Source organism: Phacochoerus africanus, chromosome X (assembly GCF_016906955.1).
Source record: "Phacochoerus africanus isolate WHEZ1 chromosome X, ROS_Pafr_v1, whole genome shotgun sequence".
NCBI classification, from domain to species: Eukaryota; Metazoa; Chordata; class Mammalia; order Artiodactyla; family Suidae; genus Phacochoerus; species Phacochoerus africanus.
In genome coordinates this window covers 86,528,308-86,650,203 of record NC_062560.1, presented here as the reverse complement: position 1 = coordinate 86,650,203, position 121,896 = coordinate 86,528,308, and the positions used below count along the sequence as shown (strand labels likewise).

The window sequence follows — 121,896 nt, the reverse complement described above, 5'->3', positions numbered from 1 at the left end:
TCTGTTAAGGTGTGTATTCAAATCAGCAGAAGGTTGGTCCTCAAACTGCTGCCCTTGGTCTGAATCTGAATGCAGGCCTCATCCTGCCCCCCACCCCCCACCCAATGACTTGAGGCATTTCTAATGCCTCTACTAGTCAAGCGAGGCTGCCTTGTGCTGATGGCTTTCTTGAGCAGTTACTAACTTACAGTGATCTCCCAATGTCCCCTAAGTCTCTCCCTTTATTGGGTCTTTTTTTTTTTTTTTTAACAGTTTTATTATTTATTTATTTATTTATTTATTTTGTCTTTTTGCTATTTCTTGGGCCGCTCCCGAGGCATATGGAGGTTCCCAGGCTAGGGGTCCAATCGGAGCTGTATCCTTTGGCCTATACCAGAGCCACAGCAACATGGGATCCGAGCCGCGTCTGCGACCTACATCACAGCTCACGGCAACTCCAGATCGTTAACCCACTGAGCAAGGGCAGGGACCGAACCCGCAACCTCATGGTTCCTAGTCGGATTCGTTAACCACTGCGCCACGACGGGAACTCCTATTGGGTCTTCTAAAACTACCTGTGCCTACTCCATTCCTATCAGTATATTTATTTATTTTTTAAATTACTTAATGAATTTTATTACATTTATAGGTGTACAACAATCATCACAACCAAATTTCACAACACCTATCTGTATATTTAATTTGGATCTAGGAGAATTTACTAAGTTGTTCACTAACACTCTCATGTAAGTTAATGATGGCTAGCTGTCTTAGTGTAGGAATGGTAATATTCCTACCACAGATTGTGCTGATTTCACACAGCATTGTGATGCTAAGTTGCAGGTGTTTTTAGGCAGCTAAAGAAAGTGTTATGTTGGGAGTTCCCATAGTAGCGCAGCAAAAACAAATCTAAATAAGAACCATGAGGTGGCAGGTTCAATCCCTGGCCTTGCTCAGTGGGTTAAAGATCCCGCATTGCGTAGCCATGAGCTACATGGTCACAGATGCGGCTTGGATCTGGTGTTGCTGTGGCTGTGGCATAGACTGGCAGCTGTAGCTCAACTCCTAGCCTGGGAACCTCCATATGCTTCGAGTGAGCCCCTTAAAAAAATAAAAAAGCAAAGAGTTATTTTTATGAGCTTTGTGATATTGAAGAGATTTTTCAGCTTTTGAAAATATAGAATGTACTATGCATTGAGTTGTACCCTTACAATGGGGAGATTTTATGGTACATAAATTATACCTCAACAAAGCTGTTAAAAATGTGCTGAGATTTCAAAATTTATTTTAAATAACTGTTCACTTTGGTGCCCAAATAAAGTAAAATAAGAATTTATAGCCAGGTATCTACAAAAAGCTACACCAAATATCATACTTAAGAGTAAGATATTGAAAGACTCTCCTTTAAAACTGGAAATTAGACAAGGGGATTTCTATTACTACCTTTTAAAACACTAAGTTCTAGTGAGTACAATAAGCCAAGGAAAAAAAATAGAGTTGACCCTTGAACATCAGGGGGGTTAGGAAGCCAACACTGCCCAGTCAAAAATCCACATATAATTTACAGTCAGCGCTCCATGTAATGTCCGTGGTTCCTCCATATCTGTAGTTCTACACCTGTCGATTCAACCAACTGGGGACTATGTAGTACTGTAATATTTACTGTTGAAAAAAAACCACCATTTAAGTAGACCCATGGAGTTCAAACCCATGTTGTTCAAGGGTCAAATGTAAGAGATAATAAGAATTACGAAGGAAGAAATAAAGTTCTCATTATACCAAAAATATGACTGTGTTTATAGAAATGTAAAAGACTAAGTATAGAAATATTATTAGAATAAATAAGTGGGAGTTTCCATTGTGGCGCAGTGGAAATGAATCTGACTAGGAACCGTGAGGTTGCGGGTTCAGTCCCTGGCCTCACTCGGTGGGTTAAGGATCCAGCATTGCCGTGAGCTTTGGTGTAGGTTGCAGACACGGCTCAGATCCTGAGTTGCTGTGGCTCTGGTGTTGGCCGGCAGCTACAGCTTGGATTAGACCCCTAGCCTGGGAACATCCACATGCCATGGGTGCAGCCCTGAAACGCTAAAAAAACTCACAAAACCCCAAACCGATATGTAAAAACTAACTGCATTTTTATAATACGCACAAGTAAAATTAAAATAAAAAGATATAACTTCCAGTCTTATAAAAAATAAAGTACTTAGCAATAGGTATAACAAAGGAGATGCAAGAAAGAGGAAGCTGAATCTAAAATTTACATGGAAGTGTGAAAGGCCAAGAAGAGCCAAAGCACACTTGAAGAACAAGATGGGAAATTTGCCCTATCAAATGTTAAGACTTATTATAAAACTGAATAGAGAGTTCAAGAGCAAACACATTTGTATACAGACATTTGATGTAAAATGGAACTGACTTTTTTTTATGTTAGTGAAGGAACTATGCCTTTCAAAAATGGTGCTGGCACAATTAGTTTTCCACATGGAAAAATCATTACTTAGACCCTTCCCTCATATCATACATAAACAGAAAAAATCAACCCCAGATGGATTCAAAACATAAATATGAAAGGCAAAAATATAAAACTTTTAGAAGAAAATATAACAACAACACACACACACACAAAAAGAAAATATAAGTAACCATCTTAATGATTTCTGGGGAGTGGACGATTTCTAAGAGGAAACACAGAATGTATGACCCATAAAGGAAAAGATGGTAAATCAGAGTACATTACAACTAAGAACTTCTATTTATCAGAAAACACCATAAGGAGAGTGAAAAGACAAGTCATAAAACATAACCAATCAAGGATTAATATCAGATTATAAAGAGAATTCTAAGAATCTATAAAGCCATAGAAAAATAAGCCAATAGAAATAGAAGCCAGAGGGCAGAGTGGCTAAGACAATGGAATAGGAAGACTCTGAGCTTGCCTCCTCCCGGGGCACACCAAAATTACAATTATTCTTCCCCTCTTTTTCTCTTTTTTGGCCACCCTGCAGCATATTGAGTTCCTGGGCCAGGGATCAGATCCAAGTTGCGGTTGTGACCTACGACTGGATCCTTAACTCACTGTGCCAGACTGGGAATCAAACCTGTGTCCCAGAGCTGCAGAGATGCAGCCAATCCTGTTGCAGAGCTCCACAATTATTTAAAGAAAAGCTATTGATGAGAAAAACCAGAAGACTGAAGAAAATATCTACTACAACTAGAGATATAAAGAAGGGACCACAATGGGATGGGACAAAAGATGAAACATCAAGAAAAAGAGAAATAAAAAAGGAGGAAACAATCTCATGTTCTCACCTTTCCAAAAGGGACTGAAACCAGGTAGAACTTTTTGATTTCCCATACTTAGTCTTTTGGGGTAAGGTGGCCAGACAAGACCAAGCACTGTGAAACCTACAGAAACACTGAAGAGCTTGGGGAATGCGATGTCTTTCTCACCAAATCTAAATTCCTGAAACCAATCTTCACATCCTCTGTAATCACACAATAAAGATTTGAAGAATGATGCTCAGAAGGAAGAAAAAAAAAAAGAAGAAGAAGGAAGGGAGGGAGGGAGGGGAGGAAGGAAAAGAAAGAGGAAGAAATGCCAAAAACTAGAACCGGTACTTCTCAAAGAAGAAAACTCAGATGGCCAATAGTTGAATTAAAAGATGCTCAGCTTTAGAGCTCCCTTGTTGTGCAGCTGGTTAAGGATACGGCATTGTCACTGCAGCAACTTGGGTCACTGTTCTGGCTTGGGTTCCATCCCTGGCCCAGGAAATTCCACATGTCGCAGGTACGGGCAAAAGGTGGAAGAGAAAAAAAGACAACCATCTCCCTTCTTTTGGGTATTTTAGGGCCGCACTTGAGGCATATGGAGGTTCCCCAGCTAGGGATCTGATAGGAGCTACAGCTGCCAGCCTACACCACAGCCACAGCAACGTGGTATCTGAGCCTCATCTGCAATCTACACCACAGCTCACGGCAATGCTGGATCCTTAACCCACTGAGCAAGGCTCTGTTTTTCTTTTTTTTTTTTTTTTTTTTTTTTTTGCTTTTTAGGGCCACACCTGTGGCATATGGAGTTTCCCAGGCTAGGGGTCAAATTGGAGGTGCAGTTGCCAGCCCACACCACAGCCACAGCAAGCACAGCTCACGGCAATGCCAGATCCTTAACCCACTGAGCAAGGCCAGGGATTGAACCTCCAACCTCATGGTTACTAGTCGGATTCATTTCTGCTGTGCCACAATGGGAACTCCGAGGCTGTTTTTCTTGATCCAAGGTATACATTTATACCTGCTAAATTTTATCTTATTCTGTTTGGCCATTTTTTTCATTTGTCCTTCCAACAAATCAAGCTCTCCTCAGAGCCAGATCATCTTCCAGGAGAATTGGTAAACTGAAGTTTCTGAGCTAGCCATGCTGAGATCCCAATTGCAGAGGGCAGGATGCAGCAGCTCTTCTGAAAGCCTGCCATAAAGCAGCTTCCTTAACACACTTGTTTCCTGCCCGCTTCTTCTGAGGTCATCTTTTTATAGCCTCCCGCCTAAAATGTTTCTTGTGAGAAATCTTAGCTTATCAAGGAAGGCAATGCCTCACATTGTCATGTTGATAGGTTGATGGAGAGAATATTCTCACCCTAGAAGATGGCTATTTCCTGAAGGGATAAAACCACCAGGGAAAACCCCTGTGGTTCTCTTAGGGTAGGGCTGGTCTCCTGAAGCTGATAACATAACTCTGTCCAGAGGAGGAAGGCAGGAAATACAGCTATTCATTCCTGGAAGTTTTGTGGGTAGGTGTGCATCTTTCACAGCTTAAAGATTCACAGACCCTGAGCTGGACAGAGGTGCCAACCCTGAAGAACTCCAGAATCCAGGTTGCTGAATCTTCCCTGCTGCCTACAGAGGCTCCAAAACACCTCTTGACAATGGGAAATTGGGTGGTTACCCATTGGTTCTCAGTTTTATTTCTGGTAAGTGATGTTTCTTTTGGTTACTCTTAACAGACTAAGGAGAGGTTATGTTTGTTAATATTTGTAAAGTTACTTGAAAGGGAAAGATTCCATGCCATTATTGAGCTCATCAAGGCCAGTTATCAGTTGAAAGGTCCAACTCTAGGATTACACACTCTCACACACACACACACACACATATATAATTTATTTTATTTTTATTAGGGTATAGTTGATTTACAATGTTGTGCCAATTTCTGCTGTTCAGCAATGTGACCCAGTCACACATATATATGCATTTTTTTTCTCATACTATCTTCCATCATGTTCTACCCCAAGAGATTGGATATAGTTTCCTGTGCAGTACAGTAGAACATCATTGCTTATCCATTCTAAACGTAAGAGTTTGCATCTACCAACCCCAACCTTTTTCTGTGTATGATATATTTCAGCATTTTAGAAAAGGAAAAAAAACTTCCAACTCCAGAAATTGATTGGTAAAGAGACAAATAAAATAAACCACAAAAATTTGAAATTTCAATCTGTTTTCATTGTTTGTCTTCTCTTTTTCTCTTCCATTTCACTTCTAGCTATTGTCATGGAGCATTCATTTCTCTCCATCCTTCCTAAACTGCTCACATCAAGATAAATCATAAAATTATCGAATGTCTGAGGTAGAAGTGATCTTAGATGTTATGACCCAGCTCTGTCCGCTAGAAATATAAAGTGAAGTCATATATGTAATTTTAAAATTGTCTAATACCTACATTGGAAAATGTAAAAACAAGTAGGTCAAATTAATGCCCAATAATATATTTTACTTAACCCAATATATCAAAAATGTTATCCTTTCAACATGTAATTAATACTGAAAATATTAATGAGATAATTTATATTATTTTATTTTTACTGTTTGCAATCCAATGTGTATTTTATACTTATAGCACATCTCAATTCAAACTAGCCACACTTCATGTGCTTAGTAGCCGCATGTGGTTAGTGGTTATGGCTTTGCGTAGTACAGATATAAACCAACTCCTTGATTTTACAAGGGAAAATAAGAACCAGATGTCACACAGTGAATTGATTGCAGAGCCATCCCTCAAATCCAGCTCCCCAGTGTTTAAACCATAACTCCTTAACCACACCACATATGCACCTTCCCATCTCCTAACACACTCTCTAATTAAAGTATAGTTTTAGTTCTGCTTTTTTTTTTTTTGGCTTTTTAGGGCCGCACCCATGGTATATGGAGGTTCCCAGGCTAGGGGTCCAATCGGAGCTACATCTGCTGGCCTATGCCACAGCCACAGCCACACCAGATCCGAGTCATGTCTGCGACCTACACCACAGCTCATGACAACGCCAGATCCTTAACCCACTGAGTGAGGCCAGGGATTGAACCCGGAATCTCATGGTTCCTAGTTGGATTCATTACCCAATGAGCCACGATGGGAACTTCTGCTATTTTTTTAAAAAAGAATTTGTTGGTCAGGACTGTGGCATGCAGAAGTTGCTGGGCAAGGGATCAAACCCTCACCACAGCATCGATCTGAGCTGCTGCAGGGACAACGCCAGATCCTTAACCCACTGTGCCACAAGGGAACTCACAGTTCTGCTATTAGTTGAGTGACTTTGATCCAATTATTTGTCCTCTCTTCAGGTCACCTGTGTATGTGTGTGTGTGAGGGGACATTAATGAAAACTACATTACATGTAAATATAAGTGTGTTTCTAGCTCTAAAACCCTCTGCATTTTAGAGTTTCCTGGTAGCCTAGTGGTTAAAGATTTGGCATTGTCACTGCTGTGAGTTGGGTTCAGTCTCTGGCCCAGGAACCTCCACATGCCGGCCTCTGCATTAAAAAATTTCTTTAAAAATCCCTTTTACCATCCTGGGTGGTAACTTAGATTTAACTACCTAGCTTTGAATTTCCACCTTCCACCAATCCTGCCCACAGGCTCAGACTTCTTGTTATCTCTGACATATACTCCTTTGCACTATTTTTTAAATGAAAAAGAAATCACTCAAAAAGTATTTTTACTCCTCCTTCCTGCCACTTCTTCTATGCCACTTTCTTTTCCATTCATAGTAGAGGAAATTATGGTCAAAGTGGGAATGGAGTTCTGACTCTCAGATATCACAGTATTTTAACATTCACCTTGCCTACAATTGAAGGTGGGCTGACCCAGAGTTCTTTGCCTCCCTGGCCCTCTGAGATCCTGAAATATTTCTGCTCTCTCTAAATAAACTTCTCTGCTTTGTCTTCTGAACTCTTGTGGTATCCGCGGCTCTCACATCTCTTTTTCCATTAGGGTCAAAGGATTTCTGGACGACACACAACCCTGGAAAGGGTATGTGAACAAAGGATGCAGGAAGAAATTGATTGGTAAAGCCAGCCTGGTAATGACACAGCTGGCATGTATTGAGACCTTCCTATGCCTCGGGCATTGTATTAATCACTTCACATGCATTATTTCATGTAAGCTTCACAGCATTGTGAGGTAGTTATCCTCCTTTCATAGGTGAAGGAATTGAGGTTCAGAAAAGTTAAATCACAGATCTGCCTAAGACTATAGAGCTAGAAATTGGTAGAACTAGAATTTGAGTCCAAGGAGTTAGACTCCAATATCACACTTTAAATCACTATGTTATTGATAGGGATGGAGTAGGCACAGGTAGTTTTAGAAGTCCCATTAGAGGACCACAGATAAAGAGGGAAATCTAGGGGATGTTGGGAGATCACTGTAAGTTAATAAATTGCTCAAAAAAGCCATCAGAACAAGGCAGGCTTACTTGACTAGTGGAAGTGCGAGAATTGCCTCAGGTCGTTGGGTGGGGGGGGGGGGAGGTGGGAAGAGGCCTGCATTCAGATTCAGACCAAGGGCAGCAGTTTGAGGACCACCCTTCTGCTGATTTGAATACATACCTTACCAGATACCAAGGAGACATACTACTCCCAGAAAGGAAGAGGTGGTCTTTTCCAACCCCCCAATCCCCTTTGGAAGATAAAACTGTAGCACACTGGATCCTCAGGGCAGAGCTTCCTTGCCTGCCCGCAATCATCTCTCACAAGCGTCCTATCTTAATAAATGCTTTTTGTTTTTTGTTTTTTTACTTTTTAGGGTCACACCTGTGGCACATGGAGGTTCCCAGGCTAGGGGTCAAATTGGAGCTGTAGCTGCCGGTCTACACCACAGCCACAAAAATGTAGGATCCAAGCTGCATCTGCAACCTATGCCACAGCTCATGGCAATGCTGGATCCTTAACCCACTGAGTGAGGCCAGGGATCGAACCCGTGTTCTCATGGATGCTAGTCAGATTCGTTAACTGCTGAGCCATGAAGGGAACTCCCAATAAATGTATTTCTTTCCTATCACTCTGTCTCTCACTGAATTCCTTCTTTGCAGAGGCATGAAGAACCTGAACTTCAGTAAGTCCAGACATAGGGTTAGTGATTCCAATTTAAAACTGTGAGTTTTGGAGTTCCCGTCGTGGCTCAGTGGTTGACGAATCCGACTAGGAATCATGAGGTTGTGGGTTCGATCACTGGCCTTGCTCAGTGGGTTGGGGATCCGGTGTTGCCGTGAGCTGTGGTGTAGGTTGCAGATGCAGCTCGGATCCCGAGATTCTGTGGCTCTGGTGTAGGCCGGCGGCTACAGCTCTGATTCGACCCCTAGCCTGGGAACCTCCATATGCCGTGGGAGCGGCCCAGGAAATGGCAAAAAGACAAAAACAAACAAACAAACAAAAACTGTGGGTTTAAATCCTAATCTGGCTTTAGGCTGGGTTCGAGTCTTGGCACGTGCGTTCAAGTCCCAGTTCATGTTCTAGCTAGGTTCAGGCCATTAGTGCTGTCAGTTTCATTATGATGCTAGAGGTGTGTGAGTGGTCCACATCTAGGGAATCTGAATAGACTATGTACTAGGCGAAAGGCCCTCTACCTGTGGGGATGAGATGGTTTTGGACTATCCTGGGGCCACTGATGTATATTAGAGGCATCCCAGTGCCCTAGAGTGCTGATCAGTTACAGACTAGCACCTCCCAGCTTGGGCTAGAGTCCAGTTGTTTATTCTCCAAGGCAATGGGTAGTAGGTTCCAAATTTCTCCCTTCGACAATGCAGAGACAGATCTTGGGACAGACAAAAGAACTCTTAAGAGCTCAAATGAGTCCAAAGCAATGATAGGTTAATTTGAAAAAAAAAAAAAAGACTCACCATGTAAAATCAGGAAAATGTATGTCAGCATATAATTAAAGAGGCAGGCCCATCTGGAATGGTTTAGTCTTTTCAGATGAGTATTTTTTACAAATGTTAAACTTATTCTTTGTTTCTTCAGAAATCCATTTATTCATTATTGCCATCTTTTAGGCTCAATAGTTTGAATGCTCTAGTCCAGAAGTTGGCAAATGTTTTCTGTAAAGGGTTAGGTAGTATATATTTTAGGCTTTGTAGGCCGTGTGTGCTCTGCCCCAACTGCTCAATACTTTCATTGAATCACAAAAGCAGTTAGAAACAATAGAGAAATAAGTAGGCAAGGCTAATTTCCAAGTACCACTTCATAGTTACGGAAATTCAAATGCCATGTAATTTTCACATGTCATGAAATTATTCTCTTAATTTTTTCTTACATGGAGTCTAAAATATGGCACAAATGACCTATCTACAAAACAGGAACAGATCACAGACATGGAGGGTAGACTTGTGTTTGCCAGGGAGGAGGGAAGAGAGAGGGGGCTTACTGGAGGTTGGGGTTGGGAGATGTAGACTGTTTCATTTAGAACAGATGGGTGATAGGTCCTGCTGGTACGGCACAGGGAACTGTATCTAGTCTCTTGGGTAAGAACCTGATGGAAAATGAAAAAAAAAAGGGGGAGTGTAGGGTTGGCTGGGTCACCTTGCTCTATAGAAGTACTTGAAGGAACATTATAAATCAACTAGACTTTAATTAAAATTTTATTTTATTTTATTTTTGCTTTTTAGGGCCGCACCCGCGGCATATGGAGGTTCCCAGACTAAGGATCAAATCAGAACTATAGCTGCTGGCCTACACCACAGCCACAGCAACACCAGATCTGAGCCAAGTCTGCAACCTACATCACAGCTCATGGCAGTGCTGGATCCTTAACCCACTGAGCAAGGCCAGAGATCGAACCTGCATCCTCATGGATCCTAGTCAGATTCGTTAAACACTGAGCCACGACAGGAACTCCTTAGTAAAAATTTTTTAAAAAATAAAGTGTTTGGTTAGGAAGTCCAAAGTCTGGGAAAACAAATGTGAAGATAAGGAGTTCCCTTGTAGTTCAGTGAGTTTAAGGATCCAGTGTTCTCACTGCAACAGCTTTGTTCACTGCTGTGGTGGAGGTTTGATCTGTGGCCCAGGAACAAAATAAAAACAACAAAATATAAAAACCATTCTTTGTTTGAAGGTGGTACAGAAAAGGTGATGAGCTAGATTTGGCCTATGGGCCTTTACTTGCTGGGCCTGGTCATTAGCAAATAACTCATGTCTTGAAGTCCTAAGTCTCTGAGAGTAAGTTAAATGCTAGTGGGATTGTACTTGTTTAAAAATGAAAACAGATAAACATGAATAGCCAAAATGGTGACACTATTTTCTACTATTCCATATCCAAATTTCACTTTATCCCTTGCTTAATTTTTCTTCTAGGCTGCTTGGTTGGGGCTGAATGTTTTCCTGTTTGTGCATGCTTTCCTGTTTTTTGAGAAGGCGGACAAGTACTACTACACAAGACAAATCCTGGGAGTGAGTATCACAGTTGTGATGTGGGGAATCTGTTTTTTCTTATCTCCAACCCAAGTTCCTTTGAGACCTAGTGTTCTCATTTCCTCTAGAGTTAGGGTTGCCGGGAAAAAATACAGGATGCCCAGGTAAATTTGAATTCCAGAAAAATAACAAATATTGGGAGCGGGTTTAAGTGATTCCGAATATTGCATGAGTCAGTAGTATATTTTTTATTTTATTTATTTATCTTTTTTGTCTTTTTACAGCCTCACCTGTGGCATATGGAAGTTCCCAGGCTAGGGGTCGAATCAGCGTCAAAGCTGCCAAACTTACACCACAGCCGCAGCAACGCCAGATCCGACTGTGTCTGCGCCAATCTACACTACAGCTCACAGCAATGCTGGATCCTTAGCCCACTGAGTGAGGCCAGGAATCGAACCCACATCCTCATGGATATTGGTTGGGTCGGTTACAGCTGAGCCACAACAGGAACTCTGAGCCAACTATGTGTTTAAAAAATTACTCATTTTTAATAATCTGAAGTTCAGGAGTTCCTGTTGTGGCTTAGTGGGTTAAGAACCTGACACAGTGTCCATGAGGTTGCGGGTTCAATCCCTGGCCTTGCACAGTGGGTTAAGGATACCACATTGCTGCAAACTGTGATGTAGGTCACAGATGCAGCTTGAATTTGACTCCTAGTGCAGGAACTTCCATATGACACAGGTGTGGCCATAAAATATATATATATTTTATCTGAAGTTCAAATTTAGCTGCACATCCTATATTTTTGTTCACTAAATCTGACAGCTCTATCCAGGGCACACTCCCCAGATCCAATAATGAAAACACAACAGGAAAGAAATATTATGCAATTTTCAAACTGGTTTCCATAGAAACTCAGGTGCCCCTACAGGGTGTGAGGGGAATTCTAACTGGGCAGTGCTCCTGCCTCATCCTCACTTCACCCAAAGCAGCCTTTATCTGTCTTATGGACTCCTGCTTATGAGTTTAAGAAAGAATTTGGTTGAGGAGTTGCCAGTGTGGCTCAGCAGTAGCGAACCCCACTAGTACCCATGAGGATACGGGTTTGATCCCCAGTCCCGCTCAGTGGGTTAAGGATCTGGTGTGGCTGTGGCTGTGGTGTAGGCTGGAAGCTGCAGCTCTGATTCAACCCCTAGCCTGGGAACTTTCATATACTGTAGGTGTGGCCCTAAAAAGACAAAAATTTTTTAAAATAAAAAAAGGAGTCCCCGTCATGGCACAGTGGAAACGAATCCGACTAGGAACCCTGAAGTTTTGGGTTTGATCCTTGGCCTTGCTCAGTCGGTTAAGGATCTGGCGTTACCGTGAGCTGTGGTATTGGTCACAGACACGGCTCGGATCCCACATTGCTATAGCTGTGGCATAGGCCAGCGGCTATAGCTCCGATTAGACCCCTAGCCTGGGAACCTCTATATGCCGAGGGTGCAGCCCTAGAAAAAGACAATAAATAAATAAATAAGAAGAGTTTGGTTGAAAACAAACAACGTGAGGAGTTCCTGTCATGGTGCAGTGGAAACAAATCTGACTAGGAACCATGAGGTTGCGGGTCCGATCCCTGGCCTCGCTCAGTGGGTTAAGGATCTGGCGTTGCTGTGAGCTGTGGTGTGGGTCACAGACATGGCTTGGATCCAGCGTTGCTGTGGTTGTGGCGTAGGCCGGCAGCTACAGCTCTGATTCGACCCCTAGTCTGGGAACCTCCACACGCCGCAGGTGCGGCCCTAAAAAGACAAAAGAAAAAAAAAAAGAAAAAGAAAAAGAAAGAAAGAAATGAAACAAACAACATGAAAATCATCACTATGGACCGATATCACGGAAAATACCTATCACACAGGAGGGAGACTTGAGAGGTCTGTGGAATGGACGGTGTTGCAGAATTCAAAACCGGTGGAAAGGTGAGGTGAGGTGAGGTCCGAGTAACAGAGAAATAGCAGATGAAGGACAGAAGAGGTAGGGTGTGTTCAGCATTTTGGTGTGGAGGTAAACAGGAAGAAACCTGGAGGGGAGAGTGGTCCTTTCAGCTGCTCATCAATCTGGCTGCTGCCTAATTAGAAAAACAAATTTGACTGCTAGCTCTAGTTAGTCACTCACTAATAGGTAAGGGATTTGCAGAAATAACGTTCATCTTGACGGTGTCTTTTTGCGTCAACTTTCCACAAAGCCTCACCCAATGTACTCACCCAATGTTTAAAGACAGTGTGTCCTTTTAAACAAATCCTTCTTTTCTCTCCATAATCAAAGGATCCATGTTGAGATCACAACTAATTTGAATGTTCTGTTCATGACTTAACCCTGCTGTTTTCCATTTTAAATGTTGCTTCTTGATCCTTCTTTGGAAACTAAACTCCAAAGGAAGTGCTCATTTGTTTTAAAAATAGCTTTTTATTAAGAGAAGGATGCAAATAAATGTGACTAGTTATTAAGAGATGAATTGCTTTATGACCAAAAAATCAGCAGCAGAAAAATGAATCATGCTGATATCCTGTGGACATTTCGTTTTTTAAAAATCTTCTCTTTAAAAAATTAAGTATAACTAATGCTGCTTTCACTGAGATAAAAGATATAGAAATATTAAGAGTAAAATGGTTTTTGGAGATAACGATTGTTAACAGTTTAGCATGTATGTGTATATACACACACTGACATATGCTCGCAAATACATCAGACATATAGGTTTTGTTTTTGTTTTTCAGGTAAGTACTATTTTTATTCACTTTTTTATTCCCTGTATACAGTACAATTTGTTCTTTTTTTTGGTGTACCCGTCTATGAATTTTGATAAAGGCACTCAGTAGTGGAGTTCCCTGGCGGCTCAATGGGTTAAGGATCTGGCATTGTCACTGTTGTGACTCTAGTTACAGCTGTGGTGTGGGTTCGATCGCTGGCCTAGGAATTTCTGCATGCCATGGGCATGGGCAATAAAAACCACATTAAGTAGAACCTACAGTTTTTTATTTTGATCAAAAAAAGGATCACATCATAGATGTTCCCTGGAAATTTCTTCCTACACTTAGCATATCTCAAATATCTCTACATGTAACTCTCTACATATAACCAGTGATGTGCTAGAACCAGCTCATACCAGCTTGCAATAACCAGTTATCTGCATCACTCCCCATACCTGCATTCACTGGTGTTCAATGACATCAAGTTGGTATCTTGAAATCTGCCATGGTGGGAGTATTTACATCATGAAAACTGGCAAATGCTGGAAATCAAGAATCTCCCTTCCCCCAAAAACTTAGCAGTCTATGGCATTGGTGTGCCATAACTTATGTAATCATTTTGTAGGGTATTTTCTTAAAATTGTACTTCCTGTAGGAAAATATAGAGTTACTTGATTCACTATGATGCTGAGCAAGGAAGTAGCAGAAGAAGAAGTTTAAATCCATAGTCAATGAGGCCTTACTGACAGCTGCCATTGAATTAAAACATCAGTGTTGGTGTTGAAAAGCAAACATAAACTGGGATATTTCAAAGTGCTGCAATGGGGAAAGAAGGTTTGCTCTAAAAAAGGTTTTATCCCATGCAGATAGTGTCCACAGAATATGGAGCTGTGAAATTGTAGTCCTATATTTTCAATCCATTTGCCATTTTTAGCTTTAAGGAAACTCTGTGACTCAAATAAGCAAGCTGTGGGAACCAATGTGGAAATTCAGATTCTTTGAGATGAGCAGAGAAAATTTACTCAGAAATAGAACAGGCTGTCTCTACCAAAAACCGTCGGAGTGTGACTCAGCAGAGGGAGAAAACACAGGTCATGTGGAAGAGTCAGAAATGGAAAACAGTAGGGCAGCTGGTGTTCACTACACTGCCTGACATTATAAGTCATTACGGAGGCGAAGCAGCTCTTGACCTGGCTTATTAAACTTAGGTCACATTGTCCCGGGTTTAGCTTGTATAGGAAAATAGTTTTTGTGTCGAAACGATTATGACTCTTAAATCGTATTCTTCCTTTTTGCAAGTCATTGACAGGCATGCATATAAAGCTGGCCAATTAGCTGAAGTGCAACCAAAATTGCCTGGCTGCTGCCACCATGTCCCCTGATGCTGTGAAACTGTCACACTCCATTGTCTGCAGTCCCAAGTACACGAAGCTGGCTCAGAGACCAGTTGTACGATGAGAAGTTGGAATTAGCTATCATGGAGTTGAACATATTCTGTCCAGCCTATACCTAATCAAGTCTCTTTCTGGGCTAAATACTTCTTTGAGACACTGTTTCCTTGCCTCCCTTTCCAGCAGCTTCTACTGTTGAATCAGATTGCGCTTGAGGTATGCTGCCTGGCCACCCAAAGAAATCTACCTGAAAAAACTGTTCTTAGAAGTTCTCCCTTCTCAAATCTCTACCCAAGTTGAAAATTTTTGCTCTGAGGGATTCATTAATTTTGCTTGTTTTATTCAATTCTTTTTTTTTTTTTGTCTTTTTGCCATTTCTTGGGCAGCTCCCACTGCATATGGAGGTTCCCAGGCTAGGGGTCTAATCGGAGCTGTAGTTGTCGGCATACGCCAGAGCCACAGCAACACGGGATCCGAGCCGAGCCGCGTCTGTGACCTACACCACAGTTGACGGCAACGCCGGATCCCCAACCCACTGAGAGAGGGCAGGGATCGAACCCGCAACCTCATGGTTCCTAGTCAGATTCATTAACCACTGGCACCACGATGGGAACTCCTGTTTTATTCAATTCTTAAAGACATCTTGAATATAAGTCATTGAATTTTTACTGTTTTATTATATGATGATTGCAAGCTTATGATCGCAACATTAGAAAATATAGAAAAGAGAAAAAAACAGTCACTATCTATAATTAGACCTCAAAATATCTAAGCTTTCTTTAGAATGCAAATAAAACATATATGATCTTCAAGATTGGTTTACAAGTGACAAAATAAAATCATAATTGAGTGTATTAAGCAAAAATACTCTTTGCAAAGTATTATCTTCACAGAATTTATTTGTGAACGTGAAATCATTAAACCCTGTTCTCTTTCATATTGATAAATGTGTAGTCAAACATCTCCAAACCACTGTCATGAGAACTTCTTAATTCACCATATTAAGTTCAGCAAATGTTCTGTCATTTGTAAACAGAGAGCTTAGACTGACTCTCCAGGTCTCAGACAAGTGGACGGGGCCCGTGCTCACCTGCTAGTTGAAGAGATGAAGCAGCTGATGGTCTCTCCTCTCTACTCTTTTAGTCGGCGTTGGCCTGGGCCCGAGCCTCAGCTCGCTGCCTGAATTTTAACAGCATGCTGATCCTGCTTCCTGTGTGTCGAAATCTGCTGTCTTTCCTGAGAGGCAGCTGCTCAGTGAGTCCCAACCATGTGTAGGTCAACTTTCACATTAAAGACAAGAGGTTCTGGACTCCTCATTAGGACAGCTCAACACCACGTCCCTAGGAATGGAAGCCAGATGTCTCCTTTGGTAACTGAGGGAGTGAGCATGCGTGGATGGGTATTGGCATGCTCCATGTTAAGACATGTTGCCCCCGGGTGAGTGAATTTCTTAAAGCTGCCTGGAGACACCTGATCTTGATCATTTTACATTTGCAGTTTTGTAGGCGCACCCTGAGAAAGCAACTGGATCACAACATTACCTTCCACAAGCTGGTGGCATATATGATCTGCCTCCACACAGGTAATCAAGACAAACGATGAAACTGCAGGCTCTAAGACATTCAGGATTTAGTTTCATTCATCTATGCATAAATACATTCAAAACATATTTATTGGACAACCTGGCACTATTTGCTAGGCACTGTTCTAGACCCGCTTTCTGGGAATTTACTTTGTATTCCTCTGGGGACAGAGTGCCTATAAAAAAGATCTTCAGGAGTTCCCATTGTGGTGCAGCAGAAACGAATCTGACCAGTAACTATGAGGTTGCGGGTTCAATCCCTGGTCTTGCTCAGTGGGTTAAGGATCCAGTGTTGCCATGAGCTGTGGTATAGTTTGCAGATGCAGCTCTAATCCTGTGTTCCTGTGACTGTAGCATAGGCCAGCAGCTGTAGCTCCGATTCGACCCCTAGCCTGGGAACCTCCATATGCTGTGGGTGTGGCCCTAAAAAGAAAAAAAAAAAAAAAGATCTTCATTCTCTCTGCAATCATTATGGGCACCTTCTATGTACGCACCATTCTGCTAGGCACTATAAATAGAATTTTCCTCCTCTAGTGGGGGCAGGCCTGCCATGATGTTCCTGAGACACTTCTCACATTCCTTTCCATCTTTCCATTCAGCAATTCACATCATTGCACACCTGTTTAACTTTGAACGATACAGCAGAAGCCGGCAGGCCACAGATGGATGCCTTGCTTCCATTCTCTCCAACTTGTCTCACCAAGAGAAAGAAGGGGATTCTTGGCTAAATCCCATCCAGTCCCCAGACATGGTGAGCTGATTCAAGGGCAAAGCCTCTGGGATCTGGTCATGAGCAGATAGGGCATGGTGTCCTTGGTGGACATTGTGTCAGGCTGAAATTTCAACTTTCATAGACAGTGGAGTATGTGACATTCACCAGCATTGCTGGTCTCACTGGAGTGATCATCACAATAGCTCTGGTTCTCATGGTGACTTCAGCTATGGAGTTTATCCGGAGGAGTTATTTCGAGGTCTTCTGGTATACACACCATATTTTTATCATCTACTTCGTTGGCTTAGGGATTCATGGCATTGGGTAAGGTCCCCAAACCCCCATTTTTATGCCCCAGCCCGTGATCTTGCATAGTTCTTTGCCACATATTCTCCTTCTCTCTCTGTCTCAGAGGAATGGTCCGGGGTCAAACAGAAGAGAGCCTAGACGAGAGTCATCCTCACAAGTGCGCAGAGTTTTTTGAAAAGTGGGGTGATCCTGACTCCCATTGCAAGCGCCCCCAATTTGAAGGGCTCCCTGCTGAGGTAAGAACCCTATGGACAAAGACAGACTGTTGTTAGGAGCCATTACCGTTTTTACTATTACTCTTATTATTATAACCATTATTACCTCAGCCCTGAGCTGGATCCCACGGAGGATATGTCCACAAGGTTCCTACCTTCAGATAATAGGCTGGGGAATTATCGTTATCAGGAGATCCTGAAAAGGAGGGACTAATGGTTATTGCATGTGGGTGCTGGAAGACCCTCTACAAAGGTAACAATGACAGCCTACATTATTAATAGTGTCTACCATGTGCCAGCGTAATAGGCTGCGTAATAGGCATTCCCATTTATACATAGCAATAACCGATGAGCTGGGTACTTTTGGTCTCCATATTGAGACAAAAGGACTAGAATTCAGAGAGATTAAGCAAACTGTCAAGCTCTCACAGAGAGTAACTAGTGGAACTGGATTTTACGTGCGGGCATTTCAGATTCCAAAGATTGTGCCCTTGACCACTATAATGTCCCAAAGCTCAGCTGTGAAATGCCAGTCAATTTGGGAGTGGAAGCATTAATTTTTTCAAGCTTTATTGAAGTATATTGACAAATACAATTGTGTATATTTAAAGTGTACAATGTGATGACTGATACATGTATACTTTGTGAAATGATTACTCTATGAGATAAATTAACACATCTATCACCTCATATAGTGACCATTTTGTGTTTGTGTGTGGTAAGAATGCTTAAGTTCTATTCTTTTAGCAAATTGCAAATATACAGTACATTATTATTATTATTATTATTATTATTGGTCTTTTTGCTTTTTCTAGGGCCACACCCACGGCATATGGCAGTTCCCAGGCTAGGGGTCTAATTGGAGCTCTAGCCGCTGGCCTACGCCAGAGCCACAGCAACGCGGGATCCGAGCCGCGTCTGCAACCTACACCACAGCTCATGTCAACGCCAGATCCTTAACCCACTGAGCAAGGCCAGGGATCGAACCTGCAACCTCATGGTTCCTAGTCGGATTCGTTAACCACTGTGCCACGATGGGAACTCCCTACAGTACATTATTACTAACTGCAGTCACTATGTTGTACATTATTCATCTTATGACTGAAAACTTGTACTCGTTGACCAGCTTCTCTCCATTTCCTGCACCCAAGCCCCTCCCTACTTTCTGAGTTCAACTTTTTTCTTTTTTATTGAAGTAGAATTTATTTACAATATTATATTCGTTTCAAAGGTACAACAGAGTAGTTTGATATTTTTATACATTATGAAATGATCGCCCTAAGTTACCATCTGTTACCATATAAAGTTATTAAAATATTATTGACTATATTCCCCATACTGTGCATTACATCCTTGTGACTTATTTTATAACTGAAATTTGTACCTTTTAATCCCCCTCACCTATTTCATTCATTCCTACCACCGCCCCTGTCCCCAGCTTCCCTCTGGTACCATTAATCTCTTCTCTGTATCTGTGAGTGTTTCTGTTTTGTCATGTTTGGTATCAGGGTGATGCTGGCTTTGTAGAATGCATTCAGAATTGTTCCTTCTGTGATTTTTTGGAATCATTTCAGAAAGGTGGATGTTAACTCTTCTTTAAGTGTCTAGTAGAATCCATGTATGAAATCGTCTGGTCCTGGTCTTTTGTTTGTTTGGGTTTTTTGGGGTTTTTTTTTTTTTTTTGGTCTTTTTTGCCTTTTCTAGGGCCACTCCCGCCGAATATGGAGGTTCCCAGGCTAGGGGTCTAATTGGAGCTGTAGCCACCGGCCGACACCAGAGCGATAGCAACTAGGGGTCCGAGCTGCATCTGCGACCTACACCGTAGCCCACAGCAACGCCGGATCCTTAACCCACTGAGCAAGGCCAGGGATCGAACCCGAAACCTCATGGTTCCTAGTCGGATTCGTTTCTGCTATGCCACAATGGGAACTCCTGGAGTTTTTAAAATTACTGACTCAGTTTCATTATTGGTAATCAGTCTGTTCATATTTTCTATTTCTTCCTGAGTCAGTCTTGGGAGATCGCACATTTCCAGAAATTTATCCACTTTATTTAGCATATAATAATTGTTTGTAGTAATCTGTTATGATTTTATGGTGTCTATCAGTTTTAAATTTTTCCCCCTTCATTTCTTTTTTTTTTTTTTTTTTGCTATTTCTTTGGGCCGCTCCCGCGGCATATGGAGATTCCCAGGCTAGGGGTCGAATCAGAGCTATAGCCGCCGGCCTACGCCAGAGCCACAGCAACGTGGGATCTGAGCCGCGTCTGCAGCCTACATCACAGCTCATGGCAACGCCGGATCCTTAACCCACTGAGCAAGGCCAGGAACCGAACCCGCAACCTCATTGATCCTAGTCAGATTCGTTAACCACTGTGCCACGACGGGAACCCTTCATTTCTGATTTAATTTATTTGGTCCCACTTCCACTCTCTCTTTTTTTGTCTTTTTAGGGCTTCACCCACAGCATATGGAACTTCCCAGGCTAGGAGCCAAAGTGGAGCTGTAGCTGCCGGCCTATACCATAGCCACAGAAATGCCATACCCGAGCCACGTCTGTGTACGCCACAGCTCACAGCAGTGCCAGATCCGTAACCCACTGAGTGAAGCCAGGGATTGAACCTGCGTCCTCGTGGGTACTAGTTGGATTCATTACCGCTAAGCCACATTGGGAACTCCTGGCCTGCAAAATTTCTCCTGAAAAGTTAGCTGCTAGTCCTATGGGTGTTCCCTTGTACATAACTAGTTCCTTTTTCTCTTGCTACTTTTAAGATTCTCTCTTTATCTTCAGTTTTTGCAATGTTAATTATAACATCTTTTGGTGTGGACCTGTTTGATTTCATTTTGTTTGGAATTCTCTGTGCTTCCTGGACGTGGATGTTGCTTCCTTCTCCAGGTTAGGAAAGTTTTCAACTATTACTTCTTCAGATAAGTTCTCTGCCCCTTTCTCTCTTTTCTTTTTCTGGCACCCCTCTAATGTGAATATTAGCTTGCTTGACATGGTCTCAGATGTCTCTTAAGCTTTTCTCATTTTAAAAAATTCTTTTTTTCTGTTCAGCTTCAGTGATTTATACAATTCTGTCTTCCAATTCACTGAGCTGTTCCTCTGTATCATTTAATCTACTGTTGATTCCTTCTAGTGTATTTTTCTTTTGCTTTTTAGAGCTGCACCTGCAGCATATGGAAGTTCCACAGCCATAGCAATGCTAAATCTTTAACCCACTGAGCAAGGTCAGGGATCGAACCTGCATCTTCATAGATACTAGTTGGGTTTGTTACCACTGAGCCATGATGGGAACTCCCATTCTAGTGTATTTCTTATTTTATTTCAGGTCTGTTTGGTTCTTTGTATTTCTTAACTCTTTGTTAAAATTGTTAAAATGTCTCTTTGTGTTTATTTTTTTCTTCTCCCAAGTTTGTTGAGCATCTTTATGATCATTATCTTGAATTCTTTTTTTTTTTTTTGCTTTTTAGGGACGCACACGTGGCATATGGAAGTTCCCAGGCTAGGGGTTGAATTGGAGCTACAGTTGTTGGCCTACGCGACAGCCAGCAATGCCGGATCCTTAACCCACTGAGTAAGGCCAGGGATTGGACCTACAACTTCATGGTTCCTAGTTGGATTCATTTCTGCTGCACCCCGATGGGAACTCTACCTTGAATTCTTTGTCAGGTAGATTACTTATCACCACTTTGCCTAGTTCATCTAGGGATTTTTTTTGCTCATTTGACTGGAACATATCCCTCTATCTCCTCATTTTGCTTAATTCTCTGTTTATTTCTATGTATTAGGTAGGTCAGTTACATTTCCTGATCTTGGAGAAGTGGTCTAATGTAGAAGACATCCTGTGAGGCCCAGCAGCACATTCCCCTCTGATCACCAGAGCTACATGCTGTATGAGTGCCCATTATGTGAGCTGCATGGGCTCTTCTCTTGTGATGAGACCGATTACTATGGGTACACTGGTAAGCACCGCTGGCTTCTTGTCCAGTTTGCTGCCAGGCCCTCCCTCTTGTGGTGGCTATTAGCCTGCTTGGTGGCTGCGTCCCTGTGTGGTTGCCTGGATCCTGCGGCTGGTGCCAGCCTGCTGTTGGGCGGACCTATGTCCCGGTGGGACTGGCTGTGCAGCCAGGGAGTTCCCAGTGCTAGCTTACTGGTGGGTGGGTAAGCTCCCTGCACTCATAGGCAAGAAGGGGGACTTCAAAATGGCACTTGCCAGCATTAGTGTCCTTGTGGTAGAAAGAACTCCCCAAAATAGCTGCCACCAGTACCAGTATCTCAGAGGTTAAGCTCTAATGGCCTTCTGACTCTCTCCAGACGTGCCAAGATCAGCAGGTAAGTCTTACCAGCCCCCTTTCTAATGACTGCTTCTGCCCTGCATACTGGAGTGTGTGAGCTTTTGTGTGTGCCCTTTTCCATAGCCCTCCTGGCCTCACCAAAGTAAGCCCCATGACCTTCAAAGCCAAAAAATTTAGAGGCTCATCTTCCTGGTACAGGATCCTAAACTGGGGAGCCTGATGTGGGGCTTAGACCCCCTTGCTCCTTGAGGACAACCTCTGCAATTGTAATCATTCTCCTATTTGTGGGTCACCCACTTGGGGTATAGGTCCTGATTATACCATGACTCCACCCCTCCCCCCATCTCGATATGGTTCCTTCTTTATATTTTTAGTTGTGGAAAATCTTTCAGCCAGTCTTTAGGACATTGTCACAGGTAGCTGCTCAATAAATATTTGTAATGGGGGAGGAAGTGAGCTCAGGGTCTTCCTACTCCAGCATCTTGGTCACAGCCTGCTGCCTTGTGATTTCATAAAATGCCAACAAGAACTCTCTGAAGGAAGGTCCTTTCCGCAACCCTGGGATGGAGAACCCGAGGCTCAGGGAGATTGGTGCCCTATTTGTTATATATTTGTCATATGTCATCAGCAGATCCCAAACTGGAAGCCTGCTCTATTTTTAAACTATTCTTAAAGTTGGCTTTCTTTGATGTTGTAAAAACATACTTGGAAATTATTGTTAGGTAGTGGATGAGCAAGAAACTGGGCTCCAGGGAACTCAGGGTGTGCCTCAAGGTAGTTATCATGGATATTATGTTTTACCTTTGGTTGTTCATAAAATACGTTAGATTGAGGAATAAATGGGAGGGAAAGGTTATCCTGGGGTGTCTTAAAGTGCTCTGAGGATGATTAAAGTCTTTAAATCATATGAAGAGTTAAGAGCAATACATCAATCCTCATGTAGAAAGGAAAAAATATTTTTTGAAAGTCCCCTAAACTTGGCATTTCAAATCAGTTGGGAAAAAAAGATATATTATTCAGTGATTTCCTTTAGGATAATAGGATAGACATCTAGGGAACAAAAGCTCTTTCTTTATTCCACACTTTACAGTAAAATATGGATGAAAGGTGCATGGATCAAGGATTTAAGTGTTAGGAAAAAAAGAAATAAAAGCACCCTAGGACCACATAGGAAATTTTTTCTAATACTGGAATGTTAGTAGAGATACTCTAAATAATATTTTTATTATTTTTTATTTTTTATTTTTATTATTTATTTATTTATTTTTGCTTTTTAGGGCCGCGCCCACAGCATATGGAGGTTCCCAGGCTAGGGGTCCAATTGGAGCTACAGGTGCTGGCCTACACCACAGCCACAGCAACACAAGATCCAAGCTGCGTCTGTGACCTACACCATGGCTCATGGCAACACTGGATCCTTAACCCACTGAGCAAGGCCAAGGATCGAACCTGCAACCTCATGGTTCCTAGTCGGATTTGTTTCCACTGTGCTATGACGGGAACTCCAATAATATTTTTAAAAAGCTGGAAGCCAAGAAAGGAAAGATGACATATATTTTTATTAAAATTTATCCCTCCCACCCATACATTAGGTAATTTTTATGGCCAAAAAAACCCATTATAAAGACAGGAAACAAATTACTAAGTAAGAAAAGTATTTACAATTCACAGACCATGAATTAATTTCCTAATATACAGAACAAATCAAATTTCCTTATACAAATCAAATTTCCTATTCCAAACCAAAAATCCTAACAATCTGATGAAAAATATGTAGAAAATGTGAACAAAATGATCACAGAAATAAACCCAACAGATTAGCAAAGATCAAAGAGTTTGCTCACTTGCAGTGTTGGTAATGCTTTCAAGCATTGCTGGTAAGAGTGTAAATCTATACAGCTGCTTATGAGGGTGATTTGGCAGTATTTATCAAATGTTAAAATGTTAAATTACAAGTATTAGGTTATTCATTGTAACATTGCTTGAGAGAATAAAAGATTGGAAATTAAGTACCCATCAACAGGGGACTAGTTAAATTACAGGACTTTACTAATGGCATACTCTGTAGCTATTGAAAAGAAAAGGGTAGGGAATTCCTGTCGTGGCTCAGTGGTAATGAATTCAACTAGGATCCATGAGGACGTGGGTTCAATCCCTGGCCTCCCTCAGTGGGTTAAGAATCTGGCGTTGTCGGTAGCTGTGGTGTAGGTCGCAAACGCAGCTCGGATCCCATGTTGCTGTGGCTGAGGTGTAGGCTGGCAGCTGTAGCTCCAATTTCATCCTTAGCCTGGGAACTTCCATATGCCACACCTGTGGGCCTAAAAAAAAAAAAAAAAAAAAAAAAAAAAAAAGAGAGAGAGAGAGAGAGAGAGAAAAGAAAAAAGCTTGCTCTATAGGTATTAATATGGACCAGTCTCTAAGATGTTAAATTAAAAAAAAAAAGGCAGGGGCAGTGTGTATGGTCTGCTACCATTTGTACTTAATGCAATATTATCACTTGAACACATATTCTCAAAAGGATTCACAAAATAATATTATTGATTGCCTTGGAGAGCTGGGGGCAGAGGTGGAAGAGAGATTTACTTTTTATTGTTATACCCTCTTGTACTTTTGAATTTTGTGACATGTACATGTATTACCTATTTAAAAAATAATTTTGAAAGGACATATCTGTCGTATGTCAATAGCACATTTCAGGAGTTCCTGTTGTGGCTCAGTGGGTTACAAACCCAACTAGTATCCGCAAGGATTGGATTCAATCCCTGGCCCTGCTCAGTGGGTTATGGACTTGCCACTGCTGTGAGCTGTGATGTAGGTCACAGATGTGGCTTAGATTCCGAGTTGCTGTAGAGGTGGCAGCTGCAGCTCCGATTCAACCCCTCGCCTGGGAACTTCCATATGCTGCCAAGTGTGGTCCTAAAAAGAAGAAAAAATAGCACATTTCATTTCTAAAGCCAGAGGAAGTTGTAGGCTATGACCATACACTTTGTGTTATTTGACCAAGAAAACAATAGGTCCTTAAAGACAGGAAGTTGTAAAGCTTGGCTAGCCCCTTACTAGCCGAGGCAGTTAATCCTGTCTTACCTTGCAATTAACTTTATCTCTTTCTCATCTATTCCCGGAGATAAGGTATATTTGCCCTATTTGGAGGTATACTTAGAACTTGTGTTGCTTTGATTGGTCATGTAATACCCTAAGGGAGAGAACACCACTTCTGCCATCTGTTTGAACGTATTGGTTTGCTTCTTCCATAAACACACACAAACCCGCCCCACCCCCAGATATACTCTCTTCACATTCTCCCTATTTAAAAGTCATAAAAATTTTACATACTTATTGTAAAAAGTTTGGAAAGCACAGAAAAATATTTATATGAAAATAAAAACTTCACAGAGCTTTACCACTTGGGGTAATAATTTTTTTCTTTTAATCTATATCATAGATCCTTTCTTCTACTGTCAAATATTCTTCTGAAACATTTTTTTTTTTTTTTTCTTTTAAGCGTTATGTTTCTTGTCTTTTGTCTTTTTAGGGCCACACACGCGGCATATGGAGGCTCCCAGGCTAGGGGTCTAATCAGAGCTGTTGCTGCTGGCCTATGCCAGAGCCACAGCAACTCGGGATTCGAGCCTTGTCTGTGACCTACACTACAGCTCACAGCAACAGTGGATCCTTAACCCACTGAGCAAGACCAGGGATTGAACCCACAACCTCATGGATACTAGTCAGATTCATTTCTGCTGTGCCACGATGGGAACTCCTTTTTAAAAAATTAAAATATAGTTGATTTACAATGTGCCAATTTCTGCTGTACAGCAAAGCGACCCAGTCATATATACATTCCTTTTCTTACATTATTGTCCATTATATTCTATCCTAAGAGATTGCATATAGTTCCCTGTGCTATGCAATAGGACCTCATTACTTATTCATTCTAAATGTGATAGTTTGCATCTACTAATCCCAAACTCCCAATCCATCCCACTCTCTTCCGTTCCCCCTTGGCAACCACAAGTCTGTTCTCTATGTCCGGGAGTATGTTTCTGTTCTGTACATAGGTTCATTTGTGCAATGTTTTTAAAAAGCCACATGGGAGTTCCTGACGTGGTGCAGTGGAAACGAATCTGACTAGGATTCCATGAGGTTGAGGGTTCGATCTCTGGCCTCACTCAGTGGGTTAAGGATCTGGCATTGCCGTGAACTGTGGTTGTAGGTCGCAGACAGCTCAGATCCTGAGTTGCTGTGGCTCTGGTGTAGGCCGGCGGCTACCGTTCTGATTGGACCCCTAGCCTGGGAATCTCCATATGTCGCAGATGCAGCCCTAAAATAAATAAATAAATAAATAAATTTTTTTAAAGCCACATGGTATACCATTTTTTTCATTTTTTCCCTACATGGTCATTTTTAATGACCTTGGGGGTATTATGCTAAGTGAAATAAGTCACACAGAGAAAGACAAATGCTGTATAATCTCTTTTTTATGTGGAATCTACTTTATATATTAAAAAAACCCTCATAGATACAGAGAACAGATTGGTGGCTGCCAGAGGTGGGGGTTAGGGATAGGTGAAATGGGTGAAAGTAGTGAAAAAGTACAAATTTCTAGTTATAAAATAAATAAGTCCTAAGGATGTACAGCATAGGGACTATAATTATTAATACTGTACTGCATATTTGGGAGGTCCTGTTGTGGCTTAGTGGGAACAAACCCCAACTAGTAACCATGAGGATGCAGGTTAAGGATCACTCAGTAGGTTTAAGGATCCAGTGTTCCTGTGAGCTGTGTATGTAGGTTGCAGATGTGGCTTGGATCCTGCATTGCTGTGGCTGTAGTATAGGCTGGGAGCTGCAGCTCCAATTTGACCCCTACCCTGGGAACTTCCATATGCTGCAGGTGCAGCCCTAAAAAGCAAAATAATAATACTAATAATAATACTGTACTGCATATTTGAAAGTTGTTAAGAGAGTGGATTTTATTTCTTTCTTTTTGCCTTTTCTAGGGCCACTCCCGAGGCATATGGAGGCTCCCAGGCTAGGAGTCTAATCGGAGCTGTAGCCACCAGCCTGCACCAAAGCCACAGCAACGCGGTATCCGAGCCAAGTCTGCGACCTACACCACAGCTCACGGATCCTTAACCCACTGAGCGAGGCCAGGGATTGAACCTGCAACCTCATGGTTCCTAGTTGGATTCGTTAACCACTGAGCCATGATGGGAACTCCAAGAGAATGAATTTTAAAAGTTCTCACCACAAAAAAAATTTGTAAACATGCATGGTAAGAAACGTTAATTAGGCTTATTGTGGTGATTCTTTTGCAATATATACAAATATTGAATCATGTTGTGCACATGAAACTGATATGCTATATATCACTTATATCCTAATGTAAAAATAAATAAAAATAAAATTTAAGCAAAGATAATATTATATTGGCCAAAAAAATCTACCTGGTATACCATTTTTGTCAATTTTTTCTTAGTAAATAATGGGCCATTACTATACTCATATACTTTGTGCACCCTTTAATTATTATTTTATATATATTTGCTTTTTAGGGCCATACCCATGGCCCTAAAGTTCCCAGTCTAGGGGTCAAATCAGAGCTACAGCTGCTGGCCTACACCACAGCCATAGCAACTCGGGATCCGAGCCTTGTCTGTGACCTACACCACAGCTCATGGCAACCCTGGATCCTTAACCCGCTGAGCAAGGCCAGGGATCGAATCCGCATCCTCATGTATCCTAGTTGGGTTTGTTAACCGCTTAGCCACGAAGGGAACTCCCTTTAATTACTTCTTTATGCTCCATTTCCTAGTAGTAAAATTTCTGGGTCAAGGAGAAGGAATGAAGGCTCTTGAGATGTGTTGCCAAATTGCACCTTTGGGAAGATGTTACTTATTTGTACATACCCCAGGTGCACATGTGAATGTGCCTATTTCCCTGCATCTTCATTAAATGGTGGGCATTCTTGTTTAAAGCTGTTTTCCAATTTGAGAGGCTAAAATGCTATTTTGTTTGAATATTCATTTCTCTGATTACTTCTGAAGCTAACATTTTTTTCCCACATTGTTATTAGCGACCTCTTAAATATAGGCTTTTTTCACGTCTTCTGAATTCATCTGGGTTTTTGTTTTCCAGTAAGAAGTAGCATCAAATTGTATTATGCCCACTCTCAGGTTCACTAGGCCTGTCTCTGCCCCTTTCCTCCCCAAAGATACCCAAAGATTTATCTTACCTGAAACAGCATAAGAACCTTATTCCACATAATTCCAATGTATCATGCTCAAGCAATTGTGCAAAAAAGAGCATGACTTAGCATAGCTTGGAAGTACATTTTTAGTAGCTCCTGTGCATATGGAAGCAACCAGATGCTTTTGAGAAAAATCTCAGGGATAGAAAAGTTACTTTAGGAGTTCCTGTCGTGGCACAGTGAAAATGAATCCGACTAGTATCCATGAGGTTGCAGGTTCAATCCCTGGCCTCAATCAGTGGGTTAAGGATCTGGCGTTGCCATGAGTTGTGGTGTAGGTCCCAGACGCTGCTCGGATCTGACATTGCTGTGACTGTGGTGTAGGCCGACAGCTGTAGCTCTGATTCGTCCCCTAGCCTGGGAACCTCCATATGCCGCAGGTGTGGCCCTAAAAAGAAAAAAAAAAAGAGAAAGAAAGAAAGAAAGAAAGAAAGAAAGAAAGAAAGAAAGAAAGAAAGAAAGAAAGAAAGAAAGAAAGAAAGAAGGAAGGAAGGAAGGAAGGAAGGAAGGAAGGAAGGAAGGAAGGAAGGAAAGATTACTTTGATAAAATGTACATATTATGTAATCTGTTTTGAGCACCTGAGAAAAGAGGTGATGAATACATACCAAGTTTTCTATATTGTTGTCTCCAATAGTGTTATTGATACACTTTCCCTTTTTTGTTTTGTTTTTAATCACCATCTGCTTCTACTTCACATCTGCCTTCTCTCTTGGTTTTTCAGATTGGACAAGTTGTTCCAGAAGACAGTCTTAGATTCTTAAATTTAAACTTTAAATATAATTTAAGGATATATATATATATATATATATATATATATATACATATGATGTATATATATTATTACCATGTATTTTATTTCTGTGCCTTCTCTTACTTCCTGGTGAGACCAGTAAAATTTCAGGAAGCAGTCTGCTTTATGAGTAACAGATTAGCAAATAAATCCATTGTGGATTTTTCCTTTCCATTTCCGTCTTCAAGTTTTGGAGGAATTAGTTGTTTAATAATGATACACGTCAGAAAACTCAATAAATATTTATTGAATGAAGGAATTAATTGCTACACAAATAAATCCTAAAGAAGAGATTAATATGTAACTTCATTTTTTATTGTCTCTGTGTACAGTCCTGGAAATGGATCCTTACACCAAGCATTCTTTATATCTTTGAAAGGATCCTCCGATTTTATCGCTCCCGGCAAAAGGTCGTGATTACCAAGGTAAAGAATATGCACTTTCTTGTTGATGTGCTAGCAGTTCTATTCTTCCTGATCATAGAAATAGATTGCCATGTTGTCATCTTGAAGGGAATAAAAAAGAACTTGAAGGCAATATACTTTAGTTCCTCTAGTGCTGGACAGAACTGGAAAGATTTGGCAGAAATTGAAATTCCCATCATGGTTCAGTGGTTAACAAACCTGACTAATATCCATGAGGATGCGGGGTTGATCCCTGGCCTCGATCAGTGGGTTAAGGATCTGGTGTTGCTCTGATCCTGTGTTGCTGTGGCTGTGGTGTAGGCTGGCAGCTACAGCTCCTATTCAACCTGGGAGCCTCCATGTGCCTCGGGTATGGCCCTAAAAAAAGAAAGGAAGGAAGGAAGGAAGGAAGGAAAGAAAAGAAAATAAAAGAAAGAAAGAAAGAAAGAAAGAAAGAAAGAAAGAAAGAAAGAAAGAAAGAAAGAAAGAAAGAAAGATAGATAGATTTAGCAGAAATCATCAGTATTGGTTTGTCAGACCCTGAGCTGGATCTAGCCCACAGGCATATTTTGTTTGGCCCACACACTGATTGTTAAAAAAGTCAAAATTGTTGCTAACTTTTAGAAATCTGGATGGAGGTTTTCACATTAAAAAATGGCATTTCCAGGAGTTCCCGTCATGACTCAGTGGTTAACAAACCCGACTAGTATCCATGAGCTCGTGGGTTCGAGGACACTCAGTGGGTTAAGGATCTGGCATTGCCATGAGCTGTGGTGTAGGTCACAGATAGGGCTCGGATCTGACGTTGCTGGGGCTGTGGCGTAGGCCTGCAGCTACAGCTCCAATTCAACCCCTAGCCTGGGAACCTCCATATGCTGCAGGTGCGGCCCTAAAGAGACAAAATAAAATAAAATAAAATAAAATAAAATAAAATAAAATAAAATAAAAATGGTATTTCCTGTTGCTTTTCCATCTTACCCAATTTAAAGCAAAGCACAGGGTATTATATTCAATATCTTGTAATAACCTATAATGGAATATAATCTGAAAAAAAACCCTGAATCATTGTGCCATACTCCTGAAACTAACAAAATATTGTAAATCAACTGTACTTCAATTATTTTGTTTTCCTTTGGGCTGTGGTGTGCAGCCTAGGCCGCAATGGTGGAAGCAAAAAGTCCTAACTGCTAAATCACCAGGGAACTCCCTACTACAATTTTTTTTCTTTTTTTTGCTTTTTTAGGGCTGCACCCACAGCATGTGGAGCTTCCCAGGCTAGGAGTTGAAGTGGAGGTGTAGCTGTAGGCCTATGCCAGAGCCACAGCAACGTGGGATCCGAGCTGCATCTGCAACCTACACCACAGCTCACGGCAATGCCAGATCCTTAACCCACTGAGCAAGGCCAGGGATCGAACCTGCGTGCTCACGGATGCTAGTCAGATTCGTTAACAACTGAGCCACGACACAAACTCATTTTTTAAAAAATGGGATTTCTGGTTTCTCTTAAAGAATCAGGCAATCTGGCAAAGACATTCTGTAGTGCAACCATTGTCTGGACTTAGTGGCTGCTGCCCGCCTTAGAAAGGACTTGTGCTCGAAGTTCACCACCATCAGCTGCCTTTCAGCTTTACTCATTTACTTTATCTGCCTGCCCCTGGTGCCATTTGAATTTGCCTCCTTTGGCCTCTGTGCTTCATTCATAGGTGGTCATGTATCCATCCAAAGTTTTGGAATTGCAGATGAACAAGCGTGGCTTCAGCATGGAAGTGGGACAGTATATTTTTGTTAATTGCCCCTCGATCTCTTGCCTGGAATGGCATCCCTTTACCCTGACCTCTGCCCCAGAGGAAGACTTCTTCTCCATTCATATTCGAGCAGCAGGGGACTGGACAGAAAATCTCATAAGGGCTTTTGAACAACAGCATTCGCCAGTTCCAAGGTAGGTCCTTACAAGCAGCAGAGACCCAGACCAGAAAGCAGACAAGCAGAAAAGAGAAAGCAACCCTTCATTGAACCTTAAGTCTGGTACAGTGGAATACCATTGAAATAAACAAGGAGCAATCAGCTGTGAAATAGTATGTCTCTGGGAGGATGTTTGAGGTTGGGGGTGGAGGTGAGACTTCATTTCCCTATTGTCTTCTGCCTCCTGCCAGGATTGAGGTGGATGGTCCTTTTGGCACTGTCAGTGAGGATGTTTTCCAGTATGAAGTGGCTATGTTGGTTGGAGCAGGAATTGGGGTCACCCCCTTTGCTTCCATCTTGAAATCCATCTGGTACAAATTTCGGAATGCAGATCACAGCCTCAAAACACAAAAGGTATACTCCTGAATGCCACTTTTCATCTGGTCTGGGCCTGATAGGTCCATTGCTTTCATGGGCTAGGCTCTTTACAATTGGTAAGAGAAGTAACCCCTCCCTGGATTTATGCGAGTGAGTGATCACTTCTCTCTGCCAAAGCATCTGCTTCTATAGACTTACCATAAGAACTGGTCTTCATTTTCAATTTGGAGTTAAAATCACCTGGAACCAAAGATGACTTTGGAGTTCTCGTTCCACAAAGGAAGTTGTCAGGACTGTGGACATTAATTCCACCTAAGATATGCTGCTCTGGAGAGGTGATTTTTCAGGTCACTCTTAGACCTGATCTACAAATACAGTGTATATGTACATAATCATTTAAAGGGCACTTCATAAGACTTTGTTCTCTTTTGCTGATTCCAGATCTATTTCTACTGGATTTGCAGGGAAATAGGTGCCTTTGCTTGGTTCAATGACCTATTGGCTTCCCTGGAACAAGAGATGGAGGAGCTAGGCAAAGTGGGTTTTCTAAACTACCGTCTCTTTCTCACCGGATGGGACAGCAATGTTGTGAGTTCAAACAACACGTTAATTCCCATGTTAGATGCACGATGAATGTCAGATGAAAGACAGTGCATGCTGATTAGAAATAATCATTTTTTATGATTTCCTGCCTGCTCTCACCTTCACACCCAAGTTTAAAAGTGGCTGAAGGAAGAGACAGTTATCAGGACCTGCTTTTTCTAACTTCTTATTTCTCTGACTCCAGGCTGGTCATGCGGTATTAAACTTTGACAAGGCCACTGACATCCTGACAGGCCTGAAACAGAAAACCTTCTTTGGGAGACCTATGTGGGACAATGAGTTTTCTACAATAGCTACTGCCCACCCCAAGTAAGTGTATTTTCCTTTAGTTAGTTGATTTTGTAGAATTTGGGTTTAGGAGTTTGTTTTTTTTTTGTTTTTTTTTTGTTTTTTTTTTTTGGCTTTTTAGGGTTGCACCTGCAGTATATGGAGGTTCCAAGGCCAGGGGTCCAATCGGAGCTATAGCTGCTGGCCTACGCCATAGCCACAGCAACACCAGGTCCAAGCAGTGTCTGTGAACTACACCACACAGCTCATGGCAACGCTGGATCCTTAACACACTGAGTGAGGCCAGGGATCAAACCTTGCATCCTCATGGATACTAGTCAGATTTGTTTTCACTGAGCCAAGACAGGAACTCCAGAATTTGGGTTTAGGAAAAGTATTCCAGCATGTTGAACACTCTTGGGAAAAGGCCACTGGGGTCAAAACTATTTGCACTGATCTTAGATTCTTGCTTAAAAATGAGGAAGCTTCATCTGAGGTTTTAGCCAAATAAGGGTCTTGATTGATGAGAAGATGTTTGCTGTTCCCATAAGCCCATATTCAAACAGTGAGGCAAAGGGACTTTGTTTAGGGCCAAAGCAATTCAGAGGTAAAAGAAAAAAGCTGGAGGCATAACCCTCCCAGTAGACTTTAGATAATACTACAAAGCCACAGTAATCAAAACAGCAGGGTATTGGCACAAAAACAGACATATAGATCAATGGAACAGAATAGAGATTCCAGAAATAAACCTACATACCTACAGTCAATTAATCCTTGAAAGAGGAGGCAAGAATATACAATAGAGAAAAGACCACCTTTTCAGCAAGTAGTGTCGGGAAAACTGGACAGTTGCATTAAGTCAGTGAAGTTAGAACGCTCCCTCACGCCATACACAAAAATAAACTCAAAATGGATTAAAGCCTTAAATGTAAGACATGGAACCATAAAACTCCTAGAAGAGAGCATAGGCAAAACATTCTTGGACATCAATTGTAGTGATATTTTCTCAGATCACTCTCCCAAGGCTAAAGAAATAAAAGCAAAAATAGACAAATGGGAACTACTCAAATTTATAAGCTTTTGCACAGCAAAGGAAACTGTAAACAAAGTGAAAAGGCAACCTATATACTAGGAGAAAATATTTGCAAATAACTCAATTGACAAGGGTTTAATTTCCAAAATATACAGACAGCTCACACAACTCAATATCAGATAAACAAACAACTCAGTCCAAAAAATGGGGAGAAGACCTGAATAGACATTTCTCCAAAGAAGACATACAGATGGCCAAGAGACACATGAAAAGATGCACAATATTGCTAATAATTAGAGAAATTCAAATCAAAACCACAATGAGGTATCACCTCACACCAGTCAGAATGGCCATCATCAAAAATCTACAAATATGGAGTTCCCATTGTGGCTCAGTGATTAACGAATCCGACTAGGAACCATGAGTTTGCAGGTTCGATCCCTGGCCTTGCTCAGTGGGTTAAGGATCTGGCATTGTTGTGAGCTGTCGTGTAGGTTGTAGACGTGGCTTGGATCCCATGTTGCTGTGGCTCTGGCGTAGGCTGGTGGCTACAGCTCCGATTAGATCCCTAGCCTGGGAACCTGCATATGCGGTGGGAGTGGCCCTAGAAAAGGCAAAAAGACAAAAAAAAAATCTACAAATAACAAATGCTGGAGAGTGTGTATAGAAAAGGGAACCCTCATACACTATCGGCAGGAATGTAAATTGGTGCAGCCCCTATGGAAAACAGTATAGAGGTACCTTAAAAAACTGAAAATAGACTTACCATATGACCCAGCAATCCTACTCCTGGGCATATATCCAGAAAAGATGAAAACTCTAATTCAAAAGGATACATGCACTCCAGTGTTCATAGCAGCACTATTTACGATAGTCAAGACATGGAAGCAATCTAAATGTCCATCATCAGAGGAATGGATAAAGAAGATGTTGTATAAATATACAATTGAATACTACTCAGCCATAAAAAAGAAGGAAACAATGCCATTTGCAGCCACATGGATGGACCCAGAGATTATCATACTAAGTGAAGTAAATCATACAGAGAGTGACAAATACCATATGATATTATTTATATGTGGAATCTAAAAAAAATACACATCAATTTGTTTACAAAACAGAAAGGGATTCATAGACATAGAACACAAACTTATGGTTAGCAAAGGAGAAGGGGGAGGAGGAGGGATAAATTGGGAGTATGGAACTGACAGATACACACCACTATATATAAAGTGGATAAACATCAAGGATTTACTGTATAGCACGGGAAACTATATTCAGTATCTTGTAATAACCTATAATAGAATCTGAAGCTGTACTCCTGAAACTAACATAATATTGTAAATCAACTACAATTAAATTTTTAAAATGCATTGTTTGGGCCCTTAGTGACCTCTACTTAAAGTAACAAGGGTTTGGAGTGTATTAACTAGTTAACTGATGACCTGCCCTTGGTATTCTGAGGTTTTTGAGACATGCTTCAGCATATAGGAAAGTCTGGTGCTGTGAAATCAGCCATCCTGATGGAAGGAAATTAAGCTCATCATGTTAGATAAATTCCAGGCAGGTAAAGATCAATTCAGTTCCACAATTATTGATTACCTTCTTTAAGGTACAGCATGCTCTATCCTAACAGCTTTTGGAGACTGAAAGAAAAATAGGATATGGGGAGTTCCCATTGTGGCTCAGCGAAAACGAATCTTACTAGTATCCATGAGGACACAGATTCAATCCATGGCCTTGCTTAGTGGGTTGAGGATCCGGCATTGCCATGAGCTGTGGTGTAGGTCAAAGATGAGGCTCAGATCCTGCGTTGCTGTGGCTGTGTTGTAGGCCAGCAGCTGCAGCTCCAATTTGACCCTAGCCTGGGAACTTCCATATGCTGTGGGTGCGGCCCTAAAGAGACAAAAAAAAAAAAAAAAAAAAAAAGGATATGGTTCTTTCCTTCAAGGAACACACATTTTAATAAGAGATGCATACAATCAACTCAAGGGAGAATAATGCACGCCATGAAACAGGTACATGGAGGAAAGGTCTCTGCCCTCATGGTGTGATCAGGAAAGTCTTCTTGGAAGCAGTGGGGAGAACACTTAGTGATACAGATTCATATGATCCTGGGTCCTACTGCTAGTTCAGACACTTTCTTTTTTTTTTTTTCTTTTTGTCTTTTTGCCTTTTCTGGGGCCGCTCCCGTGGCAGATGGAGGTTCCCAGGCTAGGGGTCGAATCAGAGCTGTAGCCGCTGGCCTACGCCAGAGCCACAGCAACACGGGATCCAAGCCGAGTCTGTGACCTACACCACAGCTCATAGCAATGCCAGATCCCCAACCCACTGAGCAAGGCCAGGGATCGAACCCGCAACCTCATGTTTCCTAGTTGGATTCATTAACCACTGAGCCACTACGGGAACTCCTCAGACACTTTCTAGTTCTGGGACCTTGAGCTAGAAAACCCTCTGATGTTCAGATTCCTCATCTGTAAAATGGGAGTTATATTAGTAAGTGCCTGCTCTACTTGCTTGCAGGATTGTTGTGAATATTCACAAGAGGAGAATATGGAAAGTGCTCTGGGAGTTCTATTTGTGGCTCAGCAGTTAACGAACACAACTAGTGTCCACGAGGACGTGGGTTTGATCCCTGGCCTTGCTCAGTGAATTAAAGATCTGGTGTTGCTGTGGCTGTGGTGTCAGTTGGCATCTACAGCTCCAATTCAACCCCTAGCCTGGAACCTCCATATGCTTCAGGTGCAGCCCTAGAAAGTTAAAAAAAAAAAAAAAGAAAGAAAAAAAGAAGCGCTCTGTAACCGTAAAGCAGCATATAAGCAAAAGAGATTGTTAATAATTATTATTATTGTTACTTGTCTTTTTAGGGCTGCACCCGCAGTATATGGAGGTTCCCAGGCTAGGGGTCGAATCGGAGCTACAGCTGCCAACCTACACCACAGCCACAGAAACTCGGGATCCTAGCCACATCTGCAACCTACACCACAGCTCAAGGCAATGCTGGATCCTTAACCCACTGAGCAAGGCCAGGAATTGAAACTGCGTCCTCGTGGATACTAATCAGATTCATTTCCACTGAGCCATGATGGGAAGTCTGAGATTAATAATTATTGTGTTGAGTTGACCATAGTTGAAGTTGTGAGAATGGATGAGATTATTAGGAGAGAGTGGCAGAGGACAGAGTATTAAGGAATGCTAACATTATGTGAGAAAGGAGAAAGAAGAGTTGGGGAAGCAGCAGAAGGATGTGGAAAGACAGTGTTATTAGAGGAGAGTTGTCAGCAGTGTTGAAGGAGTGGCAGGGCCCAGGAAATGCTTATTTAGTTTAAGGATGATCTAAGCATATTTATAGACAGATCAGGAGCCAGCAGATAGGAACAAAATGAATATGTAAAAGGGCAGAGAGGGCTAGGATGGCCATAATAAAAGATGCGCAATAAAAAGAGTTGACGAGGAAGTGGGGCAATTTTAGGGAAGTTCTTTCTATGTTGCTTGTGGGAACATGAAATGGTGTAGTACTATGGCAAAATTCTCACATTGTCTCAAAATGTTAAACATAAGAGTTATCATGATCCAGCAATTTCACTCCTAAGTATATATCCAAGAGAAATGACAACATAAAAACTTGTGCATGAATGTATATAAAATAGCCAAAAAGTAGAAACAACTCAAGTTGTCCATCAACAGATGAATGGATTAGACAAAACGTGGTATATTCACACAAGGGGATATTATTCAGCTGTTAAGGGGATGAAGTACTGTTACATGCTACGACATAGATGAACCTTATTATTTTTTTTTTTTCTTTTTAGGGCCGCATCTGCAGCATGTGGAGGTTTCCAGACTAGGGGTCAAATAGGAGCTGTAGCTGCCAGCCTACACCACAGCCATAGCAACACGGGACCCGAGCTGTGTCTGCGACCTACACCACAGCTCACGGCAATGCCAGACCCTTAACCCACTGAGCGGGGCCAGGGATCAAACCCGTGTCCTCGTGGATACTAGTTGGGTTAGTTAACCACTGAGCCACGACGGCAACTCCATGGATGAACCTTGAAACAGTATGGTAAGTGCAGGAAACCAGATACAAAAGGCCACATATTGTATGATTCCATTTATATGAAATGTTCAGAATAGGCAAATCTAGAGACAGAAAGTAGATGTTACTGTCTAGGGCAAGGAGTGGGGGCAGTTGGGAGGAAATAGGGAATGACTGCTAATGTGTCTGGGGTTTCTTTTAGAGAAGATGAAAGTATTCTCAGATTAGATATTGGTAATGGTTGCACAACTTTGTGGTTACACTAAAAACACTACCTGCAAACTCTAAAAAGGGGTGAATTTTAGGACATGTGAATTATATCCCAAGTAAAAGAGGGGAGAGGAAGGTGAGGAAAGGAAGGAGAGGGTAAGACCAAGACCCTAGTTAGAAAGTCTATCCTTAGCAGTAAGAGCCACCACCTCTTTAGTGGGGGAAAATTTGGAGTGGGGATAAGGGCACACTGGAACGCTTTAATGGCAGCTTACACATCACATATGCACTTACTACGTGCCAAACGTTTTTCTAATTGTTTTACATGTTTTTTTGTTTAAACTTTAGAACAAAGGTGGGTACTATGAGGTGGGCAGTATTTTTATCCTCACTTTACAGGGGGGGTTATGAAAACAGAGAGGTTAAAAAACGTCTAAAGTCACACAGCTGGGACAAGTGTCAGAACTCGGAATAGACAGCCTGGCTCCAGAGTCTAGCACTTAATCAGTATAGTACACTGCACTCCATCTCCTGACTACCTGCAGTCAATAAAATAGACAAGGCTGAGTGCTGAGAGGGTTAAGGGCTGGGAGTGCATTTGGGGCTTGCAAGCAGAAAAGGTGAGAAGACTAACATGAAGAACAGGAGAGGGAGTCAATAACTGATTTTTTTTTTTTTTTGTCTTTTTAGGGCCGCACCCTTGGCATATGGAGGTTCCCAGGCTAGGGGGTCTAATTGGAGCTGTAGCTGCTGGCCTACACCAGAGCCACAGCAATGCCAAATCCAAGCCACGGCAACGCCAGATTCTTAACCCACTGAGCGAGGCCAGGAATCGAAACTGCAACCTCATGGTTCCTAGTCAGATTCATTTCTGCTGCGCCATGACGGGAACTCCAATAACTGAATTTTTATGCAAGGTTGTTGGGAGGAGCAGAAGCCTAGCAGAGGCAGTTTCTCCATTCATGTGAACATTGTCAGCAGCCTTTGCTACATTCTAGCTCTGGTATCATTCTATTCCTGCAGGTCAGTGGTGGGTGTCTTCCTATGTGGTCCTCAGACTTTGGCAAGGAGCCTGCGTAAATGCTGTCAACGATATTCCAGTCTGAATCCTAGGAAGGTTCAATTCTACTTCAACAAAGAAAATTTCTGAATTAGAAGAATAAGGATGATTATGTATTTAGTCTCTCCTTGGTTATCTTCAACAATTTACTTGGTCTGGTCAGATTTGGGCAGCCACTGAAGGACAATATTATGTTCCTTTCAAGCCTTGACACCTTGGCATTCTTTTTTGATTGGATCCAATTTCTTCATCCCTGAGCTTCATGGACCTAAGAACTTCAGAAGTCACAATAATTGCAAAGCCTTTATTGGGATCCTTTCTTGGGAAAACAACTGTAAATCTTTCTGGAATGCCTTGACTGCAGCAAGACAGATTTGAGTTACACAATTTAACCCCAAGTGGTTTTGTTGATTCCAAGAGTTGCCATCTCCTAGACTCTGGGTCACACTCTCCCCACCCTCCCATCCTCAAAGAAGATTTCTAGGTAGGGTGATTTTTTTAAAATAAAAATTTATTAAAGAATTAATGACAAAACATAATAATAAGCATAAATAGTAAAACAACAACATAAAATTACCAAGAACCCAATCCCTATATAACACTGACTATGTACATTCTGTTAAACATGGTCTTGATCCAGTGTGAACAGCAATTTATGCTTTTTTTTTGTCAAAAATGAAGGATTTTCTTCTTTGCTTAATGAATGAATCTTTTGTTATTTTATTTAGGCTATTTGGGAAAGAAAATCTTGCAAGAATGCTAATTGTACATGAATTTATCTTATAATTGAAAGTCAGCTATGTTGCCATTAACTCGCATCGTTCTATTGGAAATAATTACAAAAACTTGAATTCAATCTTAGGATGATTATTTAGTCAACAAGTGCTCTTTATAGTCATTTGTATTCAGGGGTTTATTAATGTCTAATTTTAAAAGAGATAATTTAAAATTTTGACAATTTTTTTTTTTTTGCTCCTACATACCTATTCACTAGGGAATCATTCACCTCATGACATACACAAAATGCCTTTTCTTTCTCCTATCAAAATGCTTTTTCTATCTCCCACCCACCCAGTTCTGCAATGTTAGTAGTCACAGTGAATCAGCAGAAGGAAAGCAACCAGGGCCCTGAAAAGGGAAAAAAAACCTATACTTCATTGTGCCCAAAGACAATTCATCAGATTTACAAGACTATTTCTACTGAATTAACATTATAGCACCTATTTCTCTACCATTAAGTGACCAAAAGTGAATAAATGGTTGTTTCTAATTATCCAGAAACCTACTGACTTGGAGGATTAGTATAACTAATTTTTTCACTCACTAGTCTGAACAAAATAAAGGGAGGTCATGAACTCATGGTAGCTAATCATGTTTCATTTATTAACTGGACATTTGAAAAAATACTAATGGATATGTCTGTAGGAATAGATTGGGATACCCCTGCTGTTGCTAATTTCCTGGATTTCAGCTATCTAAATTAAATTTAATAAGGCATTAGGAAAATGCACAATGGAACCTTGATGACATGGTTCCTATTAGACAACTGCTGACCAAATGATAATTTGGTCTTCGGTGAGTTTGATTTGTTTTGGAATCTTAGTATTCCTTGAAACTTATAATAATGAGTCCCTAATGAGAAAGGCTTCAATCTTGGTTTTAATGCTAAATATACTGATACTTTCAAGATATGACAACTGCTAAAATCAACATATCAAGGCCTAGAATGTTCATGGAAGTAGGTAGGAAAGGTAACAATAATAAGTCCTACACATAATCAACATTCAAGCCTGAACGGGGGATGAGCAGATACCCAGAAAATTCCTCAGCTGTTTTAAGCAAGTTTTTTTTCCTAGGTTGTATTATCAAGTATCCTATTCAGCAAATTTCTGTTGTAGTAAATGTTTAGGTGTCAGAGTAGAAAATCCCTCAATTTTAATGTCTCATAAAGTTGATTATCTTTGCATTCTTTTGCTTGACATGTAAGCAATATGCTATTACATTCTCTAAGCCTATGGCAGGCTTTTAATTCACTTGACCATAATCCTAACCTGGGGCTAGGACTCTGAGAATATAAATAAGCTCAAGAGTAGTTCCAGTGGAACTTTACTAATTAAGGCACCTCTTAACCTCTTGAGGTTGGCCTGATGGAGAGAAATCATGTTTCTCCTTAATGCCACTAAGAGAGAGAGAGAATACTAGGCCAGAAGAGCCATAGGTTAGAGCTAGTGGCACTAATTATGTTCACACCCATCTGAAAGGAAGCAGACATGGGCAGGCCTAATGAGCAATCTGACTGCTTATGTTTTTACACTTGGTCCTCGTAAAATAAATGAGAAAAATGTAAAAGTTTTAGTGTTTCTATGTTTTAATTCCCCAAATAAATTTAGTTACTGTGTAGGGTTACAGGTTAGCAATTATCTAGAAGGTAGGATGAAATTTTGACTTCTGTTCAGTTTTTATTTCACTTTGAACATGTCAAAAATTAGTGGCTTTCTTAACTTTTATTAAGGTCGACTACCCAGACTAAAGAGTTTTAGAACAGAAATGCAAATGTCAACAGTCCCTTGTGCTGTTGATGCACTCGAACCAGTGCTCATATATATCATCTTTGTCTTAACTCTGAACTATGCATGTGAATAGACTTGGTACTGATCAAAAAATACATTTTGATATTTGGATTTTTCTAAACTAAATACACTGCTCTGCTAGGTAGGCTCTTTGCTTTGCTGGCCTTCTGACCATTTTACAGCTCTAAGCAGAAGCTATTTTCACCCAGTAGACTCAGAAGTTCTAGCAAGTTCTCAAAGGGCAAATCTTATTATTCTTGTTGGAAGCAAATTAAGCAAAAACTAAGTTTCAGAAATCACTGCTTCTGAGAAATTTTCAAATATCATCAAGAAGAATAAATGGTTAACTTAAAAGGAAAAACAGAGCTATGGCAACATAACATAAAGTACAATACTGCAGTAAGGGTAGAAAACAATCTAAGTTTTCACACCCTTGGGCTTTTTAAAAGCAAAAAGGTTGTGTATATCAATTTGCAGTATACTAAAATTGTGTTCAAAGTTTATTTCAAGTCACAGAAAATTTACAAACTAAGACAACAGAATGGACTGATTTTGTTCTGAGAGAAGGTGATGGGAGTCCTCCACCTGGCACCAATTTGAGTCATTCAAGGGTTAGGATGTAGAAGTCATCTTTTTGCAACATTTCAACAAAGCTATGGAATTCATTTCCAGATTTGTTGCCAGGTATTTTTGAAAACCTGTACGGAAAAGTTGGGAGAAAGCCATTAGAAGTGGAGACAAACTCTTCCCCAAATATCAGGAAAAAAAATGTTTTTTAAGGTGGTCAGGAGGGAGACTATGCGTAAGAGCAAGCCATCAGGAAGATTCCTAAGGTTTCTGCCACCTGCCTTCCCAAAGTAATCATCCCTCATGGCAGTTTCTCAATCTCAGCACTACTGACATTTGGGGCCAGATGACTAACTCTGTTATTGGGGGATGTCCTGTGCCTTATAGGATTTTTACCAGTATCTCTGATCTCAAACCACTGAATGCCAATAGCACACCATACCCCCTAAAGCTCTGATAACCAAAAATGTCTCTAGACATTTCCAAATGTCCTATATGGGGCAAAACTACCTCTGGTTGAGAACCACTGATCTAATGGTAATGGTATATAAGCTTGTCAGTGATAGCAGAGATGGGTCACAACCAGCAAGGTACAAGATGGAGGGAGAGCCAAGATTTCAGCTATAGTATGCACAAATACCAGCAAATACACATTAAAACTTTGCCTGCATAATAAAACAGCACAGAACTCTGCACATGCACATGCGCGTGTACACACACACACACACACACACACACACACACACTAATGCAGGTTTAAAAAAATGCTGAAAGGGAGTTTCCATCATGGCTCAGTGGTTAATGAATCTGACTAGCATCCATGAGGACACAGGTTCAATCCCTGGCCTCACTCAGTGGGTTAAGGATCCGGCGTTGCCGTGAGCTGTGGTGTAGGCCAGCAGCTACAGCTCTGATTTGACCCCTAGCCTGCGAACCTTCATATGACATAATTGTGGCCCTAAAAGGACAAAAAAACAAAACTGTTCCCTGTGGCACAGTGGGCTAAGGATACAGCACTGTCACAGTGGCTTGGTGCAGGTTCGGTCCCTGGCCCAGGAACTTCCACATGTCACAGGTGTGGCCAAAAAAAAAAAAAAAATTGGTGAAAGGTGAATAAGGTCTGTAGTCTAGTTAAACAGTAATGTTCCAATGTCAATTTCTTCCTCTTGCATCATAAACTAAAAAGGGATTGTATAGAACAGCCTCCCAAGATGTGTATCCCTGGGGGAAGCTAGGGGAAGAGTATATGAGGCTCTTTGTACTATTTTTCCTACTTTCTGTGAATTTTCAATTATTTTATTTTTTAATTTATTTTTATTTTATTTTTTTGTCTTTTTGCTATTTCTTTGGGCCGCTCCCACGGCATATGGAGGTTCCCAGGCTAGGGGTCGAATCAGAGCTGTGGCCCCTGGCCTACACCAGAGCCACAGCAACGTGGGATCCGAGCCACGTCTGCGACCTACACCACAGTTCACAGCAACGCCGGATTGTTAACCCACTGAGCAAGGGCAGGGACCGAACCCGCAACCTCATGGTTCCTAGTCGGATTCGTTAACCACTGCGCCACGACGGGAACTCCCTCAATTATTTTAAAATAAGAGATAAAACAAACAAAAAACCCTGCCCCATGGGTTATGTGCAAATCTTTTACACGAGGTTTCTTATAAGCGAGAATACACAATGAAAGAACTTTCAGAAACATTTTTTCTACTATCCCAAAACATAATTTTCTCACATTGTATGGAACGCCTTCTCTGGTACTCATCAGAGAAAAGTAAAAAATTGATTCCTTTGAATATAATGGGTAGTTTATATTTTATTGAAGAAAATAGAATGCCTTGGGTATCTAGACAAAAAAAGTAGAGTACTGGTCATACTGGAAGTCTAGCTCTATCCACCTGAAGTTTCCCATTAAAGTTTAGTCATTTAAATTCTAGATATAGATATAATGCATACTTCCAATTGGGATGTTTTAACATTACAAATATGAGTAAAATATGATAAGTTTAATAAAGACTTGTTAGTGTAAATGAGTTCACTATTATATAATACATGGATGGGAACTATAACAAAGATGGGGTAAAAAGTAGAAATTCAGGGAGCTCCCATTGTGGCTTAGCAGTAACAAACCCAAATAGTATCCATGAGGACGCAGGTTCAATCCCTGGCCTTGCTCAGTGGGTTAAGGATCTGGCACTGCCATGAGCTGCATGTAGGAAGCAGACATGGCTTGGATCTGGGCATTGCTGTGGCTGTGGTATAGGCTGGCAGCTGCAGCTCCAATTCCACCCCCTAGCCTGGGAACTTCCATATGCCTCGGGTGTGGCCCTAAAAAGACAAAAAAAAAAAGTAGAAATTGAAAATGTGATATTCCAGCTGACACTGGGACAATGCAAACTTTCAAATGTTTTTAGAAAACAGAATTTTTTATGACATACAAGATGATGGGGAAAAATTTTTAAAAAGAAACACCAATACATGTAATCAAGTTAAGTCACATGATTATATTCCTTTTTACTTGACTGATGAGCAAGAAAAATAAGGGCAGCAGTGTACAGTACCTCTGAAATGTACAGAGACCAATGGTGATGGTGGACATTCACTACTTTAAAATTATGTGCTATAATAGTTTAACCTCATGATAGTCAATGTAAAATAATTACTGGAAAGTGAAATGTTTATACATTTTATTGAAATGGTTTATATATTCTCCATTTTTGATGGAATAGTTTGGAATAAAATAACTGATTCTAGAAGGATACACATCAAAATTATATTTAGGGGTTATGTCTAGGGAATGAGATTGAGGAAGCCGATCTTTTACCCTGGACTTTCTATATTTGATTAATTTTGTTAAATTGATCATATGTCACTTTTGCCATTAGGAAAAAAAAGTTAAACTAGGTTACAATCAATTCAACAACTGAACAAATGTCTATCGCCTTCCACTACCATGATAGGGGCTAAGTTTCTGAAGGAGAAGGGTCTAACCAAGGGGAGTGCAGGCCTCAGAGAATCTTGAGATCAGGAGAGTTTTGTTGGTTAAGGGTGAGAGTATATACCTCAATTATACAAAGAGCTTGTCTGACTCAGGCAGGGTAAGTCTGCTCACCTTTTAAGGCGCTCCAGTAGATTTCTGTATTTGTTCCTTTAAGATCAGGATACTCTGCCTCTGCTCAGGAGGCAGCATGGCAATCTGGTCTGCAGTTAGTTGAAGAACCTGCATGATCAAAGCAGCCTGTGCAGAGGAAAAATAAAGGTAGTGAGTTTTAATGATGGCAGCTCAAAAAAACCACCACCAGCTTCTGTCCAAAGAGACAGGATAGTTCACATATAGAAAAGAGCATACTAAAAAAAAAAAAAAAAATTCAAATCTAACCAAAACTGGCTGGTGAGAAAATGCAAACTGAAAAGTGGAAGTACAATACCTAAGATGGAAAGACTCAAAATAGACACCTTCATGAAGCCCAAATTCTTTCAGACTAAGAATGATATCTGTGAAGTCCACAGGTTTTAATCCTGTTTTGAAAGTTTCTCCTTTTCGCAAGCTTCAGCCTTTCCATCAGATATGAGCTCCCCACAATGGTCAGATATAGACACAGAAAGACATACTCATGGGGAATCTGCTATTGTTTTTAGGTATAAGGTAGAAAAGGAAGGAAGAAAGGGATTTGGATTTACAGGTCAATCAGGCCTGTGCACCAAAAAAAATCTATTGGCAGATGAGTCTGAAATGTAAAATAAGCTGCCATTCACATACATCCATTTAAGAATTTTAGGACCAGGCCCACAGACTTTCAGATAATAAGAACATAAAGAGTTCTGAGAGTATAAATATCACTTACAAAGGGACTCTGAAGACCCAGGACCTCCATATAACTGTGACTGTGAAAAGAGGACTCCAGGAGAGTTCCTGTTGTGGCGCAGTGGAAACAAATCTGACTAGGAACCATGAGGTTGTGGGTTTAATCCCTGGCCTCGCTCAGTGGGTTAAGGATCCAGCGTTGCCATGAGCTGTGGTGTAGGATGCAGACACGGCTCAGATCTGGCGTTGCTGTGGCTGTGGTGTAGGTCGCAGACATGGCTCGGATCTGGAGTTGCTGTGGCTGTGGTGTAGGCCAGAAGCTGTAGCTCTGATTCGACTCCTAGCCTGGGAATCTCCATATGTCTTGGGTGCGGCCCTAAAAGACAAAAAGAAAAAAAAAAAAAGAGGACTTCAAAAGACTTGCGCATATGGAGGCAGCTGGACTGCACTGCTTACCTTCTCGTGGTCCTGTGGAGTGACTTGGTTCTGGCCAGGACTAAAGCCGCCAGGCTGGCCTCCAGCCTGAATGCTCGCTCCTTGCATGCCCGCTCCCTGCATGACTGGGACCTATGTGTACAGAGAGAGATAAGGAGAGATTTTTCCATACTTCTCATTTAGGTAACCAGAAACGAGTAATTACAGCAATGTGAACAAATGTGACCTGGTTATGGACTTGAGTAAAAAATGCAAATTAATGACTCTGAACATCATTTCCTACTGTTATCAACAGCAGAAGGCAGGGTTTAGCCAGAGATCAACTAGCAAGTCAGATGCATTTGCCTACAATAGCTCCAGCATCATCAACAAATATCCCACAGCAGGAGTTCCCTTTGTGGCTCGGTGGTAATGAATCTGACTAGTATCCATGAGGTCCTGAGTTTGATCCCTGGCCTTGCTCAGTGGGCTAAGGATCTGGCATTGCTGTGAGCTGTAGGTGCAGGTCACAGATACAGCTTGGATCTGGCATTGCAGTGGCTGTGGTGTAGGCCAGCAGTTACAGCTCCAATTGACCCCTAGCCCAGGAATTTTCATATGCTATGGGTGTGGCCCTAAAAAGACAAAAAAAAACCCCTCCAAAAACAAAAACAAAAAACCCCCCAAATATCCCACAGCACAATTGGATACCATCAAATCAATCAAAATTCAGCCAAATAAGCACAAGGAAAACTAAGAGCATCCTAGAAACTAGTGCTCAGTGGAAGTAGAAATGAAAGCTGACAGATTCTAGTATAATGTCTTCTGGTCCACTGGGGAAGCTACATTCACAGGAATACTGCCTACCTCTAGTTCAATCAGACATTAGGTGGTTTGTCCCAAAGGGCCCTATCCCACAAGTAAGGCAGAGACCATCATAATGGCAGAGGCAGAAAGGAGATAGGAAGGCCTCTGGGGAAAAGACTGCTATTAGCCCAACATTTGCTCTTTATAACTTTCCATAGAGAATATGCAGCAGATGCTTTCTGCTAAATACAGACCAAGAAACATGACTGACTTGAGTTAACGAAGTGCAGTTTTATCATGCTTATTGGTACTTAAGATCGTCAAAGGGTTTAATCTTTTGGAAGGCAACCAGAACCCAAGGAAAAGGCCTCATAGCACCTAGAATAACTGTTAAAAGGTCCCTATGCTGGAATTATATTCACCCAGAGCTTAGGTGGTACTCTTATTAAACACAAATTGTTAGCAAACATGTTACCTCCTTCCCCAGCAGATGAGAAGCAGCAAAGCATAAAAGAAATGTAATAGGAATCTGAGTAATAGATGCAAACTATTGCATTTGGAATGGATAAGCAATAAGATCCTGCTGTATAGCACTGGGAACTATATTTAGTCACTTGAGATGGAGCATGAATGGAGAAGATGTGAGAAGAAGAATATGTGTTTATGCGTGTGTGTGTATATATATGTGTGTGTGTGTGTGACTGGGTCACTTCGCTGTACAGTAGAAAACTGACAGAACACTGTAAACCAGCTATAATGGAAAAAATAAAAACCATTTAAAATAAAAAAATAAGAAAGGGGGAGTTCCCGTCATGGCGCAGTGGTTAACGAATCCGACTAGGAACCATGAGGTTGCGGGTTCAGTCCCTGCCCTTGCTCAGTGGGTTAACGATCCGGCGTTGCCGTGAGCTGTGGTGTAGGTTGCAGACGTGGCTCGGATCCCGTGTTGCTGTGGCTCTGGCGTAGGCTGGTGGCTACAGCTCCAATTCAACCCCTAGCCTGGGAATCTCCATATGCTGCGGGAGCGGCCCAAGAAATAGCAACAACAAAAAGACAAAAAAAAAAAAAAGAAAGGGAATGTATATATATGTATGACTGGGTCATTTTGCTGTACATTAGAAAACTGACAGAACACTGTAAACCAATTATAACAGAAAAAATAAAAATCATTATAAAAATAAAATAAAAAATAAAAGATGTGGACAAATCATTAGGAACAGATACTATGACAGCAATGTGAAGAGCCAGGTGACAGCGTGACAGTGAAAGAGACCAGAAACCAAAACTGCAGATAACTATGCTTTCTATTATAGCATGTACAATAACAGGTACATTTAATGATGACCTTGAGCAATCAAAAATGATCAAAATCATTTTTTCTATCCTCTTTGAGAAGGAAGCATAGTACACTTTATGAACTATTTTTCATTGAACTAGTTTAAAAACTTGGCTGAACAGTTCTATTATCTGGAACATTCGTTTACATGCATTAACTCATTTCCCAAAGACACCAGAGATATAAAGCATTAGTACAGCTTTGTACAGATACCCAGAATATTCTTACTTTCTCTTCTTTATCAATACTTAATCCAGAGACCAGTCTGAACCTTAATGATCTGTTATGGACCTGAAATATCTATGCGAATAACATTTTTGAAGCTTCGGTCAATAGTAATTTGAGGTACTGTAATGTGATCTAACCACTTAATAATGGCCATTTAAAGTTTCCAGAAGAGCCTGCTCTAGGCAGACAAGTAATAATACAGGTGACCACACATCTAAGTTTGCCTAAGTTCCAGTTTCTGCTTTTGCCCCACAGTAATTACTATAGCATTCTAACTCTCAAACATGTCCCTGTTTGGACAATAAGTTATATAATCACTCTCATAATAATAAGCCTTTTACTAACAAGTTCCCAACTAGGTAGACTGAAGTTAATTTTAAAATCTGATTTTAAATTATGAATTAAGGATATACTGTTAGGTAAAAAAACAAGGTGTAGGAGTTCCCGTTGTGGCTCAGTGGAAACCAATCTGACTAGTATCCATGAGGACACAGGTTTGATCCCTGGCCTTGCTCAGTGGGTTAAGGATCTGGCGTTGCTGTGAGCTGTTGTGTAGGTTGCAGACGAGGCTTGGATCTGGTGTTGCTGTTGCTGTGGCTGTGGCTGTGGAGTAGGCCAGTGGCTACAGCTCCAATGTGACCCCCAGCCTGGGAACCTTCATATGCCGCATTGTGGCCCTAAAAAAACCAAAAAAAACAAAAAACAAACAAAAAAACCACCACCAAAACTCACAAGGTGCAGAACAGTGAAAACAAGAATATATGCATATTCACATTTGCAAAAATAAGAACATATATTCTTATTTGCTAAAAAGATACATTTTTAAAAAGCTAATAAAAGTGATTATCTATAGGAGATGGGGGACAGAGGGAAGACAGGTATGGGAAGGAAGTGAGGTTCTTACTGTTTATCTTTTTTACATGAGTGAATGTATTTTATATATTTATTTATTATTTTTTGTCTTTTTAGGGCCACACCCACAGCATATGGAGGTTCCCAGGCTAGGGGTCAAATTGGAGCTACAGCTGCCTGCCTACACCAGAGCCACAGCAACGCCAGACCCGAGTCGCATATGCAACCTACACCACAGCTCATGGCAACACTGGATCTTTAACCCATTGAGCAACGCCAGGGATCGACCCTGCATCCTCATAGATATTAGTAAGATTTGTTTTTGCTGAGTGTCGATGGAAACTCCTATATATTTATTTGTAGCTGAACATATTGAACAATTTTAGAAAGGTTTGAAGATAATATTTTTATTTTTTCAAGGGAACCCTCCTACACTGTTGGTGGGAATGTAAATTGGTACAACCACTATGGAAAACAGTATGGAGGTACCTCACAAAACTAAATATAGAACTACTATATGACCCAGCAATCCCATTCCTGGGTATATATCCAGATAAAATTTTCACTGAAAAAGAAACATGCACCCCTATGTTCACTGCACCGCTATTCACAATAGCCAAGACATGGAAACAACCTAAATGTCCAATGATAGATGAATGCACTAAGAAGATGTGGTACATATACACAATGGAATACCATTTAGCCATAAAAAGAACAAAACGACGCCATCTGCAGCAACGTGGATGGAACCAGAGACTCTCATACTAAGTTAAATAAGTCAGAAAGAAGAAGACAAATACCATATGATATCACTTATACCTGGAATCTAATATACGACACAATGAACCTATCTATAGAAAAGAAAAAAAAACTCATGGACATGGAGAACAGACTTGTGGATGCCAAGGGGGAGGGAGTGGGATGGACTGGGAATTTGGGGTTAGTAGATAAGCAATGAGATCCTGCTGTATAGCACAGGGAACTATATCTAATCACTGTGATGGAACGATGAAGGATATGTGAGAAAAAGAATGTATACATATGTATAACTGGGTCATTTTACTGTACAGCAGAAATTGACAGAACATTACAAATCAAGTATAATAAAAATTTTAAAAAAAATTTATTTTCGGGAGTTCCCGTCGTGGTGCAGTTAACGAATCCGACTGGGAACCATGAGGTTGCGGGTTCGATCCCTGCCCTTGCTCTGTGGGTTAACAATCCGGCATTGCCGTGAGCTGTGGTGTAGGTTGCAGACGCGGCTCGGATCCCGTGTTGCTGTGGCTCTGGCGTAGGCCGGCAGCTACAGCTCCGATTCGACCCCTAGCCTGGGAACCTCCATATGTCACGGGAGCGGCCCAAGAAAGGGCAAAAAGACAAAAAAAAAATTTTATTTTCTCTATCTCAGATCTAGTTGGCTTTATATAATCTACTAATGAAAACCATAATAAATCTAATATTACAGAGTAATGAGTTTGAGTACTAGCAGAGGTAAAGAAATAAGACATTATCAACAAATGGTCTTCCAACCATTATTTTCAACATCTTTCTCCAAAGAATTATCAACAGAATTATATAAGCATATCATGTAGTTATTTGGTATTTATCTCCCCACTAGAATGCAAACTCCATGGGGACAGGGACCTTGTTTGGTTCACACTGCTATATCCCCAGTACCTGTAACTCTGTCCAGTACATAGTAGGTACTCAATAAATATTTGCTGAATGAATGAATGGAAGCATAAAACTCATTTATCATGAGGCTACTGACCACAGAGGGCACAATGAAAATCAAAGCCCACAAATAGTTTTGTAAAGAGTAAAACTTGGGAGTTTTCTTGTGGTACAGCATGTTAAGGACCTGGTGTTGTCACTGCAGTGGCTCAGGTCATTGCTGTGGCACAGGGAACTTCCACATGCATTTGGTGCAGCCTCCACAAAAAAGGTAAAACTTGAAAAACAATGGAAGAGTTTTATTCTACACATACCAGTAAAACAACATATTCATATTTCATATTAAAGAGGGAGGACAGACACACATATACATATACACTATGCACAGGTAATAGGACAAAGTAGTAGAGTGGAAAAAGAAGAAGGTTCTATTCTTTGCTTTGCCACTTTTTAGTTGTGTGAATTTGGGTAAGTCACCTGAATTCTTGGGTCTCAGTTTCCAAACCTATAAAATGAGAGAAATGGATGACTGACATGTTCCATTCCAGCTCTGACAATACCATCCTCTCTTATACACATATGCACACAAGGTGGAGTAAGGCACAGAAGCATGTAGAAGAGAGAAGACAGACAGAAGTACACAGGCGAAGGAGGAAGTCACACTGAGGAAAAAGGAAGGTGGAAGGGCTAGAGGGAAACAAGGTACCAGCAAACCAAACCAAACCAAACTACCCTCAGAGGGAAGATACATACATACCACCTCCCTAAAACTAACTGGAGGTGACAGCACATTAGACAATCATAGACCACCATATACACATAGCTGGAGAGAGCCAAATAAGGAGGAAGTAGAGATAAGAATTCAGCTGCACAGCTTTTAAAGCAAGCATTAGTAAATTGCCTTGCATATGCCACTGTTCACTTAGGCCATGTGATGAAAGTAAATTAAAATAGATTTCTGCAAACCTAAGATTAGCTAAATGACCACTAATAGCACTTCGTATGCTCTAATGCAGTGGTTTTAGAATTATATATTAGAATCATTTGGGGGAGGTTTTCCAAATTATCCATGCCTAGATTCTACTGATGTGCTCTCTACCTGCTAAAATCAGGGGCTCTGCTCTAAATGGAATATAAAATTGTGGGACAAGGTTACTCTTTTGGACTATAATCCTGGTAGTCAGAAAATCACCACCCTAAGGAACAGAGAAACTAAAGGAAGGGAGATAAGGTGATGAACAGATCAAATCAGAAAGCAGTAATAATCAGCCTCAAAGATCAATTCCTGAATAGGTCAAGGTTTCACATACAAGCTGGAAGTGAATGTTATACATACCTGTCTGGATCCCTGGGGGCCAACTGCACCCATGTTAATTGGACTAGGACCCTGGATTCCACTAGGCATAGGGCCTCTTGGGCCTGGGACAGGGCCCCTTGTATCCATGCTTCTGGCCTCCATCCCTCTGACTTCCATTGCACGGGCCTCCATCGCACGGGCCTCCATCGCACGGGCCTCCATGGCACGGGCCTCTAATCCTCTAGCATCTAATCCTCTTGCCTCCATGGCTCGTGCCTCCATCCCTCGTGCATCTATGCCTCGAGGATCTCTTCCGCCTATAAAAAAAAGTTGCAAGAAAACCACTGTGTAGATACTCATCTTTACTGCAAGAAGAAATAATAATCAGAGAAAGACAGAAATCTATTCCTTCAGTCACATCTACCCCCAACTACATCAGACTGCTTTCTCTTCAATTTCTCACACTGGTAGATATACGTAAAAAAGCTTGCCAACCCTACTGCCCAACATTCTGTATCCCCAATTAGAGCCGAAGTCAGCAGGTTCATCATGAGTCCACGACTACCAGTCAGCCTTGTGACGTGGTTTCCCCTCACCTCTGCCATCCAAGGGTGGACCCCTCTGATCTAGCATGGGTCCTCTTGGCTCTGCCATTAGAGGTCTGGGCTCAGCTAATGGCCCTCCCCTCATTTCATGTGGGGGTGGGCCACGGCTGTCATGGCCAGGGACATGGTGCATGGGCGGACCCTGATGAGGTGGTCCCAGGTAACCTCTAGAGACGGAGAAAAAAATATTTTAAAACAGAACAAAACAACAAGAAAAAAGTGTCAACCAGAAGATCAGGAAGTAAAAATCAGACAGAGATCTGATACAAAGAACTGATAAAAACATCAGTTTATAAATGCTAAGAGAATAACACCAAAGAGGTTGAAGAAAAGCTATGGAGATGTAAATCCATGTATTCAAGAGTTTCACATCTGATCAGCGCACTCAAATTAAGGAGGAATTAGTGGATATCCATTATATATAATATGAATACTCAGTATGGTCCTTAAGAATGTGGGTTACTGTATGGGTTCAAATCTAGGATCTAGCACTTATTAGCTGTGTGATCTTGGGCACATCTGCCTTGGTTTCTTCATCTGTAACATGGAGCTGATATTACACAGTATCAGTCTCTCAGGGTTGTTGTGTGGATTTAATGAGATGATCTCAGACAAGTACTCAGAGCAGATTCAGAGGCAAAATCCCCACTTGTATCGATTATTATTGCTATCATCAGTATTGCTACTACCAATAAATAATATAAGTTTTTCCTGCTCAGATATGTGTGCTAGAATTTTCAATTTCTGAAAATGGAGTAGAGCAATGGTTAGTTCAAAATGACATACTCAGCGACAGAGTTCTACCCAGGAAGTGCTTTGTCTTGGATAGCGGCTATGAAGATCTTTTGAAGTAGGCATACAGGTACAACTGGTATGAAAAGACTTTGTTCTCAAAGCAAGAGGAAATTCTGATCCCTTCAGTCTTTTCCTTCTACGTTCTGCTTACCTAGGCTCTACCTCTCCAGTTACAGAAAGTAAAGTGCCTCCACGTGGGTCATTTGGAGCATCTCCTAACAGACCTCGAGGAGTTGGGACATTGGCAGGCAAGGGCCCACGCTGCATAGCTGCTCTGGGGTCTTGCATCGGCACTGCCAGAGAAAGAAACGGGGAGTTACTACTGTGAAGGACACATAAGGAAACAAGAAAACGACTCTCTATACCACAGAGTGGGTGAAACCTCACCACAGCAGACTCCTCTTGCAGCTCAAGAACAGAAGCAAGGTAGAGGCAGAATCTGTGCCATATCAGAGGTATGGATGGAATTATATAAAGAGCAAATCGGGGAGCAACCTGCCAAGAACTAGCACTGCAACCTGAACAAACTTATGCTCCTGGTTTTCCTTATAATCAATCTTAGTTCAAGGACCAGAGTCACAAAAAAGAGGTAGGGTCTTGGCATATATGAACACTGCCATAGCTCTGCAAGAACCTGCTGTCTCCTTACAGACTGCTATTCCATCCAAGCCTCCTGACACCAGTAGGGAGGGAGTACAGCCTCAGACAGATGCCCATATCATCCATGTTCTCTGCCCTGTGTGAAGAGGTCAGGCTTGTGGCCCAACAGGAAAAAAAATAAAAACCAAAAACCCAAAATACTACCCTTTGGGGTTCTGAACGTGAGGATGACTGCCAAGCAGCTCTTGTCCTCTCAACGTCCCACCCTGAACACCACAAGCAAAAGGAAACCCGCAGATACAATGGGTACCTTGAACTCGCTCAATTGATGCAGGCCCGGCGGGTCCCACGGGCGAGTGCTGTAGGGTTCCTAGGTGAGCAGTAAGTTCAAAAGGAGAAAGAGCAGACACTTAAAATAGCTTGCACACTCACACACACACACACACACACACACACGCAGAAGCATACACATACAGACACTGGAGATTTACACATATAAGTTAAAAAGCCAAGAGTTCATTAACTTGCCCCGGACTACAAAATCTTCCTAAACTAAATTAGCTTCTTTGGATCTGAAGCTGTTCTGCTTTGATGAGATTGCTTCCTAAGATAAAACCTGTGGGCCACTGATTTTATCTGAGCAGGAATAAGCAGCCACTTTCAATGTTCACCTCTGTTTATGATTCCCCTTAAATCTCCTTATGATACCATTCAAAAAAAGAAATTAAATATAAAAAGGATGGTTCTGAATCTCTGGTTAGGCAAAGAACATAAATATATTTTTCATAGACAAAAAAAAAGAAAGAAATAGTACTGAATCTGGAAGGCAAGATTAATTCTGGAAAGGTCTACAAAAGAAGTACATAGTACTATTTTTTTGGCCATATTTTAAAGTACAAAAATTTCTATCAAAAAAGTATCAAATGGGGAAATGCAGTGAATGAACTTTAGACAAGGAAAGAGAATATCACTCCTCAAGAAATACTCTGCCACTGTAAGTCTGTGCTAAACAAACATATGACAACTGCAAAGACATATGATGACAAGGGCACCAAGACTAAACAAAGGTGGCAGAGGGCAAGAAGTATGTTCTTAAACATCTCATTGTTTCTTTTCATCATTACAAATGTGCAAAAGAAGAATGGATGGCAGGAAAAGAAAGACCAACTGGGTACAAGTGGAAAGATTCTTGCTTCCTCTGCTGGGCGCTAAAGGAAAACTATAAAACTCACCTCATTTTGTCTCTTCATGAAGACATTTTTGATATACCTTCAAAACTCAAGTCATTTCCCTTTGTTAACTTTTGACCAGAAAGGTGAAGATAACTACATCAAGAAGGAAGATGTCTTACAGAAGTGTGTATTAAACAGCTAAAGTTTGATTGATGGCTGGGGAAGAGGTAAAAGTATGACTGAAACCCTAATTCCTTCCCACTACTGCAAAAATACTTTGGGGAACATACATGATCTACTGATAGTGGCTGAGGGCAGTGGGGCACAACAGCACAAAAGCACGGGCTGCTCAGATGAAGTGTTTGGACAAGAGCTTGTTCCACCGTCAAATGTTTGACAAGATTGTTAGTTGTGTCACTTCGGCAACCAACCCCAGTGTACAAACCATAGACAAGGAGTAGAGTGCACAGGTCTGTATCTTAGCATTTTGCTTTTAAAAAAAATGGGTTTTCCTTATAGACCATATGCTAATAAGAAGTAACTTGAGCTTCCCCAGGCTTGTCCAATGCAGTTCTTTCTCATCACAAGGGCACAATGAATAAAAATAGAAGACATTAGAGAGCATCTTTAGAAGTTAATAGAAGCAGCGTGGTTTAGCAGAAAGAGAATAGATTTTGGAGCTAGAAACTTTGGAATCTTAGCTCTGCAGCTTATTAGCTGGAAGATAAGATGAGTGCACCAAGCCCAACCCATATTACTTGGATACCAGTATTTACTTACCGTGTCCCCTTGAGGAATAACTCAAAACTCTGAGCTTCCAGCCCTTCACCTGAAAACTGAGGTGCTGCCAGCTAACTCACATGATGGTTTATGAAAATTAGAGAGTGTGGCCTATTGGATGCACTCATTTTTACTCTTAGTTCCTTCTGTTTTCCCTCTCTCTTCCTGATGTTGTTTTCAAGCAAATCACTGCAGTTTCTGTTTCTTCAAACTCCAGTATCACAGAGAAACACATGGAGATTCTGGAGTGAATGACACTGTGGTATGCAGTGTTACTGCCACAGCTCAACATACACTTACCAGACAGGCTTCACAGACTTTTGATCCTTGGGGTTGAAATTTATCTTCTACATACACAGACACATATTATATGTTCACTATTAAAACATCTTAATCAGATCTCCATAGAGGGAGAGAGAACGTGTCAGGAGAAGCATTAAATTACTAAGAAAAGGTGATATAAGTGAAATAGAAACAAAGGAATCATCTGCTCTGTCATCAATTCTTGTACAGCCGGGCTCTGAATCACTAGATAGAAATCTAGACAGCTGTGTCCAAAAGAATCTTCTGCAATGATGGAATGTTCTGTGCCTGCAATATCTACTATGGCATCCACCAGCCACAAGTGGCCATTGAGCCCTTAGAATATGGCTAGTGTGAATGAGGAACTAAGTTTTAGATTTTTACCTAATTTCAATTTGATTCAATTTAATTAAACATTCAAATAGCCACACATAGTTAGTGGCTGCCATATCAGACAGTGTAGATCAGAACACTTCCAAATCTAGATCACATTAATCAGACATTAATATTTATTTACCTTGTCCCCGCTCCATGGATACTGGTCCACTTCCTGGCATTCCAACCTGGGCCTGCATTCCTCCTAGAAGATAAAGGGTAGGAAAAAAATTAGGACAATGGAGAAAAAACGTGGACCATGCCTGAGTTAACAATTTTCCTCTTCCTGCCCCACAAGCAGAAATCTACAAAAGAAGGTCATAACAACCACTAAACAACGCAGTTACACAGAGAATGCAGTTTGTTAGTGCACTTTAGGCTTCAGTGACAGAAAAGTGAGTTAAATACGAATTTTTAAGCTCACTGGTTACCAAAACCTTGGCAGGGAGTTCTGTAATACAGAACAAGGGCACTTACCCAAATAACTCCTCCCACAGGAGGCAGTTCTGTTCCCAGAGTACTTTGTAAATGTGTGGGTACGCTGTTTCAGTTGTGACAGATTTGAGGGAGGGATGGCTGGCATCTTACGAGAAGCCAATAAAGATATCAGGTGTTCTTCAGTGTATGAAACAGTCCCACAAAATCAAGAATTTGCCTGCCTTGCAAAACGTTCAAATATCTTGCTAAACATTCACACAAATGAAAATTTTTATAGTCATCTGAACTTAGAACCTGTCTGTTTTACTTGTAAACAAGAAGGTTCTTTGTCCTGTATATATATGTGTGTATAAATATATATGAATACACACACACACTGAATTTTCCAAAAATGAAATTACTGAGTAAATTATGGGTACTTTATTTTGTTTTGTTAAGAACTTTACCAAAAGTTTTCATTTTCGCCATTTCAGAAAATCACATCATCAATGTCAATAGTTCTTGAGGTATCTGAGTTGCCAAAACAACCTACGTGGGTCTTTTACTTTTATAGTATAAATGCAAGTATCTGACTGCTATTTTTTGTTTTCTAGTGTAGTTGTGCTTGAAATTTGCGTATTAAAAACGTTCTTTTTCCCTTTCCTTCTCCTTTATATTATAGTTAGGGTTTTTTTTGAGAAACTGGTGTTTTTTTGAAACTACGTTGTGTTGTATCATCTGTGCAATTCATTTTAGGATAGCAAAGGGTCGCTGCAAAAATATGTTACAAAAAAAGAGGCCACTGGGCCTAATAGGGTTGAAAATCTTTTTACAAAGACTAAACCACAAGTCCTTGTCTAGTCCTTACCATACAGCAATAACTTTCTTTTCCTCAAAGGAACAATATATGCTGCAAGTGGGGAGAAAAGACAGGCTGAACTATTTGCAGTTCAAGAATACTTACCTAAAATTATCCAAGTACATGTCACATTCTCTTATCCCTTGCCAGGCACCAAAGAGCCATAAATTAAGAACCCGAATCTGTGCTAGTCCCATCAGTGCTACTAAGTAATTGTAATTTTTGAATAAGTGATTGAAAAAATTAACACATTTCTAGGCTTTCTCATCTATAAAATGAACGAAGCTCGTCTAAACCAGTGTTTTCCTAGGATGTGGTCCATAAGAGCATCAGTATCACCAGGGAGTTGACAGAATTGCAAATTCTCAGGGCCCTACCTCAGACCTGTGGAATTAGAAAGTCTAGGGGTGGAGTTCCATCATGGTGTGGTGGAAAGGAATCCGACTAGGAACCATGAGGTTGTTGGTTAGGTCCCCGGCCTCGCAGAGTAGGTTAAGGATCCAGCGTTGTCATAAGCTGTAGGTCGCAGACGTGGCTTGGATCCACGGTTGCTGTGGCTGCAGCTGTGGCTGGCAGCTGTAGCTCTGATTGGGCCCCTGGCCTATGAACCTCCATATGCTGCAGGTGCGGCCCTAAAAAGCAAAAAAAAAAAACAACCAAAAAACCAACCAACCAACCAACCAAACAAAAAACCACACAAAAAAGTCTAGGGGTGGAGAGCAACAATCTGTGTTTTAATATTTTATTTATTTTTTAAGGCTGCACCTGCAGCATGTGGAAGTTACCAGGCTAGAGGTTGAATTGGAGCTGAAGCTGCCAACCTACGCCACAGCCACATGGGATCCGAGCCACATCTGTGACCTACACCACAGCTCACGGCAACGCCCCATCCTTAACCTACTGAGCAAGGCCAGGGATCAAACCCGCATCCTCATGGATACCAGTTGGGTTCGTTACCACTGAGCCACAACAGGAACTCCTGTGTTTTAATATTTTAATGACCCCTTTGGGTGATTCTAATGTACACTAAAATTTGAGGTCTAAATAATTTCAAAGCTCTCCTCTACCTATAACATTCTATGATTAATTCAGACCACTCACCAAAACAATACAAAGATTTAGGATCTTCTGAGGACAGCAGTGACAGAGGGCATCATGAGCACAATTTCTCATATAACACTATCACATGATGTGATAGATGTGATAGTGTTATCACATTTGTATGGGCTAGCTTCTGAGAAGTGGAATTGGTAGATCAAAGTGTATATGAATTTTTAATGTGAGACTATTTTTTAAACAAATTGAATGAGCTCCTGCTGTGGCACAATGGGACTGGTGTCCTGGGAGCACTGGGACGTGGGTTTGATCCCCAACATGGCACACTGGGTTAAGGATCCAGCAAGGCCACAGCTATGGTTTAGGTCAAGACTGGCTCAGATCTGATCCCTGGCCAAGGAGTTCCATATACTGTGGGGAGGCCAAAAAAATAAATAAATAAATAAATAAATTGTAGTACAGTTGATTTATAATATGTTAGCTTCTGATGTGCAGCAAAGTCTTTATATATATATATACACACTCATTTTAATATTCTTTTCCATTATGTTTTATCACAGGATATTGAATATAGTTCACTGTGCTGTACAGTAGGACCTTGCTGTTTATCTATTTTTTTTTTCATCTTTTCTAGGGCTGCATGTGCAGCATATGGAGGTTCCAAGGCTAGGGGTTTAATCGGAGCTGTAGCTGCTGGCCTACACCAGAGCCACAGCAACTCAGGATCAGAGCTGCGTCCGTGACCTACACCGCAGCTCACCACAACTCTGGATCCTTAACCCACTGAGCAAGGCCAGGGATCGAACCCGCAATCTCATGATTCCTAGTCGGATTCGTTAACCACTGAGCCATGACAGGAACTCCTGTTTACCTATTTTTATATAGTAGTTTGTACCTGCTAACCCCAAACTCCCAATTTATTCCTCCCACCTTTCCCCTTTGGTATCCAAAAATTTGTCTTCTATGTCTGTGAGTCTGTTTCTGCTTCATAGATAAGTTCATTTGTGCCATATTTTAGATTTCCACATATAAGTGATAGCATATGGTATTTGTCTTTCCCTTTATGACTTACTTCACTAAGTATGATAATCTTTAGGTCCACCCATGTTGCTGTAAATGGCATTAATTTGTTCTTTTTATGGCTAAGTAGTATTCCTTTAAAAAAGAACTACTCTCTTAAAAGGCTGAAAAACTTCACATTTCCACCAGCAATGTATGATACCACTCTCCCCACCAATACTAAGTATAATCTCTGAAACTTTTACTAGTCTGAGGGGATTAAGTAACATGAAATCTCATAGTTTAATTTGCAATCCCCTGACTATAAATGAATGTTTTTGTTGCCATTTGGATTTGCTCTTCTATCATATGCTCTTCTATGAAGCGCCTACCCATTTTCTTTGCCTACTTTTCTATGAGCTTGCTCCCCCTTCTCATCAACTGTCAAAGAACTTTGTACAGGGTATCTCAAATATCTTAGTAAAGTTTTAACAACTTCAGAACTATAAATGCTGCAAACTTACAAAAGATATCACTTGAAATTTCAACTACTTAAGTTCCTTTTACACTCAATTTTAACTTTTTCCAACTTTTATATTTATTAATTCCCTCTTCTTGGCACCTTGCTTTATTTTTTTCAAAATTATTTTTCTAGGAGTTCCCATTGTGGCTCAGTGGTTAATGAATCCGACTAGGAACCATGAGGTTGCGGGTTCAATCCCTGGCCTTGCTCGGTGGGTTAAGGATCCGGCATTGCTGTGAGCTGTGTAGGTTGCAGACGAGGCTTGGATTCCGAGTTGCTGTGGCTGTGGTGTAGGCCAGTGGCTACGGCTCTGATCAGACCCCTAGCCTGGGAACCTCCATATGTTGGGAGCAGCCCTAGAAAAGGCAAAAAGATAAAAAAATCCACAAAAAACAAAATTATTTTTCTAGTACTTTAGAACTAGTAGGGTTCCTTTACTCTTAAAAAAATTTTTTTTTTCCTTTTTAGGGCAGCATCTGCAGCATATGGAAGTTCCCAGGCTAGGGGTTGAATAGGCTGCAGTTGCCAGCCTAAACCACAGCCCCAGCAATGCTAGATCCAAGCCTCCACGCCACATCTGTGACCTATGCCACAGCTTGTGGCCATGCCGGATCCTTAACCCAGTGAGCAAGGCCAGGGGTTGAACCTGCATCCTCATGGATACTAGTTGCATTCTTAACCTGCTGAGCCACAATGAGAACTACCCCTTTATTCTTTTTTTTTTTTTGTCTTTCTGCTATTCCTTGGGCTCCCGCGACATATGGAGATTCCCAGGCTAGGGGTCTAATCGGAGCCGTAGCCACCAGCCTACCAGAGCCACAGCAACGTGGGATCCGAGCCGCGTCTGCAACCTGCACCACAGCTCACAGCAACGCCGGATCGTCAACCCACTGAGTGAGGGCAGGGACCGAACCTGCAACCTCATGGTTCCTAGTCAGATTCGTTAACCACTGCGCCAACAATGGGAACTCCTATTCTTTAATAATATAGACACTTTTAAGGATATTCATTTCCCTTTAAGTACTACTTTTACTATTTCTTGCACTTTTTTGTATGAAGTTCACTACTTTTTGTTGACTTTTTCTTTTTGGTCTTTTTAGGGCCACACCTGGGCCAGATGGAGTTCCCAGGCTAGGGCTGAAGTGGAGCTATACCTGCCCGACTATGCCATAGCCATAGCAGCATGGGGACTGAGCTGCATTTGAGAACTACACCGCAGCTCACTGCAACTCTGGATCCTTAACCCACTGAGCAGGGCCAGGGATGGAACCCGAGTCCTCATGGATACTAGTAGGAGTCATTTCCATTGTGCCACAATAGGAACTCCCGACTTTTATTGTTTTATTTTTTTCACCAAACACATGGTATGTGGAAATGCCTGGGCCAGGGACAGAACCCCTACCAAAGCAGTGACAACATTGGCTCCTTAATCTGCTGTGTCACCAGGGAACTCCTGCTGTCTTTAGATAATTTATAAATTTATTTATATTTCCTCATTATTTCAAGGATTACCAAGAATATGTTCTTTAGTTTTCCGAATAAAGTTTTTTTTTCAGTCACCTTTTAATTATTTATTTCCAACTTTATTGGCTTGTAATCAGAGAATGCAGCCTATAGTCTCTACAGTTTAAAATTTGTTTTTGGAGTTCTCTTGTAGAGCAGCAGGTTAAAGATCCGGCATTGTCACTGCAGCGGTTTGGGTTGCTGCTATGGCGCAGGTTCAATCCCTGGCCTGGGAACTTCCACATGCCGTGGGCATGGGCAAAAAAAAGAGAGAGAGAGAAAGAGAGAAAGAAGAAACAACTTGTTTTTATTTTTTGGCCATGCCTGCGGCATGTGGAAGTTCTTGGTCCAGGGATTGGTCCATGGTTCTTGGTCCATGCTGTAGCAGTGACAAGAGCCACAACAGTGACTATTATACTGGATTCCCAACTGCTCGGCCACCAGGGAACTCCTTTTCATTTTGTGGCTAAGTACATGGTCAGTTTTTTAATTGGTTGGGGAGCATATTCTCTAGTTAAGTGATATAAGGCTCCCTCTATGTATTAATCAAGCTTATTGATTCCATTATTTTATTTCTCTATGTCCTCACTTATTTTTTGTCTACTAGCACAGTGCTACACCAAGTGTGGTCCACAGACAACAGGGATCCACACTCTGTATGTTAACAGTTCATGACAATGTTAAATACAGAAACGGAGAACAGATACGTAGAAACTTTTATAGCAACTTGACATTGCTGTGACATCCAAGTGCATTAGGTGCACTTGTCTTACTGAACACAGTACAGACCAGTTCGGGTGTTTTTCAACTCATGCAATGAGCTGCATACCTCACGGGTTGTACACTCGTCATGTGTAGTTGAACCACATTACAATGTGTGTTATTTTAAGGTAAGCTAAGCACCTATAACACAAAAATGTATAAAACACAGCATCTATTTCTTTCAGCAAAAGATAATTTAACTGTAACTCAAGATAAGTGAAAATCATGAGTTTGCTGACATTTAGTTAAAAATCCTTTCTCCCATTCTCTGTCAACTTAGCTCTTTAGATTGGTTTCTCTATAAGAGAACAATTTAAAATCGAATTATCCCCAATGAGTTGTGTTGTAGTCAATCTAACTCAGATTAGGTAAATTAACAAGAAGCAAGTTTGTTGCATAAAAATCTTTACTTATATATATCATGTGTTCACACAGATGTTCCACGTGAGGAATCACTATTTCACCTATAACTTTTTTAGTTATGATTGTTGAATGATGAAAAGCTACAAGCATAATAGAAATACTCTATTAATTTCCGTATACACAGTTTTAGTGAATACATTTAGTTTTTAAGATTCTTTTCTCCTTTTGTTGTTAGGTCTAATTATATTTCACGAAATACAATTGTTTCTGGTTCCCGGCTCCCCTCCAAATATTTTTTTTGGTTGTACCCATGGCATATGGAAGTTCCCTAGCTAGGGACTGAATCCAAGATGCAGATGCAACCTATGCCACAGCTGCAATAACGCTGAATCCTTAATCCACCGTACCAGGCATTAAACCCAAGCTGCCACAGACAATGTCAGATCCTTAACCCAGTGTGTCATAGTGGGAACTCCATCCATGTACTTTTTAACCTAATCTGGCAATCTCTGGCTTTTAATGAGAGAACTCAGTCCATTCACATTTACCAGAATAATGACTATATGAGATTTTATTTTCTCCAACTTGACTCTATGTTTATTATCACTTACTTCACAATGTCATTTCCTTTTCTCTGTATTTGACGGCTTGTTCTAGTATCCATTCTATTTTTCCCCTTGTTAGACTGGAACTTTACTATACTTTTCCAATTTACTGTCCTTTCCTCTGCTCTCATAATCAGACATATAGAATGTGTTTACAAGAAACCAACAATTTCCTCCTACCCAGGATATATACTGCCTATTTTTGAGACTGACTCAATGCCTACTGCGCTAAGGAGGCAGATTAAACTGCCTATTTATATGTTAATTTAATGTCAACGATCTCATTACCACATAATTTGATTACACTATGCCATTTGCTGTAACAAAACTTTAGCAAAGTACCAAAATGGTGAAGACTCTAAATGAAAACATACCTCCAGGAGCTAAGGAACCAGGGCCAGGTCCTGTTACAGTGGCTGGTATCTGCCCTGGTGCTGCAACTCCAGCCTGCAGAGAAGCCTGCATCAGAGGAGGTGCTCCGTTGACATGCATTCCACTCTGACCAAGAGAGAAACTGGGAGTATGTATATGCTCTGTGGAGACTCAACACACAAAGTCTATGATCTTAACTCTTCATTGACGCCCCCGAATATTCTATCAAGTATCCTCTTCCTATAGCATGTCTTATGCAGCATTAGATTTATAACATACTTTGAACAGAAGTTGCAATGCAGGGAGTTCCCATCATGGCTCAGCAATAATGAACTCAACTAATATCCACTAAGATGCAGATTTGATCCCTGGCCTTTCTCAGTGGGTTAAAGATCTGATGTAAAAAAAAACGCCATGAGTTTGTGGTGTAGGTTGCAGATGCGGCTCGAATCTGGCATTGCTGTGGCTATAATATAGGCCGGCTGCTGCAGCTCCAACTGGACCCCTAGCTTGGGAACTTCCATATGCTGCGGGTGTGGCCCTAAAAAGAAGAAGAAGAAAAAAAAGAAATTGCAATACAGGCAATAAGCCTGGTTATACAGAACATAGTTAAGATGGACCATACTATAAAAGCAAAAATTGACAAGTCCATCAATTTAACATGGACCAATAATATGTGTGGTGAGACCATATATAGTATCTACTTCAAGACCAGAGTCTGGCAATAAGAGTTAAAAAAAACCAAACAAACCAAAAACCTGCCTGAACCCAGGAAGAAAGAGAGTGAGATTTTTTCTAAAAAAAGAACTACTGGCTGTCTACATTCTAAGATGAAAAATTTTTTTTGTTTTTTTAGGGCTGCACCTGAAGCATATGTAGGTTCCCAGGCTAGGGGTCAAATCAGAGCTGTAGCCTCTGGCCTACACCACAGCCACAGCAACGCCAGATCCTTAACTCACTGAGCGAGGCCAGGGATTGAACCTGCATTCTCACAGTTACTAGTCAGATTCATTTCTGCTGAGCCATGACGGGAACTCTGAAAAATTTTTTTATTTGACCAATCTTTTCTCATCCCTGTCCTCAGACATAATTCTGGTTTTGAGGAGAATGTAAAAAAAAAAAAAAAAAATTTAATGCTACATTAAAGAGGGAAAGGGAATGTTATATTTTCATCTGTGTATTCCCAAGAGAACTGAGCAGTGCCTTGGAATAGAAAGCCTAATAGATAAGGAATAAAAGCTAAGTTATATATTCTCAGAAAACACAAAACTCTAAAACAGAAAAGAGGAAACTGTATAATAAGGTGGTTAAAGAGAAAACAGGCTATAACATCAGAACCAAGTTCAGATCCAGAATTTGCCACTTACGATTATGATTTTTGGAGCAGTTAACCTCTTGGGCCTTAATTATTTCTTTTCTATTTCTGAAAAAGTATTTACTGAATCAGAGCAGGGGTTGGTAAATACCACCCGTGGGTGAAATCTGGCTCACTGCTTGGTTTCACAAATAAAGTTTTATTGGAACACGATCATGCACATTTGTTAATGTATTGTCTGTGACTCATTTCACATTCCAATGGTAAAGTTGAGTACCTAAGACATCCCATGGCCTGCAAAGTCAAAAATATTTACTACCTGCCATTTAGAAAATGTTTGCTGACCTCTGCCTTAAGCTTTTGTATAAGCCATCCAAGTTGTTTACCTCTGCTAATCTAATGGTTAAAAAATGTGTTTTTTTTGTTTTGTTTTTTAATTTTATTTATTTTTTTGTTATTTCCCCAATACAATTTTTTTTTCTACTGTACAGCATGGTGACCCAGTTACACATACATGTACACATTCTATTTTCTCACATTATCATGTTCCATCATAAGTGACTAGACACAGTTCCCAGTGAAAAAACAGTTGTTTATTGTACTTTGCTCACATTTATCTTACTGAGGTTGACCACTTTTCATATATTTAACGTATATTTATATTTCCACTCTTATGAACTCTTTATGTGTATTGCATAGTTTTCTACTGCATTATTGGTAATTTTCTTACTAATTATAGGAGGTCTTTTTATTATTAAAAGTTCAGATACATAAATTGTAGAGAATAAAATAACCACACAGCTCAGGAAACAAATTATATATACAGTTGAAATCTCCCATATGGTCTCCTCTAACTGCATTCTCTATCCCCTTCTTAGACAACCACTTAAGAATTCTTATAGATGTTTTGAAATTTTATGTAAATCATTATATTAGGAACCTGCTCTTTGCAACTTACTCAACATGTTCTGGGGATATGTACAGACACACATACCCCATATTTTGTAAATACTTTCATATTCACTTACTTTCACTTCTGTATGGCACTGTTTTTGAATGTATCTTAGTTCATCTTCACTGTTATATGGAATTACATTTTTGGAAATCATTCATGGTGACATATGCAGTTTAATTGTTATAGAGTATTTCACTGGATAAATATAACTGATTTTCTCTATTCTTCCACTGTTTTACATTTAAGACATTTCCAATTTTTTACTACTATAACATGGCAATAAACATTCTTGAGCATGACTAAAGAGTCTTAAGTCATCAACCTCTTGTCCATCATATGTGTTGCAAATACTTTCCCCCAATTTGTCATTTGCTTTTGGTGTTTTTCTCCATATAGAAATTTTTCAGTTTTCAAATACACTGATTTTTGTCATGGCTTCGGGGTTTTATGTCACACTTGGAAAATAAGCTGTACTTTTTTTCGGAGTTCCTGTCATGATGCAGCAGAAACAAATCCGACTGGGAACCATGAGGTTACAGGTTCGATCCCTGGCCTTGCTCAGTGGGTTAAGGGTCTGGCGTTGCTGTGAGCTGTGGTGTAGGTCGAAGACGTGGCTTGGATCCCATGTTGCTGTGACTGTGGCTGTGGCGTAGGTTGGTGGTTTCAGCTCCGATTGGACCCCTAGCCTGGGAACCTTCATATGCTGCGGGAGTGGCCCTATAAAGACAAAAGACAGGAGACCAAAAAAAAAAAACAAAAAAAAAAGAGCATAAAGGAAGGATGTCTATATCACAAATTTGGCACGAAAACTATATTAATTCAGGTGTCATGTACTTTGCAACCTTGTTTACTGCTTTTGTGCCTAAAAATTGAAACTATCATCTCTAGCTCCTGACCATTCTTCTTTCAACATATCCTCCTAAAATGAAAGTGACAGTCTAAGACACATTAAAAAAAATCTTAAAGGATAAAGTCCTACCAAAGACTGGGCCTGAGGGGCCTGAGGATTCTGCTGGTTCATTGACACATTGGATCCTGAGCCAGGTCCAGTGCTGTGGACTGTCTGAGGGTTGCCTGCAATCAGTGTTGGGATATTTGTCTGGCGATGCAGAATTTTCTAAAAAGTGAAAAGACAAATCTATGAGCTGTCTGTTTCTGTACCACTCAAGGTCTATCCTAGTATTTCATAAAAGAACCAGAAGCACTCACCAAGGCGATTTCTGGATCCACAATTCTCATCACTACCTGTGCTTGTAGCAAAGCATAAGCCAGTTGAGGGTTCTGAAGCAACATGTTCCGTGCTTCCTGGGGACTATTCTGGACACAGAGCTGAGAAGATAAAGAGATCAGTCATCCGGTTCAATTCATCAATCAGGTTATTACTTAGAAACTGATCATGATACAGAGCTATTTGCATCTGAGAAATGTAACATTCAAGAGGCTTTTTAAGGTATTAATTTTTACATAGCATGCAAAATCTTGGTCATGGCAGGCAATAGAAGGAAGAAGGCACTTCAAATATCATGATACCATCATTTAGGAAAAAAGTCGTATTTTAACATCTAGATTTGATATCTATGGGCCACAAAATCCCAGCCAGATTGTGTAGGTGTGTTTGTGGACAAAAAATGGAAAGTACTCTTCATGAAATGTACACTATATACCGAAGGTTTAAGAAATGTTGGTCAACAGGCACACTTTCTGTTTCTACCAGGGAATCATTCATATCAATGAAATCCTTGAAAATTTGATGTGATTTGATTTATCCATAAGCTAGTGCCTCCTCCTACCTTCATTTGTTTCATCAGTTCAAACATCTGCTCTGGTGGAAGACTGGCAACTGCTTTGCTAATGGATTCAGGGGCATCCTCAGGACTGATGGTCTCTCCATAAGGTGACTCAATGACAGGGGCACCAGTGCCAAGACCTGATTGGGAAGAAAGTACAAGAAAGTTAAGGAGGCAGTAATAAAGAGAAAAACGATCTCAAGTATCTACTCTTTACAGAGTTGCTGTAAGACACTGTTGATAACTTTAAATTTTCTGGAGCTGAGAAATAAGTGATTTTCAAGTCTCTTATTTCTGTGGAGGAAAGTGACAGAGTGTATCTTCTGCTCTCAGAGGAAAGCTGGCACCAGGGTCACAGAAGAGAACAATATTAACTTAAATTAGGGGCTAGGCATATCCATTTCCTTTTACAAATCATTTCATAAGCAAAATGTTTCTTTTTTTTTTTTACAGTTTTTTTTAATTGTTATTTCCCCAATACAATTTTTTTTTTCTACTGTACAGCATGGTGACCCAGTTAAAAGGGTTTAATTCTAATTTCAAAGTGGAATTTCTGGATTCTGTTACTTCATGAAAAAAAAAGCCACGAGAATGCCTTGGTATCCTTACCAGTTATAGATCTGGTAACATAATTATAGGAGTGGCAGACACTAATGACAGACATAGCACTACTAACGGCTTCCTGAGCCTGTAATTCATCTTCAGCTGGAAATCAATTCCTTGGTAATGGAAGGTCTTAAGTCAACTTTATTTATTTCTCAAAGGTATACACTGCCCTAATGCAGGCAGCTCTCAGATGGCTCAAATAAAGATGTTGTGTAGCTGAAAACCATTTCAGCAGATGCTAAAACATATGATTATGTGGCAAATCTCCATTGTTACATCTTTACTAACTCATGTTGCATACAGCTTGGGTTTTTACTCACTCTTCAGCTCCTCTTTGTTCTTTTCGCTGGCAGCATTGTCCACTCGAAGTGCTCTCCCACTGAATTCACGCCCATTTAGGTTTCGCATGGCACTAAGTGCTGTCTCCTGGTCTTGGTATTCACAGAAGCCATAACCCTTTGGTTTTCCTGTCTCCCTATCATATACCAACCTGGAGAGCAGAACCAAGTAGCAGGCATGAATGTTATATACATGCAGGGTTTCCGCTAACATTGCTGTGTTCTAATGTGGTTTACTTTAAGACAACCTTATTGCTCCGTGTCACTGAAATATTTTTTACACATCTTTCTAAATGGGGAAAAAAGGTAACTTTTAGGAGTTATCTTGTGGCACAGTGGGTTAAGGATCCAATGTTGTCACTGCGGCAGTTTGGCTCGCTGCTGTGGTGCAGATTGGATCCCTGGCCTGGGAACTTCCATATGCCAGGGGTGGGCCAAAAAAAATTGTATCTTTTAGCAAAAATGAATGTGAATTATATGGTGTGTGAATTATATCTCAATAAAGCTGTTACAAACAAAAAAGAATTTTTTTTTTGTGCATGTGAAAAGTCACCAATAAAAACTTTGCCATTATTACTAGGGGCCAATTTGTGGTGATTTTTAAGAAATTTCCACCAAGTAGTAAAAGGGGATCTCACCTGAAACTAACAACAGGTCCAACCTCAGAAAAGATGTCCTTTAATTGCTCTTCAGTAGCCTCATAAGGAATGTTCCCCACTAAGGAAGGAAATAGATAATATATTAAAATTCTGAGTTTGTAATCTAGGTCTTTAGTAAGAAAGCATTTACATATATCACTGAAAATGTAACAACTGGTTCAAACACAACATTCCTCCAATCCCGATTCCATTGTACTTTCTTAGACAAGAATTCAATGGTGTCTACTGACTTTAATTACAAGAGGAATAAACCACTGAGACAAAACACAAAAGGTGTATGCCCTCCTAAGTATTAGTTCTTAGACTGAACTGACATGTGTTACATTTTTCTTAAGCATGGTGAAAATAAATATTTAGGCATTGGTATTTACCTGAAAGTCTGCAAGTCTTATAAATAACTGCTAAAAATGTCAATATTATAATATATGAAGCCGGCTCCTATGCCAGTATTTCCACATATACACACACTCAAAGGAGAATGACCACGAATGTCGTAGAGGATGTTTAAAAATTATTCTGAACTATTTTGTCATGTCCCTCCCAAAAGGTGCTTTAAAATCGCCAGATACTTTTAAAAATCAACTTATTTCGGCCTGAAAGATTGCTCGGAATAGACTCGACCCTCTTTAAAATTTCTCTGAATAGGTCTTAATCATTCATTCATTCATTTATTTACAGTAGACCTTAAGACGCCGGGTGGCCACGACCACTAACGACGAACTAAAATGTGAAAAGCAGAGGATGAAAGCCCTTATGAGAGGGCGGGAAATGGACAGAAAGATCTATACCCTCAGCATATAACCTGTATTCTGGGATAGGGGGTGAGTAGTACGGGGCAGTTGCCATGAGCCCTCGCTTCTATATAATAATTGAGGCTCACGAAAGGAAAACGCATAGAAGCCGAACGCTAGTTTAACTTCCTCGGCCACATCTTGCAACGGCTTTGAGGCCTCGGGGGAAGGGGAGCATCACTTTGCCCACGAGCCCACCAAGCTGGCCGCCCGACAGGACAGGCAGGTCGAGCGCAAGCCCGACCCATCACCGGCTCCTGCAGCGATTCATGAGATGCAGGACGGCATTCCTCGGCGTTCCCTGTCTTTTTCTCTCCCTCCCAGACGCTTGGATCCACCGAATTCCTCTCACCGAAAACTGAACGTAGCGAACGGTCCACCGCAGGGTCTCTCACAGTCAAACCCGCCATCGCTCTCTTCCGGGGGCTTCCGGTACGCCAGAGCACACTTCCGTACGGCGCATGAGCCCAGCGCCGAACACGCTTCTGTACGGCGCGTGAGCCGGACGCTTCTGAGCCGGACGCTTCTGAGCCGCACGGACGCAGGGCCCCTCCCCTGGCGTCATTTCGTCATAGCAGGCGCGCGTCACGTCCAGGAGAGCGCTAACTCCCTCCCGGCTGGGCTCCAGCCTGAGAAAAACTACGTTCCGAGTTGGAGCTCGGCTAATTTGAAGGCTTTTAGTCTGCGTAATTCTTTATTGTTCATTATGTTCTTAGGCTAACGCAAGTAATCGTCGACCACAATAACGATGGCGGCGGCGGCGGCTTTACCATGGTAACCGGAAAGTCGATAAACCACTGTGTCCCTTTCCTTTTAGTTCCGCCCTGTTAGGGGAGGGGAAATGCTTGGCCCCGCCCCAGCGGCGTGCATTTTTATCCTTTCTCAAAAGCTTTGAACCCACTGAGGGAGACGAGGAAACAGAGTCACGGCACCCTAGAGAATGAGGGGCACCCAATGCCAAAGCGCCAACATACTGAGAAGATGGGGAGGTAAACACAGGACAGACCCCGTCTGCTCTCTTTTAGCCCGTGGGCTTCACGTGCTTGATGGTGAGGGGGCGAGGCCGTGGAGGATGTTGGCTGGCAGGGCATCAGAAAACATTAGAACAGGAAATGTAATTGGCTAGTAGTACGCAATTAGCAACTAAGTCATGATTTGAGCTCAGCTTGCTTTCGCTCCAGAGGCTGAATGCTTAAGTGCCCACCAGTATAACTCAGAGAATTTAACGACGTAACTCTTTTCTTTCTTTACCATTTTTGGTTAGAGCTTAAGATTTGGTAATAGTGGATTGATGGCCCAGAATAATGAACCGCTGAAGAATAGGTTGAGGCACTTAGCCAGGGCATGTTCTGCCGTCAGCCATTTGTGGAGAATGGACTGTTGATTCTTTCACTTCATTTAACCACCCCTACTGTTTATAAAAGAAGAGGTATGTATAAGGGCTATTTCCTAAGCTCGTGGTGTTTTATAATTGGGTTTCAGTTATAGGCCATGTGCTTGTGACCCCATGCCTCATTGCTATTGTCCATGAGGGTCTTCCCTTCATTGCCATACTCCCAGAGTGACACATTTCTTTTGCCTCCAAGTTGTAGCAGAATGAGGACAGGAGGTATTGACTGTTACTGTTGTAGGTATTATGACTGAACCTCAATTAGAACAATGAAGTAGGTGCTGTATGAAGAGGTAGGGGAAAAACTAGGAAAGATGCATTTCTACACAAATGGGACTATTGTTTTTTGGGGGCTTTGAGTAGAAGAGAAAGTACGTAGTGGAGAATCAAATAATTGGGAAGCCACAGGCAAGATTTGTGGCACATTGACAGAAAAAGTTTTGTGGAGAAGTCCTGAGTTCTTATCCAATTTTGTCGGTGACACTAAGAATATTAGACAATGTAGGAGTAAAGCACACAGAGACATTCAAGACTGAGTGCTCTGTGAGGACATAGAGACTTGAGTTCTTTCTCCTGGCCATAGAAGATCAAGCTTCCAAGGCCTGGTTAAGTGCTACTTCATGCTTGGTCCACATTTAAAGCTGCTCAGAGAGCCATGGAATGAAATTCCTCTTTGAAAGGCAGTAACTTCTGGATAGACATTATTGCACCAAAAAATATCCAAATATCACTGTAGCATTACCCAACTTACAGGAAATCCACAATGAGCAGTGGCTGCAAGAGATAAGGAAACTCGGGGCCCTTGGAGAACATCTGAATGCTAACACAGATCCTGCTTGGTATCTGGATGTAGGTACCAATTGGCTTGCCTTCCAGAAAGAAACATCATTTCTAGGTTTTGTACTACTGCATTATCACACTTGTTTTGCACCAATATTTATACTTTATGAGACTATTTGAGGTTTCAGCTCTAAGGCTAGTCTATAGAGAATTGTCTAATCCATCAGAACTGGTTATTCTGGTCTTTCAATTTTAGCATTTCCATTTTTTATTTTTTATTTTTATTTTTTTAGGGCTACATCTGTAGCATATGGAGGTTCCCAGGCTAGGGGTGGAATTGGAGCTACAGCTGCCGGCCTACCCCACAGATCTGATCCGCATCTGCGACCTACACCACAGCTCACAGCAATGCTAGATCTTTAACCCACTGAGCTAGGCCAGGGATCGAACTCACATCCTCATGGATACTAGTTGGGTTCATTACTGCTGAGCCACAATGGGAACTCCTCCATTTTTTATTTTTTTAAATCTAACTACTTCTGTTCTCAATTCATGCTCAGTGAATATATTTCCTGTATTCCTTTCCCAGAATCCTATTCCTCCAAAGGAAGTTCAGGATTGTTCACCTGCTCATAAGCTGCCTTATGAGATATATTGCTTGGTAGCATGCCAGGAAATTAGATGGTCAACTGAATTAGAGGAAGATTTCCCTTGTTCCTGGCAGTTACATACTGACCTCTTGCTGCTGAATGCTTCTCATCCAAGCATTGAGGAAAACTGAATAAGAGGAGGAAGTCTTTGAGGTTTTTTTTTTTTTCTCTAGAATCCACCAGGTTTGTCTAAAACTTAGATCTTTGGGGGCACTTATTCTTTTTCAGAACCAGAACTCTGGGAGGCCATTGCCTTGGCACATGGAATCCAAGGCTTAGCAAAATCAAGGTGGCTATCACTGGACAGCATTTGAACTCCAATAGCGTGCTGCTAGGTGAGCATGGATGGATTGAGCATGTGAATAATGGTATCAGGTTGGAGTAAACAGGATGATTATTAAAAAGAGCTATTGTTGGAGTTCTCCTGTGGCACAGCAGATTGGGGATCTGGTATTGTTGCTGCAGGTGACTTGACCCCTGGCCTGGGAACTTCCACTTGCAACAGGTGTGGCCAAAATAAAAATTAAAAATATGAAGAGTTCATGTTTATGAAGGGCCATATAGATTAAAAGCTTTTTTATATAGATCTCACTTGATTCTAGCAAAACCTGGGAGATAGTTTTAATATGTATCATTTCTATTATGGTAAAATATACATAACAAAGTTTACCATTTTTTTGTCTTTTTTTTTTTTTTTTTTTTTGCTATTTCGTGGACCGCTCTCGCGGCATATGGAGGTTCCTAGGCTAGGGGTCGAATCGGAGCTGTAGCCGCCAGCCTATGCCAGAGCCACAGCAACGCAGGATCCGAGCCGCGTCTGCAACCTACACCACAGCTTATGGCAATGCTGGATTCTTAAGCCACTGAGCAAAGCCAGGGATTGAACCCACAACCTCATGGTTCCTAGTCGGATTCGTTAACCACTGCGCCACGACGGGAACTCCCGAGTTTACCATTTTAACCATTTTAAGTGTTCAGTGGCATTATGAATATTTACAGGAATTCTCTGGTGGCTCAGCAGGTTAAGGATCCAGCGTTGTCACTGCAGCAGCTCAGATCACTGATGTGGCTCGGGCTTGATTTCTGGCCCAAGACCTTCCATATGCTGCAGGTGCAGTCAAAAAAGAAAAAAAAAAAAGAATTTTCACATTGTGCAACCATTGTCACTCTCCACTTCCAGCACTTTTTCTTCTTTTTTTTTTGGCTGCACCCATGGCGTATGGAAATTTCTGAGCCAGGAATCAAACAAAATCCACAGCAACGACCCAAGCCACTGCAGTGACAACACCAGATCCTTAACCTGCTGTGCCAAGAGGGAACTCATCCAGAACTTTTATGTTTTCATAAACTGAAACTCCATACCAATCAAACACTAATTCCCCATTCTCCCCCCAGCCCCTGGCAGCCACCATTCTACTGTCTGTCTCTATGAATTTGACTACTCTAGGTACCTCATGTAAGTAGAATCATAACACTGTTTTCTGTGACTGGTTTATATTGTATAGCATAATATCTTCAAGGTTCGTTTATGTTGTAACGTGTCAGAATGTCCTTCCTTTTTAATGCTGAATAATATTCCATTTTGTTTATCCACTCACACATTGATGAACACTTGGGTTGCTTCCACCTTTTGGCTGCTGTGAATAACACTACTATGGGCATGGGTGTATAAATATCTGTTTGACTCCCTTTCAGTTCTTTTGGGTCTATACCCAGAAGTGGAATTGCTAAATCATGTGGTAATTCTGTGTTTAATTTTTTGAGGAACTGTGAAACTATTTTCCCCAATGGCTGCACCATTTTACATTCCCACCAATGATGCATAGCAGTCCCCTTTTCAGAATTGACAACATTTGTTATTTTCTGTTTTTTTTTTTTTTTTTTGATAATAGCCACCCTATTCTCCTCTCCTGTGCGTCTCTTTTACTTTCACACAGAACACTTCACTTTTTTGTTGTTGTTGTTGTTGTTGTTATTGTTGTTGTTGTTGCTATTTCTTGGGCCTCTCCCGCGGCATATGGAGGTTCCCAGGCTAGGGGTTGAATCAGAGCTGTAGCCACCGGCCTACGCCAGAGCCACAGCAACGCGGGATCTGAGCCGCGTCTGCAGCCTACACCACAGCTCACGGCAACGCCGGATCGTTAACCCACTGAGCAAGGGCAGGGACCGAACCCGCAACCTCATGGTTCCTAGTCGGATTCGTTAACCACTGCGCCACGACGGGAACTCCAGAACACTTCACTTTTGACACTTCCTGTTACCAAATGTGTAATGGGGGTTTTTCCCACAACGAGCACTTCTCTGTGACATCAGCTGTGTGTCCTACAATTTAACGCGATTCTGACACCATCTCCCTGGATAGTGTAGTATCTACCATTTCCTGTGTCTTTTCCTAGCCTGAGATCTGAGCTCTACCGCTTTTCTCCTTCTGAACTCCAAGAGCACAGTACCAAAGGCAGCCCCTAGACATTAGAATTGCGAAAAAGGTCCATCTTCCTCTTTCCAGTTAGAAGGACAGAATTGATAGCCAGGCCACTGCATCCCCCAGCCTGTGCTTCAGTGTACATCAGGGGAAGGAGCTGTGGGGTAAAGTAAGTAAAAATACCATGGAATTTCCTACCATTTTCTTTGTGGCTTTTTCTTGATTAAGCTTTTGCTTGATTGCTGTAGACTATTTTCCACACCTCCTATAAGGTTATTTTAACCAATCTCTAGTTGGTTTTTTAAAAATGTTAATCTAGGTGAAGGAAGGAGGGCCTCCAGCTTCCTAGTTTACCAACTTCTAGATGTCACTAAAAAAATATTCTATTTTATAAACAGGGATACCAATGCTTAGATAGTGATTGTACAAAGTTACAGTTAATGAGAATAAAAGCTGGTCTTTAATTCTGTTTCTTTTTCCAGGTTTTGTGATCTTTTTAAAAATAAACTTTGTGTTTTAGAATAATTTTAGACTTACCAAAAAGTTGCAGAAATAGGACAGGGAGTTCCCATATCTACCCACTCCCTGCCCGCCATACAGTTGCCCCTTTTATCAGTGTGTTAGCTTAGTGTGGTACCTTTGCTGTAATTAATGAACCAATACTGATGAACTAATGTCCATAATTTACTCACATTTCCTCAGTTTTTACTTAAGGTCTTTTTTGTTGTTCCAGGATCCAAGCCAGGACACCACATTACATTGTTCTCAGGGCTCCTTTGGTTCCTGTTGACTATGACCATTTCTTAGAATTGCTTTGTTTTGATGACCTTGACAATATTGAGGAGTACTGCTCAGGTATTTTGTAGACTGTGCCTCAATTGGCATTTGTCTGACGTTTTCTTCATGATTAGGTTGGGACTTTGGGTGTTCAGGAGGAAGTCGTATAGGTAAAATACCATTCTTATCATATTAAGGCTTTGATCAGGTGGCCAGCTTTTGCCAGGTTTCTCCTCTGAAAAGTTATTTTCTTCACCTTCTGTACTCTGTTCTTTGTTTTTGTTTTTGTTTTTTTTTCCTTTTTGTATATGTTCTGTTCTTTGGAAGGAAGCCACTAAGTCCAGCGCACTTTCAAGAAGAATTGGAGAAGATTAAGCTCCACTTCCTGGAGGCTGAGAATCTACATAAATTATTTAGCATTCTTCTATAAGGAAGAATTATTTTGTTCCTCAAATTGTTCTACTTTTGTTCATTAGAAACTCTTTCACATTGGTTCCTATGTTCCTTTGGCATGCCCCCATTGTTTTAGTTTTTTTGAGAACTTCCTTACTTCCTGGAACTACAGGTTGCTCATTTTGTATATTCCCTGCCATGGCCGTTGGAGAATCAGCCACTTCTCCACGGAGCCCTGGTTCCTTTTAGTAAATCAAAATGTCTTCCAGAATATGAAAGATCTAGGTGACTGTAGTAGTAACCCATTTGGAGGGGTGTGTGTGTGTGTGTGTGTGTGTGTGTGTGTAGGATGTGGTTAACAGGAGCAAAAGAAAAAGGAAAGCTGGAAGGGTCAAAAGCCAAGTCTCTCTTGAATAGTTTATTATACATTTGGAGGCAGTTTAAGAGCACAGACTAAGATATACCTTAGACTCAAATGCCAACTCTGTCACTTTCTACCTGTGTGTCTATAAACCTGTTTCCTCATCTGTAATGTGGATATAATAACCTCAGGAGGTTGTTGGAATGATGATTAAATGATTTAGAACACACGCTTTTACATAGTGCCTAGCACATGGTAAGCATTAATGTTAGCTATTGTTATTTGTTTCCATTCTTTATTTGTCTGAACTAGCTACTGTAATGTAATGAACAACTGTGAGCTTTCACTTTTTTAATTGATGCCTATGTTATTCAGCTCCCCTCTTATTATATTTCTTTCCCTAGGAATAATTTCGATGTGACCCAGTGCATCTTCTTTAGGATCATCACCAGGAAGCTGTGAGTGATGTCACTGCCCTGAATTGGTGAAGCACTGGGGTGTTTTTATGCAGGTGACGATTCTAGGGATCATGGGCTTGAAGTAGCAGCCTCTTCCCCTGTTCAGGTTCAGTTCACTCTTGAGTCTTTATCAGTGTTTTTCTTCAAGGCCATAAGGAAATTATGTTAGTCATATATGATATATTCGTATTAAAGTACAATGAACTCCAAATCTATTTTTGTTAATAGAATAAAATTTTTTTTTGTTACCTTCCTAGCAAATTTAATGTCTCCTTGTCAGGTGAGCTCTTCCTAGTGTAAGAAAAAATTGGCTTTCTTTTGATCATGTGAGTCTCTTCCTAAAGGCTCTTCCTGTTTCACCATGGATGAAGTCTGAAGTCCTCCTGAATGGCAGCACCCCCTATTAGATTGCCTCTTTTTTTTTTTTTTTTTTTTTGCTTTTTAGGGTTACACCCATGGCATATGAAAGTTCTCAGGCTAGGGATTGAATCCAAGCTGTAGCTGCCAACCCACACCGTAGCCATAGCAATGCAGGATCCGAGTCGCATCTGCGAACTATACCACAGCTCATGGCAATGGTGGATCCTTAACCCACTGAGCGAGGCCAGGGATCAAACCCTCATGGATACTAGTTTGGTTTGCTACCACTGAGCCATGATGGAAACTCCAGAATACCACATTTTTTTTATACTTATGAGATTTCTCCTATGATTCCCATGCCTGACATGTTTCCTCATAATTTCCTTCTCTAGACTGTTATTCAAATAACTCTTTAAACTCCACCTGGAGTAATTTAAGGAGTGCTGATACCTCCCTATCTACTGTCTTTTGAACATTATTGTTCAGTTATTCCCTAGAATGCACTGGCTCTTGATATGTACATGGTGTAAACTCAAAATATTCAATGTTTGGTTGTGTTTTTATGTATCTTCTAAATATTTGCATTAATCTTGTCTTTTCCCTAAAGGTATGTAAGTACCTCAGTCAGCATAGTACTAAATATCTGCTTATTGATAATGAGGAGGAAGATAAAGACTTTACTAGGTCTTGAGTATAGTTCATCTACAAATTTGAATGAGGGTACTTCTTTTTATATCTGAAGTAGTCAGTTTCACTGTGCTTTCATTAGTCCCTGGGCTATGATTATAGGAAATTAACTCCCAGCTCAGTCCACAGCTGGGTGTTCCCTCAGAGAGATTGCTATTTCTGAGTCTCAGAGCCTGGAACCTTTCTTTATGGTTGGCCACTTGGGACCCATAATTTCAAGCAATATCTAATCTTTCTGTAGGGTTTGAGTATTTTACATTATTCTTCCTAGTTTATGGTGGTGCTGCCTTCGTCCATGCCTGTAATTGGAATCCTCATGCTGTAGCTGCTCTGAGAAAAGAAAAATCTAGAGATAAATGGAGTAGCAGATCGGTGCCAAATATACTTTGAGGATAACGGGAAGGTGAGTACAGGGGAAATACATCTTTTGACAACTCAGAGTCACTTTCCACACATACTACTAGGCAGTGACTTTCAGAAAATAATCCTTTTCTCCCGAAACAAAATAAGACCAACTGTACTGCTTGCCTTTATCATTTCACTATATAAGTACTGGTCTTACGTTGAATGAGTTCACTCAGAAAATTTGAGTGGTACATGTAGAAAGTTAATTGGCGGTAATTGGGTAGAGGAGGGGAATAGGTAAGCAGCCAAGGTCCGGAATTAGTACATAAATATAATAAAGTGAGTGAAATAAAACTATAGGACTTTAGAGTTTAATGCTATTTAAAGATGTGGATTGCCTGCTTTAAAAGAAATTGGAGAGGAAAATGATGGGAAAGATGTTAAGTTGGAGTGAAAACTCACAAAAAATGAGTCATCCTCATTTCCCACAGAGTAAAGTGGAAAAGAATTTGTTTCTTTGTTTTTTTTTTTTTAAATTTTTTCAAAATATACAACTGGAAAAGGAAATTGGGGAAATCTATGGAGTCATTTTCTCTCTTGGTGTGCTATGGCTATGTCCCATTTGATAGTACTGCTGTTATTCCTCATTTCATTTTCTTTACAACTCTTGTAGCTGAAACTGTTGCACATCTCTGACAGGTAATTCTCAGGCTGGTCCTTAACTCTGAAGAAGGCTGGTTCATTACCTGCCAAATGTTATATCAGGACACTGGAGGCGTTTTGCATTTAGACTAAAATGTGAAATCTTTCCTGGGGAAGAATTTAGCTTCCTGGAAACAGGGACATAGAGGAGAAGCAGAACTGTCATTCTCCTCAGCAGATTATCAGTGACGAGTAGAAATATAAATCTACTGGAATTTCTGTGAGGGAAATGCTGGCAGTAGCCACCAAACCAGAGTGGCAAAGTTGGGCTCAATCTTTAGAAACTCACATTGCCATTCTCTACCAATAAGTGCACAGTAAACCGTGGAAGACACAGATCTTGCATATTCAGCCAGTAAAATCCTATGCTGCCCATGTGATTCACATGGTCCTGGATATAAACTACCACCCCTGTCCTCTAATCGACCAGAGGAGGTGAATCCTGGGGCAAGAGGGTTCCATGTGTGAGTGAGCTTCCACAGTTGATTCCCTTAACTTATTCAACTCAAGTTATAATCCCCTTGTTTCCTAGTCATCTATTTTAATTTTTTTAAAAGAAAAAGCTGGTTTATTGAGCTATAATTCACATTTAGAGTATACAATTCAATGGTTTTTAGTATATTCACAGAGTTTTGGAACCATCACCATAGTCAATTTAAGAATGTTTTTGTCACCTCGAAAACAAACACTATTACTATTAGCTATAATCACCACACTCCCTTATTCCCTCAAGCCCCAGGTAATCACTAATGTATATTTTGTCTCTATTTGCCTATTCTGGAAATTTCATATAAATGTAATCATGTATGTGACTGTCTCCTTTTACTTAGCATAATGTTTTAAGGTTCGTTCATGTAGTGGCATATATTAGTACTTCATTCCATGTGTTTGTGAGAGAGTATGAGAGAGTGTATGTATGTTTGTGCATGCATATAGCCACCATATTAAGACATTATTCGTATAACAAACAATTCACTTATTTATTTATTTATTTAGGCAGCACCTGCGACATGTGGGAGTGCCTGGGTCAGGGATCAAACCGGCACCACAGCAGAGACCTAAGCCACAGCAGTGTCAATGCTGAATCCCTAACCTGCTAAGCCACCAGGGAGCTCTGAAATTCACATGTTTAAAGTGAACAAGTCCATGGTATTTAGTATAAATACAGAGGTATGCAATTATTAGTCATTTTAGATAAATTTAAAACACCCTTTTTCAGTTCTTTTGGGACATATATCTAGGAGTGGAATTGCTGGGTCATATGGTAATTCTATGTTTAACTTTTTGAGAGAGTGCCAAGCTTTCCATAGCAGCTGCACCATTTTACAGTCCCATAAGCACTGTGCAAAGATTCCAGTTTCTCCACATCCTAACTAAATTAACAAACTTATTTGTTTTTTTGATTATGGACTACCTAGTGGGTGTGAAGTGATATCTCCTTGTGGTTTTGTTTTGCATTTCTCTAAGAATGCTGTTAAACATCTTTTCATGTCATTTTTGGCCATTTATATAACTTCGGTAAGTGTCTATTCAAATCCTTTGTCTTTTTTTTTTTTTTTTTTCTTTTTAGGGCCGCACCTGTGGCATATGGAGGTTCCAGGCTAAGGCTTGAATCACAGCTACAGCCGACCTACGCCACAACCACAGCAATGCCATATCCAAGCCCTGTCTGTGACCTGCACCACAGCTCACGGCAACGCTGGATCTTTAACCCACTGAGCAAGGCCAGAAATTGAACCCACAACCTAGTTGGATTCGTTTCCGCTGTGCCACAATGGGAATTCCATTGTCCACTTTTTAATTAGGCCATCAATTTGTGTTGAATTGTGAGAGCTCTTTATATAGCCAAGATATTAGAACCTTATTAGATGTATAATTTGCAAACATTTCCTTCCATTTGGTTTTTTAAAGACTTATTGTATGTGTGGAGCAGTTTCTCACAGCAAAGTTGAGAGAAAGGTAGAGAGATTTCCCATATATTCCTGCCTCTATACATGTATAGCCTTCCCCATTTTCATCCCCCACTAGAATGGTACTTTTTTTTTTTTTTTTTTTTACAATTGATGACTCTGTATCAACACATCATAATCACCCAAAATCCATAGTTTACCTTAGGGTTCGCTCTTGATGCTGTACAATCTTTGGATTCAGGCAAATGTATTATAATGACTTGTGTCAGCCATTGTAGTAGCATACAAAATATTTCCAGTGCCCTAAAAATCCTGTGTGCTCAGTACAACCCCCTGCTACACCCCTGGATACCACTGATCTTTTTTAACTGTCTCCACAATTTTGCCTTTTCCAGAATGTAATATAGTTGGAATCATACAGTATGAGGCCTTTTCAGTTTGCATTCTTTGAGTAATAAGCATTTAAAGTTCCTCTATGTCTTTTGATGGCTTAATAGCTCATTAATTTTTCTAAGTAATATTCCATTGTCCAGGTGTGCCACACTTTATTTATCCATTTAGCTAATGAAGGACATCTTGTTTGCTTCCAAAGTTTTGACAACTATGAATAAAGCTGCTATACATACTTGTGTGCACATTTTCATGTGACAATTAAGTTTTCACCTCCTGTAGGCAAATACCAAAGAAGTGATTGCTGGATTGTACTGTAACAATATTTTTAGTATTGTAAGAAATCACCAAACTGTCTTTCAAACTGGCTGTGCAATTTTTATATTTCTATTAGTAATGAATGAGAGAATTCCTGCTGTTCAACATCTTTGCCACCATTTAGTGTTGTCAAGTGTTCTGCATTTGGGACATTCTATTAGATGTATAATATATCTCCTTGTTTAATTTGCAAATTTCCTGATGACATATGGTGTGGAACTTCTTTTCTTTGCAATCTGTATATCTTCTTCAGTGAGGTGTCTATTAAGGTGTTGGGCCCATTTTTAAATTGAGGTTCTTGTTTTCTTCTTGTTTTTATTATAATCATAAATGATTTAGAGCTCAGTTACAAAAACATTGACTCTTTTAATACTGTTTCTATTTTTATTATGTTATAGTCGATTTACAATATTATGTAAGTTTCAGATGTACAACATAGTGATTCACAATTTTTAAAGTTTATGCTTAATTTATAGTTATTATAAAATGTTGACTGTATTCCCTATATACTATAATATATCCTTATAGCTTATTTATTTTATATATAATAGTTTACCTCTTAATCCCCTACCCCTAAATTTCCTCTCTTTGCTTCCCTCTCCTCACTGGTAACCACTAGTTTGTTCTCTATATCTGTGAGTCTGTACCTTTTTTTTAATTGTTATATTCACTAGTTTGGATTTTTTTTTTAGATTCCACATATAAGTGATATCATACAATATTTGTCTTTGACTTATTTCACTAAGCATAATACTCTCCAAGTCCATCCACTTTGTTGCAAATGGCAAAATTTCATTCTTTATGGCCAATTAGTATTCCATTTTGTGTGTGTGTGTGTGTGTGTACATATATATGCACTGCATTTTTATTATCCATTCACCTATTGAAGCATATTTATGTTATTTTCATATCTTTGCTATTGTAAATAATGCTTCTATCTTTTTAATTGATGTTTTTAACTACACACCCAGGAGTGGAATTTCTGGATCATTTTGTAGTTCTATTTTTAGTTTTTTTTTGTTTTTTTGGCTGTGCTCATGGCATGCTGAAGATCCCAGTTCAGGGATCAAACACACACCACAGTAGTGACCTGAGTCACAGCAGTGACAATGCTGGATCCTTAACCTGTTGATCCACCAGGGAACTCCTATTTTCAGTTTTTTGAGGAACCTCCCTACTGTCTTCCACTGGCTTCATCAATTTACAGTCCTACCAAACAGTATACCAAAAGGGTTCCCTTTTCTTTACATCCTCTCCAAAATTTTGTGTGTATGTTTTTTGCTGATAGCCATTTTGACAAGCATGAGGTGGTATCTCATGGCTCTGATTCATCCTCTGATGATTAACAGTATTAAGCATCTTTTCATATGCCCATTGGCCATCTATATGTCTTCTTTGGAAAAATATATATTTAGGTCTTCTCATTTTTTAATCAGATTTTTTTTGATGTTGAGTTGTATGAGATTTTGAATATTAGCTCCTTATCAGTTGTATATATCACTTGCAAATATTTTCTTCCCTTCAGTAGGCTATATTTTCATTTTATTGATGGGTTCCTTTGCTATGCAAAAGCTTTTAAATTTAATTAGGTCCCATTTATTTATTTTTGCTTTTGGTTTCTTTGCCTTAAGAGACAGAATACAGGGAGTTGCTTGTGGCACAGCAGGTTAAGTGTCTGGCATTGTCACTGCAGTGGCCCAGGTCACTACTGTGGCATGGGTTCGATCTCTGGCCTGGGAACTTCTATATGCTAAAGGCACAGCCAAGAAAAAGAGAGAGAGAAAGATAAAAAAAAATATTGCTTCAATTTATGACAGAGTGTTCTGCTTATGTTTTCTTCTAGATGTTCTGTGTTTTCTGGCCTTAATTTAGGTCTTTAACCCATTTGGGGTTGATTTTTGCATATGGTGTGAGAAAATATACTAATTTCATTATTATTATTACTTTTTGTCTTTTTGCCTTTTTCTAGGGCCAGTCCTGCAGCATATGGAGGTTCCCAGACTAGGGGTCCAATTGGAGCTGTAGCTGCCGGCCTTTGCCAGAGCCACAGCAATGAGGGATCCGAGCCATGTCTGCAACCTACACCACAGCTCACGGCAACACTGGATCCTTAACCCACTGAGCGAGGCCAGGGATCGAACCCACCACCTCATGGTTCCTAGTCGGATTTGTTAACCACTGTACCACAATGGGAACTCCTAATTTCATTATTTTACATGTAGCTGTCCAGTTTTCCCAGAACCACTTGAAGAAACTCTTTTTTCCACTGTATATTCTTGCTTCCTTTGTTGTAGGTTAATTGACCATAAGTCCATAGGTTTATTTCTGGATTCTCTGTTCTCTTCCATTGATCTGTGTGTCTGTTTTTGTGGCAGTACCATACTGTTTTAATTACTGTAGCATTGTAGTATAGTCTGAAGTCAGAGAGAATGAGATCTTCAACTCTGTTCTTGTTTCTCAAGGTCGTTTTGGCTATTCAGGATCTTTTTTGTGTCCGTACAAATTTTAAGATTATTTTTTCTTATTCTGCGAAAAATGCCCTCGGCATTTTGATAAGGATTGCGCTGATTGCTTTGGGTAGTATGGTCATTATTACCATGCTGATTCTTCCAACAGGTGAACACAGTGTGTCTTTCCATCTGTGTTGTCTTCAATTTCTTTCATCAGTGTCATAGTTTTCTGAATACAGATTTTTTACCTCCTCAGGTAGGTTTATTCCTAGGTATTGTATTCTCTTTGATATGATAATAAATGGGATTGTTTCCTTAATTTCTCTTTGTGATATTTCAATGTTAGTGTACTGAAATGCAGCAGATTTTTTTTTTGTCTTTTGTCTTTTTAGGGACGCACCTGTGGCATATGGAAGTTTCTAGGCTAGGGGTTGAATCAAAGCTGTAGCGGCTGGCCTACACCACAGCCACAGCAACACCAGATCCGAGCCACATCTGCAACCTACACCACAGCTCACAGCAACACTGGATCATTAACCAACCCACTGAGCGAGGCCAGAGATTGAACCTGCATCCTCATGGACTCATGGATGCTAGTCAGATTTATTTCCACTGAGCCATGACAGGAACTCCTGAAATGCAACAGATTTCTGCATATTAATTTTGTATTCTACATCTTTACTGAATTCATTTGTTAAGTTCTAGTAGTTTTTTTGTGGTGTCTTTAAGATTTTTTAATGAGTAGTATTATGTCCTCAGTAAGCAATGATAACCTCTTTCTTTCAAATTTGGATTCCTTTTATTTCTTTTTCTCATTGGATTATTGTGGCTAGGACTTCCAATACTATATTGAATCAAAGTGGGAAGAGTGTGCATCATTGTCTTATTCCTGACCTTAAAGGAAGTGCTTTCAGCTTTTACTGTTGAGTAGGATGTTAGCTGCAGGCTTATCATATATAGCCTTTATTATGCTGAGATATGTCCTATCTGTACCCACTTTCTGGAGAGTTTTTAAAATCATAAATGGATACTGAATTTTGTCAAAAACTTTCTGTGCGTCTATTGAGAAGATCATATTGTTTTTTTTTTCTTATACTGATCTTTATTTTTTCCATTATAGCTGGTTTACAGTGTCCTGTCAATTTTCTACTGTACAGCAAAGTGACCCAATCACACATACATTTTTTTTCTCACACTATCCTCCATCATGCTCCATCATAAGTGACTAGATATAGTTCCCAGTGCTATACAACAGGATCTCATTGCATATCCATTCCAAAGGCAATCGTTTGCATCTATTAACCCCAAATTCCCAGTCCATCCCACTCCTTCCCCCTTCCCCTTGGTAATCACAAGTCTGTTTTCCATGTGCATGATTTTCTTTTCTGTGGAAAGGTTCCTTTGTGCCATATATTTGATTCCAGATAAAAGTGATATCATATGGTATTTGTCTTTCTGACTTACTTCACTTAGTATGAGAGTCTCTAGTTCCATCCATGCTGCTGCAAATGGCATTATTTTGTTCTTTTTATGGCTGAATAGTATTCCCTTATGTATATATACCACATCTTCTTAATCCATTCATCTGTTGATGGACATTTAGGTTGTTTCCGTGACTTGGCTGTTGTGAATAGTGCTGCAATGAACATGCAGGTGCATGTGTCTTTTTCAAGGAAAGTTTTGTCTGGATATATACCCATGAGTGGGAGTGATGGGTCATATGGTATTTCTATATATATAGTTTTCTAAAGTATCTCCATACTGTTTTCCATAGTGGTTGTACCAATTAACATTCCCACCAACAGTGCATGAGGGTTCTCTTCTCTCCATGCCCTCTCCAGCATTTGTTATTTGTCGACTTATCAATGATGGCCATTTTGACTGGTATGAGGTGGTACCTCATGGTAGTTTTTTGTTTGTTTGTTTGTTTGTTTTGTTTTTTGTCTTTTTGCCATTTCTTGGGCCACTCCCGCGGCATATGGAGGTTCCCAGGCTAGGGGTCGAATCGGAGCTGTAGTCTCCGGCCTACGCCAGAGCCATGCAATGCGGGATCCGAGCCGCGTCTGCAACCTACACCACAGCTCACGGCAATGCCGGATCCTTAACCCACTGAGCAAGGCTAGGGATCAAACCCACAACCTCATGGTTCCTAGTCGGATTCGTTAACCACTGAGCCACGATGGGAACTCCCCCTCCTAGTAGTTTTGATGTGCATTTTGTGAATAATCAGGGATGTTGAACGTTTTTTCATGTGCTTGTTGGCCATCTGTATATCTTCCTTGGAAAAGTATCTGTTCAGGTCTTTTGCCCATTTTTCCATTGGGTTGTTGGCTTTTTTGCTGTTGAGTTTTATAAGCTGTTTGTATATTTTAGAGATTAAGGCCTTGTCTGTTTCATTGTTTGAAACTATTTTCTCCCATTCTGTAAGTTGTCTTTTTTTTTCCCCTATGGTTTCTTTTGCTGTGCAGAAGCTTGTCAGTTTGATTAGGTCTCATTGGTTTATTTTTGCTTTTATTTCTGTTGCCTTGGGAGACTGACCTGAGAAAACATTTGTAAGGTAGACGTCAGAGAATGTTTTGCCTATGTTCTCTTCTAGGAGTTTGATGGTGTCTTGTCTTATGTTTAAGTGTTTAAGCCATTTTGAGTTTATTTTGGTGCATGGTGTGAGGGTGTGTTCCAGTTTCATTGATTTACATGTGGCTGTCCAGTTTTCCCAGCAGCACTTGCTGAAATGACTGTGTTTTTCCCATTTTATGTTCTTGCCTCCTTGGTCAAAGATTAATTGACCATAGGTGTCTGGGTTTATTTCTGAGTTCTCTATTCTGTTCCATTGTACTGTCTGTCTGTTTTGGTACCAGTCCCACACTGTCTTGATGACTGTGGCTTTGTAATGTTGCCTGAAGTCTGGGAGAGTTATGCCTCCTGCTTGGTTTTTGTTCCTCAGGATTGCTTTGGCAATTCTGGGTCTTTGGAGGTTCCATATAAATTTTTAGATTGTTTGTTCTAGTTCTGTGAAAAATGTGATGGGTAATTTGATAGGGATTGCATTGGATCTGTAGACTGCTCAGGTCGTATGGCCATTTTTACAGTAATAATTTTTCCAAACCAGGGGCATGGAATATCTATTTCTTTGAATCCTCTTTAATTTCCTTGGTTAATGTTTTATAGTTATCAGAATATAAGTCTTTTACCTCCTTGGTCAGCTTTAGTCCCAGGTATTTTATTTTTTTGGGGTGCAATTTTAAAAGGTATTGTATTTTTGTATTTCTTTTCTAATATTTCATTGTTAGTATACAGAAATGCGACTGATTTCTGAATGTTAATCTTTTTGTTGTTGTTGTTGTTGTTGCTATTTCTTGGGCTGCTCCCGCGGCATATGGAGGTTCCCAGGCTAGGGGTCGAATCGGAGCTGTAGCCACCGGCCTACGCCAGAGCCACAGCAACGCGGGATCCAAGCCGCGTCTGCAACCTACACCACAGCTCACGGCAACGCCGGATCGTTAACCCACTGAGCAAGGGCAGGGACTGAACCCACCACCTCATGGTTCCTAATCGGATTCACCAACCACTGCGCCACCACGGGAACTCCTGAATGTTAATCTTAAATCCTGCTACTTTGCTGAATTTGTTGATCAGTTTGAATAGTTTTTATGTGGAGTCCTTAGCATTTCTATATATATATTATCATGTATCATGTGCATACAGTGACAATTTTACCTCTTCTCTTCCTGTTTGCATACCTTTTATTTCTTTTGTTTGTCAGATTGCTGTGGCTAGTACTTCCAATACTATGTTGAATAACAGTGATGAAAGTGGACATCCTTGTCTTGTTCTGAATTTTAGTGGGAAGGCTTTCAGCTTTTCTCCATTGAGTTTTATATTTGCTGTGGGTTTGTCATAAATGGCTTTATAGTAAAGGTATATTCCCTCTATACCCACTTTGATAAGAATTTTTATCGTGAATGAATGTTGGAGATCATATTGTTTTTATTCTTCAGTTAGCTAGTGTGGTGAATCGCATTTCTTTATTGTTATTTTTAAAGAGGTCTTTGTACATTTTATTTTAATATTATTTTGTTATTTTATTTATTTTGATTTTTAGGGCTGTACCCGTGGTGTATTGATGTTCCCAGGCTAGGGGTTGAATCAGAGCTACAGCTGCTGGCCCACACCACAGCCACAGGAACACAGGATCCGAGCCGCATCTGAGACCTCCACAACTCATGGCAATGCTGGATCCCCAACCCATTGGGCGAGGCCAGGGATTGAACCCGCATCCTCATGGATACTAGTGGGATTTGTTTCTGCTGTGTCATAACAGGAACTCCTCTTTGTACATTTTAGATAATAGTTCCTTATCAGGTATGTGTTTTAAAATATTTTTAATTGGTATATAATTGATATGTAACATGATATTAGTTTCAGGTATACAACATAATTCAATATTTGCATATATAGCAAAATGATAACCACAGTAGGTCTAGTTAATATCAGTCACCACACATAGTTAATTTTTATTCTTGTGATGAGAACTTTTAAAATCTCTCTCCACAACTTTCAAATATACAATTAACTATAGTTATCATACTGTACATTATATCATATGACCTTCTTATTTTATAACTGGAAGTTTGTACCTCTAATCATCTTCATCCATTGTACTCGTACCCCAGTCCTGCCTCTGGCAACCACCAGTCTTTTCTCTGTATAAGTTTATGTATACCACATTTGCTTATCCATTCATCCACTAATAGACATAGGTTGTTTCCACGTCTTGACTCTTATAAATAATGCTACAGTGAAAAATAGGGGTGTGTGTATCTTTTCAAGTTAGTGCCTTTGTTTCCTTTGGTAAATACGTAGAAGTTTGAATTGCTAAATCACGTGGTAGTTCTGTTTTTAATTTTTTAGGAATCTCCATACAGTTCCCCATAGTGGCTGTTACAATTTACATTCATCAACAGTGTGTAAGGGTTCCCCTTTCTCCACATTCTTGCCAACAATTATTTCTTGTCTTTTTGATAATAGCCTTACATTCTAACAGATGTGAGGTGACATCTTGACGTTTTGATTTGCATTTGCCTTGTAATTAGTAATGTTGTCTACCTTTTTGTATACCTGTTAGCCATGTATTTGTCTTCTTTGGAAAAAAGTCTGTTTAGATCTTCTGCCTATTTTTTAATTGGAATTTTTTTTTTTTTTTGGCTATTGAGTTGTATGAGATCTTCATGTATTTTGTATATTCTGTTTTTTTTTTTTTTTCACCTGCAGCATGTGGAAGTTCCTAGACCAGGGATGGAGCCCATGCCACAATGTGACTCGAGCCACAGCAGTGACAATGTTGGATCCTTAATCTGCTGAGCCACTAGGGAACTCCAGTGATGGTTTCCTGTGCTATGCAGAAGCTTTTTGGTTTGATGTAGTCCCACTTGTTATTTTTGCTTTTGATGTCAAATCTAAAAACTCCTTACCAAGATCAGTGTCAGGGAGATTATTGCTTATGTTTTCTCTTAAGAGTTTTCTTTTTTTTTTTTTAAATAAGTTCAGGTTTATGTTTAAGTTTTTAAGTCATTTTGATTAATTTTTGTGTATGGTTTAAGGGTTGTACTTTAGTATTTGTGCAGTGGTCAAGGTTCATTTTTTTGCATGTGACTGTCCAGTTTTCCCAGTACCATTTATTGAGAAGACTACCTTTTCCCAACTGTATGTTTTAGCTCCTTTGTCATAAATTAATTGACCACATATACATGATTTTGGTTCTGGACTCTATTCTGTTCCATTGATCTATGTGTCTATTTTAATGCCAATTCCATACTGCTTTGATTAGTATAGCTTTATAATATAGTTTGAAATCAGGACGTGTGATGATGTCTCCAGCTTTGTTGTTCTTTCTCAAGATTGCTTTGACTACTTGGAGTCTTTTGTGGTTCCAAAGAAATTTTAGTATTATTTGTTGTATTTCTTTGGAAAATGCCATTGGAATTTTGATTGCATTGTATCTGTAGATTGCTTTGTCCAGTTTGGACTTTTTAAAAGCATTAACTCTTCTTGCATGAGAATGGAATGTCTTTCCATTTATTTGTTCTTCTTTCATAAATGTCTTCTGATTTTCATTGTATAGGTCTTTTACCTCCTTGGTTAAATTTATTAAGTATTTTTTTTATTTGGATGCAGTTGTAAAAGGGATTATGTTATTTTTTCTTTCTGATAGTTCATTATTAGTATATAGAAATGCAACTTTTTTTGATTTTTGTATCTTGCAACTTTACTGAATTTGTTCATTAGTTCTAAGAGATTTTTAGTGTAGTCTTTAGGGTTTACAGTATATGTCATCTGTAAATAGCAACAGTTTTGATGTTTTCTTTCTTTCTTTTTTTTTTTTTGTCTTTTTGCCTTTTCTTGGGCCACTCCCACAGCACATGGAGGTTCTCAGGCTAGGGGTCTAATTGGAGCTGTGCTGCCAGCCTACACCACAGCCACAGCAACTCGGGATCTGAGCCACATCTGCAACGTACACCACAGCTCACGGCAATGCCGGATCCTTAACCCACTGAGCAAGGCCAGGGAACAAACCCACAACCTCATGGTTCCTAGTTGGATTCATTAACCACTGAGCCATGACGGGAACTCCAATATTTTCTTTCTGATTGGGATGCCTCTTACTTCTTTTTCTTTCCTAATTATTGTGGCTAGGACTTCCAATACTATGTTGAATAAAAAAGTGATGAGAATGGGCATCCTTGTCTTGTTTCTGATCTTAGAGGAAAAGATTTCAGTTTTTCTCCATTGAATGTGATATTAGCTGTGGGCTGTGTATACATGGTCTCTATTATGTCTCTATACACACTGTGTTGAGATTTCTTTCCCTTTTTTTGCTTTGTTTTTTCCGCTTTTTAGGGCCACATGTGCAGCATTTGTGGTCGAATAGGAGCTGCAGCTGCTGGCCTACACCACAGCCATAGCAACGCAGGATCCAAGCCATGTCTGCTACCTACACCACAGCTCACGGCAGTGCTGGATTGTTTAATCCATTGAGTGAGGCCAGGGGTTGAACCCTCATCCTCATGGATACAAGTCAGGTTCTTAACCCACCAAGCCACAGCAGGAACTCTGAGATTTCTTTAAATCGTAAATGGATGTTGAATTTTGTTGTATGCTTTTTCTGTATCAAGATGTCCACTTGATTTTTACCCTGTATTTTGTTAATGTGGTGTATCATATTGGTTAATTTGCAAATGTTGGAACATCCTTGCTTACCTGGAGTGAATCCCACTTGATCATGGTCTGTAATTCTTTTATATTGTTTATTTCACTTTGCTGATAGTTTGTTGAGGACTTTTGCATCTATGATCATCAGGAATATTGGCCTGTCATTTTCTTTTTGTGATGTCCATGCCTACTTTTGTCCTTGAGGTTAATAATGGCATTGTAAAATGAGTTTGAAAGTGTTTCCTCTTCTCCTGTTTTTCTGGAAGAGTTTGAAAGGATTGCTATTAATTCTGCTTTAAATGTTTGGTAGCATTCACCAGTGAAGCCATCTATCTGGTCCTGGACTTTTGTTTGTTGGAAGGTTTTTGAATACTGATTTAATTTCCTTACCTAGTAAGAAGTCTTCTCAGATTTTTGTTTCATGATTCAGTTTTGGTAGGTTTTATCTAGGAATTTACCCATTTCTTCAATTTATTGGCATATAATTGTTCATAGTTGTTTCTTATGATCCTTTTTATTTTTGTGTTATCATTTGTAACATCTCCTTTTTCATTTCTGATTTAATTTGAATCCTTTCTCCTTGAGACTAGGTGAAGTTTTGTCTATTCTGTTTACCTTTTCAAAAAAACTGGCTATTTCATTGAACTTTTTTATTGTCTTTTTAGTCTATTTCATTTGATTTCCTCTCTGATCTTTTTAAAATCCTTCCTTCTACTAATTTTGGGTCTTGTTTGTTCTTTTTCTGTTTCCTTCAGGTGTAAAGTTAGGTTTTTAATTTGAGAGCTTCCTTGTTTATTAAGGTAGGCATTTATTGCTGTGAACTTCTTTCTTAGAAGTGCTTTTGCTATATCCCATAAGTTTTGTTATGTTGTATTGCCATTTTCATTAGTCTCAAGGTATTTTTTATTACTCTTTTGATTTCTTCTTTTACTCATTGGTTGTTCAGTAGCATGTTGTTTTAATCTCCACCTATTTGTGAATTTTCCAGTTTTCTTTTTATAATTGATTTCTAGTTTCATGCAATTGTGGTTTGAAAAGATGATTAATTATTTCATTCCTCTTAAATTTATTAAGACTTATTTCTTGACCTAACATATAGTCTGTCCTGGAAATTGTTCCATGTGTACTTGAAGAGAATGCATATTATGTTGCCTTTGAATGGAATGTTAAGTTCATCTCATCTAATGTGGGTTTTTTTTTTGTTTTTTGTTTTTTGTTTTTTTTTTCTTTTTAGGGCTACACCCGGGGCATATGGAGGTTCCCAGGCTAGGGGGTCAAATTGGAGCTGCAGTTGCTGGCTTGTGCCACAGCCACAGCAATGCAGGATCCAAGCTGCGTCTGTGACCTATACCATGGCTCATGGCAATGCCACATCCCTAACCCACTGAGCAAGGCCAGGGATCAAACCTGCAACCTCATGGTTCCTAGTTGGATTTGTTTCCACTGTGCCACGATGGGAACTCCCTAATGTGTTTGCATGATCTATCCATTCAAAAAAATGGGTTTTAAAGCCCCATACTATTGTGTTGCTGTCCATTTATCCCTTTATGTCTCTTAATAATTGCTTTATATATTTAGACGCTGTTACATTGGATGCATAAATGTTTACAAATGTTACCTCTTCTTGTTGGTTTGATCCCTTTATCATTATATAATGACCTTTTTGTCTCTTATTATATAGTCTTTTCCTGAAATCTATTTTGTCTGATACAAGTATAGCATCCCAGCTTTCTGTGGCTTTCTGTTTGCATGGAATATCTTTTTCCATCCCTTCAAATTTTTTTTTTTATCTCTGCCTTTTCTAGGGCCGCTTCTGCAGCATATGGAGGTTCCCAGGCTAGGGGTCTAATCGGAGCTGTAGCTGCCGGCCTATGGCAGAGCCACAGCAACGCGAGATCCGAGCCGCGTCTACGACCTACACCACAGCTCAGGGCAACGCCGGATCCTTAACCTCCTGAGCGAGGCCAGGGATCGAACCTGAAACCTCATGGTTCCTAGTCGGATTTGTTAACCCCTGAGCCACGAGAGGAACTCCATCCGTTCAGTTTTAGTTGGTGAGTGTCCTTATAACTTAAGTGAGTCTCCTATAGACAACGTATTGATGGGTTGATGGGTGGTTTTTTTTGTTTGTTTTTTTTTTACTGTTCTTAGCCATTGTCTATTTTTTAATGGGAGGATTTAGTACATTTACACTTAAAGTGATTTTTTTTTTTTTTTTGGCCATGCCTGTGGCTTGCAAAAGTCCCTGGGCCCAGGATCAAATCTGAGCCACAGCAATGACAACTGCTGAATCCCCAACTGCTAGGCCACCAGGGAACTTCTTAAAGTGATTATTGGTAGGTATGTACATAGCACCACTTTGTTACTTGTTTTCTGGCTATTTTTTCTTTTGTTCTTCTCTTGCTTTTTGATTTGATGATAATCTGTATTGGTATGTTTAGATTCATTTATCTTTTGTGTATCTTCTATAGGCTTTTGTTATGTGGTTACCGTGAGACTTACATAAAACAACTTGTATTTATAATCACCTATTTTAAGTTAATAACAACTTCAAATACATTTTAAAGCACTGTGTTTTTACCGTTCACCCTATTTTATGTTTTTTTTTGTTTTTTTCTTTTTATGGCTGTACCCACAGCATATGGAAGTTTCCAGGCTAGGGGTTGAATTGGAGCTGCAGCTGCCAGCCAGTACCACAGCCACAGCAACACAGTCCAGGTCACTATACCACAGCTTGTGGCAATGCTGGATCCTTAACTCAATGAGCAAGGCCAGGGATCATACCCGCATCCTCCTGGACACTATGTTGGGTTCTTAACCCTCTAAGCCACAAGGGGAACTCTGCTATTTTATGTTTTGTTTTTTTTTTTTGTCTTTTTGTCTTTTGTTGTTGTTGTTGTTGTTGCTATTTCTTGGGCCGCTCCCGCGGCATATGGAGGTTCCCAGGCCAGGGGTTGAATCGGAGCTGTAGCCACCGGCCTACGCCAGAGCCACAGCAACTCGGGATCCGAGCCGTGTCTGCAACCTACACCACAGCTCACGGCAACGCCGGATCGTTAACCCATTGAGCAAGGCCAGGGATCAAACCCGCAACCTCATGGTTCCTAGTCGGATTCGTTAACCACTGCGCCACGACGGGAACTCCTATTTTATGTTTTTGATGTCACAAATTGCATCTTTTTATCTTGCATATCCCTTAGCATATTATTATGGTTTAGTTACTTCCACTTCCAGGGATTGAACCTGCATCCCCATGGACACCAATCAGGCCCGTCACCACTGAGCCACGACGGGAACTCCCAACTAGTACCCTTTCGTATTACCTTAAAGAAGTCCCTTTAACATTTCTTGTAAGGCTGGTCTAGTGGTGAAGTATTCCTTAGCTTTTGCTTGTCTGGAAAGCTTTCTCTGTCCTTTAATTCTGAAGGACAAGTTTCCTGGTTATCTAGGGTTAGCATTTTTTTTTCTTTCAGTGCTTTGAATATATCATGCCACCTACCTCTGGCCAAAGTGTCTACTGCAAAATCTGCTCATAGCCTTATGAGACTTCCATTGTATATAACAAGTTGTTTTTCTTTTCTTTTTGTCTTTTGAGGGCTACACCCTGAGCATATGGAGGTTCCCAAGCTACGGGTCGAATTGGAGCTGTAGCTGCTAGCCTACGCCAGAGCCACAGCAAGACTGGATCTGAGCCGTGTCTGCAACCTACACCACAGCTCATGGCAATGCTGGATCCTTAAGCCCCTGAGTGAGGTCAGGGATCGAACCCGCATCCTTATGGATGCTAGTTGGGTTCGTTGACCACTGAGCCACAATGGGAACTCCACAAGTTGTTTTTCTTGTCCTGCTCTTAAGATTCTTTTCCATTTTTAGGTTTTGACACTTTAAATGTAATGTGTCTTAATGTGGCTTTCCTTGGGTTTACCTTATTTGAATCATTCTGGACTTCCTGGATTTGGATGTTTCTTCCCTTCTGTAGGCTAGGAAAGCATTCATCCATTATTTTATCACATAAGTTTTCTGCTCCTTTCTCTCTTCTCCTTGTGGGACCTATGTAATATAAATGTTGGCCACTTGATGGTATTCTAAAAATTCCTTAAGCTATCTTAACTCTTTTTCATTCTTGTTTTTCTTTTTGCTGCTGTGATTTAATGTGTTCTAATGCCCTGTGATCGAGTTCACTGAACTTTTCTTCTGCTTCATCTAGTCTGTTGTTGAACCCCTTTGTTATATAGTCTTTATTTCATTTATTGGTTTTCTCAGCTCTGTAACTTCTATTTGGTACTTTCATATATTTTCTATCTCTGTTGAAATTCTCACTTCATTCGTTTTTCTCCTGAGTTTGGTGGGCATCTTTTTGACTGTTATTTTAAACTCTTTATTAGGTAAATCACTTCTGTCTTTTTGGTTAAGGTCTTTTTCTGAGATTTAGTCTTGTTCCTTTGTTTGAACATACTCCTCTGTATCTTCATTTTTTTTGACTCTTTGTGTTCATTTGTATGCATTAGGTCAACAATCACCTTCCCAGTCCTGAAGGAGTTATCTTCTACAGAGAATGAACCTTATCATTCAGTGCTGCCCTAGCTTTTTGTTGTTTCTCACACTTTTGTGATTTGTCCAGCCTTTGTGATTGTCCAAGCAGCCCACTCTTTTTTTTTTAGTGCCAGTAGTTGAGTATGTGCTAAGATCTGTCAGTATCCTAGTGGGACAATTTCAGTCAGCATCTAGATTTGCTTGATTGGAAGCCAGTCCCTCCGGTTACAGCTTTTTTTTTTTTTTTTGTCTTTTCTAGGGCCACACCTGTGACATATGGAGGTTCCCAGGCTAAGGGTCTAATCAAAGCTATAGCCACAAGCCTCCACCAGAGCCACAGCAATGCGGGATATGAGCTGCGTGTGTGACCTACACCACAGCTCACGGCAACGCTGGATCCTTAACCCACTGAGTGAGGCCATGGATTGAACCCTGCAACCTCATGGTTCCTAGTTGGATTTGTTATCCACTGAGCCATCACAGGAACTCCAGGTCTCAGATTTTAATGTGTGCAAATACACATCTTGCAGGAGAGACTGGGAGATAGGCATTTCTGTCTGCTCCCTCAGAACTGAGCCCTGATGTAATAGCCAATAAAAAACTGTTTCTTTGCTACCATCTTGTCTATCCTGTGAACACAAGCCAAGCTGGCCACCAGAGCTAGTCTATCAAGGGATGTTTCCTCTGGGAAGAAGCCACAATAGCTGAGGTACCAGACATATACTCAGACTTCTTTCTCGGAGACACCAATGACCTGGTATGGCGAAGAGAGAAAGTGCAAAGATGGTACCCAGTTCTCTTTCATGTCTCTGGAGTCAATTAATTTAGTCAGTCCCTAGATGTATGTTTAATTAGATGCCTGCCCCTCTGGCCACAGTTATGAAAGTAAGCTAATAGGCCTCTTTCACAGAAAGACTGGGGTTGTGTTTTAGGCTGTTGTCTCTGCCCTGTGCTCTGGGAGTTTGTTGCCAGTTAATAACTGTTTCTCTATTTGTTGTACTCCTAGGGGACCCACACATATGTCCCTCTGGCCACCAGAGCTCTGTGATCAAAGGGTGTTCCCCCACATGGCAATTGCAAAAAAAATATGTCTTGAGCACCAGACATATGTACACCTCCTTTTCAGATATTGGTGACCAAGAGCAAGGCAGAGGTCAAACCTGATGATAACACCCACCCTTTGAGGTTTCTCAAGAGGATTACATTTGGTGCTTAAATGTGTCTCTAATTAGAAGTCTGCCCCCCAGGCTACAACTATGAAAATAAGCTGATAGGCCTGTATCACAGAAAATACATAAGTCTGCTGCCCTTTTTCTGTGCTCTTGGGTACAGCCAGCTAAGATCTCTCCCTCTGTCCATTAAAGTCCCGTGGGACCCAAAAGTGCAATTCCTCCTGGCTACCACAGGCAGACAGTCATGTGGCATCCCTTGTAGTGGCTGCAGAAATCAAGGTGTCAGGTGACTGCACAAGCTTCCCCATGGGAGATGCCACTTACTTGGAGGGAGGCAGAGGGAGAATGCAAAGATGGCACCCACTAGCCTCTGTACCCAGGGGGCATCTCAGTAGGCTCCTAGGTGTGTTCTAAACCAGAAGCCAGTCCCTCAGGCAGAAGCTTTAAGAAAGCAAATAGGCCCATTTCACAGAAAGACTAGGGGTGTGTTTTAGTCTGTTGTCTCTAGTGCTGTGCCCTGAGGGTGGTAGCTGGCTAAGAATTGTTCACTTGTTGCAGTCCCATGGGACCCATGAATGCATACCCCAGTTGCCATCAGAGCCAGGGAATCAGGGGATGTCCTTTGGATGGCAGCCACAAAAACCAGATCTCCAGATGTAAAAACTGGGTCACCAGACACATGCACAAGTTCTCCTCTGAGAAATACCAGTGATCCTGGGCTAGGCAGAGGGAGAGTGTGAAGATAGTGTCTGCCTTCTGAGGTCTCTGGAGCCCTTAGAAGTGTGTTTAGTTAGAAGCCTGCCTCCTAGGCCATAGCAATGACGATAAGGTAATAGGCCTCTTTCACAGAAATAATGGGTGCCTCAGTCTGTTGTCTCTCTACTTTGCCCTGAGGGTGGGAGCTGATTAAGAACTCTACTTATTACAGTTCTGTGGGACTTGTGAGAATGAGCATAAGCCCCATTCATCTCTAGAGCCAAGTGATCAAGAGGTGTCTCCTAGACAGCAGCTGAGAATTCGGGGTCCTGGACAAGTTCACAAGCTTCTTTCTGGGAGATACACTTAATCTGGAGCAAGGCAGAGGGAGAACACAAAGATGGTGCCTGCCGGCCTCTATCTTTTTTTCTTTCTTTCTTTCTTTCTTTCTTTTTTTTTTTTTTTTAAGGAACTGCCACAGCATATGGAAGTTCCCAGGCTAGGAGTTGAATCTGAGCTGCAGCTGCCAGTCTACCACAGCCACAGCAACACCAGATCTGAGCTGCATCTGCAACCTACACCACCGCTCATGGCAATGCCGGATCCTTAACCCGATGAGTGAGGCTAGGGATCAAACCCACATTCTCATGGATACTAGCTGGAATCGTTACCACTGAGCCACAACAAGAGCTCCCTGTCTTGCCATCTTGAACTGGAACCTCTTTTGCAAATATTTCCTCCCAGACTGGCTTGTCTTCTCTTTCTCTTGGCCTTGTTTTTCATAGAGCAAAAGTTTTTAATGAAGTCCAGCTAATCATTATTTCTTTCATGGATCATGCTTTTGTATTGTATTTAAAAAGTCATAGCTGTATGCAAGGTTCTCTAGGTTTTCTTCTATGTCATCTTTGAGGAGGTTTATAGTTTTGCATTTTACATGTAGGTCTGTGATCTGTTTTGAGTTAATTTTTGGTAAAGGTTTATATGGGTTGTCTTCTCACTTTTTTCCAACTTTATTGAGGTATAATTGACAAAATTGTGATACATTGACAGATTACAATATGATGATTTATATATGAACACATGGTGAAAGAATTCTCACCAAGTTAACAAATCCAACACCTCACATATTTATTTATTTATTTTTGATGAAAATACTTAGGTTCTACTTAGCAAATAGAAGTTATACTATGATACTCTCAGTTACAGTCACCATATTTTACATTAGGTCTTTGGACTTTATTCATCTTATAACTGAAAATTTGTAATCTTTTACCAACTGCTCAGTGTTTTATTCCCACTCTTCCACAGACCCTGGTAACCACCATTCTACTCCTCTGTTTCTATGAGTTTGACTTGCTTTTTGGGGTTTTTTTGTTTGTTTTAATTTTCTACGTTCTATATGTAATTGATAACATGTAGTATTTGTCTTTCTCTGTCTAGCTTTTTCCGCTTAGCATAATAGTCTCCATATTAATCCATGTTGTCACGAATGGCAAGATTTTCTTTTCTTTATATTTTCTTTTTTGGCAGGCCCCTTAGCATATAGAAATTCCAGGCCGAGGGAGAAAATCTGAGCCAGAGTGCAACCTACACTGCAGCTACAGCAATGTTGGATCCTTAACCCACTGTGCCAGGCCAAGGATCAAACTGGTGCCTCCACAGAGACAAGCCAGATCATTAACCCACTGTGTCACAGCAGGAACTCTAGGACTTTCTTCTTTTTTAAGGGTGAATAATGTTTCATTGTATGTATATGTATGGCAGAGTATGTGTATGTGTTTGTGTGTGTTTGTGACATCTTTGTTACCATTCATCCATCAAAAGATACTTAATTTGTTTCCATGCCTTAGCTATTGTGAATAATTGCTGCAATGAACATAAGAGTACAGATATCTCTTCAAGAATTATTTTGTCTCCTGGAGTCCCTCTCGTGGCTCAGTGGTTAATGAACTTGACTAGCATCCATGAGGACGCAGGTTTGATCCCTGGCTTCACCCAGTGGGTTAAGGATCCAGCATTGCTGTGATCTGTGGTGTAGGTCGCAGACATGGCTCAGATCTGGTGTTGCTATGGCCGTGGTATAGGCCGGCAGCTGTAGCTCCGATTGGACCCCTAGCCTGGGAACCTCCATATGCCACAGTTGCAGCAGTAAAAAGACAAAAAAAAGAATTATTTTGTTTCCTAAAAATAGAGCTACTATATGATCCAGCAATCCTACTCCTGGGCATGTATCCAGAGAAAACTCTAATTTGAAAAGATACATGCACCTCAATGTTCATAGCAGCACTACGTACAATAGCCAAGACATGCAAGCAACCTAAATGTCCATTGACAGATGAATGGATAAAGAAGATGTGGTGCATATATACAATGGAATACTACTCAGCCATAAAAGAGAAATAATGCCATTTGTAGCAACAGCGATGGACCTAAAGATTATCATACTAAGTGAAGTAAGTCATACAGAGAAAGTTAAATATATGGTATCACTTATATGTAGAATCTTTAAAAAAATGATAAAAAAGTGATACAAAGGAACTTATTTCCAAAATAGAAATAGACTTGCAGACATAGAAAACAAACTTTCAGTTTCCAAAAGGGAAAGGGGGGAGGGATAAATCATTAGGAGTTTTGGATTAACAGATACACACTACTATATATAAAATAGGTAAACAACAAGGACCTACTCTCTAGCATAGGGAACTCTACTCAATATTTTGTAATAACATATAATATGGGAAAAGAATCTGAATATATATATATATATATATATATATATATATTCATTCAATTCAATATTCTGAATCACTTTGCTATACACCAGAAGTAACACAACACTGTAAATCAACTACAATGAAAAAGAATTATTTTGTTTCCTTTGGACATATACTCAGAAGTGAGATTGTTGAATCATATGGTAGTTCCATTTTTAATTTCTTGAGAAATATCCATTCTGTTTTCCATAGTGGCTGTGATAGTTTACATTCCTACGAGTAGTATACAAGGGTTCTCTTTCCTCCACGTCCTCAGTAGCCTTTGTTATCTCTTGCCATTTGATGATAAACATTCTAACAGGTGTGAGATGATATGTAGTTGTGGCTTTGATTTACTTTTCTCTCTTGGTTAGTGATGTTGAGCACCTTTTCATGATGTACCCATTAGCCATCTGGGTTTCTTTTTTTGGAAAAATGTCTATTTAGTTCTTATGCACATTTAAAAAATTAGATTTTTTTCTTTTATTTATGTTTGTTCCTTTTATTATTAGGTTGTATGTGTTGCATAAATTCTTTATATATTTTTGATATTACTCCCTTATTTGATAATGTGGTTTACAAATATTTTTTCCCATTCCATAAGTTGCCCTTTAATTTTGTTGATTGTTTCTTTTACAGTGCAGGAGCCTTTTAGTTTAATGTAGTCCCACTTGTTGATTTTTTGCTTTTGTTGCTTGTGTGTTTGGTGCCACATCAAAAAAAACGCATTGCCGAGACCCGTGTGTCAAGGAGCTTCTTCCCTGTTTTCTTCTAGGAATTTTTTGGTTTTAGGTCTTATGATTTTAAGCCCCTGATCCATTTCTAATTAATTTTTGTAAGTAGTATAAAGGGATCCAGTTTCATTTTTCTGAATATGATTATCCCATTTTTCTGATATCTATTTGTAGAAGGGACTATCCTTTCCTTACTGAAAGTTTCTGGCTTCCTTATCAAATATTAGTTAACTATATATGCAGGGGTTTAATTATGGGCTCTCTATTATGTTTCATTGGTTTACATGTCTGTTTTTATGCCAGTACCATACAATTTAACAAAAGACCAAATGCAATACAATGGGTCAAAAATAATCTTTTCAGACAAACATTGTATGACATCATTTATATGTGGAATCTAAAAAAAGAAAAAGGGTACAAAGAAGAGAAACAGACTCACAGACTTTGAAAACAAATTTATGGTTACCAAAGTGGACAGGTTGGGGGAAGGGATGGACTAGGGGTTTGGGATTGTCATATGCACACTGTGGTATACAGAGTGACTGGCCAACGGGGACCTGCTGTATAGTACAGGGAATTTTACCCAATATTTTGTGATAATCTATAAGAGAAAAGAATCTGAAAAAGAATGGATGTGTGTATAAGTGAATCACTTTGTTGTGCAGCAGAAATTACCGCAACATTATAAATCAACTATACTTCAATAAAACTTTTAAAAAATAAAATAAATTTATGTCTTCCCAGTTCCTGATACAAATTATATAATCTTATATATGCAAAAAATAGTCTTTTCAACAAATGGTGCTGAAATCACTGATATCCATATGCAAAAAAATGAATCTAGCTAGATGCAGATTTATACCCTTCATGAAAACAAAGTAAATAGTAGACCTTAATATAAAACACAAAAGTATAGAACTTTGAGATTATACATGGGAAACAATCTAGATGACTCTGGGTTTAGCAATGATTTTTTTTTTTTTGTCTTTTTAGGGCCACACTTGCGACATATGAAGGCTCTAAGGCTAGGGGTTGAATCAGAGCTGTAGCTGCTGGCCTACACCACAGCCATAGCAACACAAGATCCGAGCTGCATCTGCAACCTACACTACCGCTTACAGCAACACCGGATCCTTAACCCGCTGAGCAAAGCCGGGGATCAAACCTGCGTCCTCATGGATGCTAGTCAGATTCGTTTTCACTGAGCCATGACGGGAGCTTCTGTCAGTGGTTTTTTAGATGCAACAGCAAAGGCACAGTCCTTGAAAAAAATAGATTGATAAACTTGGGCAATTAGAATTTTCTGCTCTACAAGACACTTGGTCAAGAAAATGAAAAGACAGACCATAGCCTGGGAGGTACTATTTGTTAGAAGATATACCTAATAAAGGACTGTAATCAAAATAGACAAAGAGGAGTTCCCGTCATGGTTGAGTGGTTAACGAATCTGACTAGGAACCATGAGATTGCGGGTTTGATCCCTGGCCTTGCTCAGTGGGTTAAGGTTCTGGCGTTGCCGTGAGCTGTGGTGTAGGTCGCAAACAAGGCTTGGATCTGGTGTTGCTGTGGCTCTGGTGTAGGCTGGTGGCTATAGCTCTGATTAGACCCCTAGCCTGGGAACCTCCATATGCCACGGGAGTGGCCTTAGAAAAGGCAAAAAGACAAAAAAGAAACAAACAAAAAATAGACAACTCTTTTTTTTTTTTTTTTTGCTTTTTAGGGCTGCACCCATGGCATATGGAGGTTCCTAGTCTAGGGGTCAAATTGAAGCTACAGCTGCGGGCCTATACCACAGCCATGGCAATGCAGGATCCTAGCCATGTCTGCGATCTACACCACAGCTCACGGCAATTCTGGATCCCTAACCCACTGAGCAAGGCCAGGGATTGAACCTGTGTCCTCATGGATACCAGTCAGATTTGTTCATCGCTGAGCCATGGCAGGAACTCCTAGACAAAGAACTCTTAACAGTAAGAAAACAACACAATTATAACATGGTTGAGAGGCCTTAGCAGACCCCTTAGTAAAGAAGATATATAGGTAGAAAGTAAGCATAAGAAAAAGTATTCTACATCATTCATCATAAGGGAAATGAAAATTGAAACAAAAATGAAATACCACTACACACTTATTAGAATGGCCAGAATTCAGAACACTGACAGCACCCAAATGCTGGTAAGGATGTGGAAAAACAAAAACTCTCATTCATTGCTGTTGGGAGTACAAAGTGGTACAGCCACTTTAGAAGACAATTTGGCAGTTTCTTACAAAAGTAAACATACTCTTACCATATGATCCAGCAATTGTGCTCCTTGGAATTTATCTAAAGGAGTTGAAAACTTACGTCTACACAAAAACTTGTACATGGATGTTCTCGGCAGTATTACTGACAGTAGCCTAAAAGTGGAAACAACCTAAATGTCCATCAACTGATGAATAAACAAAATGCAACCTATCTATATAATGGAATATTATTCAGATGTTAAAATCGGGGATATGTATCAATACATGATACAATATGGATGAACCTTAACAATATTATGCTATGTGGAAAAAGCCAATCACAAAACCAAATATTTTATGATTCCATTTATATGAAATATTCATAACTGACAAAAATATTACAAAGTAGAGTATTGGTTGTGCAGGGATGAGGGGACCGAATGGGCAGGAGGATACCAATTGGTAGGGACTTTCTTTTAAGAAAGATGAATATGTTCTAAAATTAATTATTATAGTTGCACAACTCTTTAAAATACTAATTCAAAATTGTACTCTTTATAAGATTGGATTTTGTGGTATGTGAATTATATCTCATTAAAATTTATTCCCATAATGAGAAGCCCAGAGTCACATCACTTCACTGGTGAATTCTACCAATCATTTAAAGAGTTAATATCAATTCTAAATAAATTCTTCAAAAAAAAAAAAAAAAGAGGGAATGGTTCCAACTTTATTCTGTGGTACCAGTATTACCTTGATGCCAAGTGTTCCCAAGCACATCACACACACAAAATAAAATTAGAGAACAATATTCCTTATGAATATAGATGGAAAAATTCTCAAAATAATAGTTACCTTCTATTCTTAGTTTATTAAGACTTTTTAATAGTGGCTTTACTGAAATTTGCATATAGGTGTTGAATTTTCTCAAGTGATTTTTCAATGTGGACGATATGTGAATTGTTTTGTTTAGCCTATTAATATAATAGATTACACTGATATTCAAATATTGAACCAACCTTACATAATTGGAAGAAACTGCTCCTGGTATATAATTACACATTCCTGGGTTCAGTTTGTTATTTTGTTGAATATTTTTAATCTAATAAATGAAAGATATTTGTAGATTTCATGTATTATATGAGTCTTCATATGAAATGTTCAGAATAAGGAAATCTATAAAGACAAGGTAGATTAGTGTTTGCTTAGGGAGTGGGAGGAGGTGGCGAGGGGGGCTGTAATAGCTAAATTATACTGGGTTTCTTTTTGAGGTGATGAAAATGTTCTAAAAGTGACAATGATGGTGGTTCTACATATCTGAAAATATTAAAAATACCATTGAATTTTACACTTTAAATGGGTAAGTTGTACAGTTTGTAAATTATAATACAATAAAACCGTCTAAAAAAGACAGTGAATAGATTCATGGGGAATGTCATCAGCAAGATGGCAGAATAGAAAGCCCCAGAACCTCCTTGGTCCAGAGACGCACCAACTTAACAACAAACACTGATCAACTGCCTTTGTGAGAAATCAGGAACTCAACTAGGAGGTTCCTGCATCTTGGCCAACATGAAGCAAACTGCATCAAAGTCTGGTGTAACAGTTCACGGCATGCACTCACTAGAGCCCCTCCTCCTAGTGCTGTAGGCACGATTCCAGAAAACTCCCAACTCCCTACTTATACCTGGGGAGGGAAATAGAAGAGTAGAACGTATCCAGTTTTCTGACCTTTGGGGGGTACTACCAAGAGACTGGTTTTTGTCTTGCCTGAATCTAAGCCCTGACAAGGACAGTGTGGCGAGTTGGGAGACTGAGAACCTTTATCCCTTTTGCGATAGGCACGCATCAGTCTGCAGTACCACAAAGAGACGGTAGATGGAGCGCCAGCACTGTGCCTTAGTATACTACCAAAGAGACTGCAGTACCATATGTCGACACCAGGTGGTGCTTGTAAATAGAAACCGGCAAATTTCCATTAGGAGAACACACACAAACCTAGAGAAAATGTGTCCCTAGAAAAGTTGTAGAAGCTCTCCTGAATCTCCACTTGGGTGATTGAGGAAAGTCTTACCTGCACAAAACCATATCACAAAGATTGGGAGATGGCTGATTTTTCAAATGCCAGAGTCCTAACAGAACACAAGGTATACAAATAAACAGGGAAACATGGCTCAATCAAAAGAACAAATTAAATATCCTGAAACCAATCCTAAATGAATTTCCAGACAAAGGATATTTTAAAACTACCATAAGGATACTCAACGAGTTAAAAGAGCACAGCTAGACAACTAAAGCAAGATCAATCGGGGGAAGACGCATGAAGTAAATTAGAATAAAAACAGAATTATGAAGAAAAAACAAATAAGATTGGGGAACTGAACACTACAGTTACTGAACTGAAAAATTCACCAGAAGGGATAAACAGTAGACTAGACCAGTCAAAAGAAAGAATCAGTGAACTTAAAGAAAGTCCTCAAAATTAACCAAGAAGAGGAGGAGAAAAAGAAGAAAAGAGTATAGGAAATAACATCAAATAACATCAAATGGAACCACATATGCATTATGGACATCACAGAGGAGAAGAAAGAGAAAAAGGGATAGAGAGCCTATTTGAAGAAGTAAGGGCCAAAACTTGCCCCAATCTGAGGAGAAATGGGCATATGAATTCAAGAAGCTCAAAAAAACTCCAACTAGGAGAAATACTCCATGACATATCTAATAAAACTGTCAAAAGTCACAGAAAATCTTGAAAGAAGCAAGAGAAGAGCAACTTCCAACACAGACATACCTTGTTTTACTGCACTTTCACTTTTTTCCCCTCTTTTTAAGGCTACACCTGTGGCATATGGAAGTTCCCAGGGTAGGGGTTGAATCAGAGCTGCAACTGCTGGCCTACACCACAGCCACAGTGGTGCTGGATCCTTAACCCACTGTGAGAGGCCAGGGATTGAACCCACATCCTCATGAATACTAGTCAGATATTTAACTCACTGACCCACAACAGGAACTCCCTATAGCACTTTGTTTTATTGTATTTCATGGATAACTGTTTTTTACAAATAAAGATTTATTTTAAAAAAGATATTACAAAGCCACCATCATCAAAACAGTGTGGTACTGGTATCAAAAGAGACAGACAGACCAATGGAACAGAATAGACAACCCAGAAATAAACCCTGACACCTATGGTCCATTAATCTTTGACAAGGGAGGCTAGAACATAAAATGGGAAAAAGAAAGTCTATTCAGCAAGCACTTCTGGGAAACCTAGACAGCTGCATGCAAAGCAATGAAACTAGAACACACCCTCACACCATGCACAAAAATACACTCAAAATGGCTGAAAGACTTAAATATACGACAGGACACCATCAAACTCCTAGAAGAAAACATAGGCAAAACACTCTCTGGGAGTTCCCGTCGTGGCGCAGTGGTTAACGAATCTGACTAGGAACCATGAGGTTGCGGGTTCGGTCCCTGGCCTTGCTCAGTGGGTTAACGATCCAGTGTTGCCGTGAGCTGTGGTGTAGGTCGCAGATGTGGCTCTGATCCCGCGTTGCTGTGGCTCTGGTGTAGGCCGGTGGCTACAGCTCCGATTCGACCCCTAGCCTGGGAAGCTCCATGTGCCGTGGGAGCGGCCCAAGAAATAGCAAAAAAAGACAAAAAAAACCCCAAAAAACAAAAACAAAAAAACACTCTCTGACATCAACATCATGAATATTTTCTCAGGTCAGTCTCCCAAAACAATAGAAATGAGAGCAAAAATAAACCCATGGGACCTAATCAAACTGACAAGCTTTTGCACAGCAAAGGAAACCAAAAAGAAAACAAAAAGACAACTTTCAGAATGGGAGAAAATAGTTTCAAATGATGCAACTGACAAGGGCTTAATCTCTAGAATATATAAGCAACTTATACAACCCAACAGCAAAAAAGCCAATCAATCAATGGAAAAATGGGCAAAAGACCTGAATAGACATTTCTCCAAGGAAGATATACAGATGGCCAGCAAACACATGAGAAAATGCTCAACATCGTTGATTATAAGAAAAATGCAAATCAAAACTACCATGACATACCACCTCACACCAGTCAGAATGGCCATCATTAAGAAGGCCACAAATAACAAGTGTTGGAGGGGTTGTGGAGAAAAGGGAACCCTCCTGCACTGTTGGTGGGGATGTGAACTGGTACAGCCACTATGGAGAACAGTTTGGAGATACCTTAGAAATCTACACATAGAACTTCCATATGACCCCACAATCCCACTCTTGGGCATCTATCTGGACAAAACTCTACTTAAAAGAGACACATGCACCCACATGTTCATTGCAGCCCTATTCACAATAGCCAGGACATGGAAACAACCCAAATGTCCATCAACAGATGATTGGATTTGGAAGAGGTGGTATATATACAATATACACAATGGAATACTACTCAGCCATAAAAAAGAATGACAATGCCATTTGCAGCAACATGGATGGAACTAGAGACTCTCATCCTGAGTGAAATGAGCCAGAAAGACAAAGACAAATACCATATGATATCACTTATAACTGGGATATAATATCCAGCACAAATGAACATCTCCACAGAAAAGAAAATCATGAACTTGGAAAATAGACTTGTGGCTGCCTAATGGGAGAGGGAGGGAGTGGGAGGGATTGGGAGCTTGGGCTTATCAGACACAACTTAGAATAGATTTACAAGGAGATCCTGCTGAGTAGCATTGAGAACTTTGTCTAGATACTCATGTTGCAACAGAACAAAGGGTGGGGAAAAAATGTAATTTTAATGTATACATGTAAGGATAACTTGATCCCCTTGCTGTATAGTGGGAAAATAAAAAAATAAAAAAAAAAGATTTATGGCAACCCTGCATCATGCACTTACTGTTGGCATCGTTTTTCTAACAGCATCTGCTTACTTTATGTTTCTGTGTCACATTTTGGTAATTTTCACAATATTTCAAACCTTTTCATCATTATTATATTAGTTACGATGATCTCTGATCAGTTATCTTTTTTTTTTTTTTTGTCGTTTTAGCCCACACCCGCAATATATGGAGGTTCCCAGGCTAAGGGTCCAATCGGAGCTGTTGCTGCCCAGCCTACGCCAGAGCCACAGCAACACCAGATCTGAGCTGTAGCTGCGACCTACATCACAGCTCATAGCAATGCCGGATCTTTAACCCACTGAGCAAGGCCAGGGATCAAACCCGCAACCTCATGTTTCCTAGTCAGATTCGTTTCTGCTGCGCCACTACAGGAACATCTGATCAGTTATCTTTGATGTTACTATTGTAATTGTTTTGGGTAACCATAAACCATGCCATATAAGATGGCAAACTTAATAAATGTGTGTTCCGACTGCTCCATCGCCCAGCCATTCTCCAGTCTTTCTCTCTGCTAAGGCTTTCCTATTCCCTGAGGCACAATGAAATTGAAATTAGCCAAGTTATAAATGCAAAGGAAAAGTTCTTGAAGGCAATTAAAAGTGCTACTCCAGTGAACACATGAATGACAAGAAAGCAAAACAGCTTTATTGCTGCTATAGAGAAAGTTTTAGAGGTCTGGGCGGAGGATTAAACCAGCCACATCACTCCCTTAACCCAAAGTCTAATCCAGAGCAAGGCCCTAACTCTCTGCAGTTCTCTGAAGGCCGAGAGAAGTGAGGAAGCTGCAGAAGAAAAGTTTGAAGGTAGCAGAGTTTTGATCATGAGGTTTAAGGAAATAAGCCATCTCCATAACATCAAAGTGCAAGGTGAAGCAGCAAGTGTTGATGTAGAAGCTGCAGCAAGATATCCAGAAGATCAGGAGTTCCCATCGTGGCTCAGTGGTTAACAAACCCAACTAGTATCCATGAGGATGTGGGTTCGATCCTTGGCCTCGCTTAGTGGGTTAAGGATCCGCCATTGCCATGAGCTGTGGTCTAGGTGGCAGATGCATCTTGGATCCCAAGTTGTGGCTTTGGCGTATGCCTGTGACTATAGCTCTGATTGGACCCCTAGCCTGGGAACCTCCATATGCTGTGGGTGCAGCCCTAAAAAGACAAAAAGACAAAAAAAAAATCCAAAAGATCTAGCTAAGGTAATTAATGAGTGTGGCTCCCCAAAAGAACAGATTTTAAATGTAGATGAAACAGCTTTCTATTGGAATAAAATGTCATCTAGGACTTTTGTAGCCAGAGAGGAGAAGTCAATGCCTGGCTTCAAAGCTTCATAGAACACTGATTCTCTGGTTAGGGGCTGATGCAGCTGGTGACTTTTAGTTGAAGCCAGTGCTCATTTACCTTTCTGAAAATCCTAGTGCCCTTAAGGACTATGCTAAATTTACTCTACCTGTGCTCTATAAAAGGAACAACAAAGCCTGGATGACAGCAATATGTTTATAGCATGCTTTACTGAATATTTTAAGCCCACTATTGAGACTTACTGTTCAGAATGAAATATTCCTTTCAAAATATACTGCTCATTTGATAAAGTACATGGTCAACCAAGAGCTGTGATGGAGATGTACAGCAAGATTAATGTTTTCTTTTTCTATTTTTTTAGGCAAGAAATAGATTTATTAAGATAGGATGTTTGTGAGAGGTGCAAGCGGGAGATTAATGTTTTTATGGCTGCTAATACAACATCCATTCTGCAGCCCATGGATCATGGGGTAATTTTGGTTTTCAGATCTTATTATTTAAGAAATACATTTCATAAGGCTATAGCTAGCTGCCATAGATGGTGATTACTCTGATGGGCAAAGCAAATTGAAAACCTAGAAAGGATTTACCATTATAGATGCTGTTAAGAACACCTAAGAACAGGAGTTCTTGCTGTGGTGCAGCAGGTTAAGGATGTGGCATTGTCTCTGCAGTGGCACAGATTCAATCCCTGGCCTGGCACAGTGGGCATTGCCACAGCTATGGCATAGGTCACAGCTGCAGCTCGGAGTCAATCCTTAGCCCAAGAACTCTCTCTCTCTCTCTTTTCTGTTTTTCTTTTTGCTTTATAGGGTTGCACCTGGGACATACGGAAGTTCCCAGGTTGAGGGTCCAATCAGAGCTTCAGCTGCTGGCCTACACCACAGCCATAGCAATGCAGGATCTGAGCCACATCTGCAATCTACACTACAGCTCACAGCAACGCTGGACCCTTAACCCACTGAGCTAGCCCAGGGATAAAACCCACATTCTCATGGATACTAGTTGGGCTCATTACCGCTGAGCCACAACAGGAACTTCCAGATGAGAACTTTCATATGCTGCAGGCGCGGCCAAAAAAAAAAAAAAAAAAAAAAGAAGAAGAAGAAGGGAAAGAAAGAAAAGAACATTTGTTATTCATGGGAAGAGGTTGAAATAGCAATGTAGAAGTTTGGAAGAAGTTGATTTCAACCTCATGGATGACTTTGAGGGGTTCAAGACCTCAGAGGAAGAAGTGATTGCAGATGTGGTGGAAATAGCAAGAGAACTAAAATTAGGAGTAAAGCCTGAAGATGCGACTGAATTGGTGCAATCTCATGATGAAACTTGAACAGATGAGGAGTCGCCTCTTCTGGATGAGCAAAGTAAGTGGTTTCTTGAGATGGAATATACTCCTGGTGAAGATGTTGTGAGGATTGTTGAATTGGTAACAATAGATTTAGAATATTACATAAACTTAATTGAAAAGGCAGCAGCAAGTTTTGAGAGGATTGACTCCAATTTTGGAAGAAGTTCTGCTGTCAATAAAATGCTATCAAACAGCATTACATCCTATAGAAAAATCGCTATAGGAAAAGGAAAAGTCAGCTGATGCAACAGACTTCATTATTGTCTTAATTTAAGAAATTTCCGATAAAAGGACACAACTTCTTTACAGAACAGATACTGATTCACAGACTTTGAAAAACTTATGGTTTCCAAAGAAGACAGGTTGGGGGATGGGGGGATGCTAGTGGTTTGGGATGGAAATGCTATATTATTGTACAACTATAAATGTAATAAATTCATTGAGTAATGCCAAAAAATAAAATTAAAATTAAAAAAAAAATTTCCAAGTCACCCCAGCCTTCAGTAACCTATATTTGTGTTTTGTTGTTGAGTTGTAAGAGTTCTTTTTATATTCTAGATAGAAGTCTTTTTTTTTTTTTTTGTCTTTTTGCCATTTCTTGGGCAGCTCCCACTGCATATGGAGGTTCCCAGGCTAGGGGTCTAATCAGAGCTGTAGCTGCCAGCCTACGCCAGAGCCACAGCAACTCGGGATCCAAGCCGCATCTGCAACCCACACCACAGCTCACGACAACGCCGGATCATTAACCCACTAAGCAAGGGCAGGGATCGAACCCGCAACCTCATGGTTCCTAGTCAGATTCGTTAACCACTGCACCACGATGGGAACTCCTAGATAGAAGTCTTTTATCAGAGATATGATTTGCAAGTATTTTCTCCCATGTATTGTCATTTCACTTTCTTGATATTTTCATTTGAACTACAAAGTTTTAAATGTTGATGAATTCTTACTTATCTGTTGTTTTTTGTTGCTTTTGATGTCATATCCAAGAGGCCATGACATGATCCAAAGCCATGAAGATTTATGTCTTTGTCTTCCAAGAACTTAAAAGTTTTAGTTCTTCGGACTTGTGGTTGCCAAGGGGGAGGGGAAGGGAATTGGGAGAGGGATGGATTGGGAGTTTGGGATTACCAGAGGCAAAACATTTATAAACAAAGAAATAGCAAAAAAAAAAAAAAAAGGAGTTCCCGTCGTGGCGCAGTGGTTAACGAATCCGACTAGGAACCATGAGGTTGCCGGTTCGGTCCCTGACCTTGCTCAGTGGGTTAACGATCCGGCGTTGCTGTGAGCTGTGGTGTAGGTTGCAGACGCGGTTCGGATCCTGTGTTGCTGTGGCTCTGGCGTAGGCCGGCGGCTACAGCTCCGATTTGACCCCTATCCTGGGAACCTCCATATGCTGCAGAAGCGGCCCAAAGAAATAGCAAAAAAAAAAAAAAAAAAAAACCCAAAAAACATTTATATATAGAATGGATAAACAACAAGGTCCTACTGTATAGCACAGGGAACTATGTTCAATATCCTGTGATAAACCATAATGGAAAAGAATATGAAAAGAATATATATATATATATATATATATATCTGAATCGCTTTGCTGTATAGTAAATATATATATATATATATATATATTTTTTTTTTTTGCTATTTCTTGGGCTGCTTCCGCGGCATGTGGAGATTCCCAGGCTAGGGGTCTAATCGAAGCCATAGCCACCGGCCTACACCAGAGCCACAGCAACGCGGGATCCGAGCCACGTCTGCGACCTACACCACACGCCGGATAGTTAACCCACTGAGCAAGGCCAGGGACCGAACCCGCAACCTCATGGTTCCTAGTCGGATTCGTTAACCACTGCGCCACGACGGGAACTCCAGTATAGTAAATATTAATGCAACATTGTAAATCAGCTATACTTCAATAAGATAAATCTTTAAAAAGCTTTTGTTCTTACATTTAGGTATTTGAGTTGTTTTGAGTTAATTTTTATAAATGGTGTGAGGTAGGGGGTTCTAACTTCATTGTTTTGCATGTTGATATGCAATTGTACCAGCACCATTTGTTTAAAAGACTATTCTTTTCCTATTACATTTTCTTTTTTTTTTCCCCTGTGGCTCACCCCCTATTACATTTTCTTGACATCCATTGGTCTGTCTGTCTCTGTATGCCAGTTCAATACTGTCTTGATTCTATGAGCTTCTAATGAGTTTAAAATCAGGAAATATGGGAGTTCCCTGGTGGCCTAGTGGTTAAACATCTGGCATTGTCACTGCTGTGGCTCAGGTCACTAATGTGGCACAGGTTCAGTCCCTGGCCTGGGATCTTATACAGCCTCAGGCAAGGCCAAAAAATAAAATAAAATAAAGTCAGGAAATATGAGTTATTCAATTTTGCTATTCTTTTCCAAGATTATTTTGGTTGTTCTGAGTCTCTTGAATTTCCAGGTCGATTTCAGAGTCTACTTGTCAGTTTCTTCAAAGGAACAGGTGGGATTTTGACAGGAATTGTATTGAATTTGTAGATCAATTTGGGGAGTGTTGTCATACTAACAATATTAAGTCTTTTGATTCATGAACATGGGTTGTTGCATTGGCTTCCTTTGCTGGTGTAACAAATCTCCACAAATGTAGTAACATAACACAAATTCATGATCTTATAGTTCTGCAGGTCAGAAATTTGACATGGGTTTCACTGGGTGAAAATCAAGATGTTAGCTGGAATGGGGAGATAACATTTCCTTGCATTTATTTAGATCTTATTTAATTTCTTTCATGATATTTTAGTTTTCAGAGAGTAGACCTTGCACTTCTTTTATTAAAATTATCCCTAAATATTTTATCTTTCTGGTTGTTTTTGTAAACAGAATTATTTTCTTTTTTTTTGTCTTTTTTTTGTTGTTGTTGTTGCTATTTCTTGGGCTGCTCCCGCGGCATATGGAGGTTCCCAGGCTAGGGGTCGAATCGGAGCTGTAGCCACTGGCCTACGCCAGAGCCACAGCAACGCGGGACCCGAGCCACGTCTGCAACCTACACCACAGCTCACGGCAACGCCGGATCGTTAACCCACTGAGCAAGGGCAGGGACCGAACCTGCAACCTCATGGTTCCTAGTCGGATTCGTTAACCACTGCGCCACGACGGGAACTCCAGAATTATTTTCTTAGTTTCCTTTTCAAATCCTTCATTGCAGAAATACAATTGATTTTTTTTTTTTTTTTTTTTTTTTTTTTTTTTTTGCTTCCTAGGGCTTCACCTGAGGCATATGGATGTTCCCAGGCTAGGGGTCCGGTCAAAGCTACAGCTGCCGACCTACGCCACAGCCACAGCAATGCAGGATCCACATCTGTGACCTACACCACAGCTCAGGGCAATGCTGGATCCTCTAACCCACTGAGTGAGGCCAGGGATCCAACCCACCTCCTCACAGATCCTAGTCGGGTTTGTTACCACTGAGCCTCAATAGATTTTTGAATTTACAGAGAGACAATTATATTTACAGAAATACAGTTGATTTTGTATACTGCTCTTGTATCTGAAACCTTGTTGAACTTATTTATTAGTTCTATTAGTTTTTTTGGTAGATTCCTTAGAGTTTTTTATATACAAGATAAAGCCATCTACAAATAGAGTGTTTTAATTCTTCATTTCAAACTGTACGCCTTTGTTTCTTCATCTAGCCTAATTTCCCTGGCTAGAACATCTAGTACAGTGTTGAGTAGAAGTGGCAAGAGCAACATCCTTTTGTTGTTCCTGATTTTAGAGGGAAAGCATGCAGTCTTTCATTATTAAGTGTGGTGTTAGCTGTGGGGCTTAAATTGCTCCATAGTTTGATCCAATTAAATTTGGGCTGCTTCATAGGGGTAGCTTTTGAGGCACATGTTAGAGGTTTGCTTTTATCCCTTAAAGATTGGTCTTAGCTTCCTCTTTTCCTCGTTCTTTCTGGAAAATTTATTAGCCGACAGTTTATGGAGCTCTCATGGAGTTATCAATCTCTTCTTGATTGCTTACTGCCAACATGTCCATTGTTTCTAAGAGTACCCTTAGTCTTTCCACTACTGTTTCAAATTACATCAATTTCTATGAGGATAGTCTCTCCCCTTGGGAAAATTTTCTGAGCCATTCTTTGGGCACAGTGTGGGTAGTGTCTGGTCTTCTCAGTTTAGCTGGAGCAAAGGTGATTGGGGCCCAAGTGTTCTGGCCTGCCATGCCTGATATAGATAGAATGTCTGCCCCATAAGTGGAAGCTGGGTAAGAAAGGGTGTCCCAACTTCGCAGCCATATTATTCAGGAATTTGGCTTCTTTAGCTTGGATTGGAGGGAATTAGAAGTGCAGGTGGCTTGTCTCTGCCAATGAGATATTGTAACCAATGAGATATTGTAACCCTTGAGATATGAGGGTAAGAGAGACCTGTCTTCTTGGCCATTTCCTCCTGGAGTGAAGCTTCCATTAAACCTAGGTGGGAGACGGAGAGAGAAGGAATAGGTCTTGGCTGAACTGTCACAGATTCTTGCTATCTTACTGAGTTTTAGTAGACTTTCTTGGAAAAAAGGGTTTCTGCATTTCCTCTTTGCCCTAGGGCAATATCCAAGGACTTTAAACTGTTGGCTTTTTAAACGATTTTCATCGGTTATGCTTGTTTCACTCTGGAGTGGATCTGCAGTGCTCCTCATATGTCATTCTGGATGTGAAATTCCTTCACTTCCGCCTTCACCAAAATGTTGCTTTGTGTGAGAGATTTTATTGTTTGGTGAATCAGCACTAAGTTCACGAAAACAAGTTTGGTTTATATAATTCCTTTGTGTTGTATGGTCAGATATTCAGCCTCTACCAGGGCCCATTAGTAAACCAGTAGTAATTTTTCAAATACAGAATAGTTGTCAACACTGGAGAGCATGGCCTTACTCATGAGCCATTGTGATCTTCACAGCGATTTCTTATGGAATCTTGTCAAAGGTTTCATACTACTTCTCTTCCTGCCACAGACACAATATTTTGAATAGCATTGGGTCTGCTGGGTCCTCAGACTCAAGCAGCAGGTCAGTTTTCATTGCAGGACCTGTTGCAAATTCATTACTTTCTCTGGCCTTCAGCTCTGGAAAGTGGAGCCTTGCAAGGTTCCTGATAAATTAGTCAGAGGAGCATAGTCAAATATGGTAAATATTACCTTCAAAATCCAAAGAGGCTCACCACACCTTGTGTGTCTTTCTTCATGGTGGATGGTACAAGTACAGGGACTTATATACTATTTTATAAGAAATATTCCGAGATGCCCCATACCACTGGACCCTTAGAAACTTCACCAATGTAGGAGGCCCTTGAACTTCTACAGGGTTCATCGCCCATCCTCTGGCATACATATCTCATGCTAAGGAATATAATTATTTGCTATTTTCTATTTGCTGGGTCCACTTAGCATAATATCATCAATATGTTGGACCAGTGTTAATGTTCTTTGGGATATCAAGACAATCAGTTATCCTCTGGACTAAGACAGTGAGTAGAAGAGTTGACAGAGCTCTGGGGCAAGATAAAGATACATAATCTGTTGTCCTTGCCCTGTAATGTAACGTTTCTGATTTTGTTTGTCTATTGATATGAAAAAGAATGTATTTTCCAGGTAACTGCTTACCAATAGAGATGGCATATAAGGAACCTCAGCTGTATGTAATAGCTATCACTTGATTAAATTGGTGATAATTTAATTTTCTACAAATCATCTGACTTGCAGTGGCCAAGCAGGTGAGTCAAATGGAATTTGGTAGAAATTGCCTTTATAACATCTCTCAATTTTTTTTTTTTTTGGCTTTCGTCTTTTTAGGGCCGCACCCATGGCATATGGAGGTTCCCAGGCTAGGGGTCTAATTGGAGCTGTAGCCACAAGCCTACAACAGAGCCACAGCCACAGCAATGCTGGATCCTTAACCCACTGAGCAAGGCCAGGGATCGAACCTGCAACCTCATGGTTCCTAGTTGGATTCGTTTTGGCTATGCCACGACGGGAACTCCTAATATCTCTCAATTTTTGATATGGGTTATCTCTGCAGTCCCCCAGGGTCACAGTATTCCTTTAGGTTTAACTATCATGGTAGGGGTGAGGGTTGTTCCAGGAAATTATGGATTTTCCTCCCATAATAGTTCTCACTGCAGGGGTCAGAGAATCAAGTTGGGAGTTCTGCCAATTAATAAGCATACCTATTCTCACTATATTATCTGAGTCTTGGTAAATAACCATAGGATGCATCCTTAGTCCAGTGTAAGACATGTTCAACCCAAAATTCCTTCTGTCACCTAAACTTCATAGGTTCCCTGTTATTGTTATCCGTGGATAATAGTGGTTATTCCAGTTGTTTAGGGATCAGCATACCTTCAGAGCCAGTATCTAATAGCCCCCAGAAGTTCTAAGTATTTCATTTCGCTGAGCACAGTTACCCTGATAAATTGCCACAAAAATCCTTGGGGAAAGATTCATGATATGTATCTGTGGCTGCATTGCAGAATCCTTCCTCCATCAGCAGGCTGTGTGTCTGTGAACTGGTTTACGACTGGACACTGGGTAAGATGCCCTGATTTTTTTGTGGTGACCAAAGGAAGTTATATTTCTGCCTAGCAGACCTATAATTTTTCCTCCTATATATGTTAAGCAGCACTCCAGTAAGCTAACCATATATTTCATTTCTAGGTACCCTATGATCAATTAGCCATTACTACAGATCCTTGTGGGTCAAAACACTCAAGTTACCATTCTGTCCCTGTGTGTCATTGTGGTGAAAATTTCCTATTTTGTGGTTAGATTGCCATCTGATCTTTATCACTTTGGGACCCTATTAGGTCCCATTTGCGATGAGGGAATCCAGTTCCATTACAGAATCTCTCATTATCATCTCAGGCCTTCAGAGTATGGCCATTATTTAGCTTGTTAAGGATGAATATGCTCCCCTTACCCAATGCATACTTTTTATAAATTTGGGGGGAAACAATCAGAAGTGGGAAGAAAATTTATAGAAAAGTGGCAGATACAGGTAGCTTTTTTTTTACAAGAAATTTTAGAAAGTTGCCAACCCACTGCCCTTCTACCTCAAAATACTAAAGTGTGTATTTCCTCACATATTTAAGTGTGTATGTCTTATAAATAGTGACATTCTCCTATATAACTAAGTACATAACAACTATCAGTCAGGAGATAAACACTGATACATTATTGCTTTCTAATATTTAGACCCCATTCAAGTTGTGCCAACTGTCCTTTAGAGCAAAGGGATTCAGGACATAATTATGCATTGCATTAAATTGTAATGTACCTATAGTTCCCTTTAGTCTGAAGTGATTCTTCAGTATTTCCTTAACTTTCCTGATCTTGAAACTTTTGAGGATTACAGTTATTTTGTGGACTGTCCCTCAGTTTGGATTTTTCTGCTATTATTATTATTATTCTTTTATTTCCTCATGATTAGATTGATGTTATGTGTCTCCTGTGGCTTTGTAATGTGTCAACTGATTAGGGTAAACTGCATTTTCCAGAATTCCCTTTTCTGTATGTTTCTTGCTGAGGTGGGCCATGAAAGCAATTCCCATGGGAGATTTGAAGGGTGAAAGTGAAGTAGCAGCCATTTTGTAGTTTACACACATTGTTGCTTATCTGTTGGCTTAGTTTATTGGTGTGGGAACACCAACTGCTCCACCTTCCCCTAGGCCTCCCTTCAGCTTCTCTCAGCCAGGTGTAGGTTTAGCTTTACAATGAAGGGCCCAGCTTCTGAGGGATACCCACACCACTAAGGACAGAGGCCACAAGAACTGTCAGTTTATGCTCATGGCTTCCAGCTTGTCCTTGCTTTCCCCCCTGCCTTAAATCAATCTTAGCTTTCCAACTGTTAGACCTCTGGATTGCAAGCTCCAGCATCAGACACAAAGAAAATAGCCTTGCATACACACTTAACTAGGTGCCACAGTTGCATAAGGTCAAATTTCTATGACGAACTCCTCATGGTTCTGTTTCCCTCATTGACTCCTGACTGATAAAACATCTTTAGCAGGAAAATCTCCGAAGCGATACTGCATTCTTATCGTGTCCTATTGGGTGGTGAATAATTTTTATTTGTCCCATTACTAATGATGTTCACTTTGATCACTTGATTAAGGTGGTATCTGCCAGGCTTCTCCATCGTAAAATTACCCTTCTCCTCCTCCTCCTCCCCCTCCCTCCTTCTTCCCTCCTCCCCCTCCTCCCCCTCCTCCTCTTCTCCTTTTCTTTCCTCTTCCTCTCCCTCCCCTTCCCCTTCCTTTCCCTTCCCTCTTCCTCTCCCCTCCTTCTCCTTCTTCTTTTGGCAGCACTCATGGCATGCAGAAGTTCCCAGGCCAGAGATTGAACCCGAGCTGCAGCAGTGACAATGCCATGTCCTTAACCACTAGGCCACCAGGGAACTCCTAAAGTTACTTTTCTTATCTTTTGTACTTGATAAGTATTTTGTGAGGAAATAGTAACTATGCAAATAACTCATTCTTCTAGCACTTCCTTTTTTCCTTAGTTTCTGGCACAAAGAAAAGGAATTCCAGGCTCATCTTACATTTCCCTGGTCCAGCGTTTGTACTAAATCACTTCTTCAAGGAGCTCTGATTTCTTTTAGCAGAAAATGGTATATAGAAAATAAGATCTAGGTGCTATGTGTGGTCATTGCTACTAAGGTGTCATTGCTTCCAGGTCCTCTCAGCAGACAGAGTTAGGAAATGTATGTAGAAAAGCATTATGTTAAAAAAAAAAAAAAAAAAAAAAAGGAGTTCCCGTCGTGGCGCAGTGGTTAACGAATCCGACTAGGAACCATGAGGTTGCGGGTTCGGTCCCTGCCCTTGTTCAGTGGGTGAATGATCCGGCGTTGCCGTGAGCTGTGGTGTAGGTTGCAGACTCGGCTCGGATCCCGCGTTGCTGTGGCTCTGGCATAGGCCGGTGGCTACAGCTCCGATTCGACCCCTAGCCTGGGAACCTCCATATGCCGCGGGAGCAGCCCAAGAAATAGCAACAACAACAACAAAAGACAAAAGACAAAAAAAAAAAAAAAAGCATTATGTTTGTGTGTGTGTATTTATCTCTGGCTAACTATTTAAATGTGTATAAATACACATATACTTCTATATTTATTTTTATATTGAAAACCATGACTTCTCATTGATACCTCCAGTTTCAATCCAATAGCATAAGTTTCATTTTAGTTTTTTTTTCCCCTTACTATGTTGGTAAGTTTCTTCTCTGACAGTGCAAAACCTGGCTTTGGTTATCCTTAATAATTTGATTAGGCCCTTTGTATGTAATTAATCTGCATTTTCCCCACTAACCCTTACCCTTTGAAGATGCCCTCTCAAGCCCATTTTGGTTTCAACACCTAATGTCAAGCCATCCCTCTGCATGGCCCTTCATGCAGCCTCATCCTTCTTGGCTGCTGACACCCCATAGCAGGCTATCTTTTTGTGGGGATACCCATTCCATCCCATTAAGTCTCTGCTGGTACTGTGAACTGGAAATTGGCACTTGCCATCCCTTGTCATCTGCCTCTACATGGATTAAATCACGAGTCACTGCAGCTGCCGACTCACAACACCCCGAGTGGAGTTCAGGGTGGAGAACAGGAGTGAAGCACTCTGCGCTCTGGGAAAACTGGCAGAAAAGGTCTTCGGATAGATATTTTTAGGAGAAGATTTTATGAGCCCAGACCTTTACATCTTCCCATGGAAAAGCTCTAAATTCCTTGAGAT

At 40.4% G+C, this 121,896-nt stretch overlaps 2 protein-coding genes and 1 long non-coding RNA gene across 6 annotated transcripts; 2 read left to right on the top strand and 1 right to left on the bottom strand.

The window, feature by feature from the left end:
- The first annotated feature begins 4,199 nt into the window (after window positions 1-4,199).
- NOX1 (NADPH oxidase 1) lies at window positions 4,200-39,484 on the top strand. The gene is made up of 13 exons (XM_047764689.1): window positions 4,200-4,943; window positions 10,590-10,685; window positions 15,904-16,014; window positions 16,258-16,342; window positions 16,942-17,093; window positions 17,197-17,378; window positions 17,467-17,599; window positions 29,249-29,341; window positions 31,024-31,259; window positions 31,474-31,636; window positions 32,042-32,188; window positions 32,388-32,512; window positions 38,776-39,484. The coding sequence occupies exons 1-13, from the start codon at window positions 4,899-4,901 to the stop codon at window positions 38,900-38,902; spliced, it is 1,695 nt and encodes a 564-aa protein (XP_047620645.1). The 5' UTR covers window positions 4,200-4,898; the 3' UTR covers window positions 38,903-39,484.
- Window positions 39,485-41,869: 2,385 nt separating this feature from the next.
- Window positions 41,870-71,414, bottom strand: CSTF2 (cleavage stimulation factor subunit 2). Of its 3 annotated transcripts, XM_047764688.1 has the most exons (15): window positions 71,255-71,414; window positions 70,091-70,169; window positions 69,435-69,604; window positions 68,512-68,648; window positions 67,931-68,050; window positions 67,701-67,838; window positions 64,454-64,577; window positions 57,135-57,197; window positions 54,673-54,732; window positions 53,914-54,055; window positions 52,959-53,134; window positions 52,402-52,679; window positions 46,211-46,321; window positions 45,062-45,187; window positions 41,870-42,080 (listed from the first exon to the last, which is right to left on the bottom strand). In XM_047764688.1, the coding sequence occupies exons 1-14, from the start codon at window positions 71,310-71,312 to the stop codon at window positions 45,065-45,067; spliced, it is 1,779 nt and encodes a 592-aa protein (XP_047620644.1). In that variant the 5' UTR covers window positions 71,313-71,414; the 3' UTR covers window positions 41,870-42,080; window positions 45,062-45,064. The 3 variants fall into 3 exon arrangements, with proteins under 3 accessions (XP_047620644.1, XP_047620642.1, XP_047620643.1); XM_047764686.1 differs by lacking the exon at window positions 54,673-54,732; XM_047764687.1 differs by lacking the exons at window positions 52,959-53,134; window positions 53,914-54,055; window positions 54,673-54,732.
- Window positions 71,415-71,786: 372 nt separating this feature from the next.
- On the top strand, window positions 71,787-100,537 carry LOC125118873 (uncharacterized). 2 transcript variants are annotated; one of them, XR_007132909.1, is made up of 8 exons: window positions 71,787-71,891; window positions 72,167-72,331; window positions 73,951-74,057; window positions 75,118-75,178; window positions 76,878-76,999; window positions 78,080-78,186; window positions 79,452-79,583; window positions 100,436-100,537. It is a non-coding gene; the product is annotated as an uncharacterized LOC125118873 (long non-coding RNA). The 2 variants fall into 2 exon arrangements; XR_007132908.1 differs by lacking the exon at window positions 100,436-100,537 and having other exon boundaries at window positions 79,452-80,737.
- Window positions 100,538-121,896: the final 21,359 nt, after the last annotated feature.

Excerpts from the sequence above, each read along its gene's own strand:
- NOX1 (XM_047764689.1), top strand. The coding sequence starts at position 4,899 with ATGGGAAATTGGGTGGTTACCCATTGGTTCTCAGTTTTATTTCTG. Across the intron at positions 16,343-16,941 it reads TATGATCTGCCTCCACACAG|CAATTCACATCATTGCACAC; the intron begins GTAATCAAGACA and ends CTTTCCATTCAG. Across the intron at positions 17,094-17,196 it reads CCATCCAGTCCCCAGACATG|ACAGTGGAGTATGTGACATT; the intron begins GTGAGCTGATTC and ends CAACTTTCATAG.
- CSTF2 (XM_047764688.1), bottom strand. The coding sequence starts at position 71,312 with ATGGCGGGTTTGACTGTGAGAGACCCTGCGGTGGACCGTTCGCTACGT. Across the intron at positions 64,578-67,700 it reads CCCCTCAGGCCCAGTCTTTG|AGTGGAATGCATGTCAACGG; the intron begins GTAGGACTTTAT and ends TCTCTTGGTCAG. Across the intron at positions 45,188-46,210 it reads CTCCACAGGACCACGAGAAG|GCTGCTTTGATCATGCAGGT; the intron begins GTAAGCAGTGCA and ends TCCTCTGCACAG.